At 34.4% G+C, this 144179-nt stretch overlaps 4 protein-coding genes across 13 annotated transcripts in view; 3 read left to right on the top strand and 1 right to left on the bottom strand.

Moving 5' to 3' along the window:
* The window catches only part of LOC121375902 (nuclear pore complex protein DDB_G0274915-like), a 72905-nt gene extending 68578 nt beyond the window's left edge, over window positions 1-4327 (top strand). For all 7 annotated transcript variants that reach the window (XM_041503604.1, XM_041503597.1, XM_041503601.1 and 4 more), the window contains 2 exons: window positions 1350-1381; window positions 1861-4327. In XM_041503604.1, the coding sequence (XP_041359538.1) occupies window positions 1350-1381; window positions 1861-3465 (1637 nt within the window). In that variant the 3' untranslated portion in view covers window positions 3466-4327. The remainder of the gene's footprint in view (window positions 1-1349; window positions 1382-1860) is intronic.
* Window positions 4328-16518: 12191 nt separating this feature from the next.
* Window positions 16519-40914, top strand: LOC121376108 (mitochondria-eating protein-like). 3 transcript variants are annotated; one of them, XM_041503902.1, is made up of 11 exons: window positions 16519-16649; window positions 27794-27899; window positions 28659-28893; window positions 31219-31314; window positions 32944-33090; window positions 33597-33810; window positions 34280-34438; window positions 34966-35141; window positions 38675-38801; window positions 39398-39521; window positions 40622-40914. In XM_041503902.1, exons 1-11 carry the CDS (start codon window positions 16563-16565, stop codon window positions 40627-40629), a joined length of 1479 nt encoding a protein of 492 aa, XP_041359836.1. In that variant the 5' UTR covers window positions 16519-16562; the 3' UTR covers window positions 40630-40914. The 3 variants fall into 3 exon arrangements, with proteins under 3 accessions (XP_041359836.1, XP_041359835.1, XP_041359837.1); XM_041503901.1 differs by having other exon boundaries at window positions 39398-40914; XM_041503903.1 differs by lacking the exons at window positions 16519-16649; window positions 27794-27899; window positions 28659-28893; window positions 31219-31314 and adding an exon at window positions 32293-32534 and having other exon boundaries at window positions 39398-40914.
* A 6500-nt stretch (window positions 40915-47414) lies between these two features.
* Window positions 47415-114711, bottom strand: LOC121375686 (nuclear pore complex protein Nup98-Nup96-like). 2 transcript variants are annotated; one of them, XM_041503268.1, is made up of 40 exons: window positions 114573-114711; window positions 104026-104090; window positions 103103-103135; window positions 102411-102554; window positions 101588-101710; window positions 100607-100696; window positions 99720-99874; window positions 99079-99211; window positions 98514-98707; window positions 97706-97828; window positions 96627-96789; window positions 95956-96144; window positions 95169-95232; window positions 94360-94465; window positions 93580-93729; window positions 92612-92814; window positions 88813-88920; window positions 87947-88079; window positions 86882-87086; window positions 86034-86173; window positions 84856-84969; window positions 84113-84223; window positions 74944-75133; window positions 71297-71440; window positions 69748-69891; window positions 66422-66721; window positions 65149-65291; window positions 63934-64078; window positions 63242-63337; window positions 62576-62685; window positions 61755-61934; window positions 58996-59132; window positions 58106-58381; window positions 55989-56144; window positions 55459-55606; window positions 54337-54460; window positions 53759-53898; window positions 51637-51734; window positions 51071-51169; window positions 47415-50707 (listed from the first exon to the last, which is right to left on the bottom strand). In XM_041503268.1, exons 2-40 carry the CDS (start codon window positions 104069-104071, stop codon window positions 50605-50607), a joined length of 5460 nt encoding a protein of 1819 aa, XP_041359202.1. In that variant the 5' UTR covers window positions 104072-104090; window positions 114573-114711; the 3' UTR covers window positions 47415-50604. The 2 variants fall into 2 exon arrangements, with proteins under 2 accessions (XP_041359202.1, XP_041359203.1); XM_041503269.1 differs by having other exon boundaries at window positions 114677-114700.
* An 88-nt stretch (window positions 114712-114799) lies between these two features.
* LOC121374412 (sorting nexin-6-like) lies at window positions 114800-138524 on the top strand. Its single transcript, XM_041501513.1, has 13 exons — window positions 114800-114817; window positions 117135-117380; window positions 118872-119002; window positions 119362-119437; window positions 119881-119964; window positions 120514-120588; window positions 129450-129480; window positions 129664-129748; window positions 130106-130145; window positions 130608-130694; window positions 131261-131350; window positions 131986-132051; window positions 132391-138524. The coding sequence occupies exons 1-13, from the start codon at window positions 114800-114802 to the stop codon at window positions 132526-132528; spliced, it is 1167 nt and encodes a 388-aa protein (XP_041357447.1). The 3' UTR covers window positions 132529-138524.
* The last annotated feature ends 5655 nt before the right edge of the window (window positions 138525-144179 follow it).

Raw genomic sequence — 144179 nt, 5'->3', positions numbered from 1 at the left:
CATTTAGTCAAATTTTACAAACTGATTATTAGATTTTATAATTTGTGTACATTCAGTTAATGCGCAAATCCTGATGCAAGTTGGATTCAGATATTCGTGCAAATGTTTAGCCCTGCTTTCAATATAGTGGTGTTTATTTGGTTGTGTTGCAGAGACCCTAGTTTCATCCCGTAAAAATTATATTAAGTTTAGTTAATTTACAAACCTGTAACACATTTGATACAATTACAATAGAATGAGTCTGTGACATTGAAACGGGGAAATACCCTTAAATAATAGACTAGAACTCATCTCAGTAACTGTTACTTCTCAGATATATATGCGTTTTGTAAAATATAAAAAATTCTTCTTTTTTTGGAACCTGGATGAACAGAAACACTTTGTATGTGTGGAAATAAATAATCTAAACAATGAAATCAAAGTAATGTTTGATTTCAGAGATCTAATGGTGAAAAATATGTTGTAGTGTTTAACAAATAAAGTGTCACTTTAATCAATCAGTTTTGTTTAGTAAAGTGTTGTATTGTAACATTGACATGTATACAAATATATAATGACATCATCAGGCATTACCAAACTTATGAGACACAGTTCAAACCATATTAGACAGAATATCTAAAAGTTATAAATAATAATATAAATGTAATTTATAATTATTTCCACCTCAAATATGGTGTGAAGAGTATATTGATGAAACTATTTTTTTTTTTTTATTTTTTCTTGCTTTCACATATTAGTTAGCTCTGCAAAGCATTTTACAAAATACCTACTGGTATACTAAACCTTCCAAACTTTATTTAAAAAAGGATGACATCATTATTAATGTTTGACATTATTCTCGATCAATTCAGTATGAACACTACACAGCTGCAGTAGGTGAAAATCACATCAGGATAATGTCATTATTCATGGGAGTTAACTCTTGGTTAATTTTTTCCTTTTAGCCGAAATCTACTTTAATGCAGGAATTTCAGTAAAATTGAAATAGCCTTTATTTGAAATGAAAACATACTCAATGTCACCTGATATTTGACTACAGCTTTGCAAAAAAAATTGTTTGTCTTGTTTAGACTTTACTTTATATTAATATGAAGTTAACCCTTAATAAATTGTTTACAAAGCTTAATAATGAATAAATGAAGCATTCAGGCCAGTTTTAAGATATTCAAGAAATACGAAATTGGTATTACATTCTAAAAATGTTTCTCTCTTACCGGTAATTCTGATCATTCAGGTCAGTTACGGGTGGGTAAACTGTTTCTTTTCACAAATAGTGTAATTTAAATTTATGAACTCATGACTTACATTTTTACATGGACTTGTTCTAATGTTCTAATTTTGTATTATAGACACTGCTGCTGCCAGTACAGAGAATGCAAAGGTAAATAATTATTTTTAAATAAGGCTTTTTTTTGTTTAAATGACACTTATTAGAGGACATTGATTCATTAATCATTGGCTATTGGATGTCAAACATTTGGTAATTCCAACATACAGTCTTAGAGAGGAAATCTGCAACATTTCTCCATTAGTAGCAAGGGATCTTTTATATGCACTTTTCTACAGACAGGAAAGCACATACCATGTCCTTTGACCAGTTGTGGTATACTGGTTGTAACAAGAAGAACCCCAATCAGTTGAATGGATCCACCGAGGTGGTTCGATCCTGCGGTGCAAGCACCTCAGGGAAGTGCTCAACCAATTGAGCTAAATCCCGCCCCCCAAAAAACTAATGAAAACATACTGACTTAGTGTCATCTGATATTTGACACCAGCTATTTGGTGTTTAATACATATAGATAAGTTGAAATTAGACCGAATAAATTGTAATTATTGTTTTACTATTCTGGTTGTTTACAGAGAAGTCCTGCATTACTGTTCACTGGACTATTTTCAACAACATCACCAAGCTCTGTTCTGAGCAGGATCCCTGCATTGACTCCTGAATTGTCTTCAGCTGCAGCCACAGCAGCAGCATCTACAGCCACGGTATCATCTAGTAGACAACATTTCCTTCGGGCATCACGTTTGTTAAACCATTCTGGTCTGTCAACAGCAGTCACACCATCTTCACTGAACTGTGTCTTTTCCAGTAACAGTTTGTTTGGGTTGAGCACAGGCTCACCATCTGTAGCAGCTGGATTGTTTGGCACTAAAACGACAGTGGCATCAAGTAACAGCAAAGTAACATTTCCAAATACAGAATCAAGCCTTGGATGTCTGAGTAAAACTTTCTCACCTGGCTTCTTTGCTGTCCCATCACATGGATGTACAAGAGGTTCAGAGTCATCTGCAGTTGATACAGATACTTTTTTAAGATCAGCAGTTACAACGACATTGTCTTTCAAACCCTTCAGTTCTTTCACCACACCAGCAACAACTACATTGTCTTTCAAACCCTTCAGTTCTTTCACCACACCAGCAACAACTACATTGTCTTTCAAACCCTTCAGTTCCTTCACCACACCAGCAACAACTACATTGTCTTTCAAACTCTTCACTTCTTTCACCACACCAGCGAGTACAACGGCCTTACCCTCAACTCTATCTACAAGCACTGGAAGAATGAATAGTGCCACGGCTTGGAAGTCTACAACACCAAGCTTTTTAGCAGACTTTGGATCATTAAAGAGTAAAATGGACACAAAGGAAATATCTATCACAACCACTACTGCAGAAAAAGAAAAAAATCCAGTGACTGCATCTACAGTTTCATCACAAGCGGCTTTGACTACATTGTCGTTAAATTTTCGTACTGCATTCAATGGAAGGATGAATAATAATAAAATTTTGGAGTCCTCCACATCAAGCTTTTCTGCAGTCTCATCAAAAAATCACAAAAGTGAAAAGAAAAACAGTGAAACATACAAAGCAAACTTACCCACTGTCAGCTCATTCGGTTTTGGTACTACAGATACATCTACAAATGCAGTGACTACCACTGTAACAACAAGCAATGGAACAGTGAGTATTGCTCACGTTTTGGACTTGGAGTCATCTTCTCTAAGCCGGTTTGTTGCACCCTCACAAGGCATGTCTGCAAGTGAGATAAAAACCAATGAAACGGTTGTATGGTCTGAGGCGACAAACACAAATTCAGACTCTGTCACTTCTGGTGGTGATAACAAAAACAAGAGTGTGGGTTTGGAATCATCAACTGCTTATCTTGCTGTCTTTGGTAATGATGTCACATACCAGAGTTTTGGCTCTCCAGCTACTTCGATGCTAGGTACTCCTGAATCTTCTAGATCTGATTCTCCACTCGATGATTCAACATTTTCCAGTGGTACTTCGGGAAGCCTCCTTACATCTGAACCATCAGCTATCTCTGTTACATATGTAACAGTATCAGATAGCAGACCCATTACCTTTGTACCTTCGGTTGAGGATCTACATATAAGTAATGGTCCAGTCACACTATTTGATTCCACTTCTTCAGACTCTGATGGATTAGATTCGAGTTAAACGTTTTACTGAATTAAAAAGGCAGTGTGAGTTTTGAATGATACTGACTCTAAAAGAAATGGACGCCTACCAAGTACCAACAATAATGTGCATCTCATCTAGTTAATATTATATTAATAACACAGACTTTAAAAAAAAAACCAAGTCTTGGATTCAATATTAATGGACAAGAAAAGGACGTGGTGATAAAATGTAAAAATATTTGTATGTTTACATGACTTTTGCTTAATTTTTTTGTTTATTAGGACTTTTATGAATTTGTGATAGGTACCTTAGCTAGCAAAATTTTAATGGACAAGAAAAGGACTTGGTGAAAGAATGTAAAAATGTTTGTATTTTTACATGACTGGTTTTTTTTGGACAATTTTTGTTTATTTACAGTTATATGACCTTGTCTCAATAATTGTGAATAAAAAATATTATTAGTAGTAAACCTTAAGGTAGGGATGACTTTTACTTGTAGAATGCAGAAAATTATGTTTCAGGACATCTAGTTTTTCAAAATTTTATGGGGGAGCATACCCACAAACCCCCAAGAAACGTTTTTTTGTGCCCTCAATCTGTCAAACGATCTTTATAATATAACATGCAAAAAAAGAAAGAGACATTTGTTATGACTTGTCATTTAAGTTCTAATTTATCTTTATTATTGTTATGATTATTATTATATTATTCATGTTATTATAATATGTATTACAGTAAAACCCCTCAAAATTGGACCTCATTAAGCCAGAATACCCCTTAAAACCAGACTGTTTACTTGATCTCATAGGTGTCTGATTTAAAAAGGTTTCACAGTATATGTGATAACGATATTGCTATTTAAAATACCTTTTATATATTAAACCACAACAGTATTTTATTTCTGTGTGTTGTTTTTTGTCATATTCTCGTTTTTTCAAAACATATGTTAAATCTCTCGTTTTTTATATGGTAACTGAGGTAACTGAAATTTCTTTCTGTCTTTTACTTATTTTCGTGCTTGTATCCAATTGAGGTTCAAGCACAGTGGGTTAGTTGTTAGTGGTTGTTGAGAGAGAATAAGGTGTAGTGGTCTTACACCTACCCATCGAGTCGTTAAAACTTGCTATGGGTGAGAGCTGGAACCGGTGTGATAGCCCAAAATACACCTCCCGCCAAACTATAAACTGGACTAGCCCAGAATATACTCAGGAGTATAAAACAGGCTAGCCCAGAATATACCTCTTTTATGAAAGCAATAGTTGTTTTTCTTTTAAAGCGTTTATTATTATTATTATCATTTATTTATTTTATATACAGGTTAGTAATAAAAAATAGGGTATGGGGTATAAAACAGGCCAGCCCACTTTAACCCCGGGTATAGTTGGGGGGGGGGGGGGGGGGTATTTTGGGCTGTTACACCGGGCTGCGAACCTTGTCGCTACCAGCCTTATGTCCGATTGCTTAACCACGACACCAACGAGGCCAGTCAGTAACTGAACTATTATCGACCCCCGAAACCCTCCCCCCAGGACATGCGCTTTGGTGTCCATATAATTAAAACCATTGTATTTCAATCATTCTACACAAAGACTGTAACTTTTATAGTCGATTAGGGGTTGTTTTTGTCGTTGCTGCTTAATTCATTTGTCTGCTGTGATTCCAAAGAATACTATTCCATTTTGTATTGATCAGAATATTGTTGAAGTGAAGTCATAACCTTAATCCCACTGTTGTCTACAAATTGATGAACTATAACGATGTACCGTGGCGTTGGACGCCTGCTCGCCGATTGGGCTGAACGATTTGTAACGTGGGTATTGTACCCAGACTTGGTTGTTAAGTCATTCCTATTGGAACTGGGGCTTGTTTATCTGATGTGTCAATACAGATAAAAGATTCGATTAGTAGTAAGATATTCGAGTACATTCTACAAGTACCAGTATGATGACCTATAATGAACGTACACGTACTTCGAAAGGGTTGGGTCGCAGAGTACGTGAGCTGTATACTATATTAGCATATTATACATGTAGTATTTAGTAAGCTGACCAGTATGTGCCGAGATTACGAAACTACGCGACATGGGGATTGGCAGATACAAAAATAAGAACATCTGTGGATTGTTGTTTATTTAATATGGCTTTAAGATGAATCAGAATAATATTTTTTTTTAATTTACATATATGTAAAATTATAATAAACTGTAGATAACGTGTTAATTGTTTTATACGTTTATCCCTGTTCGAGGTGTGGAGAAAACCAATAAAGAAGAAAAAGAGGCGAGATTGAATGATTAGTTTGTATAGTATTCGAGCAACCAAGCAAACCCATTGCATAGTGGTTTAATGTGGTCTTTCTTTGTTTTAAGGAGTGCTAGCATTTTCAAATCAAGCAAATAGGGGGTGGGTTTTTTTACATCCCTTTGTGTAAGACTTTAAATATAATCCTTGCTTAAAAATAATTGATACAAATTTAGAGGTTCATACATGAACATTAAGAATACGAGGCCCCTACATGCGTGAACGTTGGATAGTTTATTTTACGAATAATTATTGTTTTAAAATGTATTTGACGAGCAAAAGTGAATTGGAAATGTTTTTAAACAACGCTTTGTCTCTCTAGATAAGTTTTTAAACAGTGTTATAATATACTCTTCAAAAAAAGTAGGGGAACTATAATAAGAATTTACAATTGCCAAAATTGTAAGGTATATTAGCTGTGGGGAATGGTTATATGATAATAGTGAATTAGTTGGGCAAACATTACAACCGGTAGTTCAGTATTACAGTAGGTTTTACGACTACCAAAGATCTTGAAGGACGATTGGGATCAGAAGTGAAAGTTGACGGGGTTTTTATCAGTAAATCGCAAATTCAAACAATAAAAACGATCAACAGAATAAAAAAGATTGACAGAAATAATATTTCACAGTGATTAATAGACATTCCTGGAAATTGTCAAAATCGAGAATGACACCCCCACGCTCGTGTACGAGAATGTGTTTCGGTGTGTTGATGAACTGACCTGAACGTTCTTTATTAGGATGTCTGTGGCCAAAACTTATGTTCTGTCTACTAGTTGATATTAACATTAATATTTCAGGTTCCCCATCTTTTTTTAAGAGTATATAAAAGGTATCTAACGGATACCAGTGTAGTATTCAGTATCGTATAAATTCTTAAATCGGTTTCAATTTAACGTCTACAGCAGGGAGCAACCAGTTTAGGTCATGCGTACATAATTAGGATAGTATGTCAGGGATAATCATCGAGGTGCAACCAATCAGATGTCATCAAATCGGCATCATTCCAGTGTGAGATCGCTATGTGATGCGAAAAATCATACACGGTGTTCTCTCTAATGTATCCAAAATGGAAAACAAAACTAATAAATAAATAATAACAGTAATTAAAAAAAAAAAAAGCCCAAAACCCCCACACGATCCAACAAAATATTGTAAGAATGTCAACTGTATCAAATTTATTATATAGTATATTTGTATTTTAATAAGTATTCGACATGGGGTAAGGCTTAAAGCGACATACCTTAGTTTTTAAACACTAAGGAATATTTTATTTTTACTATTATAGCCGTTTTTGACAACTGAAATCATACTTTACTTGGATTTTATGGTTTAGATTATCAATTTTCGTACATTCGAAGAGATTTTGGTCATCCTGGTGTTTTTGATACCACAAAATGCATTTATCATATTTTTAAAAACGCACGTGCGTCTGAGAAGTAATAGTTATGGAGTCGAGTTTTAGTCTATTTTTAGAGGGTATTTCACCAATTCAAAATAACAGACTCATGTTTCACTCAGTTGTAACTTTACCCAAATGTGTTACAGGTTTGTAGATTAACTAAACTTAGTGTTAAATTTTCACGAGCTGAAACTAGGGTCTGTCCCTTTAAAGCAAAACCAAGTTTTGCAATAAGCTATAAATAAACCACTAAAATATCATGCACACCAAATCCGATTTCTACGTTTACAATAACAGAAGTGATCATAAAACATTTCAAAGTGGTCAGACTAAGCCCACAACAAAAGCTAGCAAAAAAAAAATGGCAGGTATGTGGTACGGATGGCCACACGAGACATGTAGGCCTACATGTCGCATTTTAAGTTAAAGTTTGTTTTGTTTAACGAAGAAAATAACAGCGGATAATAGAGCACATTGATTCATTAATCATCGGCTATTGGATGTCAAACATTTGATTCGTTATCAGAGAAAACCCGCTACATTTTTCCATTAGCAGCAAGGGATCTTTTATATGCACTTTCCCACGGACAGGAAAACACATACCACGGGCGTTGACCAGTTGCGGTGCACTGGTTGGAACGGGAAAAAAACCAGCCAGTTAAATGGATTTATCGAGGTGGTTCGATCCTGCAACGCAAGCACCTCAGGCGAGTGTTCAACCGAGTAAGCTAAATCCCGTCCCTGTCGCAGTTTATAGTAAGAGACAAGGGTGCATGTGGAAGTGGATGGCAAAAAGAAGAAGAAATATTTCTACACTGAAAATTGCGATCAGACTTCAAGCATCCCAATAACGGTTCCCACCCAGAGCGAGATTAACTGACTTTTCTTACAACTAACCAACCCAATGTCCTGGACAAACATCACAGATAACGGAGATGGTTGCTCAGGACAAAAATAAGTATAAATGAAAAAGTGAAATAAATCAAAGAAAAGTTAAACGGCCGTGATACAGTGACAAAGCGTGCCTTTATTCACTTAAATTCCATACTCGACCGTATAAATGTTCTTATTTACATTTCCATACTTAAGTTTTAAAATGTGTCATGTTCTTTGTATTATTCACATATAGAGAAATAAAGATTGAATAATTAAATGGATACAACCTTCGTTCAAGATCGGTACATCAGAGGCGTATTTAGGAAGGCGAGCGATCGCGAACAATTTGACGACTCGTCGTCTTTAAAGTTTGTTTTGTTTAACGACACCACTAGGGCACATTGATTAATTAATCATCGGCTATTGGATGTCAAAATTTTGTAATTCTGACACGTCATCAGAGGAAACCCGCATCATTTTTCCTAATACACAGCAAGGGATCTTTTATATGCACTTTCCTACAGATAGGAAAATAAGGTGCAGTGATTGGAACGAGAAAAAAAACCCCAATTATTTGAATGGATCTACCGAGGTGGTTCGATCCTCCGACGCAAGCACCTCGGGCGAGCACTCAACCGACTGAGCTAAATCCTGACCCGCGTCATCGTCTTTACTTCTATCATAGATCACACTCGTCTACTGTTAGGCACAAAACCAGTCTAAGCGGTCGCTCCCCCTTCCAAACATGTCTCGGATTTTTCTAGTACTTAGCTTGATAACACCCACTCCCCCCCCCCCCCCCTCTCAATTTATTTTTATTTTTAAATGCGCAATACGTTAATTCCCGAACTCCTCGGTGATCGTTCAGAATTACCAAATGTTTGACCTCCAATAGCCGATGATTAATTAATCAGTGTGCTCCAGTGGTGTCGTTAAACAAAACTAACACACTTTTTTGTTTGACGACTGTTGATGCATATGTAGTTCATGAGTTTTGAGTCTTTTAATAATTACAAAATGATTTTTTATAGAAAACAAAAACAAAATATGGAGACAAGATGTTAAGGGGAAAGCTGGAACATGTATTGTGAGTCTTTCCCAGCTAAAAGCTTTGATATCATTATGTTAAAAACCAGGTAGGCCTACATCTTCCTTGGAATATAGGGTAGTGTAGTCACGACATAGATTAACCCGCTTAAGAATTTCAATATATAGTGGCATATATCATTTCAGATACTTTGCTGATTTCATATACCAAGTTTGCTACACATGTATGAAGTTTCTGTGGAACATTTCACTCCTCACAAATGTACAGTTCAGTGCATTTCTAATGGACCGTTTTGCATGCACATCTGGTGCTGCATCCACCCACTCATGCAACCACACTGCAGGCTTTGGATGCCACAAGTACAGTATACAGACCTAGCTGTCGTTATTAGTCCATCACCACCTTTCTAGACTGTGTGCATTGTGTTCACTTCTTGACTGGTGAACCATTTTTCAGTTTGGTATGAAACTCAAGTTGATTAAGGCATCCTGGGTGGGTGGAATGATTTCCATTGGCTTCCGCTTCTGGAAGTAGAACACATTCCTTGTTTCGACAACATGTTCCAAGTCTCTCGTCTTACAATATAAATGAATGAATGAATGTTTAACGACACCCCAGCACGAAAAATACATCGGCTATTGGGTGTCAAACTATGGTAAATACAAACAAATAAAGAGTCTTGCAATATAAACTAACTGTGAAGCATTTTAGTAGCTGGAATCATGTATCATCTGCATCTATATTGGTGTAAAGGTTGAACACAATGCAGATAAAGGTACGGGTCACATACAGGTAGCGGTTTCTTGCAACCCAGGCTGTTCTTTTACCCTTTTCCAAGGAAAGAAGAGGCAGTATTACATCTGTTGAAGCTATGGAAGGCAGGTACGGGATTTTCTCTTTACCCAGGACGTCATATATACATACCACTGATGTATAAAATGTTAAGTATTATCATGTAGCAAAGGCAACCCAAATACACACATTTTGATACAAGGTTATCAAATGATGGAACTTGCTACTTAAGATGACAAGCACACCTGTGTCAATAGTGCAGACCATACTGTTGGCACAACCGTTCAAAATAGCATCCTGCACAGGCATTACAAAATCTAGTGTCTGCTTCCTTATGGTTACATGGTGACAGTGAACAAGCGGGTCCTCAAAGAATATGTAATGATTATTTCCTTGTCTTCAGGGCACTTTATGGTGGCAATCTTGGTGGTGAGGAATGCAAAACGTTCCTGCTTGATGGTTGGATCATGTAAAAAAGTCAGCATAGTTTCCTGGAATACTGTTCTTATCAACAAATATGCCAGCCATGTTTCATACACCATAAAACAGAACATTCCAACACAGTTGATGTCATTGTGGTATGGTACACATACATCACGACAGTCAAGGGTTGAAGTGGGACAAGGCCAGTAACCTGGAACATGTTGAGAGAGCAAGGATAGTATGATGCTGCCTTATTGCAGCACTCAAAACAAGTTGCCTACCTCGCTGGAATATATAGCATAATATGCAGGGCACAATATTTCACGCGAACCGCCGTTCTGTTCGCGTGTCGGTTACGTAAAATTAAATTTACGCGAACCGCAAATCGGTTACGTAAAATTAAATTTACGCGAACCGCAAATCGGTTACGTCATGACCTGTAAACGTTCAGAAATTAAAACTTGCAAAGTTCACGATTACAGGAAGTTTATTCATGCAGACATACTACTGGTATTCCGACAAATGTTTTAGACTGATTTTTAGATACTTGATGCGCAGCAAACCAGTAAACAACGGTTATATTGCAACAGTTGTAACTTGCGACCAGTCTACAGTTTTAAAACAATTTTAAATTAATGTGCTCGGACCGCTTGGGACGACTAAATTTTCTGCTGCTATTTTATCTCTAAAGGAATATATGTAGACATACTATTGGATTGGCTATGATTTTACATATGTTAAAAACAGTTTTAACGTAAACAGGAATCCAAAAGTGTCACAAAAATTGAAAAATACTAACATCGCATAATGAGCTTTAAAAAACAACAACATTTGGAACGTCACTGTAGTATATAAGTACCATCCATGAAGTGAAAGTAGCATAGCCACCGCAAATCGCAAAAAGGAATTCCTACAAATGAGTATTTATCTATTTCAAAGGCCCATTACGCACAGTACGCATGTGCGTAATTCAAAAACAAAATCCGGGAATAGGTCGAGGCTGTCTGTAATTGTTCTATAAAATAGACCTCTTAAAATTGACTGGAAAAAAGATTTTCAAATATGCATCTACAGGCGTCCTGACCGGCCTCGGTGGCGTCGTGGCAGGCCATCGGTCTACAGGCTGGTAGGTACTGGGTTCGGATCCCAGTCGAGGCATGGAATTTTTAATCCAGATACCGACTCCAAACCCTGAGTGAGTGCTCCGCAAGGCTCAATGGGTAGGTGTAAACCACTTGCACCGACCAGTGATCCATAACTGGTTCAACAAAGGCCATGGTTTGTGCCATCCTGCCTGTGGGAAGCGCAAATAAAAGATCCCTTGCTGCCTGTCGTAAAAGAGTAGCCTATGTGGCGACAGCGGGTTTCCTCTAAAAAAAATATGTGTGGTCCTTAACCATATGTCTGACGCCATATAACCGTAAATAAAATGTGTTGAGTGCGTCGTTAAATAAAACACTTCTTTCTTTCTTTCTTTCTACAGGCGTCCTGAGTTTGAAATTTTTACAGGGGGAGGCCCCCTGAATCCCCCCGCTCGGGCACGCCTTTGGCGTGCGTAATTCTAAGAATATTTCTGGCTACGCCCCTGTATTTTGTTTCAGTACTGGGGCTAATATTCAGTTCTTTTATAATATTGTTAACTTTAGTAAGCATTAAAGACATTTTTTTTTTTTGTAAATGTTTTCTTTTTTATTTGTTTTAACTTTATGTTTCAGCTAAAAGCTATGTATTTAAAATATAATTTCAACGTAATTTTTAGGTAACCGATCAGATAACCCATGGGTTACGCAAATATAATTCACGTAACCGAACAATTGGTTACCTAGGTAAAAAAACACGTGAACCGACTTCCGGTTACCTCAGATTTCGAAATATTGTCCCCTGAATATGCAAGGACTTTTTAACAGCTTCCGATAATTTATATCGTTCTCATTTGATTTGCAATATAATACGTAATGCATTTTTAACAGATTCCGATAATGTATATCGTTCTCCTCATTTGATTTGCAATATAATACGTAATGCATTTTTAACAGCTTCCGATAATGTATATCGTTCTCCTCATTGCATTTGCAGTATAATACGTAATGCCTTTTTTAACAGCTTCCGATAATGTATATCGTTCTCCTCATTTGATTTGCAATATAATACGTAATGCATTTTTAACAGCTTCCGATAATGTATATCGTTCTCCTCATTGCATTTGCAGTATAATACGTAATGCCTTTTTTAACAGTTTCCGATAATGTATATCGTTCTCCTCATTTGATTTGCAATATAATACGTAATGCATTTTTAACAGTTTCCGACACATTTGTATCGCTTCTCCTCATTTGATTTGCAATATAATACGTAATGCATTTTTAACAGTTTCCGACCATTTGTATCGCTTCTCCTCATTTGATTTGCAGTATAATACGTAATGTATTTTTAAGTTTCAGACCATTTGTATCGCTTCTCCTCGTTTGATATGCAGTATAATACGTAATGCATTTTTAAGTTTCCGACCATTTGTATCGCTTCTCCTCTTACGATCTGCACTGCCGATCGCCTTCGTTGTACACATTGATGCAGTACTTCGTAAGAATCTTTTCACGCTCAGGTGCAGTCAACAATATGTGCTAAATATTGTGAACGAAGATGAATTCCATAAATACAACCCTAATGGAAGCCACTACCTGTGGGTTTTTTTAAAATGATATAATATATATTTCTTGTCCCCTAAAATATAAGTTATAAAAGCTGGAAGAGACTATTGGAAAGTACAGAAAGTAAGACAAAGTTTACCAAGTTCCAAGAGAGAGACTTGGTAACACTACAATAATGACAATATTCGATGCTGCAACCAGACGCACGTAAATAAAATATGTCTACATTGCTCCAAAATGTCTAAAACCCTTGATGTATATGTAGATGACCTAAAAAAAAAAAAAAATAGTAAAAAAAAGTTTGAAGATGCAACATGATAATTTGAGAAAAATACCTGCCTAGAACTTCTGAAAAGTGGTGTGCATTACCTGTTTGATGTTTATATAGAAAATAGAGAAAGAAGTGGTTGTTTAAAATGGTTGCTGTGCAGACGTATGCGCCACTATGCAGTCCTTTGGGTACAGTTGAGGGGGGGGGGGGGGGGAGAGAGGAACAGGTAGTAAATACATGCTTTCATGAGCACCAAGGGATCTTTTAGATACACTTTCCCAGAGACAGGACATCACATGCCACAGCCTTTGTCGTGGAGGTGGGGGGGGGGGGGGGGGACTAAATCAGGGAATAGGTCCACAAGGGTTTTCGATTCTTCGACCCAAACGCCTCAGGAGAGCACTTTACAGAGTGAACTTGATCCAGCCCCGCAAAAATTATATGAATGAGGCAGACGATTTTTAATGTACAATTAAGTGGAATCATATGTTAATTCAAACAAACAAAAATTATTGAGGACAAAAAAAGAAAAAAGAAACTCTCATTTCGATCCAAAGAAGCGTACTCCGATCGCTGCGCTAAAAATCTAGTCAGAACATAGTTTCTAAAAAAAAATAAAAAATAAAAAAATAAAAATAAAAATAGAGAGCGTCAGAGATAGAAAGAAAAAACACGAATGTTTGTTCAAAAACAAATAAATGAAAGTTGAAAGTGTTGCTATTATTGTTTATACAACACAACACACCATACCATACAACACAACACAACAACACACAGCACAACACAATGCAATTCAATACAATAAAACGAAATACGATCTTTATTGCAACGTTTGTATGTTCACATTGGTTAAGGGTAAATGTTACCAGGAAAAACACAAACATACAAAAACTAGTTATAGGGCCTACCCACGACAGAAATGAAACAGGATGATAACCTTATTCATAATTGCAGTTACAAGGTTAACCATTGGTTAAATATAAATACATTTTAATAAACACACACGCACGCACACATTTAGATCCTCAGCTGTTTCTGGACAAAATTCCAGTTTCAGTTGTGGAGGAGATCAAATTTTTGGGGATTATTTTTGATTGGAGGCTGTCTTTTCTTCCTCATTTACAGTATGTGAAAAAGAAGAGCTTAAAGGCCCTCAATATATTAAAAGTTATTGGCAAGACTGAATGGGGAGCAGATCGAAAGGTTATGCTCCGACTTTATAGATCTTTAGTTCTGTCTAAACTTGATTATGGGTGCATTGTGTATGAGTCAGCACGTAAGTCTTACTTGCAAATGCTAGATCATATATACAACCAGATACTTAGGCTTTGTCTTGGTGCTTTCAAAAAATCTGTGAGGAGCTTGCACGTCGATGCACACGAACCTAGTTTGGGTGCTAGACGTGCAAAGCTTTCTCTGCAGTATGCTACAAAGATTAAATCAATGCCAAAACATCCTGCACACAATGTGGTGTTTGATAACAAATATATGAAGTTATTTGATGCGAAACCGAACGCAATTCGAACATTTGGTCTTCGCATTAAGCAGTTTTTATCAGTTTCCAACATTGATTTAACAGACATTTTGGAAATGCCTTCATATTTTATTTTGCCACCTTGGTGTATCAAACCACCAAAAATCGTATTCGATCTTGTGCATCTAAAGAAAGATCGCACAGATGCAGTTATTTATAAACAACATTTCATGGAAATCCAAGAGAGGTATTGTGATTACATTCCTGTTTACACAGACGGATCACAGGATGGGAATTCTGTGGCTTGTGCTTCAGTTTTTCCATCAGACGAAATAATTTCCATGAGATTACCCGATTCAGCATCAATCTTTACTGCTGAATTTTGGGCAATCATTAAAGCCCTGAAACAGATTAAGGATTCATGTGCATCCAAATATATTATTTTTACAGACTCACTTTCGTGTCTTTAAGCTTTACAGTACATGAAATTGGAGCATCCCTTTGTTGGGACGGTGATACGAAAGTGTGTCTTTTTATCAATTGCCAATAAAGATGTTATATTTTGTTGGGTACCCAGCCATGTTGGCATTAAGGGTAACGAAAAGGCAGGTGTCTGCTTTGAACTTGCCCCGTATCCATGTTGGTGTCCCGTACAGTGATTTTAAATTTCATATTAACCAATATATCTTTTCGACTTGTCAAGACGATTGAGACGGTGCAGTTGCGAACAAGCTTCATTCTGTCAAGGCAATCCCGAGAGAGTGGCAGTCATCCTACAGGCGATGCAGGAAGGATGAAGTAGTCTTGAGCCGTGCACGCATCGGCCATACATATTTGACGCATTCATTTATTTTAAAGAAGGACTGTCTACTCCCCCAGTGTGAACATAGTCAGTGTACACTGACTGTGCGCCACATTTTGGTGGAGTGTGATCATCTCAAGCCGACGAGAAATGATATATTTGGTAACAGAAATGTTTTGGAATCTTTGAAATTCCATCCAGAATTAATTGTAAAGTTTTAAAAACACTTTGACTTCTATACAAAGTTTTAAAATATACTTACCTTAATTTTATGTATTGTATTATATGTTTCCCCCACAGCTCCTTACACTGTGGTTTTACATACATATATAATATTGTCATATACTTACCATTTATGACACCCAATAGCCGATGTGTATTTTTGTGCTGGGGTGCTGTATTTTAGAGCCGTAGTTAGAGGGGGCAAGGGGGAAGTTGCCCCCCTCCCCCCCCCCAAAAAAAAAAAGATTATAAAAAAAAAAAAAAAAAAATCCGGTAAAAATACTAGAAAGTTAAAGAAAATCCTCTTCTTGGATTTAAGTTTCAATCTGATTAAGCTTGTACAGGGTTTAAAAAAAAAAAAATAATAAAAAAAAAAAATAATAAAAAAAAAAAAAAAAAAAAAAAAAAAAATATATATATATATATATATATTATTTTAACAGGGTCTACATCGTGTCGAAGGTTTAACAGAGCCGTAGCTAGGATTTCTTGTTTGGGAGGGCATCTGAGTAGTTAATAGTCTAAAACTCCTTAAACAGTTAAGAAGAGAATTTTCTTTAAGTTTCTATAATCATAATGCTCCCCCCCCCCCCCCCAATCATAATGCTTCCCCCCCGCTAGCTACGGCCCTGTTTAAGTCGATATTCAATCATAAAATACCTTTTTACAATTGTAGACAATATCAAATTGTATGTTTTAAATCGTAGCTTTGGTGAACTATGTTTGTACATAAATACTATAGTAACAAAGGCATCATCAACACATTGAACAAAGCCTACTCGTTACACGATTAATATCACGTGACGAAAATCTTTATGACTATAGCGCATGCGCCAAGCAGACGGCTCACTAGTTACTTTCAGAAGCGTCAAAATGGCCGAGTCGCTGCGAAGATTGGTGAATATTGGAACATTTACCGTTCTGCAAGACAAATTAGAAAGATGGTTGCAAGATTATTATGTAAGTTCTGCCTATTATTTTAATATTTATTAAAATTATATTATTTTAATAGGAATATTTTGCATAAATATACCAATTAACTCTACATTTCCACGTTCTTGCGTGGTTGTCAAGGTTTCTAATAATTTGATACGATTCGATTTGATTGAAAATGCATATTTCAAAACGAATGTCATGCACCATTCATTAATTCACCAGTAACTTAATATCATTTATCACTTAGTTGTATTTAAATCCACGCTGCCATATTAATGTTATTATCTGTACCGCCGTTAATAAGACTGGTTTAGACGGGCAAACTTGCTTGATTGCATTTCAGGGTTGGCCACGGAATTTTTGGAAAAGTTCCAATATTCTTTATTCATGCTCTGGGCATAGATTACAGTTACTTGTATTTGAATGGGGTTGTTTGTTTGTTGGAAAGAAATGTATTAGTAAGAAAACACACTTTGTTTTAATGTTCACTTGATAAGAAAATTAAAAACAAAATATTTCCTTAAATTTTTTTTTTTTTACCCACAGAAAATAATTTTACTAACCAAAGTTTGGAAAAGTCTTCTATATTTTCACCCCTCGGTTGTTTCTTGTACAGAATAAATGAATATATATGTTAGATTTTGTACCTTTTAAATGCAATATCCAGGCCTCTGAAAAGTCTTGTTTTGGATAACCCTAGCCTGAGTACTCTGACTGTAAAAGAGCTAGACGAACATTTGGACATAAATACGCTATCATTACAGTCAGAGACCAAGCTATGTAATTTTTTGGCAATCGCCGACCACCAAAAAGTAGTCAAAGATTTCCGCTCTAATACCACAACAATCCTATGTTTGATGTCAAAAACATTTACATCAACCATTTTCGAGTTCCTTGATTAAAAAAAGTTCAGATATTAATGACTAATACACACACTACAGAAAGAAACCCGACAGCACCCACATTCAGCTAAGCTTCGGCAAACTCCGGACAGCAGAATTCTAAGTTCGCCAACCTATATCGTGATGTTGCGTCACTGTATTGCCCACTCAGCAACCGTCTCATACAATAATACAACAAGTGCCCGACAATCACCAAAAAAAGTTTGTTTTGTGTAACGACACCACTGGAGCACATTGATTCATTAATCATCGGCTATTGAATGTCAAGTAATTTTATCATTGTGTTACAGAAGAAACCTGTTACATTTTATCATTAGTAGCAAGTGATCTTCTATATGTTTATTATTCTTGTGATATATAAGTAGTTATATAGTGAAACCTCTCAAAACCGGACCCTCTGTAAACCGGAATTCCCTCAAAACCGGTCCTTTTTTAAAAATCAGTAAAGAATTTAACTTGTTTCAACCTTGAAACCGAACATTTTACTTGGTCCCGAGAGTGTCCGGTTTCGAGGGGTTTTACAGTAGTTATAGACCTATACACACAAGAATGGTTATAAATCCAGATCAAATACAAAGCTACAATTTTCCAAATTGTAAAATGAAATATCACAATAAATTACTTAATTGTTATTATATACAGGCATTGAATTTGGGGATTGTTTTTAAGGATTCCTCTGGAATTGTAAAAAATGATATCATATAAATGTGTTGAGATTTCATCTGATATAAGCCTATGTTTCTGATCCAAAATGTGAAGCCTGCTAAATTTGCAGCCTGTTGTATTATTATATTTATCATGTATTTATAAATATTATTGTCTGTCACATGGCCTGTTAGTGAATAGGCCAAGGATATCTTCAGACAAACATAGCATTACGTAATATTTGAATGGCCCCTGCATAGCTTATAAATAAGCTATTTTATTTCCTAAAATATATTTAAAACAAAAACGTGTTGATGGAAATTGAGGAAATATGGATGTCTTGCGGGAAATGGCTGTATGCTCATTGTAGTAAAACAATGCATTTAACAATTACAGCTGGGTGGTAACTGGTATGTTGTATATACAATACGGTATCGATATCTTGTCAATAAAACAAATTTCAAAATATTGAAATTTCGGTATTGAAAAATGTTTCCTGTACTAACAGTATATCTGATGAATACACATACAATTTTAATGCAACAAGTTAAGTCCCACTCTATACACAGTAAGAATCACATTCCTAACACTAATTTCTTTCTATGCAATTAACCTTTAATAAATTATAAAAATTATGTTATAGTTGCGTCTTTTTAAAAAATCCTATCAGGCTTACTATTTGCTTACTTTTATGATTTACAGAGTTTCTAATGAATTTACTAATATCTGTCTTCTTTGATTCTGCAGATATTTTTATTTCATTAAGCTTGAGCTGTGTTTATTACAAGCTTTAGATGTGTTGTAGAAAGGAACTGTTTTATTTAACGACACACTCAACACATTTTATATATTACATCGGACATATGGTTAAGGACCACACAGATATTGAGAGAGGAAACCAGCTGTCGCCACTTCATGGACTACTCTTTTTCGATTAGCACCAAGGGATCTTTTATATGCACCATCTCACAGACTAGATAGCACATACCACAGCCTTTGATATACCATTCGTGGTGCACTGGCTGGAATGAGAAATAACCCAATGGGCCCACCAATGGGGATCGATCTCAAGCCGACCGCACATCAAGCTAGATGTGTTGTAGATTCTATGTATTAAGGCATACCCCATCCATGTAGATATGTGACATAATTATGAATGTGGAATTTTATGGAATGAAAGTAATAAAGAAATGAAAGCTCTAATTTTATGGACAATAATGATAATATTTGGCAAAGAATGTAGCAGACTACTTGAGGAAAGATGGTTGAAGACATGATTCTCCAGAGTGTTTGTTTTTTTAAATCACAGTTATGTAGGAACTTTTAAACCAGTGAGGTAAAAGTACATGTAGTTCAATAAATGGTGAGGGCAGGATGTAACCCACTGGTAAAGCACTCGTCCTGATGCGGGGTTTGTACAGGATCGATCAGCATCAGGGTTGAAAATGGGCAGAATTTTGAAAATAGCAATTAGTAAAAACGTTAATAGAATTGAAAAAAAAGAAGTTACAAGCCAAAAATAAAAAGAATTGACTGCTCGGTCGAATATTTATATAATTTGGAGCATTATAGAAGGACAGTTCAAAAATAAATAAATGAAAGAAGAGAGGATCGGACTATTTAATAATATTAAAAAAAGAAAGTAATTTCGACAAACTTTTGAACGAAGATCTAAAAGTTTAAAGTCCGATCTATATGTCCATGTGAGTGGCCTCGTTAAGGCTGTTAGGGTGCACAGCTTGTATGGACGAGATGGGTTGCATACCGTCAAGAAAACCCCTCGATTGACAGTCAATAGACGTTGAAAATGTAGTGCCGTGCTGAAATACAGATCTTGAGAACCCGGAACCATCTGAACGAGAAAGATAATCAGACTAGGGTATAGTCCAGTCGTCATGGGTTGGTATAGTGGTGCGGACAGGCCCGACACCGGAGGATACGAGATGGTATCACAATAAAACAAAGTAAAGTTTAGAAAAAGAGTAGTAGGTACCGACCCCGCTTCCTATTTCTTCTCAGAGTGGGGCGGTCAATCTTCCAGTGCTGCTAGGACAGGTTCGGACATGTAGATACTAAACGCAAACAACCGTGGCGTTCTGCAGAATGGCCGTCATACGAGTCACGAAAAAAACAAGTCAACATAGTCAGACCGAGAAATGACGTGGAGGCAAGGAATCTCGCTAAAAAATAATCCAATCTGGTGATGCAGACTGTTGAAATGAGAAGTGTTCCAATGGCTGCATACATCCCAGTAGAAAACTTCACTTCGCTGACAAGAACAACGAAGTGAAGGATCCCCAAGTCGAGCCGCGAAAGCACGTGCAGTGTGCACAAGGAAAACAAATACATCTTACCGCGTCAAGCTCCAGACTGGGAATGTGTTCTAGTGGTGTTGTTAAACAAAACAAACTTTAACTTTAACTAATGGAATGCAAGTTTGCAGTTGGATGATGTGATATCAGTTACTTTACCAATAGAGAAGCATCACCTTCCCATCTAGGCTTGTCAAATTAAGCCAGCAATAAGAGAGTTTCGTTAGCAGTTGTACTATATTTTACAGATTATAGTACAGATTAATTACATTGTTTAGAAATGTTCTTAATGTGGCTGCCTACTTTGTTTAAGCCGCTTTCTACTTTGAAAAATAAATAAATACAAACAATATGAGTTTTAAGGCTATTGAAAACTGCATTACTAACATTAACAATAACAACTAACAATTAATTCATATCCTGGATAGATGACCTAGATAATTCAAGTGTGTTCCCTAGACAGAGCGCTTGAACCCAAATTGAATAGGGGCATTCAATGATGTAATGTAAAATTTGACATTTCTACCCTCTCCCCATTTTATAATGCTAAGACCACTACTCTCTTGTGAATAACCCCCTTTACTTTTTTTGTCATTAAGTTTAAAAACACATGTCGCAATATTAATCTGGTTTACAATATATACACACGTCAGTTTGAAACCCAAGTCCTTTTCTGATATCTGTTCATTGTTCACAACCGTGCATGATCATTTTATTTATAAATTTATCTGGATTTGATCTGAATATATTTACTACCTACAGACAAATCAATATGGATTTGAGAAAAGGCTGAATATTGGTAACATATATTACTCCCAGTCTTCAGCAAATGATAAAATCAATTAAGTTACAGTCATTATGGAAGAATACTTAATTAACACATAACATTTAGCTGTGATAATGTAAAACTTTTGGATTTACCTAATGCATATACAACACTTAATTACATGTCCCCATGGGTTGTTTTGTTCTGTGTATAACATGCTTGAATTCTTAATTTTAAAACCAGTAGTAAATATATGAAGTCAGGCTAATTAAATCTTGGCATAAAGTACATTACATGCATAATATTTGTTATACACTTAATCATTATGCTTCCGTAACTGTTATTTGTGAAAACACTTGTGTTTAGCCATCTCATGTTACTATGTGTTGGCATTGTAATTAATGTTGTTTATGGCCAGGAAGAGTTTTCCTGCCAAACAGTGGACAAGTTTAAGCATGCCTTTTTAGTATTATTTAACATGAGCTTAACGAAAGTCCAAATGTACATATGTGTGTTAAGTATTAAGAATGAAATAATTAGTGACCTGTCATGTGTAATGAAGTAGTGTCAATAGCCTTCTTAATACTAAATAGTGAATTAGTCGGCCTAATGGCACATTGAATGGAAACGCAGCCCCTTACTTAATGATCTGTAAATCAGGATCATACTGTCCTTGGGAACTTCACTAATATTTTGTCATGACCAGTTTTTCTAAATCAAATCATTTATGGATTTGACAATTAAAATAAGCAATATCCAGGGTGTGCTTAGATAATTTGGAGTGCTAGGCAAGAGCTTGTAGCCATGTAATTTTAACCAGGGTGGGTGGTTCTGATGGCATACTTCCTTATGAATTTTTTAAAAATTATTAATTACTAACAAAATATTAGTGCTGTGCAAAGATGAAGGAAAGAAGGTTGAAACTTCTGTGTTGTGAAATTTAGATTGGTGGGTAGGTTACACCTGGTCTGAGGTGGACACATCCATCTCTAAATAACAAAATATTTTGTTGTTGCTATTGTTGTTGTGTGGGGTTTTTGGGTGGTTGTGGGTATTTTTATTAAAAACAAAACAAACAAACACCTATGGAAGTGAAATTACAAACATTTCATATAGGATGTGTGGTAGATACAAAATATTGCTTTTATTATTCAGATTTGTTTAAAAATAAATAAATAACTTTATTTGTCTTAGCCAGACAAAATTATGTCAATTTCCACATGTATAGTTATGCTCCAAAATGAGGATTTTCCACTTGCTGTTTCTTCTCCAAAATGGCATCCATGGTTGTAATTTGGTCACAAACATTTGGGGCAAGGAATAATTGTTTTTTAGAAAGTAAAAGAAGACATTACTGACTGAGAGTAAAACAGATTATCAAATCTGACCAATGAATTGATATGCATGTATCTTAAAAACACCATATTAATAGTTTATCACACTAAATGTATGTTATATTGACATCAGATTTCGGAAACATCTGTCACCTTTAAAAATCTCAAATTGTTTAACCTTTGTGTTTGGGGCCATTCAAATATTATGTAATGCTCAAAGGGGTGGGTGTAGGTCCAAACGTTATGTAGCCTTACAGGGGGTGGGGTGTGTGTGTGTGTGTGTATTTAACAGTGTTACGTAACACACTTTTAAATTTTTTATTACTAAAATGTTTTGTTTTGTCTTTTTTTTTAAACGCTCTGTCATGGAAATAATGTTTAACGTAGGTAGTTATAGCTAGGCATATACATACAATATGCATACGGATTATAAATTGAGTTGAAATGCATATCTGCACTTTCTCAAATGGCAAAACAGTACATTAAAATTATATTACACCCATTGCATGAATTGTTTGTGAATCGGATAGGGTCTTCAAATGTTACGTAATATTTTGGGGGATGTATGGTCTAGCATTACGGAGAGTTGCAGGGGGGGGGGGTTGTAGGGTGTTTAATTTTGACAAAAATAGCGTTACATAATATTTGAACAGCCCCTTTAGGGGTCGTTTAAATATTATGTAACACAATTTTTGTCAAAATTGATACTCACCCACTCCCTAGTAACACCCTGTAACACTAGACCATACCCCCCAAAAAAAATATTACACAATGCTCAGAGATTAAACCCCCCCCCCCCCCCAACACACAGACAAAGCAATGTGGCAATGTTTATTTATACCCATGTGTATGATGACATCATTAAAGTGATGTATTGCTGTCCGGTGGGGAAAAAACATGGGTTTTTACTTGCGCCTTGTAACGCCATATAATGCTTGGACTTATACCCCCCACTCCCTAAGCATTACGTATTATTTGAATGGCCCCTTATTGGTGACCACTCTGTTGGCAAACATTAATTTATAATGTAGCTTCGTGCAGTATTAATCTTTTTGAAAATGTGTAGGTTAGTGTTTGTATTGTCTCACCTTTATGAAGTAAAATGATTCCGATGTGGGTACATGTCTTACTTTTATGGTGGTGGCCATGGCAGCAATAGCATTGACTTTTAGATCAGTGTTAAAGATTCATGTTTAGCTTTATTTTTCACAAACTATAAGTCCTAGATCAGTGAAACTTGGTTTATAGTTGCACTTGAACATTAATTTGTTTAATTATTTTGTTTTTAAACTTTATTATTATTGTTTTTGTTTTATTATTATTTTAAGATATTTTTGTAACATTCATTTGGATAATTATCTATGGATGCAAATGTCAGCAAGTTGACATCAAATACGTTTATGGTAGGCGAGAGATTTAATTCTGTGGAATTTGTTTGTTTTCAACATACATGTATGCTTAAAAATATTTGTTTAACAGTATAAAGTACCATTTATTTGGTTAAAAAAAACACAAAAATAATTCAGATCGAAAATGGTTATAATGATGAGGATTCCAGTGGCAGTTGAAAACTATAAAAATCATGTCAATAAGTGGATATAAGTGAAGTCAGCCTTTCGGATTTGCTATATTTTAAAGTTTTCACGAAAATTTAAATGCATGCTAGGTCAATGACATTTCATTAATACACTCACAATGGATAAAAGGGCCAGTGCCAGTTGCCTGCACATTCACACATAAATGATCAGTCATACATTTAAGTGCTACTTTATTAATATATAGAGTAGAGATTAGATGTCAAACTCATGATTTATGATTAACATTTAAGGTTTCATATTTTACCACTTTTAGGTTTTAGAATTTAAGTGTCATTTGGTCAAGACCCTATGACACAATGTGTTATTTTCTGTATAATTATGTACTGTAATCGGCTTTTTAAAAACTTTTTTCTACTGAAAAAATAATCATTTGACATAGAAAACATTTTGCACTGCAGTGCACTTATTTTAACTTTTATAACTTAATATTTTTTTAAGTGGTACCAGTACTTTGTCACTTGTACATAAGGTTTATTTAATTCATCTCTGTTTAAATACCTACCATATACAAATATATATACTTAAAATGTTTTACTCAGTAGCAATAATTTGCATTAGAAATACTTTTTTTTTTTATTCCCTGAGCTCATTGTATGAGTATTGATAAAAATGTAGGTATGATATAGATGCTATTGTTCGCATACACACCTTATATTTGTATGTAAGCTTGATAATATTCTGATCGATTCAATTCTTTCCCGCTTTCCCTTTACTGTCACTTGACATGTCTACACTTGCTCATTGTTATGGTATGGAAATGCAATCTTTACCTTTCCACTGCAAACATATGTCCACTCACTTGAAACTTGTTGTAGCATGTTTATTTCACCAGATTTCCATACAGTTGCCTAGCCTTGCTATATGAGAGAATGCTTATGGAGTGGTTATTTTATACATAAAATACCTTCATCGATTTGCTCTTAAAATGAATGTATTTTAAAATGATTGAAATCAAAGTCCGTAAATCTGAACATATTGTCATGTTGTAGTATGGCCAAAATGTTTTCTTTATAGCTTAAAATTTGGTAATGGATTAAAAAATTTCACAAAATATTGTAAACCTAGTTTTGCACGTAAACATAACTTGACAACTAAATCACAATTTGTACAATTGCTACAGTTTGATGTATACATATTTCATTTTCTTTCATCCTTATGGTGCTTCATCTTCTATACTATAATGATGTAATTTTCTGCCCGAAATAGAAAGCAAAAAAGAAATGTTTTATTCAACAATGCACTCAACACATTTTATTTACGTTTTTTTGTGTGTCAGACATATGTCACATATGGTTAAGAACCACAGAGATATTGAGAGAGGAAACGCGCTGTCGCCACTTCAAGGGCTACTCTTTTAGATTAGCAGCAAGGGATCTTTTATATATACCATCCCACAGACAGGGTAGTACATACCATGGCCTTTGATATACCAGTTGTGGTGCACTGGTTGGAACAAGAAATAGCCCAATGGGCCCACTGACGAGGATCGATCCCACACCGACCATGCATCGAGCCAGCACCTTACCACTAGATGTAAAACACATGTAAACGTATGACTGGTATAACTGCTAGTTGCAAATGTAAACTTACAATGTTTTACAAAATGTATAGACGTGTATTTTTTGTCAGTTTGGATAATGAATGGTTGTAAGATGGCATGAATTAAATTATTTCTCTAAGCTGTGTTGCTAATTGAGCCAAATCATCTTTTGATGTTGTTAATCCTAACATTTGTATGTTGACCCTACAGACATTTGTTATTTATTCATTGGCAAAAAGATATCGTGAAAAATCATCAATGGTATTTGTAGCACAATGGATTTCTCGGAACCGGCAGATCAATAGATTTTCTGTTATGTTGACAGAACCTTTAGTGCTCTGTAGTGTGACCAACTACATGTATGTGGCACTACTTGTGTGTGTGTGTGTGGGTATATTTATAGGTAACATTGATTTCTGATATACACTGATATAATGCAGAATGTGTTGACAGCACATTCTAGGGTTAGAACTGTTAGTGGAAAGTGTTTGAGCTCAAGTAATTTATGACTTGACGGTGACCTTTATATGCATGTATCAGCAATGTATACGTCTTTCCTGTTATAAATTTACAAATGTTTCTTGACTTGGTAAAACCTTGGGATCAAAGTATAGTTAACATTTACATTTACAGAATTTATTTAAAAAAAAAAAAAAAAAAAAAAAAAAAACACCATTTACATGTACCTAGCTGTCAAATATCTGTCAGAAATATTGTAAATGACTACACATGGTTGACCAGTCATGCACAGCAGTTACCATATATGAACCAAAGTTTAGAATTATTATTATTAATTATATTAAAAACTGGAAACAGTTTGTTTTGTTTAATGACACCACTGGAGCACATTGATTAATTAATCAATGGCTATTGGATGTCAAACATTTGGTAATTCTGAAACCCACCACATTTTTCCTAATGCAGCAAGAGATCTTTTATATGCATTTTCCCACAGAAAGGAAAGCACATACCACAGCCTTTGTCCAGTTAATATATTAAAGTGAAATTAATGTTTGTAATAGAAAGTGCACAGAATTATTTTATTTGTTATATTAAGTTTATAATGTAATAGTGTCCTTATCACTGATACACTGTAAATGAGGACTTGAATTGAATGGGTCTGTACATCCTTGTTTCTGTTAACATCAAACTGGTTTTCACAATAGCTCTAGATACAATCAGCAGATTTATTTCAGTTTTGGTATGCATACATATACACTGATAATGTTATCACGTTGTAACTTGAAATTGTTACGGGCTAGCTCTGCCAGGTAAAATACTTTTGGATACAGGCTCTTAACATGTCAGATATTCTATTTCATTTCTGCATAAATAACTTTGATAAAGTCTCTTGATTTGTTTCAGTCTTAGTATTCAAGTGTATCTTAGCTTGTGATCATTTGTGACACCATTACCATTATAATGTTAATATTTTCAGAAATATGCCCTGACATAGCAAATATTCAATATGCATGAATTATAATCTGATATTTCAGTGGATTTATTCAACAGTATGCAAGTGTATCTTGTAATGCAGTCTGGTATAGCTTGTTGAATCACTAACCTCCATTTTGTAAAAGGTCTGTGTCATTTTGGGCTATTCAAGAGCCACGTGTATATATCCATAATGACTTTATTAAAGTATGGCGTGGCGGGATATAGCCCAGTGGTAAAGCTCTCGCTTGATGAGCATTCAGTCTGGGATCGATCACTGTCGGTGGGCCCATTGGGCTATTTCTTGTCACAGCCAGTGCACCATGCATGACTGATATATTAAAGGCCGTGGTATGTATTATCCTGTCTGTGGGATGGTGCATATAAAAAATCCCTTGGTACTAATGGAAAAAAATGTAGCATTTTCCTCTTTATAACTGTCAAAATTACCATATGTTTGACATCCAATAGCCGATGATTAATAAATCAATGTGCTCTAGTGGTGTCGTTAAACAAAACAAACAAACTTTATTAAAGTATAGAAAATATAACTGACAATTTAATTTGGTATTACAGTCAAGACATATATACAGAAGACATACCGTAATATTTCTAATATATTTGTTTGCTGTTATAGCTGAACACGTGTGACCAGAATGTGGCTCGGGGCTGTGAGATTGTTGAACTTAATGCCAAAGTTCAAGGACAACTCTTCAAGTTGCTCAGTGTCTGTGCTTCAGAAGGTAGATTTTTATAGACGTATAATCTTCATTTTTGGCAGCATGACACCAGATTAATATATACATTGAATTTTATTATTTTTTCTCTGCGAGTCTGTCATTATCTGTCATTATCTAAATCTTAAATAATGATATAAAGATAAACTGTACAAAATATTACAGCTAGTGTTTAAGAGTAATACAAAAAACAGTTGTTATTGAGTACTTTAGAATCTAAGCATGTGCCAAGTTTAAATAAATACACATTGTAATCAGTGCAAAAGAAAAGTGAAATTCCTCACAATTATAAAAGCCAGTATTTTGGTTTGTCACAATGGACTTTGGTGTAAACAACATGCATGAATAAAATAAAAAAAAGTCCTAATACATTTAGCCTGATGGGTGCTAAACTTCACCCCTCTACTTTGAATACTATACTTTTTAACTGGGGGAAAAAGCGATTTATTAACTATAGTCTGTCCCATTCTTCTATACAAAAGTGTTTTTTGTTCACAATTTCAGTATCGTAAAAGTGTTTTGGAAATAACACAAAATACTATTTTTGTGTGCAGGTTACAGAGCAGTTGGCTGAGAAATAAATAGCTTTTAGTAAATTCCATTGTATGAAAAAAGGTGTTCCATGTGCCTTTTTAGGCATAATTTGAAAACAAATGACACTAAATCTAATTACATAAGTTACATTAGAATATTTGCCCTCAATACTTTTTCACTTGCATTCAGTACTATACATTTATTATGCATATCACATGGAATTGTTTGTAGGAGGTATGTATGGCGGTGCCAATATTATCAAGTCCCGCTTGCTGCCATGGCTGGGTCAGAACTTCTTTACATCTGGTGGCAGTGTGACCGCCGACACGACACTCAGTGTCCTGGCCGACTCGGCAAGCAAGGACCGCGAGCTCAGTGAACTGCAGGCCTTGTACGAGAAGTCGCTGGACGATCTCGAGGCAGAGCTCAATAACACAAAGGCAGAGAACCAGGATCTGAGGGATGAGTACGTAGAGCTATAGATTTAGTGGTGATGTTCTAGTGATTGATTATAATGGGAAATCGATCACTGGAGCTGTACCGATGTGATTATCACAGGGCTCGAACGTAACAATTTGTCACCAATAGCATTTATTTAAAAACATTACTGTGGGTCAATCAGGACCCATATTCACAAAAAAGTGTAAATTTACGTCTACGACTAGCACTTACGTGTGCCGTAGATTTACGTTTACGTGCAAGAAGCACCTTATTCTCAAAGATGGTCGTAAATGTAAACGTAACTTAGTTGGACGTAAATCTACGATTTAACATTCTCACTGGAGTAATTAATAAAAACACATTAGAAACGATGGCTACCGGGTAAATATCAAATGCGCAAAACGCAATTTTGTTTGTCGTCTGCTAACAATAACATTGCGAACAGTGAACCATGGCATTTTGGTATTGGTGGGGATCCGTGTTTTGGTACGAACTTGAGGACATTTCTTAAAAAGGAAAAGATAACTCAGGAGAAATTGGCCAAGTCGAAAACATCCGTTCGATCACGAACAAAAATATGTTCAATCCGTGGGCGTTCGCCATAGCAAACTGCTTCATTTGTTGGAAATGCTGCTAGTTTCCGTAAATAATAGTAAATAACGGCGATCGTGCTTGATTTATTATATGTACACAACTTACGTGCAGCGTTAGTTGCAAACTGAGGCACTCTTATATTTACGTCCAACTTTACACGTAACTTACGTTTTCGTTCTTTCGTGAATAGCTCTTAAGTCGTAGATTTACGTTTACGTGTAAAACTAGGCTTACGATGTTTTGTGAATATGGGTCCAGCCTGCCAACAGCAATTTTTAATCTGCTAATGGCATTTTTTTTTAAAAGCTGATTTATACAGCTAATGAATATGACTGAAAGGTTTGGTTTTTTTGCATATAGACATATTTAAAAGGTACAAATGTTAAATAAGTTTGAGCCCTGTATACGGTAGGTTATGAATATTGGTAATTGATTGCGTGGAAAATGTTATCTGTAATTGTTCCTACGATTAAGATGATGGAATTGTTATATACTGGAATTTATCTTTGGTTTCATGTTTGTAAAGGAAACGGCTAATGTATCTTAGGTGTAATGTTAAAGGTAAATTTAGCGAAATGTAAATGTCTATCCATGTGAACCTGACAAGAAGTACTGTACATGATCTCAGTTCACATAATTCTAACCAGTTGTAGAAAAAGCAGCAAGGGATCTATTATATGCATTCCCAATCCAATAGTCAGAACAGTACATACCATGACCTTTGATGTACCAATCATTAGGCACTGGTTGGGCCAGGGAAATCCAAAGCCATTGGTTGTCAATTGATCTGTGACCCATTGTACCTCAAGTGAGTGCTCTCTCTACTCCTGGCTCCCTTCACCTGAGCAAGTAATGCAGTAACCACGGAAACTTAAAGTGTTCTGACAAAAGAACTGGTTAATGGTATTTAGTGTCATAGCAAGCCTTCGGATATACACCTCGTAGTAACTTTTAATTTGCTGTCTTGACACCTTAATTCTAATTGAACACCAAAGTACTGTTGTATAAAATTGCATTGTGAACAATATATACTCCACATATACATTAAGCAACTGTTTATTTTTCATGTATATTAATGGCATGCCCACTGGAATTAGGAAATTCCATTATTTTACAGTGATTTTTGTAACAAATCTGCAGTGTTTTGTTGCAGACTTTATATATAGAGAATAACTGGTTACTGCCTAAAGATATCGGCTTTATCCTGTGAAGGTTAGAATGGCGAATGCTGCGAGGCATTATAAAACCAATATCTTATGGCAGTAACCGGTTATTTTATTTATCCTGCAATCGTACAAGAATAGTCGAAAAAATTTATCGTCAACCTAGCAAGGCTTTTGCAGTATGAGTCATACAAGATACACGACATCATTATTTGTAAGATACTAGTTACATTCAAAAAGCATTTCTAAACTCTTAATTCATAAATAAATGTACAGGTTTGGTATAGTTATCACAAAATTAAGTTATTTGTATTTACTGTACTGAAACATGTTTATTGAAAATCTAGTCTGAAATAATCAAGTTGAGTCGGGCTCATGTCATGTGACTTTTGGTCAGTGATTGAAAATATAGAGATTTATCTAGTCATCATATCTTGCCAATGTATACAATGATTGCAAGATAAATATATGCTATCTGATTAGTGAAACATTTGTGTCTATATTTATATAGATAATATCTCATTTTAAGTTATTAACATTGATTGTTTTACAAAATAGAAGTAATTTTGTTTGATGATTGCTTTTTAAAACAGACTCACTGAGAAGAAGATAGAACTGGATCGAAGCTTACGCAGTTCAACAAGTGAAAAAATGTTCTCTGAAGTTGAAATTCGAGAATTAAGAAAAAAGTATGAATTATATTGAATTTAAATCTGTTACATGCTCTTAGATTAGAATTTCATTAATATGTAACACATTTTTCCTTTCTAATGAAGTGCAGATTTTGGGGTAAAATGAATGTTGGGTTGTTGTTTTTTAAATTAGTTTATATGAATCATAATTTATTTGAACTTACCTGGTTATATATTAATTGACTTTTCTAGAATAAACACATTTTACACTGAACATTTGTTATTGTAGTATCACTATAGCATGGTAATTTTTACATTTATTAAAAGACAATATTTGATAAACAAACTTCCAAGTTCAAGCTTTTGGAAAGTTAAAATTGATTTTTAACATTTTGAAATCTGTCACTATTAGCAAACACTATCATGGTGGCAAATTCAAATAAAAGTTATTGAATGTTACCCGCTTTTGTTTTGTTTTGTTTTCTTTTTTTGGATAAAAAAAGTCAGTTCTTTGTATTATTGATCAAGCTTTTATTTGCTCTAAATAAAAGTGATGTTAGGTCTTTTAGCTCAAAGTATGTGTTTTGGCTCATGTTAGCATATATTAATATATAACCAATACTCTTGAATTGTGGGATGTCTTTGTCTTTAAACTGTCTTGTTTGATAATAAATAAAGTGAATCTCTTGAAATGTTCTGTTATTATTACACTGGGAGATATTTCAGTGAATATTAGAACTATTTTATAATTTTGGGTGGTATTTATATTTTTCTTACTTTATATTGTTTGTTAAATTTGTATATAGATGCAAGTGTATATCACAGTGTTTTTGAAGTCCTTGAATTATAAATATGTTTTATTGGTTGTTTGTATTGAGTGACAAGAGATATTTTTCAACTCTCTATCTCTAGTTGGTACTGAATTATGAACCATAAACCTGCTCAGTATGTATCGTAACTCTTGGCTAGAATAAATGAACATTAAGCAATAGACCTTGTACAATATTGGTCTTGTGTTAAGAGTGTTCGTAATGCAGTAGAGTTTGGGATATGCTCTGGCAGAGATGTGAAGCATCTTTCATTTTCTGTAGACTTGCAGAGGCGGAAGACGAAAACCAGGCTTTGCGCTCTAAAGCTGGGCTATTAAATGACTATCAGACTGAGGTTCGACGCTTGCGAGAAGACATTGCGTTGCTCACACAAAGGAGGGAAGTGCTGCAGTGGTCTGCAGTGCGCAAAAAAGAACCTCAGTCCTTATTTTACTACAAAGATATTGGGTAAGATTGGCATGCCCTGTCATGCTTGATTGGTTTGCCTTTATCCTAAGTTAGTCTTACCTAAGCCAGGTTAAAAATTACTGCGTGAAAAATATCTCTGTCACTCTTAGTTGGTTAGTAGATTTTTATTTTTAGTTTTAGTTGTACTGTGAAGTTCCTCTGAGATTTTTCATATTATAGTTTGATTTCTAGTTGAAAATCTGTCATTTATTTTTTTAACTCTAAAGAAGGAATTAATTTTTTAATAAATTTGATTTATCAAAAATATTCACCTCTGGTGTTAATTATAAGGTATGTACAAAATCTATGCATTTGAAATTGCTTAGAGGAACTCCACAGATGACACAGGTTTTAGGTGTGTGTTTTTTTTCTCCAATTTTGAGTGATTATTACTGAAATTGTCCTCCAGGCTCGCTGATGCCCAAGACGAGATATGCAAACTGCGTGCTAAAGCTGGACTTGTTGATGATTATGAGCGAAAAATCAGAAACCTTAGAGATGAGATGAGTCTCTCTTGTATTAGTCCTACAGTTGGAAAATGGGACTATCTCGATGGGTAGGTGTCGTGAATATATGCACACATAATATGCACATTAGTTATGTTGATCGGTAGGTGTCATTAATATTTGCACACACAGAATGCACATTATTTATGTTGTTGATTAATATATATATGTTTTAATCTTCTTGAATTGTTGTCAACTCGATGCCTTAATTAATCACAGTAAGTACTACTTTCTACGTGACACTGATGTTGCTTCTTTTTTTAAAATCCCTTTTTCAAAATATTTAATAGTTTATGCTTTTAGTGTTCATTAAACTAGAATTATTATTTTTAAATTGCCGTGGATAAAAGGTGGTGTTAATTACTGTATAATTTTCAGTTGATACTGTTCCATATTGAAATATGAGATACAAAATGTAGATCCTATTAAAAATTTTGAAGATATTGTAACACCATTATGCAAAGTTGTCAAAAAGGAATGAAACCAATAAAATTAACTGAATTGCGATTTGTCTATTGGAAATCCTGTTAGAGAATTTTGTTTGTGTTGTTGACAGGGATTTCACAGACACATTGAAGACCTATCGGTACACTCCTCGCTTGACCTCTGTCCTGTCGATCGACGACCCGATGCAGAGAGTGCGCCAGCAGAATCTGATTGCCCGCTTCAATGACATGTTTGCTCAAGACCGTCTTGATGCCCTGGACACCCTTAGACGATACTCTGACGACCACGAAAATAACCAAAGAATTATTTATACAGCAATTTCTGTAAGATTCATGTTGCCTGGGTGTCATGTTTACACAGATCAGTTTTACTCTCTTTTTTTGTATCATGTTTTGCTTTATTTGCTGAAACTTATCATCCTTGATATGACCATATTGCTCTGGGGATAATGATAATAATTTAAACAAATAAAACAAATAAAATTTATCTTAAATTATTATTTTTGTCATAATCACTACCCTCAAAATCGGCATATTGTAAAGTATGGGTGGGAATATTGAAAGCATCATTTATAATTATGTGCTTATTATTTTTTAATAATTATCAATTAATTTTAGTTCAAACATTTGGCTGTTATAATGGCATATTATTGTTTTGCTTTTGTAATTCATATATTTCAAAATTGAAAGAATAATATTTTCTTTATTTTAGAGTATCTAGTTTATTGACCATATATTTTCTAATACTTCTAAAATACCATAAAGAGTAAACTATTACTTTTTCTTACTTTAGGAAGCATTCAGTGTTGCAAAGCTTGCGTTCCGGCAGTTCAAGCTGAAGGTTCGAGCAAACCTTGCGAAAACTCACTACGGTCCCGACACATTGGAGGAAGCTGTTCAGGACTACATCAACCGCAACAACGATCTGTATGACTTGCCTGGAATGGTCTCGGTAAGCAAAACTGAAAACCTCTCTGATATGTATTGGTTTAATTATACCCTTAATGACTGATATCAGGCATTTTCCTTGGTTATTGTCATAAGGTGATAGCTATGATTACATGAGTGGATGAGGAATTACTTGTTTCCAGTACATGGATTTGTATAAGATTTTTCTGTCACCAAGTATTGTGCAAACAGATGTTTGAAATAAGAACTTTTTTGTACATAAATAATCGTACATTATTTCCTCCATGATTTTTGCAAGAAAACAGGTATAGTAGTTTATTTTAAACTTCTACTTTTCACTTTAATATTCTATCAGCCTATATCCCATTAAATTTGAAGCACATTATTTTAAAACAATAAATGATTCATAAGAATGACAGATGGTAAATGAAAATTACAGTATTTAAAAATAATTTCACATATTTGGTTTTATATTCCTTATTTTGTGTCGGGTAGCATTTCATTAATGATATTAGTAATAGTTGTATTATATCTCAGGATTAGTCTTAATTATTGAATATATTTTTGCAGGATGTTATCCGTGCAATGAATCGAAATCCCAAGATCTTCCTGCCACCTGATGCCAGCTTTGCCATCATTCAGCCGTTCATCCGAGAAGCCGTGAAGATGGCCTGGCAGATGTCCTCCCTGGCTCATCCCCTTGACATTGCTGTTGCAACGGATGCTGAACTCTTTGACGACAACAAGTAATTGTTCAGTTTTACGCCTTGATGTTTAGAAGTCACATTATTATTCTCTCATTTGCTTATATATTTGCTTAAGTAGGCGTGTTTTGAAAGACTACCTAACCTTAAACCTCCCATAGACCAAGCACTTCATGGGAGCAGTTACAATCTGTTCAAAATATCATTTGGACTATGCCTTGTTAAAGATTTTCTTGTTCACATTAGAATTAATTATTGTTAATTGCTATTCATTTATAACAACAACAAAAAACAAGCACAAGTGTATAACTTTAGCTCACATATTTTCACTTACATTTTTTATAAATACATCAAATAATGTTCATGTGTAAAAGGATGCATATTATTTTCATGGGTTTATGTAATTTTTATCATTTGTTAGGTTAGAGCAGTTAATGTTCTGCCATTGTTGTCAAATGAAAATATTTGTTGAAAACCACTTTTTCAACTCAAAATTTCAAAGTTTTTCCCCACAGCAAAATGAAAAAGTGTATCAATTTCTGGTTATTCTGTTATTTCAAGGCAGTGCCTTGTGAAAAATATGAATGAGTGAAAACAATGTGTGCAGTATGGTTGGGTACCGTGAAAAACAACGTAGCACGGTATACCGCGTTTTTTTGTAATGTATCACAGTATACTACATTAGTAATGACATCATACTAATCAGCAAATCAGTGATACAATAATTGCTCAACATACAATGTCATCTTTGAACTTAGGGGCCAAACAAATATGACATACTACAATGAAATACCTACCAGTAGAGATTTTGACTGATTCAGTTTACACTCTATTTCCCTCTAAAGTTGAGTAACCATTAAGCAGGATTAAACATCTCATTTAGAGAATAGCTAATACTTATAGGTAGAACATAGTTGTAGAGCCTTGTTGTATTTTAAGACCTTATAATGTAAATGATATAAACATAACAGATGAATACATTCTGTAGTTCAGTTGAACTGGAAAAATAATGAAAATGACAACGTTTAAATGAATGTATTCTATTATCACCATTTTAATTATACCAGTACCTATTAACTACCAGTAACTTTTATATAGCTACTTTTATTTCAGTTGTTGACCCAGGCAAACAGCTCCTTTATGTTTTCAATTTGCTACAATGTATTATCGTTCAAGTTAGTTCAAGTTAAATCATCTTAACATCAATTTAGTTTCAAGAACAAACAAACTCCATAAACCTATGAATGTCTGAATAAATCATGTAGTGTGTCAATTCCAGTCATTATTATCTGGATTACCATACTGAATTTAGTTCATGTTCTTGTTCAGAAACATTAGTGCATTAGTGATTAATATGTGAAATATTTGTTATTGCGAACTGAAATATTATCAATGTAATGGTATTTAACGTCAAACATAGGATCATTGTGGTATTAGAGTGGGAATTTTTGCCTGCCTGGTGGTAGGCAGAAATTCTGTGTATTCGTTATCTCTGACTGAGAGAGCGGATGTAACTGTCCAAAGGTTCGTCTAGCTCTAAAACAGTAGGCCTTCTTGGGCTAACCACTTATGATGGAATGAGTTACTTCAGAACAGGTCCAAGCAAACCATCGGCACACGTATTTCAAATCGGTTTATAATCATTGTTTTGTGTTTTCAACTAGCTATTACTACCTACATTAATACATTAAGTTTAAACAGTGTTGCCGTGACATAGCGTTTATGATAAAAAAAAAAAATAAAAAAAATAAAAATTGTAATAAAAAATAGTGTTTTACGTAACGCTGTTCAGTACACTCACCAACCACCTGTAACGCTACAAAACATACACACCCACCCATCCCTCCAGGATTACATAGTATTTGAATGGCCCCTGATGTCTAGGATGGGTCGTAGCCCAGTGGTAAAACACTCGGTCGGACGCATGGTAGGTCTAGGATTGATTCCAGTCGGTGGGCCCCTTGTGCTATTTCTCATTCACATGTGTGCACCACGACTGGAATAGCAAAGGTATGTGCTACTAATGAGAAAATGTAGTGGGTTTTCTCTCTAAAACTATATATAAAAATTACCAAACGTTTAACATTCAGTAGCCAATGTTTTTGTTCTGCTCTATATAAAGATTAAAAAGATGTAACCTGTGCCATCCCACTAGAGGCTCTGCATACGTCCCCAACCCTCCAGATATTGTGCCAATTCCACAGGCCCTGTGGGCCATATATGTGCTATGGGCCTGTATCTTTAATCTCTTTGGTAATGAATTCATGTTTATAGAAGAAAAAACTATTTAGAAATAAAATAGCCACACAGGCAGTATTTTATTTTATGAATACAAATGAGATAGTTGGGCTTTCATGGGTTTTTTTTAAAGTATGTAACTCCCCTCCTCCTATCTTATATGTATGTTTTAAACTGAATACTGTTTATAATTGTTTTTGTATCCAACTCAAGATTATAGCCATTCACCCAAAACAAAGACAAAGAAAACGTCATTATATGTTATTGTTCTCAAAACACTGGTGTGTGACTGTCTTTCAGACTTTCACAACTGGAAAAAAGCTCTTTCAGTTTTATAAATTCATTGCAACGTAATCTGAGACTTTTGTATGTTTCTCTGCCAGGATGTATCATGCCAGTGCTAATATTATATCAGTAGACATAGCATCAATAAATTATAATCCCCCCACTGAATATGTTTAAAGTTTAATCTGTAAACTTTGAATTTTTTTACTAATAATGATTGTATATATGTGAGAAACAATATGTAATCCTCATCAATGCACCCACTTCAGTAAACTGAACTCAACCACGTAACCTAGATTTTACAACATTATCTGATACGACAAAATGCTAGAAACGTGACAAATAAAAGATACACCTTGCTGTAGCTAGTAATAAAACATTCAGTATCAACAATGCAACATGTTTTGAACAGTATTTCATATTATTTGATCGCATTTTGTAACTTTACGAGAAGCAGTTCACTATTGAATAGTAGACTGGTCACCCGGACATGCAAATGGCGCTTATGCATACCGCGAGACATATCTGTCGAACAAAATTGGTTGAAAGCATGTTTGGTGACTAAAAATCAACATTAAAAAACTTTCTCCATTTTTTTCACCAAATCGAAAATTCTGTTGCCAATTTTTATTATTTTTCGTAATTTGCGACTTTGACAAACAACAGGGCGAGCCCTGCAAATGTCAAATATCGCCTTTGTGTTGCGAACAACAAACTCGTCATCTACCATGTTTTTGTTACTGGCAACGTTTTGATATTCTAGATACTTTGGGAAATTCTGTTATTTTTTCAAAGATTTGTTAATGGAACACAAACGATCATTAAAATTGGATGCTTTTAAAATAATTTCTTGAAATTATGTATTTTGTTTCATGACACATTCCCGAAGTATACCAGTACAGTAAACAACGTACCCCGACAGAAAAAAATACCAGTAATACCGCACACCTCTAGTGTGCAGTGTACAATGTGTTGACTTGTACATTGTCAGGTGAGTGTCCTAAAGATTTATAGTGGCCTAAGATATTCCTATGTGTTGATTTGTGTTTCAGATATCGTCGCAGCTACGACTCTGAATACACTGCCCCCCTCGTGAACCACCACATCTGGCCGTGTCTGATGCAGGGAATCCGAGTGGTTGTCAAGGGAGAGGCATTGACTCGCCGAGGAGCGTCACTCGTAAGAAACTGATTTCAACAACTTGGGACAAAAATTTGAAAAATATTAGTTTTGAAATTGTAGTCTACTGAATACCAATGAAATATAGCATAAAGTACTAACTTTTAAATATAATTCAAGAAAGTGTTTCCACATTTCAAAAAGTGGAGTGAATCTTGGTTAAAGGATTGGTATTGAGGGAATGCCCTGTTAGTAACTAATGAAACATCTATAGTCCATCCCATTCTCCTACAAAAATGTTTTTTTGTAAATAATTTCAGTTTGGTTTGACATAAGAAAAAAAGTAAAAGTGTTTTGGAAATAATAAAAACAATACTGTTTTGTGTGCAATTTACAAAACAGTTGGTTAAAAAAAAGGGCAATCCTGTGGGAAGGACTATAATAACTAATCGGACATCTAATAACAAAGAAAAATGTTTCTTGGAATTTGAATATTTGTCATAGATTGTTTGTAAATGTCATGTTTCTAATTCTTTGGATATTTAAGTCTCAGATTTTTCAATTATTTCATGTGAAAGAGATTTGGAAATATGCTCCTAAATGATGACCATCTATTTTGTTCTAAATGTCCTCACTTACTCCTCTGTATGTCGTAGAACTCGCCAAGAAGAGGTCGCAGCCCAGTCCGCCCCTTGAGCCCGTACCCACGATCCAGGTCTCGCTCCGTCAGCCCGTTCCGTCGGAGCCGGTCACCGAGTCCGAGGCGATCCATGAGTCCAGGTCGGTGGAGTTGAGCGTTTCTGGTGATGGGGAAAACCGTGTTTCAGCCGGGACACTGCTAGTTTCACATTGATTAATCACAGTTATTTATTAGGTGTTGGTGTGTCTAACCAGTAACAGTAGTAGAGACTTAAAGCAGTTGGGTTTCAGCTCAGCGAGAGTTGTGTTTTTGTTCGTACAGTACGACACTTTTTGGGTTTTTTGGCCAGTTCTTAACCTCGGTGTGGTGCATGGATATTTTATGATGAACGCACTTCCATTAAATAGATTTTTGAGTGAAATGAAGACACAAACAGTTCTGAGCTTTAACCTCCTTTTAGAAATTGTTAATCGTTTTGTTTTCTTTCCTATCACGTAACTATAACAAAGTTTTGGGTGTGTTTTTTATAAATGTATTATTTAATGATTTATTTTTTATATGTACATTTGTTGCCATGTAGGCTTGATGCCACATACTTTTTAAATTTGTTTTTGTGAAATAGCTGCCTTAAGATCAATATGAGAGACTGGTGAATCTATTGCACAAGGTGTTTCATATTTTTTAAAACACGGATCATGAAACAATTTTAGTTATAACAAGTCAGTAAGCTAGAAAATCTGTTGAATTAATGGTCTGTAGTTAATTGTTAAGGACTTGTCTCTGTCTCAGGTTTTCATCCACTTGATTGAATTACATTTTTATTAAACATTTTTAACAAAGATAACATCATTTTCATCTTGCTAGTAGTGAAATGTGTGGATTGATATTTCACTGTGGTAATATATATGAAACATACATATGAATTGAAGAAAAATTAGAACATGTTTCATCACTTCATTCACAGGATTTAGGTTTGTTTTTTAATGATCAAATTAATAGTTGTTTTTAAGTGTGTACAAGACAGCAACACCATGAAAATACCTCAGATATGTTGTGGTGCACAATGTTTACGTGTCCGTGTTAATAATGTGCTAACGCATTGTTGGCATGATTGTTAGTAATTAATAAACACTTGTTCAGATCATTCACTGTTGCACATCACTAATATTGTTTTTGGAAATACTTGTTCGTTGTGCATGTCACCGACTGTTTTTTTCAAACACATTGTTCTTTATTTCAGAATACTAAGATTTAACACCTGTGACTTAGTGGACTCCATCATAGTGACAGACTGGTAATAGATGAATCTGTGTACCGATAACCTGCTTAATGTGTATAGCAAATAATTGATAGTATGACGTTTTGAGGACAGATAGATGGATCTGTGTGGTTCAGTGCTTTAAACGTGCATTGTCTGGAATATTTTTATTATTTAAGCATTTAGAACAGAAAATCCCATTACGTTTGGTGCATATAAGACGCCACACTCCGAATTGGTTTCACTACACTGGCTTTTCTAAGTTAAAAATAAACCCACTATTTTGAAAGTGGGACACTTTTGCCGGGCTCCCTCTGGGCTAAAAATAGTACGGTTCGGCTATTGTTGCATTACAAAAACCGAGCGGATTCTAGCAGCCAATTCCTAGCAGCCAATTTCAGCAGACCCTCATGGCGACGTTCTAAACACCGGACTCATACGCCTTTCGATTGTTACCTGTATTTCACACACTTTTAAACAAACTGTTATGCTAGTTTTTATTATTCACTACAACTTAAGAATTTTAGAGTTTTAAAGAGTATCTGTATATAATAACAACACAAAAACAAAATAACAACCAAGACTAATTTTCACAGTCTTATTACTAATATCCGTATAAATACAACTTAACCGTTTTATTAAGCACTTTTATAATATCTGAAGTATCACTTTAAAAATCAGTCTGTACTATGGTAATGTAGGATGTTCAACTAGTTTCGTATAGCCCCCACCACAACACACATTATAAAAGGCGTATGAGTCCGGTGTTTAGAACGTCGCCATGCGTGTCTGCTGAAATTGGCTACTAGCGTAATTGGCTGCTAGGAAGTGGCTGCTAGAATCGGCTCGGTATTACAAAATGGCGAGAATTGTTCTAACTGGCTAGTAAGCATTTGACGATATGCGTTAATGACGACAACTCGCAAGTGAATTAAAAGTGCAGTTATGCTTGTATTTGAACTTAGAACTTGATTATATACGATTGAAACCAGACATTGCAGCTTTAAGTGAAATTGGTATATTTAACAAACCGTAAAGTAAAGGTCTGATCCTAAGATGAGTGATAAATGTTGCCGATTCATTTATTCAAGACATTTGTTCATCCTGTTATTAATGTATGCTATTGTTTATACCCATTATATCAAGTGTTTATTTGTATATTTTTAATCATAGTTTAAAAAACCTCCATTTGTCAGTGGAGAACTGATCCGTCCCAGACTACTGTGATATTTTATATTTAAAATAGTTGAATAGGGCATGTGTCAAACAAAAGAGAATAAAAATCAAAATATTACAACAGCAAAAAGCCATGTTATTGATTGTTTTAATTGCCAAAAAATGTGCTGAATCCGTTTTCGCAAAAATCTGTCTCGCATTGATTAACCTTGAAAGCTTCCATTTTATATTGCTTTGTTTGCTGTTTATGTATGATAATCAGTTGTTCAGTTATTTTGATTGTAAAATAATCAAATGATAGATAAATTTCAACAGAAAATTTCAGTGCAGATGTTTCGCTACAAAACTTGAACTTCTCTCCAGAATTATTTGATAGTCTTCATACACGACTGAATATTTATGAAGAGCACAATAAAAACAAATGATTTTCTGACATCAGATGAGCAATAACTACAGAAAGTATATATATTTTACCAACACTTTATTCTAGTTTTATTTAATACTGCTCTCCTTTGTTTGATACATTCCACTTAGATGAGGTTTTAAAAAAACATTTATTACCATATAGTAATTATTATTTTTTAACTGCTTATTCTTTCCCTAACTGCAGGACATCCTTCTACTACAAGACGTTGTTTGACTCCAGTTTCCATCCTAAAATCATCAAAAGCCGGTTTCAGCAGTGTGCACTAAGATGCACTTTGTGCTGGAATTACTACTAACATCCATTACATGACTCGAGGAATGCAACTTGTGTCCTCTACGTTTCCTTGCCCTTTTTGGGGGGTCAGAATAGAATTTGTAATTGACAGTAACACAACTTACCAACCTTTTCTAATATCATATGTATGTTAATTATTCAAAAGTAATTTTTTTTCTTTTATAAAACCATTAAGATTTTTGGTATAGTTTCAACTTTTTCACAAGTAATTTTAACAGAGTAAGATGGGTTTGTTTTTACTTGCCTCTACCCCTCAAAGGCAGAATGCTTGAGATAGCTGACAACAAGCAAGGTACCTATAATTTATTCAAAGTGTCCATTTAGTACAGCACATGTAGAAGGAATTAAACATGACATCCTGACGAGGACATTAAAAATACTCAACCATTTTTGTTTTTACGCTGGGATTTTGAAAACGTACATTAAAATAATTAATTGCTAGCGTCTTTCACTTTTATTCAAAAGCTATCATGTGCAAGGCCATATAGTTGTGGAATATCTATTTCATTTCAAAAATGGTTTTAAATTTATGTTAATTTTATGACTAAACAATAACTGTTGTGCATGAGGTATACTGTCAGTTTTAGATGGTATTTAACAGCTAAGTGGCTTGAGGATGATTATCTCAAACATTTTGTAAACCAAACTTGGTATAGTGATGTTTTACAAGTCGGTTACCGACAAATTGTACTTTTAAATTTGTTTGAGACATTTGACATGTGTTCTGACTTAGTACTTGAATTGAAATCCATGTACATACAAAAGTGAATGGCAGTGTGCTTGTGAAAATGTTAAATCACTTCTGATTTTACCTGTGATGTTAACATTCAGTGGTTTGTTTCAGTTTTATTAAAGACTATAAACAACATTCATTTTAAAATTATGTAAAAACATTTTCTAAATTAAAATGAAATTTAGTTCATTCACAAACTGTTCAGGATATTAATAAAGTTGCTTTTTAACTATTGGATTTTCGTTACAAGTTAGAGCCATTTTTAATGTCCAGTCAAAAGCACTGAAAATGGAAAACAAATGCATTAAAATTTATTTTTGTGCTCAACAACAGTGAATTCATTTGCATCTGGTTTCCACACTTGTGCCTGCATAATGTCATTGGCCCTAAATTGTAGAGAAAATAAACCTGTATGTTTTCAGAAAGAGCATACATCAGTGTAATCTACACAGTGGCCAAGACCCCAACTCCAGACTTGCGTTTGTAATGTTTGCCATCTATTTGGCTTGTCTCATGTCGCACTCTTGTGCACTTTGTTTTTGTTTTTATTCATTTAGTTTCTAGTTTTGTTTTACAGTAAATCTATTTTGAATATATGTATATTCTAATATTTATTGAATGTGATATTTGTTAATTATTTTTTACAATCAACATTCCACCTACAAGTGTGTAGTATTTTAATTTTTGGTGGATTTGATTTACTATTTTTTTTTATTGAATTAGTTCACAAATGTCTTACAGAAAGTAGTTATAAGTAATCTACCAAAAATATTTTATGTGATATTTATATTTATATCATTTTGACTTTGGACTGTAATCTGTTCTTATCTTTTTTATAATAATAAAAAACATTATTATTTAATCCAATAATGTTGTTCTGTTTTATTGTGGGGGTTTTGGGTAGCTCGAGTGTCCTCTAATTCTCCCGTTTTTATGTTGTCGGAAAGAGGGGAGGGCTAGTGGACACCCTAGCTAGGTTTTGGGGTTGGGGTGCAAGTCGAATATGGTTATGGTGTACATTGGCTGGCACACTAACCTAATTGTAGTAAGCAGTACTCTGATAATCCTGTCGGTTTGGGATCAATCCCCATCGTTGGGCTATTTCTCACTCCAGCCAGTGCACCACGACTGGTACATCAAAGGCCGTATGTGCTATCCTGTCTGGGATGGTGCATATAAAAAGATCCCTTGTTGCTAATCGAAAGAGTACCTCATGAAGTGGCGACAGCGGGTTTCTTCAATCAATATCTGTGTGGTCCTTAACCATATAACCGTAAATAAAATGTGTTGAGTGCATTGTTAAATAAAACATTTAATTCCTTCTGATAATCCTGCATCAGATATATTGAAGTATGGACATTTGTCTGTAAAATACTTTCCTCTTGTGTTTGTGGTTTACTCAATGCTATAGATTCCAGGATTGATCACCCTTGATGGGACAGATTGTTTTCTATCCCAACCAGTACCCCATGACTGATATATAAAAGGATGTAGTGTGTACAGTCTAAATACCAGTTTCGGTGGCATCGTGGTTCAGACATGAGGCTGGTAGGTACAGGGTTTGCAGCCCGCTACCAGCTCCCATCCAGAGCGAGTTTTAACAACTCAGTGGGTAGGTGTACGGCAACTACACTCTTTTTCTCTCTCATTAACAATTAACAACTAACCCCCTGTCTTGGACAGTCCAGATAATTGAGGTGAGTGCCCAGGACAGTGTGCTTGAACGTTGATTGGATACAAGCACAAAAATAAGTTGAATGCAAAAGAAGTTTGTTTTATTTAATGACGCCACTAGACCACATTGATTTTTTTTCTTATCGTCAGCTATTGGATGTCAAACATATGGTCATTCTGACACTGGTTTTAGAGGAAACCCGCTGTTGCCACATAGGCTACACTTTTATGACGGGCAGCAAGGGATCTTTTATTTGCACTTCCCACAGGCAGGATAGCACAAACCATGGCCTTTGTTGAACCAGTTATGGATCACTGATTGGTGCAAGTGGTTTTACACCTACCCAATGAGCCTTGCGGAGCACTCGCTCAGGGTTTGGAGTCGGTATTTGGATTAAAAATCGCATGCCTAGACTGGGATCCGAACCCAGTTGCCTACTAGCCTGTAGACCGATGGCCTAACCATGACGCCACCAAGGCTGGTTTTGAAATGAATGAAGTCTTGATAATGGAAAGAGCATACAAAAAGATACTTTTTTGGAGGTAGGAGTAGCCCATATGGTGGCAACAGGTTTTCCCTCTTGGCCAGTTATCAAAATAACCATGCTAATGTCAATGAACGTTTTTTTTTTTTCACCCTTGTTTTGCCTTTGTACACAATAAATATATCTTACCTAAATTTCACTTCAAATCTATATTTTGTAAATAGTAAAATCTTTTAATTGCAAGGTTTTCTTCAGTCTAATGCATTAGTAATTTTTCAGCAGTATGAAAAGAGAAACATCATCTACCTGTTGTAAGGAGATGAAAACAGATGTCAAATTCAAAATTGGCTATATTATTAAAATATTTTGTTACATTAAAACCAAACCCGTCAAAATAGTTCAGAATTCTACATTGAGCAGACAATGCTGTTTACAGGTTGGTATGTATTATTTTTCATAATTTTGAACAAATTGTTAAGTTTAAGCTTCAAAAGATAAAATAAATAAAAAGTACCATTTGTCAAATATACCATCGACGTCCCAAACTGCATTCAGCCAATGGAAAAAACACTAATACAATATTTAGAAAATAATTTTCTATATTTTTCAGTTATGATACATGAAATAAAATATGTTCCAATCAGTTAATGAAAAAAAAATCAATCAACATGGACGTAAAACAAATCAATACTAGTAAACAAAAGTGTAACATCATCCAGTAAACAAAACAAATGTGGTTTTATAACCTTTCTGCACATGCAGTTTGTCATTTTAAAATCCACATGGTAAAATATGTTTCTCAAATATGCAGTGGACAAACATTTTGATTAATATTTTTTTTAAAGAAACAATTCAGTTTTCAAGAGCAGTTGGGTCCCCCACCCTATTATTGCTAACAAAGTGTAATCTCAATACGTTCATACCAGTGACTAGCTTGTAAAATATAAATTTTCTAATGAATTGATTTTTAATCAAAACAATTTATACACTCAAAATGATGTAGTTGTTCCGAGTGGGGGCATAAAAATACAGCATACCTTTTGCAAATTGAATATAATTGAAAAAACTAACTCCTAACAGAGGACATAAAACTTAAATGATGATCTGGCACATGGGAGGTCATGGCACTGATTGTTAACTCTTGATTGCGCAAACGGTGCAGAAGAAAACAAACCGAATGGAGTTTAATGCATGATGCAGTTGAGGACGTTGACAATATATTAAAACAAATTATTGTTGTATACGTCACATCCATGGTGTATGAAAGAAAGAAATGTTTTATTTCACGACGCACTCAACACATTTTATTTACGGTTATATGGCATCAGACATATGGTTACGGACCACACAGATTGTGAGAGGAAACCTGCAGTCGCCACTCTTTATAATTAGCAGCAAGGGATCTTTTATTTGCACTTCCCACAGGCAGGATAGCACAAACCATGACCTTTGTTGAAACCAGTTATGGATCACTGGTCGGTGCAAGTGGTTTACACCTACCCATTGAGCCTTGCGGAGCACTCAGGGTTTGGAGTCGGTATCTGGATTAAAAATCCCATGCCTCGACTGGGATCCGAACCCAGTACCTACCAGCCTGCAGACCGATGGTCTAACCACGCCGCCACCGATGCCGGTCTATGGTGTATGAAGCCAAAACAAAGGTGTAAAGAGTAAGTGTCCTCAACCCTAAACTCCCAACAGTAATAGGTTTAAAATGTCCTGGGATGTGAAACTAAATATCCCTTGTATGTTGGATCCATGAAAAGAAGGTAATGCAGACGTCACTATTAGGAGATGCTATCACACAAAGTTCATCGATTTCTTATCGACCAGTTTGGAATACTTTCCATAATTACTTTTTCACCGATCCAGTGTCCTAGCAATGGACAGTTTTTGCCAGAAACGAGGAGTAATCACTTGTGCTCACCTACACACATGCAATGTCAGGTGGAAATGGTCAAGTATTCAAAATAACAAACCATCTCACCAAAAAATATTACTTTATTAACTTTTATATCATACACATATAATAAAGACAAAGAAATTATGTATAAAAACGTTTATGTGATGTACACAATACATTTATAAGAATCAAAAGTGATTTTTTTTTTCTGCCTGCTTCCACACTATTTTCATGTATCACAGAAATATGAACAACACGTATGCATGTAATTACAACTGTTGAAGTATTCCTGAATTGTGTTTAGTACAGTCCAATATATTCTAGAACACATCAAAGTGACACATTCATTGTAACTTAAGCCATCATCTGATATTTAAGCATGTATGTTTTCCATTTCTATTAGTACTGGTCCACATTAACACCATTCTTTGGCTGCATATTAAATTTGCAACCATTTCCTTGAAACTGTCTCTCGTGAAATATATTAAAATTAAAAATGTAGACAAGTGAACGTTATTCTACAAAGGACATAACTTAAGATGAAATGGAAGCGTATTTAACACAATCAATGTGGAAAGAAGTGCAAATGATTTTAATAACATTTATAATGTTGTTAGAAAAAAACTAAAATGATATTAAACCTACCTCACCTACTTTTCTAGTGCAGATGTTTAAATGGACACTAAAATTTAGGAAGAACTGGGTTTTTTTTTTTACATATACTGAATTTTGGAATGATTAAAAAATAATAACACTGGAAACCTAAATTACCATTGCATTTCTATTTGAAGCACTGTTGCAGTCTGATGGTGTAGAAAACCATGGATGATAATGAAGACTAGCGGCTACATGATATTAACACATCGAGATCATTCTATTAACACAAATGTATTACAATAATGAAAACAATAGTGATTATTTACAGACAGGTTTCCTACATTGATGCCAATGACATACACAAACAATAACCTGAGTCACTTGAATTTACAGTTCTGCAAACACAGATAACTATACCAATGTGTTACATTACTACCTGCAAATGCAAGTCTCAATTTCCTCCCTCCCCACAATGTTCATATTGGTAACCAAACTGATGCGTGTTGAATTCTAATGTTATTTTTATATTACGTATAGTTTGTTTGTGTCAAAAGGGAACTGACGAATTAGCAGCCAACTCTATAATGAATAAAATTATAATTTGTATAAAAATGTTAAAACAAATTAAATCCATACCAACTTTGATATAAGTTTTGGAAAAAAACATGAGTAAAGAAACAATTAATTTACAAATTGTACAGGTTAAATTTGCCTGTTTGATAACAAGGATGAAGGCAAGTGACGGTAAAGCAATTGTAGATGCTGTTCTGCTTCTGTACTTTATTACTAATCACTGGTAACACTGCAGGTGAGACTGCATACCTTGGCTGTTCTAGCATTTTGTCTTCACCCCTGTATTAAAATTGAGATGTAATCTATACACTTTCATTTACATAGAAATTTATTATTTAAAATGTAACGAGAATTAGTACAAGTTTAAAACTTAAAATCTTTTCAAATGAGTTTTAATATTATTTAGTATACAGTTACATACCAATTCACTGGTTCCCTTTTGATGCAAACAGACTTCAACTTACATCAGTCTTTAGTAAATTTATTCGATCTTGAATTTGAATGCTTGAACATCACATCACATTAATGATGATATAAAAATGGAGAAAACTCCATCTACTGGGAACATAATATATTCAACCTGCTTCTTGACGATGGCTGATCATGTAACAATATTTTGCATATTTACTTATTTTAGTAATTAAACATCTTTAAGTAATCCATGCAAATGAACTGTTAACCCATGCAGACTGTAACTTTGTGTAAGGAATATATTTTGAAGTCATTCCACGCTTTGTGAATTTTTAACCATGATTTCATAATTTAATTTCAAGGCAGCAACTATTAATAAACTGAAATGCCAAAAAGCCTTTGTTAGGTCTAATGTTTGTCACAGACGATTCTTTCTTCCATGGCTTAAAATATTATACAGTAACAAGTCTGCCTTAATATGGTAGCAAACATAGCGGCAATTCCTAATGGAGATGTGCAAGTCAATGAAAGGATCAACAAATATGTATTAGGAACATATTCATCTTCAGCTAAAAAAAGAAATAGTACCGGGTACACAGAACAAAATGATCATATGAAAATTGAAATTTCCTCATATAAAAGGGCTCGAAATAGCAGCCTGCAAAAAAGCAGTAATGTTTTTAAACTTTGGAAAGGAAATGCACCTGCAAATACCCCCCAACGCCCCAAAAAATTGCAGGTCATTTAAAAAAAAAAAAAAAAAAGATGTATGTTTGATTATCTCATCGGCTATTTAGCTCAAGAATAATTGTTATATTTTAACACACATCTCGGAGGTCCTAATTGTTCACACACTAACTCAAACCCTCCCCTCACCCCTTGCTGTCTTTATCTCAAGCAGGCCATATTTGTTTTGACAAGCTATTTAAGACAGAAATAACAGCAGGCCACATTTTGAGATACTGCAAAAGAAATGTTGCTCATGGATTTAATATTTGGCATACATATAAAATTTCCAGCCCATCCCCACTTCTAAAAAATATTCATATAATTTTTTTTAACACAGTATGATCTTACTTAGATACTGAATTAATGATATTTCTTATTGCACAATACTTGGCATCATCACAGAATCAACCCATTCCTAGTGATCCTCAATTTTCTTTTATTCACATTCCTCTTTCAAGCACACAAAATTCTCTCTTCCATAAACATGGTGGATCAGGTTTTGAAACAGTTTAGTTCTTTCTTTCTTTCTTGAAACTACACAGTTGGACTATAAAGATGAAGTTATGACAACTAAAAATAGCTGCACCAGTTAAAACTATGTGAAACATTAGTGTTAAATGTTATACAATCATTTCCTTATGACGTTATGCAAATGGTTTTAATTCCTTTGAAATAATAGCTATACAGCAACCACCACAAACTGTTCATTAAAGTATGCGAGTTGTTGTTTTTTTAACTTTCAGTGAAACAACATATTTCTCCATCGTTAAATAGCTGTTTTAATTCCTTTGCAATAATGGCTATACAGCATCTCAATGAATTGTTGAAGTTACAGTTAACGCCATTATATAGCTGCATGTGAAATGTTTTACCTTCTGGTAAACAAATGTTGAAGTTATACAGTCAACTTCAAGATGTCTTATAAATCCACTATTTGTATTATCTTAAACTACACGGAAGACGCTAAACAGTCAACTCCAAGAGATAGCTGCGAGTGAGCTCATTCAGTTCTTGTAAATTGTAGTCTTCGACCATAGGTAAGCTGCTGGTGTGTGGAGCAAGTTGTCTGAAAAATACATTTTATACACACATAGAATAAAAAATAATAATATATTTTCTAGTGATTAACATCTACAACAAATGCAAAAATCAGAAAAGAAATTATCTTTAATTATTTTAACCCAACTGAATTTAAAAAATAACTGTAAAAGATGTTTTGCTTAGTTAATGTACAAATATATCCAAGGTGTAAAAATGTTTTCCAGCAATATGAACAGAATTTACCAATACTGAAAGCAATCTTGTGCCTGACCAATTGAAAATATGTCCAATCATGTTGGATTTAAAGCTATTTTATTAATCAAATATATTTTGCTGAATGGATGGATCCATTCATAAGCCATGAAAAGGAAGTAAAAACATTTCTCACTTTGTAAGTGGTCTGCCAGTCTGTGAGGTGGAGACATGGAGAGTAAGCAAAGTTCGCAGCATCTTTGCAGATTTCTTTGCCATTTCGGACTGACACAATCTAAGTGAAGAACAAAAACTAATTAAAATAAATATACTGAAACGAAATAACAAATGGTTTTATAATTCATTATCAGCTGAACAGTTCCAAATAACTCTAAAACAATTGAATATTTCAATGGGAATGATCCTTTAGCATTTCTAGCAATCAAAATAATTGAAATCCCAAACAAGCAACTTAGAATTCAGTACTGACTAGATTCCGACAATTCCCAACCTAGAGTGGCGTCAATAGAATCAAAGATTGCAGATGTTTGTGTATGCACTTGTAAATGCAGTGTTACAGGCAGTGCACTAAAAGCAATGGTGAATGTATTCTTACATTTTTGTTTGATTTGGGAATTTTGAGAATAGATCTCACTAAATTCCAACCACCCAACTGAGCACTCCTTATACAATTTCTTTATAAAATAGTGGCTATCAAGTTGAGTTTGTAACATTTTCTGTACATAACAAAGCAAATGTTACCTGTCTTTAGAGGTACAGCACTCCAGATTTCCAACTCTGTTACACAATGATGTCAACCCTGACTGTAGTTTGTCTAGATCATATGGGCTGGGGTTTTCCTGAAAAATAAAAACATGAATTAAAGAAACAGTTGTCGAACTACATACCAGCCTTCTTGCTATCATATTATAATGAAATATGACCCAGTCATTCATTCTTTGTACCTGTGAACGGTTATAAAGGTAATGCTAACATACCATATTTTCCGGCTTATTACACGCACTGGTGTATAAACCGCACCCCTTGTTTTTAGACCAAGTTCCGACCTTTGTTCGTACATAAACCGCACCTTTAAATAAGCCGCAGTTAAAATAAAGCCACAATTGTAATTACAGTTAATTATTGTTTGTATTTAATAATAATAAAGAGATCCATTCTTCCTTAAATTCAAACAATAAATAATTGTTGATTGTGTTGCTTTCAGTTTCATTTCACCTAATGGGAAAGTTTCGTAAACAAAACACCGTTGAAAACCCCTGCTATTTTTACAAAAATATGAACAAGAACTTGATAATGCTAATTTCGTAATCTTGCATTAGTTGCAAAGAAAAAAAATATACATGATAATATTTTATTTGTCCCAGTATGATTACAAAGCGTGAACCACAAAAAAAAAGGGCACAAGTGAAAATTACTAATAGATCTACTCACTCGATTGCAAAACACGCGTTTCTCTGTAACCTAACTAGCGTGCCTTGTGCAAAAATTACATATTCAAACGAGGTCGGGTCAAGCTGGATTGGTAGTGAAATAAGCACACTCCTATTGATCGTTTACAGTTTCGACATTGTTTTATAACTTTTAAACGACGGCCTTTAATATATATATATATATATTTATATATATATTTCAGGGCCGTAGCTAGGATTTTTTGTTTGGGGGGGGGGGGGCAACTGAGTAGTTAATAGTCTAAAACTACTTAAACAGATAAGAAGAGAATTTTCTTTATGTCAACATTTTCTGTTCAAATGACATGTGTCTCATTGCATTTTGAATATGACTTGTTTATAAAAACATGCATAATGATGATGATTCATTTTACCAGACCGGATGTACTCCATAACAGAAACTTTATGAACATTTTTAATTTTCTGCATTTTTCAGAATGTCAGTTTCTCTAGCTACTATTTTCATTCTTACAGATATTTGTAAGTTTTTTTTTTTCAATGTCAGATCAGGTTCAGACAAACAGTTCTTCGTGTACTGACTTTTCAGACAGACAACAGACAAAAATATCTCACAATGCTTCAGTTAAAAATCCACCAAATGTAGTTTGTCAGTTAGTGAAATTTAACCAAAATTTCAATTACAGTATCTCCAGGCTCCTGGTATCGACAGAATTTGAACCATTCCAGTCACCAAAGGTTTTGGTTTGACCCCCCCCCCCCCCCCCCAGTCAGTATCAATTTTCAAAATGGCTATACTCCCAGTACGTTTCTTCTTGTCATTTATAACCAGATACCGTTACAAATGTTCAATGTATTCATCCCAGTCACAATTTTTCAGATCAAAGTGACCAATCTTACCATAGACAGCCATATTTCATAAATGAGAACTTTCAGGAAACAATTAGACAAGATTTTATCCCATCCTCATCGCCAATTGTTATGTCTTTAAACCACCAAATCCAACAATAATTGGAGTTTCCAAACTTCCATACCAAAATAGCTACCTCGTATTCCATAAATATACACTTGTTATGACATATATAGCGATCCTACTAAACCCCACTAATGATATGAAGGAAGGAAATGTTTTATTTAACAACACACTTAACACATTTTTTTTACGCTTATATGGCATCAGACATATGGTTAAGGACCAAACAGATATTGAGATGGGAAACCCGCTGTCATCACTTCATGGGCTACTCTTTTCGATCACTAATGATACATGTTAAACTGGAAACTACCACTTATACTGACCTAAAATTTAGATCTTCTGACAGAAATATATATTTTTTTTTTTAGTTCAATAAAGATTAAAATCAAAAACAAAAACCGAGAAAACATGAACCATTAAAACCCATTTATAAAAATTCACCCCAGTAGCATGACTGGACATTATTTTTTTGCTTCAGTACCTTCTCAAGTTCCTCTAGATTCTCACACAGAATGATGTAGTCGAAGAAGACCTTGCCTCCAGTGTTCCAGTTTAAAATGGAAGAACTTCTTTCAGGTGGTGCTAGCTCTACCAAATATCTTCTCAAGTAATCATAATTTTCTAAAATATAAAGATAAAAGTAATTTTCATGATCCTAAAAAAGGTCTGTGGCCATATTCTTAATTATGGTTGGAAAACAAAGTCATACGAAGTATTTTTTACCAACTAACAATATTGTTTATTTGTTTCAGTTTTTGCATGTTTAAATTTTTGAATGAAATAATTTTAAAAAGACATGCTTCTATGACACAGAGTAAAAAAATATTAACTTCTTTCATGCTCTACTCTAAAAGAACAAAAAAAGAACCATGTTCAAAATACAAAAGATTCCTGCAACATCAAAACTTACTATAACTTTTTTAACTTCAAAAAAAAAAAAAAAAAAAAAAAAAAATAATAATAAAAAAAAAAAAAAAAGAAGAAGATAATGATAACAGAACATAAATAGAAAAAAAACTGAGAAAGGAATAAGTTTGAGGATATGAAATCAATTTGTACCGTTTATAATGGCATCAGCTGCAATGTGTCTTACAATGATGGCGTGACTTTCATTCCACTGACATGCTTTCAGGAGATGCCATGCTTCGTCATGGTACTCATTTACTGAGCGAGCTTTCAGTGCCTGGCGAAAAACAAACAAAGCATAATAAGAGTACTGCTAAAGCCATACATGTCATCTACCGGACCCAACAAATTTTCTTATCTTCTAAATTCAAGGGCCTTAACTCTATAATCAAAATGGGTAAATCGATAATAAAGTTAAACTTTATCTGTAACAGTACATAATAAACCTATATAAAAAAAAAATCATCTTCTTGAGTTTTGAAAAAAAAAGGTTTGTAAAACAAATTTTCATATCTCCTAAATTCCAGGGTCACAACTGTCAAAAAAGGGTAAATCGCTATGAAAGTCAAACTCGATCTGTAAATGTTAAAGCTACACACAAAATTTCAGAACAAAAACAAGAGTACTGGTGAGGTACATGATACGCCCATCAGGAGTTTGATGGAAAACCATATGATGTTCAGAAAATAGACAAATTATTTGATTTAGTTGTATCACAGAGACCTAGTAACTGTATGTGACACACAACCATTCCAAGTTGTTCCTACATGTGAGGTTTGATGGTCCTGTATGCATCTGTATGCAAGATATGGTCTGGACAAGGATTTACTGCTATGTGCAGTAAACTGTGAAAAGTAGGTCACAGTGACCTAGTAATAGTACGCATCACACCGCCATCCCATGTTGTTCCTGCATGTGAAGTTTGATGCATCTGTATGTAAGATGTGGTCCAGACAAGAAAAAGTTAACGGATGGACGAATAATGTCATACCATAATACAACCCATCAAAGACAGGCGTATAAAAAACACACATTTCAGTTAATTAGCCAAAATACCAGAGTTTTATATAGCAAGTGAACTAAAGATATGTTTATTCTTTTAAAACAACACATTACATATCCTCTTTTTTTCATTTAATTAATTAAAAAAGAGAGAGAAAAAACAAAGATGACCTACTAAAACCCTATAAGTGACCAAAACTAATTGTTCTACAAAACAATTGTTATCAGTGTGAAGTTAGAAGTTAAAATGACAAACATTCAAAACATACAAACCTTTGCATAGTGTATCCAAACAGATGGTACATGCAGTTGTTCTTTCACAAAAACTTCTTTTTCAAAGTATTGTACTTCATAGTTGCCAGTCTTTGAGTCTGGCAGACAAACATGCCGCTCCAACAACTGACACACACAAACTTTACGCCTGAAACAAAGAGTGGTTCACGTTGCTGCAGTGAAATAAAAAATCGGCAAATATAAAAGATTACGGATATTACACAGTGTGGATTTAATGATTTATTATTGCAAAGACATTTGTTAGTGTTATTAGTTTTAAAACAGAGAACAAACATATCAATATTGGTATTTTAAGCGTATAATAGAAACAAATAGTTATTACAGAGGTAAAAATATCAATAATATTACACCCGGGCAATTTATGAATCAGAAATTTTTCAATTACAACATAAAAAGGTGTTCATCTTAAATTCAAAGTTATTTATGTTAAGCTAGTATTTAGTGATTTTGAAAAACATTCAGATTTTTATCCTTTTCCTTTAAATATTAATTTTTGATTGACTAGTTACCTGTCCACATCATCAATATGGAAAAGAACGAAGATGGCCCACTCCCACATGCCCATGGCCTCCAGCTGTGCAGCAAAGTTAGTGTGCAGACAGGCAGCGTAGTATGGTGAAATGTGGCTGAACTCCAGCGACTGTATCACTTGCCACAGGTGCCAGCTGGAATTACAATTAATTAAAGCTTGCTTTTATAAAGGTATAAATACTGTAACATTAAAATTAAAGTTTGTTTTGTATCATGACCCCACAAGAACACAATTATTTATTAATCATCGGCTATTGGGTGTCAAACAGTTGGTAATTTTTACATAAAGTCTTAAAAAGGAAGTGCGCTACATTTTTACATTAGTAGCAAGGGATCTTTTATATGCACAATCCCACAAACAGGATAGCACATACCACAGCCTTTGAAATACCAGTCATGGTGCACTAGCTCGAATGTGAAATAGCACTGTAACATATGCACACAAGTTTGATAAACTTTGTTAACTATGTATAAGTTTTTTCAACGTAATATAAATATACACAGGAATCAGGATCACTGGTTACAAAGAGGTATTATCAGTTAAATATTCACACAAAATATGGATTAAAAAATAATAATTGTGATACTAATAATAAAGTAGTAAATACACTAATGTGTCTTTCTCTGTAGTCAAAAACTAATAATATGCATTTAAAGAGAGTTTCTATTATTATTTACAATATCAATTTAGAATTGAACTAGTTACATAAACAATGATTAATAATTACCATACACAAGCACAACATTGTTATAATCACTTAGGTCAAAGTATTGATAAGCTACATACATTAGGCTACACACTTGCATAATATTTCACTATGTGTGTATGTATAAATAAAATATATAAATTACACACCTTAACCGATAATCCAGTTCGTTGAATTGTGCATGTATGAATAAAATATTTAAATTACACACATTCACTGATAATCCAGTTGGATGAAGTATCTACAAATGAATAGAGTATTTAAATTACACAACTTAACCCGTAATCCAGTTGGTTGAAGTGTGTAAAAAAAGTAAAGTTTGTTTTATTTAACGACGCCACTAGAGCACATTGATTTTTTTATCTTATCATCGGCTATTGGACGTCAAACATATGGTCATTCTGACACTGTTTTTAGAGGAAACCCGCTGTCACCACATAGGCTACTCTATTTACAACAGGCAGCAAGGGATCTTTTATTTGCGCTTCCCACAGGCAGGATAGCACAAACCATGGCCTTTGTTGAACCAGTTATGGATCACTGGTCGGTGCAAGTGGTTTACACCTACCCATTGAACCTTGCGAAGCACTCACTCAGGGTTTGGAGTCGGTATCTGGATTAAAAATCCCATGCCTCGACTGGGATCCGAACCCAGTACCTACCAGCTTGTAGACCGATGGCCTGCCACGACGCCGGTGTTGAAGTGTGTATGTCAAACCGGCCTCGGTGGCGTCGTGGCAGGCCATCGGTCTACAGGCTGGTAGGTACTGGGTTCGGATCCCAGTCGAGGCATGGGATTTTTAATCCAGATACCGTTTCCAAACCCTGAGTGAGTGCTCCGCAAGGCTCAATGGGTAGGTGTAAACCACTTGCACCGACCAGTGATCCAGAACTGGTTCAACAAAGGCCATGGTTTGTGCTATCCTGCCTGTGGGAAGCGCAAATAAAAGATCCCTTGCTGCTAATTGGAAGAGTAGCCCATGTAGTGGCGACAACGGGTTTCCTCTCAAAATCTGTGTGGTCCTTAACCATATGTCTGACGCCATATAACCGTAAATAAAATGTGTTGAGTGCGTCGTTAAATAAAACATTTCTTTCTTTCTTTCTGTGTATGTCAAAATAAAGTATTTAAATAACACACCTTAACCGATAATCCAGCTGGTTGAAGTGTGTAAGTATGAATAAAGTATTTAAATTACACACATTCACCAATAATCCAGCTGGTTGAAGTGTGTACGTATGAATAAAGTATTTAAATCACACAACTTAACTGATAATCCAGCTGGTTGAAGTGTGTACGTATGAATAAAGTATTTAAATCACACCACTTAACTGATAATCCAGCTGGTTAAGTGTGTACTTATAAATAAAGTATTTAAATAACACACCTTAACCGATAATCCAGCTGGTTGAATGTTGATGTAGTGGGATTGAGGAGGCGTTCGAGGCGGTGACCTCGTTCACTGTATAACTTCAACAGGTGGTAACACGTGTCGAGAACTGCATGCTCATCATCTTCATCATCCAGCAGGCAGCCTCCTTCGTTCTCCATGTACGGTGGAAGAGGAGGCTTGCAGTATTTTCCATCAGGCGTCTCCCCTTTGAAGGCGTGTTCATAACATGTCAGGGCTTCGTGTACAGCTGAATTAGGCTTGCAGTAATACCTTTAAATAAAAAGAAAAAGAAGATAAATAAATGAAGGGTGATAATATCAAATATAAAACAAGAATTCCACAGAATTAAATGTCTTGTTTACTCTAAATGTCTTCAGTGCACTGTGATGAACATCCACAGGTGCAACTATAAATCAAGTTTCAGTAACCTAGGGCTAGGACTTAAGTTTGTGAGAAACTGATCTAAATGCAAAATTTTAACGCAAAAACTGAAGCCAAAAGTAATGCCTATACCCACCTTTTTACTTCATAAAGACAAGACAAAAAATCATACTTACAGCGTACTACTTTGTTAATATTTGGAATAAATTATAACATCAGTAAAGTTTGTGTGTGTGTGTGTGTGCGTGCATGTGTGACACACTGTGTGTCAATGATTATGTGTATTTTCTTATCTTTTTTTAAAACCGACATTGAACAAGTATAGAATGTAAAATAAACAAAATTTGTAAAGTGAATAATCCTAATAATTTACATCCTTCATGGAGTGAAAACCGGTTTTCAGCATCAATCAAAAGACTTCTTTATTTGTAAGACTCCTTGAAAATGATGACAAATTGCTTCAAATTATAATTTAGAATTACACAAACTAAATTTTTATGTACCATAAGTGTAAGGCTAAAGCTCGCTTCCAGTCCAGGTCTTGGCAGGTGTTAACAGGTGTCTGTGTCACTGGCCACACCAGTTGGCCTGACAGTAACGTGTAGATCTTCAGTCGCAGTTCATGAATAAACCTATTGGTCTGAAAACAGAAATAAACCCCAAGTAACAAACACGCCTAGTAAAATCACCAACTCATTGAGGCCACTGAAAATTGTTGTCAGTGCTCCAAAAGTATGTACTATCCCGTATGAAGGATGATGCATACAAAACATATCATGTTGTTAATCGAAGAGAGTATCCCATGGAATGACAGCGGAATGTTTCCTCTCTAACTATATCTGTAAAAGTAAAGTGTGTTTTATTTAACGACACCACTAGAGCACATTGATTTTTTATCTTATCATCGGCTATTGGACGCCAAACATATGGTCATTCTGACACTGTTTTTTAGAGGAAACCCGCTGTCGCCACATAGGCTACTCTTTTACGACAGGCAGCAAGGGATCTTTTATTTGCGCTTCCCACAGGCAGGATAGCACAAACCATGGAATTTGTTGAACCAGTTATGGTTCACTGGTTGGTGCAAGTGGTTTACACCTACCCATTGAGCCTTGCGGAGCACTCACTCAGGGTTTGGAGTCGGTATCTGGATTAAAAATCCCATGCCTCGACTGGGATCCGAACCTAGTACCTACCAGCCTGTAGACAATGGCCTAACCACGATGCCACCGAGGCCGGTTAACTATATCTGTGGTCCTTAAAGCCGCACACCCTAGTTCCATCCAGCGAAAATAAATTATAATTTGTTTAATCTACAAACCTGTAACACACTTAGATCACGTTTTTATCAAATGGAGTGAAAGAGCAGGTTTTAAATCGATAAATACCATGGGAATCCCCATGTCCCAATTGCTTGAAATAATTTTGAAAGTTAGTATTTTGATGTCACTGGTAGATGTCGCTCGAAGCACAACAATACCTACGTCATGACAAATTTCACAGACTTGGGGTTTGTTTCTTTCACCTCTCCTGGACATGTTCCAACTGTTCTGTCCTGGTTGTATCCTCTCTCCAGATATCGTAAGACTTAGCAAAATTATTGGTTCTAAGGGTTTGTAACGTTTTGTATTGAGACACTTACTTGTCTGAACTTTATTGTTACTGAAAATGTTCACGAACTGTGAAGAAAAATCTCACAAATGAACAACAACAAATCAGATGTTGATTGCGCGAATCGTGCACGAGAAAACAAACCGAACCAAAATGATAACAGTCACGTGGTATACCAATGTCTGTGACATTGAAATGGAAATATCCCCTCTAAAAATAGATTAGACCTTGTCTGCTCAACGTTTTTTTCTCAAATGTGCGTCTATTTTTAAGAAATACAAAAAAATTATTTTGTGGTATTACAAACACCAGGATTACCAGGATTACCAAAAAACACTTCAGGTGAATGGAAATGTATATTCTAAATAATAAACGGTAAGTAAAGTGCAATTTTATTTGTGAAAAAATGGGTTTAATAGCAAAAAACAACGCCGTAATGGTTAACAACTAGCCGTAACTAGGGTGTGTTCCTTTAACTGTATTTTCAATGCTATATAACTGTAGTTAAAATAGGTTGGGTATGTTGTTAAATAAAACATTTCTTTCTTTCGTTCTGAAAATTGTTGGAACAATACTTCTGTTTGCACAGCACTCACGTAAGTCTAGTTTTGCATAATCCCATTGTCCATTCAAACTAGTGATGTTCTAATTATAATTACATTAAAAAAATTTATCAACTGGTTTTTCCAATGTGATAATTGATTATGAAATTCATAATCAATTGTTTAGGTGAGAGTTAACTTTAATTATTCTTTCAGTCTACAAGTGTGAAGTAAGGTGGGGTATGGGTTTGTTTAAAATATTTTTAGACATCGAACAAATATAGAGTGTAAAATTTGTAGACTATGCAACACTTAGTACATAGTCTGAATAATTCACATCCTTCATAAATGCATTTACAAGGTATTCTCTAACTGATTGTATAATCATTTGCAGCAAACCAATTGTAACTGATGACTGATGATGAAATTTCAACCAATTCCCAATACTGTTTGCACACTGAATTTGGTTGTCACAGGTTATGCAAATTGAAAAGTTACGGGTTTTTCAATTTTTAGCAGGACCCATAGTTTACACAAAGTTTAAATTCTCAAAAGCCTGGAATGTGTGGCAAAATGTAGTAATAACCAACCCAAATTACAAGTTTGTCTTGCCCTTCAGATAGCTATAGACAAGTTTTGAGGTGTCATGGATTATTCTATACATTGCCTAAGAAATAGACAGGTAACACATACTACATTTAAGAGGTTTGTTCTTTTCTTTTTAATATCGTATATAAATAAATTATATTAGTTTAGGCAAGAAAAACAATGAATCACTTTTGTCTTTTGGAGACAAAGCTATCACAGTCCTTGAAATAAAAGTGGATTTTATCTGAAACATGGCAGGTGAACCTCTAACAGTCACTGATGGAACAGTCTCTCCATCTACTCTTTTTTTTTTTTGTCTGCTAACTATACTGTCCTAAGAAAACAAAGAAATAAAATCATGGATTTAGAAATTAAACACCAGCAAATCAAACAATGATATAACTGTTACTGCTTGCACTTTCAATGCAAGAACAACAAAGTGACTTTCTGTTGGGTTTTTTTCTTCCCTTATTTTAAAATTACTGTAGGCTATAAGGAAGTGAAAACAAAAAGACACTGACCCCTAACTCGGCCCATCCATTCAGCTGCCGGGCCAGCATCTGACGAGGAATTTCACTGCCAGCAGCTTGTGCCAACAGTAGTGCTAGTCTGTGATCACTGGACGCCTGCGCAATGCTACAAGCCTCCGATATATTCCTTCCACTCAGGTAACTGAATATGGCCAACAGATGACCTTGGTTCTAAAGGAGAAAACAGGCACAGATATAACATACATTATAACAAGGTGTATTCGTGAAATTCTTACACTGAGAATTCTAAGTACCTCACTGTAGCTGTCTTAATTTTTTCTTTGAATTTGTTTAAATCTCACATTACAACTGCATTTTAACCTTCTGACTACTGGATTAATTTCTGGCAAAAATCACACTAAGTGGGTATAAGTTTATAACTTTTACTTACATATTTTCACTTAATGTTTTTTTGTATAAGTACACAAAATAATGTTTATATGTGAAAAGATAAGTACTATTTTTGTGGGGTTTTCTAATTTTTATGGTACTTTAGATCAGTTAATTTGGTTTAGAATTATGCAAAAAAAACATCCAATAAAGTCACACTTACGTGCAAGTGGAGTTAGCTGTCCAGTATTTACAAGCATTATTCCCAATCACTGTTTTTCTGACCACAACTTTGTTTTTCATATCCCAATATTTTGTGAATTCCATTGTTGATAAAATTATCCAATTTGTTATCAAATTAGCTGTCACAATCACCTATCGATGCTAGTCTATTCATGTCAAGTGATAATTTTATTTGGGTAGTAAAACAATCAAATGTAAATGTGAAGCTATTTACTATAGTTTACATAACTACAAAATACCTTAGACTGGGACTCTTGAACTTCTTGTTTAATCTTGTCATCAGCAGTTGATGATAGCCATCTTGACACAATTTCCCTTCTGGCTTGACATTTAGAATATTCACTTGTATCTAAATAAAAAAAATTATAAAAAAACCCAGTGATATTTTTTTTTAAGAATTCAAATTTTTAAAGACGGTTTTTAAAAGTTTAGAAATCCCTCTTTTCAAGATAAATAAAACTATTCCCCATGACTACCCTGCAATACATCCTAATCAATTACTGAGAGTTTAAAAATTTCAAAATAAATATCATATAGCATCATCCGGTCTTACATTTTTGTTTAAGGACACCACTAGAGCACATTGATTAATTAATTATCGGCTATTGGATGTCAAACATTTGGTAATTCTGACACACAGTCATCAGAGGAAACTCGCTACATTTTTCCATTAGTAGCAAGGGATCTTTTATATGCATCATCGCACAGACAAGATACCACATACTATGGCCAGTCGTGGTATACTGGCTAAAACGAGAAATAGCCCAATGGGCCCACAGATGGAAATCAATCCTAAACTGACCGCTTTACCACTGGGCTACATCCCGACCTTTGAATTTTAAAACTATAAGCATCATAAACATACACTAACATGACAAACAAACAATATTTTTGTCAAACAGTACCTGGTTCTCTCAATTCAGGAAGATTTCCCCATAATGCAACACACAGGTTCCACACCATTCGAATATGATCAAAACCATCTTGATCAGGATGACCACCTACAATACAAAATTAGAACACATGAGGCACAGGATATAGTAAATGGGACTCTACTGGATATAACACATGCAAGCCAGTGGTCATATTAACCTGTAGAATTGGATTGGTTACGGAGTATAGCTTTTTAAAAACATGCTTGACATAGATACAAATAATTTGCAGGGTCTTGAAAAGAAAGGGGTTCGGTGTTCAACCGAATCTTTTTTAGGTATCATGTTGATTATTTAATTCAATTGCAGAAAAAAAAGTGAACAAAAAATGTGTAAGTATGCAACATGATCTACTTTGGTATTTGCATTTTCTGCTATACAGGGTTTCAGCAGATAATTGAGTATTTCGTTAAAAAAAAAAGAGAAAAAAAAAAGAGAATCGAGAAATGGGGAAAATCACACCAAAATGGCGAGTGCCGCACCTTGTATCTTTTATATAGGAAGGATCGAAATTTTTGTTACAAATACATACATGTTAAATGGATATAAGATTGACATGTATGAAGAGAGGATAAGCGAAACATTGTGAAAAAAAAAAAAAATTACCGCTATACAACAATTATATTTATGTCTACTAATTTGTGTCAAGCGTCTGCGGTACGTACAGAGTTCTTTGACAGCCTCTTCTCCGTGTGCAGCATACTCGTGCAGTGCTTTCACGCCAAGGTTTGGAGTAAACACAGGACACCCATTTTCATCGGACTTTACTGAATTTTCTAGCTGAATCCGTAACATTTCTTCATGATTTTTCTACAGAGTATATAAAAATACAGACATATATATACACACACACACATTAAAAATAAAACCTAAAATAAAGGCATACAACAACAGAGACATTATGAAATAAATATTAACACAGTCTGTATATTGAAACTATCAAAGATATAATAAATGCAATGACTAATATATGTGATACAAAAAGATATTGATGGAAAAGTAAGGAATAACCAATGGTCTGGGTTACTGGCCTCGGTGGCGCAGTGGTTAAATCATCGGATTACAGGCTGGTAGGTACAGGGTTTGCAGCCTGGTACCAGCTCTAACCCAGAGCGAGTTTTTAAGGGCTCAATGGGTAGGTGTAATGCCACTACACTCTCTTCTCTCTTACTAACCACTAACCAACTAACAACTAACCCACTGTCTTGGACAGACAGCCCAGATAGTTAAGGTGTGTGCCCAGGACAGCGTGATTGAACCTTAGTTGGATATAAGCACGAAAATAAGTTGAAATGAAAAAGGTTTGGGGTTTTGGTTTCACAGAAACTAATTGTAGAAGGAAAACAAATTTCTTTGACAACAATATTTCAAGAAAATAAAAAGATCTTGTGACATGTAGAGTTCAAATGTGATAAATAAGGGTTTAAGTGAGATTTAAAACAGAAATAAGTTATATAAATACTTACTCGGATAGAATAAATTGCTTTCTAAATTGTGAATTTTTGTTTTTTATAATCAATGCTATGGTTAATACTGGTTGCACTTTCAGTTGATAAGTCTATGGTCATAAGAGCCTGAATAATTAAAGAGGCAATCTGATCAGGTTAGACTAATAACATGTTTTTAATGTTCTATAATTATTACAATTGGTAAATAAATAATAGCAGGGTTTTACAAATCCACTAGCCCTTGGTCCTGGCTAGTTGTTTTTTTTTGTCTGGGCTAATGGAAATATTCACCTATATTACTATAATGCATAGGGCACTAGCCAAAGCTTCAATGAGGGCTAGTGACTTTATCATACATTTGTTGAACTCTGATAATATTATAAATTAATTTGTGGGTTATTTTGACGACAACAAAAAGAGCATGTTTCCTACCACAACCATTTTATCATTGCCCGATAGGTATTCAGCTACGTTGAGTTTCTCTAAGGACACTGTCCACAGCTTGCCTCTGGGTCTAATCTGTGTGGTTCCCTGTATACTCGGCAACAGTGTAAACGGTGCTGGCTGAACTTGCTCTGAAATTAGTGTGCAGAATCAGTTGGAATTTTATAATCGATTATAATCGATTTGCATTAACCGATCAATTTTCTATTACACAATCTGTTAGAATTATATTGAATACAAGAACGATATGAATTATAACCATGGTGCAGAATAGACCCTACAAATCACTAACTTACTTTTAATAATTATTTAATATAATTTTTCTTTATGTATACATGAAAACAAACACCAACTACAAGATATTATAACATCAATTTCATCATCTAAACTGGAGGAACAATCACTGTTAACATTTTCCCACATAAGCAATTGTGAATTTTTATAATCGATCATCACATCGGCACATCCATACCGATCAATTTACGATTATAATCGATCGCTGGAACATCGCTATCGGAAATATCAATATTCACATATTGTTTATATTCTAACATTCACCAAGTCTGGAATAGGCTAATGTGCTCTGTTGGAATTTTTTAACAAGTTATTTAAACATGCAGTTGTGTAACGTTTTCTTCGAAGAAACATTATAGGACGAGGCAGTAAGATTGCTGCCTTAAAGGTTAACTTTATAATAAAATTATGAATGTCTTACATATGACACCATTTTAATATTTACAGTATGTACACTATATATAAATCAAACAAATTACGTCACTATTCAAGAAAACAAATCATACAAACTACATCACTATTCACGAGAGTTAACTCTTGGTTCATTTTCCTTTTAGCCAAAAAGCTGTTTTAATGCAGGATTTTCAATACATTTGATAAAATTGAAATAGCCTTTATTGGAAAAGAAAACATGTGTATACCTCCTGATATTTGACTCAGGGGTAGGAATTGGTGAACTGTAAAAAAGAGGAAATCTAGAGGGGTCCCGGAAATTCTTGAAATCCTAGGTTAATATCTGTGCCCTCTGACACATTTTGGAGGAAAGGACGATTAAAATACGAGGAAACGCAATGTTCCATGAGGAAAACAGCTAATCCGAGGAGAATTCCCACCCCTGTTGACTACAACTTGAACTAATCTGTGGATAGTGATGAGGAGCAAGAGTGATAGCAATGTTTGCATATTTCTGGAGCAAATAGGATTTAAAAAAACAGAAGAAAAAAAGAAAGACAATATTTGGCTGTACCCGAAGACTGAGCAGACAGAGAGACCCCGCTGTGTACCAGTGTCCATGCGGGCCCCCAACCCACTCTGAATGACCGTCCCATGAAACAGCCAGCGTCAGCAGCCAGCTTCTGTCTCTTGTACATAAGTGATTCACTGACTGGAGGAATGTGACGGCGGATTCTTGATCCTACAATGCGTTTAGGGATGTCCATCCAACTCATCCCACTGTCAAGCAGTTGGTGCTGGGTGTGTGGTGGGTGGACGAGGCTCTGAGCAGGCCGTCGGGCTTCTGGAGCAATGATATTCTGGGAAAATATTCCTGTAATAAAAATGATATTACAATTCAACAGAAATAAAATTAAAACATCCATAAAATGATAGTCATGTACTAAAATTTCTTACAATATAATTATAAACCTTTAAAGAGCTGAACATTCAAACGATATCACAAAAGATTTTCAAATTTATTAAAAACTGACATGTGAATTTGTGACATGATTTGTTAACATGATAATATAAAATTTCTTTTTAACCATGCATATTATTTATACCTACCGTATTTTCCGGCTTATTACACACACTGGTGTTTAAACCGCACCCCTTGTTTTTAGACCAAGTTCTGACCTTTGTTCGTACATAAACCGCACCTTTAAATAAGCCGCAGTTAAAATAAAGCCACAATCTTAATGACAGTTAATTATTGTTTGTATTTAATAATAATAAAGAGATCCATTCTCCCTTAAATTTAAACAATAAATAATTGTTGACTGTGTTGCTTTCAGTTTCATTTCACCTAATGGGAAAGTTTCGTAAACAAAACACCTCTGACAAACCCCACTATTTTTACGAAAATATGAAGAACTTGATAATGCTAATTTCGTAATCTTGCATTAGCTGCAAAGAAAAAAACAAAAACACAATATTTTATTTGTCCCAGTATGATTACAAAGTGAGAATAAAAAAAAAAGGGCACAAGTAAAAATTACTAAAGTAGTGTCGGAAATAGAATAAAACTGATTTTCGTCGATTGTTTCTCTTATATTAAACTAACAGGTAAATATTTTATAAATATCTATTTAATGATATTCTACCTAATTTAGCATTTACTTGTTTGGGCTCTCACTGATATACAAGGTGGTGTTTACTCTTGAAATTAAAAGAAAGATGTCAATAAACAGGGTGATTTGTACACTTTATTGGAACAGACTATAACACATTTTGATCTACATATGCCAGTTTCATTTACCCTGAAACAAACTTTTAATTTAAAACTGCAAGTTAACTGAGTATTTTGAATTGAAGCATAAATTATTAATTATTATCAGCATATTTAGTGAATATAAATTCAATAAAAGTACATTAGAAATTTACACAATCTTGCAGTCACTTAAAGGTGCTATATCATAGTTATATGTGAGCATCTGTTTGTGATAAAAATTCTCCAATAAAAATATATTTTCTACTAGTAGATAAAATTATTTTGTTAGAATCATTATGGGCATATAGTTGAAGGTGTAGTCTTTAAATTTTACAGCAAAATTGAATTTTACAAAAATGTATCTGCAATAGCTGTCATTATGCAATTGGAGATAGCTCCTTTAATACATAGCAGTTTTGCTAAAATGTTACTTAGAAATGTATACAAATATTTTGTTTTGAAAAGGGATACAAGTAAACCTCCATCAAAGGAAATGGTTTATTTCACGACGCACTCAACACATTTTATTTACGGTTATATGACGTCGGACATATGGTTAAGGACCACACAGATATTGAGAGAGAAAACCCACTGTCGCCATTTAATGGGCTACTCTTTTCGATTAGCAGCAAGGGATCTTTTATATGCACCATCCCATAGACAGGATAGCACATACCAAGGCCTTTGTTACACCAGTCGTGATGTACTGGCTGGAGCGAAAAATAGCCCAATGGGCCCACTGACGGGGATCGATCCCAAACCGACCGCGCATCAAGCGAGCACTTTAACACTGGGCTACGTCTCGCCCCCAAACCGTCATCAGACAGTCTCTCACATATTGCAACAGCAATGAAATTGACACATGTCGATCAAAATGTGTTATAGTCTGTTCCAATAAAGTGCACAAATCACCCTGTTTACTGACATCTTTCTTTTAATTACAAGAGTAAACACCACCTTGTATATCAGTGAGAGCCCAAACAAGTAAATGCTAAATTAGGTAGAGTATCATTAAATAGATATTTACAAAATATTTACATGTCAGTTTAATATGAAAGACATAATTGACGAAAATCAGTTTTATTCTATTTCCGACACTACTATAGTAGATCTACTCACTCGATTGCAAAACATGCGTTTCTCTGTAACCTAACTAGCGTGCCGTGTGCAAAAATTACATATTCAAACGAGGTCGGGTGAAGCTGGATATGTGGCAGTAAACCGAAACTAAGCACAATCCTATCGATCGTTTACAGTTTCGACATTGTTTTATAACTTTTAAAAGACGGCCTTTAATATATATATATATATATATTTGCCGAGAATTATATATGTATAATTACATGTAATATAACAAAATACATTACAACAACGTTATGTGCTGTATAAATTAGCGGGCTAATTAGATTGGAAATGTCGACATTTAATACAAACATTAAAGGTACTCCGATTACGTGATTTTAATTCGCAAGCTTCGTACTAAACTTAAATTTTGATATATTAATTAAAAACATTACAAACAGGTTAGAAACAGGGGCATTAAAGATATCAAGAAACTGTTTTGATGTCCTTGTTAAGGTCCGGCTTTTGCAATTGGCCATAAATGGCCATGACATTGTAACTGTATCATGTGGCATTGTGCCACTGGCTTTTTATCTGCAATATCAAACATGCAAGTTGGGTGTGTTTACTACACAGTATAACAACACTACTTTGTATAATACGAGGAAAGTTACTTCATTTTAGAACATCTGACAAACACATCTGATGCACTACTAACAATAAATGTTACAGAAATCAAACTAAGAAAGTTCGCGGACGAGTCCATTTTTGAAACTGTAAGTATAACAATACACAAGTGATGTATTGTTTCTAGCCTGACTAGACTATTAATAAAGAGCCATTCCATTGTAATACTTCAGTCCCAGTCATTTGGTATGCTATATTATTATTATGAGAATGAAAAAATAAAAATAAGAGTTCTGGTTTATATGCACAGCGGTTACCGTACAATTCATAAATAAAGCGCACCATTTTATAAACCGCACCTTGCAATTCACAGTAAAAAAAGTAGCGACTTAAATGCCGAAAACTATGGTATGTATAGTATAAAATTATTTATGTATATTATTTCCTCTTTTGTTTACCTGGTTGCACCTGCTGCATTTCACGAGGCACTGGCGACTGAGAAAGCTTTAATGGAGACATGTACTTTGACTTCAAAGCTGGACTGAACAAACTGGGAACAGATTTCTCTTTGAGCAGACTACCGGCAAATGAGCTCAGTTTATCTAAAATATAAATTTTAAACAATTTACAGTTGTCTTTGCAATATTTAAAAACACAAGAACAATATACAATATTATATTTAGAAATACAAAATATGTGTTGTAGGTTTACACATACATTTAGAGTACGAAACACAACCAAAAGCTCATACTTTTATGCTCACAGTCTTTCAAGATTTATATTAAAATACAGCTGATTTTGGAAACACAACAAAGGTATCCAAACTTTGGAAGATGGTATTTTGCTTCAATATTTTCTAGTTAAGAAGCATCTTGAGATACTTTTCCATGACAGATTGTTAACTTGGTAATAATAAAAGGTGAAAGTGAAAAAAAACTATGAATTACAAATTGCTTATTAAGGCCAAACAAAATCAATTTCTGGTCAGCGCACGTATCGATTTTAACCCCTGCGTATCAACTTTAAAAAAAATATATATATATTTCCCACAGTATGAAATGAATTTTGTCCAGGATATTGCATTGATAATGCTACCTTCACCATGTTGAATATGTACTTAAATATGCTTAAAGAACTTAATGATGTTCAAAATAAATAATAACTTAATAAGCTTTGCTCATCATTTACAAAAAGGCCCACTGGTCCCAGCTAGCAAATAAAAACTAAATTTCTTTCTCTTAAACCTATTAAAATAGTCCATCAAAGCAAGGTTTATATGCTGGCTTGGACCATTAGCGGTATTTAATTTCTCTCCAAAACAGGTCCTGAATGTTGTTCTGAATGAGTAGCATGGCTTGTTTTAAAAACATTCGGCCAAAGTCTAAGTCATAAAAATTGCCTTGGGTATATGGAAAATGTAAAGGAAAATATTTAGGGTACCAAGGCAAAGGAGTGGGCACGGAAAATAGTTAGGGTACCAAGGCAAAGGAGTGGGCACAAAAAATAGTTAGGATACCAAGGCAAAGGAGTGGGCACGGAAAATAGTTAGGGTACCAAGGCAAAGGAGTGGACACGGAAAATAGTTAGGGTACCATGGCAAAAGAGTGGGCACGGAAAATAGTTAGGGTACCAAGGCAAAGGAGTGGGCACGGAAAATAGTCAGGGTACCAAGACAAAGGAGGGTGCATCATGGCCATTGCGGACAAACCAAGGCAGACGAAGAGGAGGTAAAAAAACCTAAATATATCTATCTTTTCTGTGTAATCCATGCTTAAAAAAAGCTGCATTGCTGCATTATTTTTGACCAGAGACTTTTCTTTTCTTTTTTGCCTAATATTTAACAGTATATTTCATAGACATTTTTAATTTAAAAGATTAATGTTTTTAGTGTGCACACCACAAAGTCCATATTGTTCTTGTTTTTTGACAATGACAAATCCTGTCATCAATACGAAATAAGGAAATAAAAATGCTATAGAGCAATAACATAAGGAAATCAATCACTACCTTTGTGTTCTTCCTCAAGTTCATCTTCTCCAAAGAACGATGCCTTCATCACCTGCATGCTGTGGGCATTTACCTCCATGCTTTTTGCAATTCGGTGCGATGAGGCCAGAAGTTTCTCAGTGTCTTCTTCTTCTTCAAATTCATCTAGAAATCAAAATCACAGTAAATCACAGTAAGTCACAGTGAGTGTAAGTGCCATTCCAGAAACTAATGCTACTGACACCAATTTTATACTATGGTGAGAAACAATCACATTTAATAATTTTAATCACAAACAGAATGCATCGATCATGTTCTAGAATTACATTTGTAGTAAACTAGAACACAAACAAACAAAAATAAATAAAAGTCAGTACTTTTAAATAACTGAAGTGACTATAGTATCCCAAGTTTGTAATCAATATGGCCTTTTTTAAATATTAAAAGTACAATATATACTACTCAAAAGAATTTAAGGGTCAGACGATATTTTCGACATTATTTTCTGAATGTCAATTATATGTCACGCATGGTATTGTTCCATTTTGACGAAAGTGGGTCTAAGCAACCCATAAATGAATTAAAATCCACTGTCATTGACACTGTCGACTAGTTCTAATGGCGAAAACATGCTTACATTTGCACGTAAATTAGGGCGAAAGCGAAAGGTCTGCTAAGTGCCCATAACTTGCTTTTTCACAAAGCGCTTCATTTGCACGCTTTGCACGTGTATTCCATGTTCCCAGTGCTGAATTTCCGTATAATTGGAGCTTCCGTTCATGAACGGTGCACACTCCAAATTCGACAATGGTGCGACTTCAACTGACTATCGAAGATCGAGGAAGGGCTATTGCTTGGCTTCAGGATGGCAATACGCAAAGAAATGTTGCTCTGAGACTTGGTGTCAGTCAGAGTGTCGTTGGCCGACTGTGGCAACGGTACCAAGCAACGAATTCTGTTCGAAATCGTCCACGTTCGGGAAGACCCCGAAGCACTACAAATAGAGAGGACCGCTACATCACCAATATGGCTCTACGTCAACGCACAACCACTGCACGCCGATTACGTGACAATCTGCGGACTGCGACTGGAACTCGAGTGTCTGATTAAACCATACGCAATCGTCCGAGAGCCAATAATCTACGCTGCATCGCCAGGCTGTTCGACCACCACTCCTACCACGTCACAGAACGGCCAGACGTCACTGGTGCACGCTTCATCTGCGGTGGCAACGTGTTCAGTGGGGTCGAGTGATGTTCACTGATGAGTCCAGGTTTAGTCTCCAGTTCAACGACGGTCGGGTTCGTGTCTACAGACGTCCTGGGGAGCGCTTCGCTGACGTTAACGTTAGACAACGTCACCGGTTCGGTGGTGGTAGCGTCATGGTGTGGGGCGGCATCTCTATCCACCACAGGACCCCCCTCTATGTGGTGGATGGCAATCTGAATGGAATCCGCTATCTGAATGAGATTATCCGGCCGTTGGTTCTCCCAGGCCTTCAGCAGATTGGCGGCGGGGCAGTTCTGCAGGATGACAATGCCAGACCCCACCGCGCCAGGGTGGTAACGGACTTTCTCAGACAACAAGGTATCGCCAGGATGGATTGGCCAGCATATTCGCCTGACTTGGCCCCAATAGAGAACGCCTGGGACGAATTAGGCAGGAGAGTTCGGGATAACCATGCCCCTCCGGCCAACCTTCATGATCTGGGTCAACTTCTTATGGCAGAGTGGCAGGCCATTCCCCAAGAGTTCTTCAGACGTCTGATCAACAGCATGAGGCAACGATGTGTCGAGTGTATTCGCGCCAGGGGTGGATTCACACACTATTAAACGAATGTTCTAATGTGTAAAATCCATGTTTGACAACCTTCAACTTTGACAGCATGTCATGTGACTTTCTTGTATACAGTGACGTTTATTTGTGGTTTTTTGTAAATATGGAACAATAAATAAAAAATTTGGTGTAGTTTACATCATCAATCTAATACACTCTGAAACTTATTTGGTTATAAATTTTTGACCCTTAAATTCTTTTGAGTAGTATACATGTATGTACGTACATTTTCTTGCTTAAAGGGACATTCCTGAGTTGCTGCAATGTTTCAGATGTTACTGACTGACAGAGACTGTTTGACAACTGTAATTACATATCAAATATATTTTTCTGCATAAATTATTAGTGGCTGTATATTAAACTTGTTTTTGATCGTTCTAATATTTGTACTAGGTTAAATTTCATTTTATTTCTTAAAAAAGATTTTTTCATGTACGAAATTATTTGATGACAAAATCCAGTTTAGGCTTCTTACAAATATTAAAACGACCAGAAACACATTGAATATACAGACACTAATATTCTAAACAAGAAAATATATTTAATAAGTAAGTTTAATCGTAGAAATATTTCATTAGTCGGAAACATCTTACAATGCAGCAAACTCGAGAATGTCCCTTTAAAATATTAATATTTGTATATTCAATTAATTTCTTATGTTTGTAGTAACTCATCATAGATATTCATTACAATATACCCAGTAACATCATCCCATTGGTCCAGCCATAGTAACAGAGTTTGTTCATTCGTCGATGATTATAAAAATTACATTGTCAAGATGACCACTACACCAACTCATGATGACTCGAATATACACTAGTCTGATACTCTCTCTCGTTCAGGTGGATCTGGCTTCACAAGATCTGTATTTCAGCACAGGACTAATGACTTGTCATCTATGGATTTTCTTGACCTCGTTAAGGGTGCACAGCTTGTAGGGACGAGATGGGTTACATCCCGTCAAGAAAATCCATAGATTGACAGTCATTAGACGTTGAAGGTGTAGTCCTGTGCTGAAATACAGATCTTGAGAAGCCAGATCCATCTGTGTACCGTTAACGAGGTCAAGAAAATCCATAGATTGACAGTCATTAGATGTTAAAGGTGTAGTCCTGTGCTGAAATACACATCTTGAGAAGCCAGATCCATCTGAACGAGAGAGACTATCAGACTAGGGTATATTCGAGTCGTCATGAGTTGGTATAGTGGTGTAGATGGGTCCAACTCCGGAGAATACGAGATAGTATCAATATAAAACAAAGTAAAATCTAGAAAAGAGTAGTAGGGGCAGACCCCGCTTCCTATTTCTTCTTATGTTTAGGTCAATCTTCCAGTGCTGCTAGGACAGGTTCAGACACGAACAACCATACAGAATGACCGCCATACAAGTCACAGAAAAAAACAGTCGACATAAGTCAGCCGGAGAAATGACGTGGAGACAAGGAATCTCGCTGAAAAAGAATCCAACCTGGTGGCGCAGGCTGTCAAAACGAGAAGCATTCCAGCGTTCAATCAGTTCCAATGGCCGCATACATACCAGTAGAAAAATCCATTTTGCTGACAAAAACCGAACAAAATAGGGGATTCCTAAGTCGAGCACATGAAAGCACATGCAATATGCACAAGTGAAAACAAACAAGTCTTACCACGTCGAGCTCCAGACTGGGAATCCAACAAGCATTCTGACAATTCAAGGAACATAACTCTGTTAAAAATTATATTTGTCTCAAACCATCCATATCTCAAGCTTTTTGACATGGTCCCTTTATCATCGAAATAACAAAGATGGACTGTATTTCTCTATGACTGCCCTCTTTTTATTTAACAGTTACCTGAATAATCCTGCATGTCGGCATCATCGTCATAATCACCGATATCTTTCTCGAGATGAGCGAAGCCTTTAGCCGCAGCCATCTGTTGCTCTTCCATGTCCAGCTGAGATAAGCTTTTTTCTTCAGCTAACCCAGCCGCACCTTGTTGCTGCTGCTGTTTGAGCAATTCTTGCTGCTGAATTTTTAATTTCTGTAAAAATAGTTTTGCTAATGTTAATTTAAAAAAAAAAAAAAAAATCTTCACAAGAAAATATAAAAGACACTCGCTACATTTGCAACAACAAAACAACTTAGTAATTCTGTTAGTTTAAGTGTGAAGTAATGGTGTTTCAGTGCTGAAATGACAATATATGTTCTGCATACCTGTTTTTTGACATTTTTATCGAGCAATTATATTATTTTGTCAGTAAACAATTTAGTTTTTTCAAATATATAAAAATTCACCTGAAATAATAGGAAAGCTGATTTTAAATAATCCTGAATGCACATATTCTCTATACCAGCTTGAATTTAAAAAAAAAAACCTTCAACAAAAAAAAAAAACCTTCAACAAGAACAGTTTTGCTTGACATAAAAAAAAAAAAGGAAACTGTTTTGAAAATAACAAATACATTCTATTTTTATGCGCAGTTTGTAAAAACAGTCGTTCACAGTAGCATCCACACTTGTTCATCTCAATGCATGTTAAAAAAACAACAACATTAAAACACGTAAATTACAATTATCTTACAAAAAAAGTTTTAATTTATTTAATTTGTTTAACATGAGATGTACATTCATAGATGCAACTATACGCCCAATCTCATTGATCTTGATATCTTTGTAAGAAATGGATCTAAATGTGAACACTTTACATCAAGCTAACACTAAAGTATTCTAATTAAAAATTAAAATAATACAAAAATGTTTTAACATGCATGGAATTAAACATTCACAGGTGCAACTATAAAACATGTTTCATCGGTCTAGGATTTAAAAGTTTGTAAGAGTTAAATGTAAAGTTGATGCTGATGCCATCAACTCTATCAGAAAAGTAATCCCTATATCTGTTAACATCACTTGAAATGGAGACTACCTATTAATACTAATAATCAGGGGCCTAATTCACTAAACTCTCGCAACTTTGTGATCTCACAGTGCAATGCTAAAAGACTTGCAAAGAGGATACTTTGTTGTCTAGCAGAACCCAAGAGACCTTTGTGAATTAGACCCATCTCACAGTGCAATGCTAAAAGACTTGCAAAGAGGATGCTTTGTTGTCTAGCAGAACCCAAGAGACCTTTGTGAATTAGACCCATCTCACAGTGCAATGCTAAAAGACTTGCAAAGAGGATGCTTTGTTGTCTAGCAGAACCCAAGAGACCTTTGTGAATTAGACCCATCTCACAGTGCAATGCTAAAAGACTTGCAAAGAGGATGCTTTGTTGTCTAGCAGAACCCAAGAGACCTTTGTGAATTAGACCCATCTCACAGTGCAATGCTAAAAGACTTGCAAAGAGGATGCTTTGTTGTCTAGCAGAACCCAAGAGACCTTTGTGAATTAGACCCATCTCACAGTACAATGCTAAAAGACTTGCAAAGAGGATGCTTTGTTGTCTAGCAGAACCCAAGAGACCTTTGTGAATTAGACCCATCTCACAGTGCAATGCTAAAAGACTTGCAAAGAGGATGCTTTGTTGTCTAGCAGAACCCAAGAGACCTTTGTGAATTAGACCCATCTCACAGTGCAATGCTAAAAGACTTGCAAAGAGGATGCTTTGTTGTCTAGCAGAACCCAAGAGACCTTTGTGAATTAGACCCATCTCACAGTGCAATGCTAAAAGACTTGCAAAGAGGATGCTTTGTTGTCTAGCAGAACCCAAGAGACCTTTGTGAATTAGACCCATCTCACAGTGCAATGCTAAAAGACTTGCAAAGAGGATGCTTTGTTGTCTAGCAGAACCCAAGAGACCTTTGTGAATTAGGCCCCAGGGCTTTTAGAATATTTATCAAATCCACTAGCCATGGGATCAGTGATTAAAAACTTTACTAGCCACAATTAAAAATTCACTAGGCCTACTTTACTTTAAGTTAAACAATTTTACTGAATAATAGTAATAATCAGATATGTCACCTAAAGAGGGAGATAGAGCTTAGAAACACTAACATTGGGGGGTTGTGGTGGGGGCAGGATATTCATATTTACAAAATAGACTTAACTATAAAATTTGACAAAACAAATTTTACTAGCAGTGGGGCATGGCAATAGTAGTTCTTTACTAGCCCAACACTGAACATCACTAGCCATGGGAGTGGAGCTACCATAATCTAGAATAATAGGCAGCCTTAATTTCTAGTGATCTGTTGCAACCACTTTTTGCCCCACCAGTTTCACGAAGCCCAAGCAGAACTCAGCCACTGTCAGTCACTCAAATCTCATAGCATTAATCTGAAGGCCAACAAATTCAAAGTGTTCCTATTGTCTGATATTTCAACCCCTGCAATTAAAATGACCACAGCAAACAATTTGACGTGGAAAAATAGTGTTCACAGCATTTTCCACCGCAATTTTACCATTAATATGTTTGCAACTCTGGATTGTAACTAAATTTGAATGATGAATTTGTGTTGTTTGCTAATATGCTGGTAATACTCATTTATACCAGTTACGGTATTCGTTGACAGAAAGTGACGTAACAGATAATATGCAAATGACACGTGCACCATCAAGAACAATGGGTTTGTAAGGGGATGACAATTTATCATACACAGCAGTCAATCCACACTGATATGCCAGTTCAAAATGTCAGAATATTTTTAATGCGATATAGATTTTAAATAATTTTCTTTGATAACAGCATAATTTCTGTTAAAAAATCTGTCACCAAGACCGAATATGCCCTCCTTTCAAACTCAAGTAAATCAGTAAGGTGGGTTTTTGGGGGTTTTTTTTTTTATTAGGCCACTTTGCAATAGAAAAGGGTAGTATATTTTGTCAATATAAATATCGGAGAAATTTTTATTAAACTATCGGAATGATCTCTTTCTATATATGTTTATCTACAAATATTTTATCATCAGGCTTACTATAACACTTCAAGTGACATGTATGATGAACATTTTACTGAAAATAAAACACCTGTAACGCACCATAGGCATGATTCAACATTGTATCAGCTGTCACCCCCTTGCAATCCAGTGGTCCCTGCAATGCACGTGCTATGAACTGTCAACAGACTGCAATGACCTAGTTGGAACTCACTTTAATGCTCGATTGAGTTTAGCCAGACTGAGTTGAAAAATGTCTGCTAGACTGGTTTAAGCACTTTACGGTAAACCAAATGACCACGTCTGGAACCAATCAAATAGTTCACAAACGTAAGCAAAATGTTTGCTGGTTGTATTTGCAATCATGCACGATGGGAGCTGAAATTCGGAAACTGTAGTAATAACAGTGCAGTTACTTTTTTAATATTTACTTTTAATCTGTTTTCAGTTCACAAAGTATATTTTATTTCTAACAATAAATACACCTTGAAAAAAAAAATCCAATATAATCCACGGCTAAAAAAATGCTGCAGAGAATGAAAAACTCTACAGCAATATCCACAACACTGCCGATTATAATTGCAGGGGTTGACATTTAATGAAAGAATACAATTCTCGATCTGGTGAAAAAATTAGTTTTTAAGTGAGGGGTTTTTTCATATCAATTTTTAAAGCTTAGTGTTCAATTAGTACTTCATTATAACTGAAAATATCAATCCAAAAGTTGACTAAACCATAGTGAAAGTTTTAAAGTTGGGAGTCGACAATTATTGGATAATATCTAACACCAATTTACTTACTGCTTGTGTAGTTTCATTGAGGTTTAAGTTAACTATACTGACAGAAAAAACAGATGCAAGTTTTTTTTCGGTGGTAAATATTTCAAATGTTTTATTGATGATTATTTCATTGTTTGAATTTTTAGGTCATGTTTTCATTACTGAATAAATTTTGACAAGTTTTCTTGTGTTATCACAGAGGGCGTTTGCATTGATGTCGCCTGGGTTAAGTTGTGGACTAACATAGGGATGTCGTGGCCTTAAGTTGAACTCCTGCAACTGATTCCTAACCGTTCGTGGACACACTGGGCGATCATGAGTGCCTACAACCTGACTCGCCGTCTTGATAGCCGGCTGAAATCGGTGTGTGACGTATGCCTCTATCTTGAAGTGGCAATATAACATGCAAATGTCCGCTCCTGGGATGGTTAGCTAATCTTCCTGTGGCTCTGAGACACCTAACTAAACGAGCTATTGTTGACTTGTGTACCCCAACTTGCTGGGCAATGCGACGTTGCGATTGCCCCTGCATAATTAGAGCAACAGCCCTACCACTATCAACTTGTAACATTTGCAGCATTTTGCTTTTCAATTGTGTTGAAATAAAATGTTGTGCAGTCAATATGTACTGTTCAAAACTTCGATTTGGTATGGTGTTCAAGTTCATAACATGTGGCAGAAGCCCGGATGCACACCTTGACAAGTCGGTAAAAAGCATGCAGCTTTGCACATGTTCACAGTTGTCCCAATTTTAACCAAAGATTCTTTTGACAGTACAATGAGGTAGCTATGTGTCAAATGTTACTACATTTGGTATACGGATAAAAAAAAGTTATATTACCAAAACTGAACTTGCGTTTCTTTTTGCTGTCAGTATAGTATCCAAAGAATTGTTACTCTAAATAGGGAAATAGACATTATCAAGAAACAGGATGCATTTCCATGGTCACAAATGCACAGATTTATTCACATTTGACTTGTTGCAGTTTCGACAGTTTTGTCATTTTAGCTAAATCAACATAGGACAATAGAACAGAATCAAACCAAGGCTTTTGTGTCAATGAAAACCTCAGTAAACTGGACACTCCTTCATCTGACAGATATTTTATTTAGAAGATTTTTATTGCATAACCAAATATGAAACCAGTTTTAATTTATACGCACACTTGCAACTATTGTGCAATGCCTTTTGCAAATCAAGCATTTTGACTGGCTGTTTAGCATGGTAACCATGGCAATGTACCATGGTACGCTTGTTATCTAAGTATTTATAAGCAGCAAGTTTCTTGGCAAAAATTAATGAAGGAATAATGTTCTTGGTGGTCTTTCAACTATATCAACAGTCAGATAAATCTAAAGTAACCATCTAATTTTATTGCATCCACAAAACAAAACACAAAAAAACAAAACATGGATAAATTAATTCATAGCTGTAGTAATAAAATAATTAACAAACACACATTTTCTTCAAAACCTTCACTTTATTATATTATATAAATTCTAATATTGATACATAGTCATATATCTACAATTTAACAATAGGTCATAATAACAGGACAATTAATTTCAATAGAAGAAACTTGATTACTAACTGCGACATTATGAGCTGAAATTACAAAACCATATTTATCCCTTAATAATGTGTAACTTCCACAAACAGACGTATATATACTTAATGATTTATGATAAATCTAGGTGCTTAGCCATGTGCACACATCATATCATGTCTATGCTTAAGACTTTCATGTATCTAAATTAAATGTACAATGATTTCCTTTCCTAAAATTGGCACTATGTATCTAACATTGTTGATAACTTAAAAGCATGAGTGCAACTGCTAGAAAGTAAAAAACCCTGGAAGGTGGGGATCCAGGTGGACATTATGCTGGGGGAGGGGGGAAAATGTTTGAAGGATTGTCTGTTATTTCTTTTACGTTTATCGGGGTATGAACAAAAAGGTCATCTGTCAAATGTGTGAATTGGTACAAGCAATTCTCAAATAAGTTTGCAGATGATTTGTTTTGTTCATACCCAGATGAACTTAAAAGAAATAACAGAATCCTTCACACTAAAATTTCATACTTTATTTTGAATTATTTTGGTCAATAAACAATAACGCCCAATAAGACAACTTGACCATATAAAATGACGTCATCAGACATGACATTCCCTGACAACATAATTGTTATGTTTATCGAGAAATGAACAAACTCCCGTTGCTACGTCTGGACCAATGGGATAACATTATGTTGTAATGAATGTAACCAAAATTTAATTATTACCACAAGTTGATGTCCTTCTAGAATCTAAAGTGACAATAAGGATGGAGGCAGCGGGGATGCAGAAATAGAAAATATTTCACTAGTCAGCCAGAACAGAACCAATTAAAATTGACTTGCCCGCCAAAATTTCTACTAGTCCATCAGACCTTGACTGACAGTTCAATAAATTATGAAATATTCTGGTAAAAACTGTTTTTCACATTTCTTTCATATAGATTTACAAAATACAAGTGACATCCCAAATGGTATTTAACAGAACAATCTATCAGAACACACCGGCAACATAATTTGAAGGTAAACAAGCCATTTCTATGAAGTACTCGTAGTATGACCTTTGACCGGCTCGGTTTCCAAAGTGTTGCACTTGCATAGTTCAGAAATCAAAAGTCTGCTGTCAACATGTATTGTTGTGTATTTCATCATCATTCTGAACCGTTAGTTTGAATGGTTTGGACTTTTGGCATGACCAATGCGAAGTCACGATTTGATTCGAAGCAAACAAAATAAAATAATAATAATAAATAAATAAAATTACAGTGACTCAGACAGAAAAAGACAGATCGCCCGTCAGACTAACAGTTGCATTTTTTTTAACTTGTCCGTCAGAATTTTTAATCACATTTGGCGAGCAGGGGAGTACTTTCTGCACTCCTGGAGTCAGCATGACACTGTAAACAAGTGTAACCAAACACAATCCTAGCAAATTAAGTTTCCTCAACATGTTACATTTGTGGTTGTCATCAACATTTTTTTCCTAACCCCTCATCGACTCTTTACAAGCTGTGAGAAATCTTTTTAGTTCATCAACTACAGCATTAAAAAAAAAACCTGACATGAAAGTGAAATATCTTTGTAGCTGTTAAACCAGAAACCTTTGCTGCAAGTTTTTAAACTAAGAACAATTTTGACCTAGAAAAATAACAGATAATTTCAATGGAATCAACTTTCCCTTCTGAAATTGAGTGATTGAACAGAATCTATCTTTGAACAGGCTATTTATCTCACAATAAGAAAATTCAGCAATTTAAAAAAAAAAAAAATAAAGTCGCAAAAAAATATGGTTACTGAGCAGTGTGCTAAGAGGGATGAAAAAAAAATCATTAGACTTGTATTAAAAATTCAGTAAAAGATTCAGTCTAAAAACCATGATCTTGATTCCAAATATGTAATAGGGCGGCATCATACTGCAGCTAAAGAACATTTGGCCAATTGAGAAAGTACATTTGGTCCCATGGCCTCAATTGACAAACTACCATTTACAACACTGCAAGTCTCTCTTAATAATTCAATTTGTTAAATGATATCACAGTTTGTTAATCACACACACAATTAAACACACAAATAAATTAATATGTGCGTATGGAGGAGAAAAATTTAAATAAAAACAACTATTGATAAAATTAAAATTAAATCCTTTGTAAAGACAATAAAGTATATCAACATCATACATGCTTATAACAGCAAATATTGCATAAAGAATAATATATCCGTATGTCAATTATTCAATTTCACTGTAACACCTATATTTTTTGGTAAATAATAACATGACACCCTTGGGCACTTATTGTTATTTTATGAATTGTAATATAACAAAGCATTTGTCACAATTTGAAACCACCAATTAATTGATTAAAGCCACTTATTTTTACTTTTTTTTTTTTTAATATCTGAATAAAAAATGGACATTATCCTTAAAATATTAATAATAAAGAGTGATCATCATCCTTTTTTAAAAATAAATTACTAGACTTTATATAGCAGATTTTAAATGACAGAACAACAAATACATTATTTATTAATATAAACTGGTTAAGTTAATAAAAAAAACAGTGTTATTAGTCCTCTACCAGTCCAACTGGAGGGGACTATAGGTTTCATCTCCATCCTTATGTCCGCCTGTCTGTCTGTCTGTCCGTCCGTCCGTCCCACATTTTTCGGATATTTGTTTTCAGGTTTTAAGACATTTTCAACGCAGTTATGGCCCCTGAACTTACAAGATGTAAAAATTAGTTTTTCTGATTTTTGCAATGCCTTGAAATATCAAATTGTATATAGCTTTATCATTTGTATATAGCTTTACAGATCAAGATGAAGATTCATGGTTGATTTACCCACTTTTCAGAGTTATGGTCCTTGAATTTAGGAGATACAAAACATTGTTAGGGACATGTATTGCTTTAGTAGTACTCTCAAACTGCTTGTTTCACTTGTATATCAAAACAACTTCCTAAGTTATTACTCGCATTAAGTTTAAGTTATAAAACAAAAAGAGAAAAAAAAAGAAAGAGAAGAAAATATAATAAATTTGCTGCCAGAAGCATAGTCATACAAATAAAAACCAACAACATCACAACGGAGTGATATAAACGTTTACTAATACATTACTTTTTAAAGCAATTAAGTATATATTAAAAAAAAAAACCCACATAAAAAATGTAACTCGTCTTTCAGAGTCGAGTCAGAACATTCATTAGAAAACTTCAGTTTCCACAGTTTCTTTTATTTAGTGGTAATCCTCCGTTTTTAGTAAAGCTAAAACCTTTACTATCATTGCTGAACCACAATTAATATATACAACTGTACCCCACAACAACATCACATCAACATTTTTACATGTTTATAGTCTAAAGTCAGACTTTGCATAGAAATACATGCATGAACATCTTTTACAGATTCCTTCACCTGGTATTAGAACTATAAATAGTTTGTACATCCACAGGATCAATGAAAGTACTGTAAAGTGTATATTGTTAATTCCAAACCTAAGCACCTCCATTCCCAGAAACATCGATCTCAATTCCCAGAAACACCTCACAGAAACACCACCACATCCATCACTGTTCCCTTGAATATAACGAGTCAACCACCAACAGGTCTGATGGCTCCCTCTTATTCCAGGGCAGATTTTTGTTGGTGCCAAAATTAGTCTACACAACAAGTTCACTAGTTCCCACTTCCTTAACAGAGTACCACTGATAAATCCATATCAAGCAGACCTCTTGAAGCTATTGGCACAAGCACAACTTTCATTGGCTGTATGATTTCATTACGTATCTGCCCTCATTCTCACAGGCTACTGACCTGAATTTTCAACTGTTGCTCTGCCGAAAGTTTAAGGCGTTTCTTTTCCTTCTCCGTAGGATCTTCGTCATCCGAGTCGTCCACCAGTCCATATTTGGAAAAGTGCTTTACCTGGAGAAAAAACGACAACAGTAAATCATTTATTAATTAAATCAAGCATGACTATCCAGTGTGCGATTCTGAGGCTTGCAAAAATCGTGTAGGACTCTCTAGCTTGGCTAGCATACGAGCCCACATGACTCTTAAACTTATTTGTACAAATTACATTGATTCTTCAAAATGATAGTCAGCATACATGGTTTTATGCAAAACATTTAGTGTATTATCTGTTCTACTGCACACGTGGTAGGGCTCGCTGGGTTGGTGGCGGGATTTCAAGATTTACAACCAGGAAGTCCTTATGACTCTTAAATTTTTTAAACCAAAATCGCACACTGCTATGTTAATAAAATTTTATAGACAATTTGACGGTTATTAATGAATAACATTCACAGACACACACGTAAATTATATTTTCTGTCAGTTTTTCTCTTGTTAATGAAGCTTAATACACACACACACACACACACGCGCGCATATGACAAAAGAAACTGTTTCTGTCAGTTTATCTCAGTTTATCTCTTGTAAATGAACTGTAACACAGATACATAGACACACACACAAGCAACAAATTAAGCAGTCTCTGTCATTAACATTTTCTAAACAAAATATAGGTCAATTAATGCACAGAAACTAAACTGTACCTCAAAGACCCAAGATCCTGTTTCAGGCCTGTAGTCTATGAATTTGGCTCCAATCTTTGCAGTAATTTCTTCAATCTTTTCCTGATAATTCATCGCAATGAGACGATCTGCATTCTGAAATAACAAATGTAAACTAAGGTTTTATTTATTACAAAAACTAAATACTTGGCCACAATAGGTTATAAAACAAGACCATCTGTATTTTAATGTTTTTTATGAGGCTGTTCAACAATACGACTACACAAAATATAAGCACCAACTATTGTCAAATAAAACTTATTGGTTTAAAATGAAACAAGTGTGCTATTAAAATTACAAAAAAATATATATATCCATTTTAATCTAAAGCACCAACATTCTAATTTTAAAAGTAGTTAAAAGTACATAAATAATAATTTTATGAAAGAATCAAACATATCTTCTCTTTTGTATTAACCTTTAGGATACTGAAGACAAGATATCTATCCTGACGTCATGTATGTTGACACTGTATATCGCAATTCACTAGTTATATTTTCTGCCATGTTGTACATGGCAATGAGCAGCAATAATAAGAAAACAGCCAGAAATAGTTTTAACAAAAAAAAAAAGGTCAACCTACTTTTTGGTTTTTGTTTGAGAAATGCCTGGTAAATTTTGAGTTGAATAAGTGTTTTTTGGCAAGTATTTTCACTTGACAACAATGGCAGAACAGCTAATTTGACAAGGATTATGACAGCTAATTTGATGCTAGACGATTGTGACAGCTAATTTGATGATAGAGGATTGTGACAGCTAATTTGATGATAGAGGATTGAGAAAACTAATTTGATGATAGTGGATTGTGACGGCAAATTTGATAATAAATTTGACTGTTTTACCAAACTTAAAAATCCAAAATATTGGGATATGAATTGTAGTTTGTGTCCACACAAAAATTGTGGACAGCAAAACATTGTGATTGGGAACAACAGTTGTAAATACTAGACATATGGCCATAAATTAAGCCGTACATTTTTTTTGTTGCATAATTTTAAACATTAAGTTCTAAAAATGAGAAGTAAACAACATGAAACTAGAACAAACAAAAAATAAAAAATAAAAAAAAATGGGGAGAAAAAGCTAAATGTCAGAGTGCTTTCTATCAAATAGTTATGTTAAAGCAATCAATAATTCCCAAACAGATGTAAACTAATTACCTTAATTGGTGATCTGTTTGATTTATCCACTGGCCACACACAGTCGAGAGTTACTTCAGCTTTCTTATTTAAGCCCTCACCAAGCGGTGGCTTGTTATTATCATCAGGATAAACTATCACTTCCTTTCTTCGGAAATGAACTGAAATAAACAACAATAGTCAAACAAAGTAAAGTTTGTTTTATTTAACGACGCCGCTAGAGCACATTGATTTTTTATCTTATCATCGGCTATTGGACGTCAAACATATGGTCATTCTGACACTGTTTTTAGAGGAAACCCGCTGTCGCCACATAGGCTACTCTTTTTACGACAGGCAGCAAGGGATCTTTTATTTGCGCTTCCCACAGGCAGGATAGCACAAACCATGGCCTTTGTTGAACCAGTTATGGATCACTGGTCGGTGCAAGTGGTTTACACCTACCCATTGAGCCTTGCAGAGCACTCACTCAGGGTTTGGAGTCGGTATCTCGATTAAAAATCCCATGCCTCGACTGGGATCCGAACCCAGTACCTACCAACCTGTAGACCGATGGCCTGCCACGACGCCACCGAGGCCGGTACAATAGTCAAACATTCAAATCATTTATTTATTATTAAAACATGTTAAATTAAAGTTGACAGTATACATACAAAATTTCTGAAATGCATTACTTTATTTTCAGTGATTATGCCCTTTATTTTCTTTACAGCTTTCATAAAAACAATTGACAATGCTACTCATTTTTCAACATCCTAGTAAAATGGCACACTTATCTAACACACTGAAGTATATATCTCTAATAAACAACACTTGTCAACCATTGATTTTACTTAATAAAATACTACAACAATGTGCATTATTCTTACCTATTTCATCGAGATTGAGATCAACAACATTGGTTGTGCCAGGGAAAAACACACTGCCGTATCCTATCCGGCCTATTGTGAAGTCATCAACGAGGCAATCTCCATTCTCGTCCATCATTTCAGTGAGTTCATCGAGGCTGGGAACCGTGTAGTAGCCAGTCCGAGTCAGCTCAATACCCGTCGGGTGAGGGTGTACCGTAACCATCTAAACATTAAAAAGAAAACCCATATTAATCATGATTCAGTTAACTATTTTTCATTAAAATGTAACATATATACTGACATCCAAAAGAAACTTTACATACATAAAATTTGAATAATTTGATAAATATTGTTGCTAATGGAAAAGACCCAATTTAGACACCAACTTACAAACACTGCATGTATCAAGAAGTGTATTGTGAGGTTTAGATGTGGATACTTTCATATCCCACTATAACGGGGTTTTTTTCTTCTTCTATAATACAATTTCAATCCTTAAATTTTAATTGGATGTCTGTATATATATTTTACTTAGCACTATTAAGAATAAAAAAAATCCTTGTCTTAAGTAATATGAAGGATATGGCATTACTAATGGAACATTTTAAGAACTGTTTTGTGGTAACGGAAATGATGGTCAGAAAAGTAAAGTTTGATAGGTTGATATTTCTTTAGTATTAAATATTTTACTAATAAACAAGAAAGTTATTTAGTTGTAAAAATTTTTTACTTTTCAATCATTACTTCAGTTTGTTTGGTTATGTGTCAATCAAACTACTACATGTTTTAAATATGTATTATGCCACCCATACAAATTAAAACTTTAAAACTTTACATCATGTATATTGCTGATAATGTTCAAAAGATAGACTAATGCATTATTAATAATAATATTTGTTATTTTGTTCAATTTAATATGCAAAGTCATAAATGTTTTCAGAGATAAATAAATGATCTTTTATGAACATTCTTAAAATATATTTTAAAAATCACCATACGTTCACACACAATATCTATCTGAATTAGAAGCCTAACAATCATTTGTACTGTGCTTGATATAACATAAAAGACATACAAACTTACATTCTGTTGTTCTGTCAACCTCTCAGAATCACCATCATCTTGATTCGACTGATTTTTATTCGGACTTGTATCCAAAGAATCTGCTTTGTTTTTGGCATTTAGCATGGCAATGGTGTCATCAAGATTGGCATTACTGAAAATAAATGATATGACATGACAATTAGTATGTGTTTATTCATTGTTCATAAATTCAAACTTAGAACTTAGATATGTTTTTAACGTGCCCATATACCTCTATGGTTTCGGGCACGCCTATCCCGAGTCCAGCCTCCGATAAGATCGGTGGTCTGACTCGGGGCAGGAAAAACCTAACTAACATAACAATTTAAAACTTTTTGAATTTTAAAACCAAAATAATTAATATTACTACATATCAATTAAAATTTTTGACTGCGTCCCCAAAAAATCAATAACCCTAATCTACTTCTATTAAAAATTTAATTGACGCGGTTTTAAATGGGGAGGTCTAAAAAATAAATATATATTTTACTAATAAAATTACTTAGTCCCCCGAGGCAAGGGAAAGGGAAAGGGGGTAAGCCCGGCCCACAGAAAGTTATATTAAAATTAATAATGATATCAATTCAAAGACATGTAACAAAGAGGGGTTTTAATGACATAACTACAACATTTCAACATAAAAGACTTGAAACATCAGTGGACTGGAATAATTGTCTTAATATCCATCACTCAATTGTGTCTACCCAGAATATTGATCAAGACATCATAATCACACATAAGTGGTGACTAAAAGAAGGTTCCAGATGTTTGAAAATACCACAAAGCTGATACTAAATCTGTAAATATGAAAAGTGCAAGATTTAACTGGGAAGTAATTGTTAGCACAAGTTAATATTATGTCTTACTTGTTGACTGTTGGAGAATCCATGCCTGACTCAGTCAACTGCCCACTGTGGATAACCGGCTCCATTTCCGACAAACGGTCTGCTCTATCAAGGTCTAGCACTAGAGTTCTACAACACAGATATATTCAACATGCAAAATATTTACAAAGATCGGTCTTTTTATCTTAATGTGTTGTACATTTTAAAATTGGACCAAGTACATGTACAATTAAACAAACAAACATTCTGAAAGTAGTGCTACAGCAATACATGTCCCCTACTGGGTCAAAGAAGTTGAAGGGATATAACTCTTTTGAAAATGCATGAATCACTTGACCTCTAATGTACATGATAAAGCTACACACAAAATTTCAGCTCACTATTGAGGCATTGAGAAAAAATAGTCTGGAAAACTATTCGGGTGAAATACGAACATATGAATTGACAGACAAAAGCCTATAGTCTCCTACAATTGGACTGATAGGGGACTAATAAAACAATATAGGTCAATCAAGATAATACAAACATTTATACAAAATGTCATGTTATAAGTAAATGAGTAGGATTTCATGGGCTTGAATGTCCATTTGTTGAATATATGACTATGCTTGAACCTAGAACAAAGTCAATAGAGGTATTTCGCATTCCTATTGCGCATGCGCGTGAAGAGTAACATCCCTTGACAAAATAGACTGAAACTAGTCTATTTACAAATTGGGGGGCGTGACAGACAGGTTGTTATGGGCGATTTGGGTAGCTTTGTAGGAGACTTTTAAACTTTGGCAACTAACATGTACTTATTTCAAATTAGATGGTATAATGGCCGTAGAAAACGGTCCACTGAAATTTACAGCAGAATGGTTCAAATTAAAAAGCAGTGCAACAACTTGGACAAAGTTTCTGCGACTCGTACCCGAGGGTTTTGATAACGCCAGATTAAAAGACTATCTCGTAAAAAGTATAAACAAAACATTTGACAGATTCCATAGGTTATGGCATCGATCGATATATATATATTTGTGTGTGTGAGAGAGAGAGAGAGAGAGAGAGAGAGAGAGAGAGAGAGAGAGAGAGAGAGAGAGAGAGAGAGAGAGAGAGAGAGAGAGAGAGAGAAAATATATACACACACATTATATATATATACATACATATATATATATATATATATATATATATATAGTCAAACCTGTCTTAAGTGGCCACACAAGGGAGTAGATAAACGTGGCCGTTTAAGACAGGTTGGCCGCTGAGTACAGGTTGCCACATATATAAAACATTTGTTGTTGTTTCTTGTTTTACAGTCTGTACTGCTAATTAACGGATTTGTGCTTCATAGTTGACTATAAATCAACTTTTGACATGTTGTCTCCTTCAGAAATAATGCAAATAGAATATATTAAACTAACCGTTCTCCACAAGTTTGTTTTCTTTTTCCATTTAATTCCGACTTCATGCGATGTATTGTTATAGTAAGTGAATCTACAAATGTCAAGCGTAGCCTGCCCAGAGGCAATTAGATGCATGTCAGATTCATACTTCCTTAATTGATACACAGTGGAGATGTCGGGACTGAATGGGTACTAGTATTCCTGAAGGTGTGAATATCGGTTATTTGCTGCACCTTATCGCTGTTGTTAAAATATCCCTTTTATATAAGAGTAAAACTTTACTGTGGCCGCTTAATGCAGGTATTTTAGCGATTTGGGATCCGATTTAGGTGGCCGCTGGCCACGTTAGACAGGTGACCGCTTATTACAGGTGCATTTACATTATAAATCGTTTGGGAAGAAAAAAGTGGCCGCTTAAGGCAGGTGACCGCTTAGTACAGGTGGCCGCTAGGACAGGTATGACTGATATATATATATATATATATCAGAAGGTGTTTTGTTGCATTTTTCTTAGTGTCTATCTAATTGGGAAAAGTTAAAAAAAAGAGAAGATTTTATGCTGTTACATGTATATCCATAAAGTGGGAATATAAAAAAGGGGGATTTGAGGGGGGGGGGGGGTTTGAAGGTAGGTGCCGTTCTGTTTACCCATACACACGTTTTTATACAGTGTCAACATGAACGCATTGCGTATTATACAAAATATATTTATTTTCTTTACTGTTAATGTGTTTTCCACCATATCTATGTATATAAAATACTAGACGGACCTGTGTAGGAACGTCCTGTACACAGCCGTCATCACTCTATATATATTTATATATCATTATTATTATTATTATTTAAGGAGTGTCTGTTATTTCTTTTACGTTCATCGGGGTATGAACAAAATAAATCATCCATAAATTGTGTGAATCGGCGAAGCCGTTCTCACATAAGTTTGCGGATGATTTTTTTGTTCATACCTAGATGAACGTAAAAGTAATAACAGACAATACTTATAATTAAATTTGAAACATACTGAGTAATAATAACATTAAAAGTTCATATATATATATATATATATATATATATATATATATTCTGTTGAGTATTGTCCGAAATATACATATATTTTCTGTATATACAAAATATAAATTTATTTTATTATATTTACTGTTTACTACCATATCTAAGTAGAGAATACTAGACCGCCCTGTATAGGAACGTTCTGTACAGAGCTGTCCTGACTACATTTATTTTTTATATATTTACACACGCACACGTTATATATTTTATTGAGTATAATCCGAAATATACATATATTTTCTTTATATACAAAATATATATTTATTTTCTTTACTGTTAATGTGTTTTCCACCATATCTAAGTATACTAGACCGCCCTGTGTAGGAACGTCCTGTACAGAACCGGTAAGGTTTTGGTCCCTTATGCGTTCACTGGCTTCCCTCCTACAAAATGTACCGAACAAACCCTCGTACTTAGAGTAACATTAAAATCGTTTTCTACGTGAAACGATTACCCACAAACGTTTCCGATATCCATTGGCGGGATATCGATGGAAGGATAACGAATTTCCCGGACATATGCGATTAGAACAGTTAATAATTGAACAATGGTCGTGGCCTCCCATTGCTTTTGCCCCCCAATTTGCAGATAGGTCTATTTTGGCGAGATCTCGCAGTTTGCGTCCTCGAGTAACTCCGCAACGGGCACATGTGCAGTGGAATGAGAAAGAGGTCTATTCAAAAACATTGCCATATCACTTTTACAGATATTTATTATTCACATGGTTCAACAAAATCAAGTTAATAAAAATCATACGAAGCACACGTGTAATAAATAGTGATTATTAAATGAGCTTGTGTGTTGTACTGATTTTACGAAACGAATGGCAGAATTTTTGTATTGCCCGAGCAAGAGCGAGGGTAATACATGAATCCTGAAACAAGTTAGGTAAAATCAGTACGACTCACATGCGAGTGTAATAATTTCTTTATTATTCATATTATTATTGCTATGAATAACAAGAACCATCTCAAAATGTTTCATCCATAATTAGAAGGAGATGACAAAATGACGTCATATTTCACATGCAGTCCGAGCTTGGCCTGGGAAAGTAACGTCATGTTATGCAGTCGCTTCCCAAAATTACGTCATTACTTTATATTACATGTGGGCTTCGTATGATTTTTATTAACTCGGTTATTTTGAACCATGTGGATAATAACAAGTGTAATGACGTGATTTGGAGAAGTACTGACAGTGTTTAAGCCAATGAGATCATATTGTACCTCAAAATGAGAACATACAAAACAAAATAGCAGAAAAAGTATTATCATTTTCAACCACGAAAACAATTTATTTTGGCTATTTTACCTCCACCAGAGCAACATACTTTGGAAAATGGAAAGAACACAAACATATTGTACCTTGTAATGGGCCGTGTGATTCTGGGAGTTTCTTGATTCACTGATGACATATTTGGGTTCTCGTCAATCAAAGAAGAGCCACGACTTGCACTGCTGTCACACTGGTTCTTTTTCAGCACCAGCGTTTTTACACTTTTCCGAGGCATAAAGGTATCATTTCCAAAACTGAAATCATCATCTTCCAATCCCTCGAATAGCTGAGACTGCAAAAAAAAAATTGGAAAAGAAAGTTATATCTACCACAGAAGACAAACAAAAGAGCAAATAAAAATAATTTTAAAATAGGCATATTATAAAAAAAACGAAGAAAGATTTTAGTCTTTTGATTATAAAATTCATTCAGATCATTATAGTATCAGAAAGACCAGCCTAGTTTTAAGTAATGAATACAATTCTGAAGAAATAATATCCTTAACAGTTATTAGCAATATATAATAAGTATTACAATTTTTTATTTTGTTACTAAATAAGAACAATTCATTTTGTGCATTATATATAGTAGATCAAGATCAATTTTAGATCATTAGGAACCTACAAAGATCACAGGTAGATGCAATTAATTAGTGCTGCTACATATATTAATACGCAATACAGTTAACCCTATTGTTTCCTTGTATCGACCAGAAATAAGCTAATATGTTTGAATCAGCCTCCCCTTTTCCAATAAATTTAACAAAATAGGTCCTTATTTGAATAAAAAAAAAGCCGCACATCTCTCCCCACCTTGTATACACCGTCAGTCTGAGAATCAAGAACATGCCAATTTTCTTGAATAAAAATATGGACTAAATGATTTAGCATGTTCATTAAAATTTTATTTGTAAAATGAAATATAAATATTAAATAATATCAGGTTTGCTGTATCGCAACATGGCTTTGACCATATTGTTGCACAATTGCATTTAGTTCACATTTCTCTCACCCACTCCCCATTGTTAGATGTCGGAATAGGCCACAAACCAACGTACCTTAGTGCCATTCATGAGTGAATGCAGAGACTTGGGTTTGATCTTGGCTGTTGGTCTTGGACTGACTTTATACTGTGACGCTGAAGACAAGGCAGCTTTCTGGGCTGCTGGGTTTGTTGGTTTTAATACCTCATCCTTTCTCGCCGCATTCTGAAAACGAAAAAGTTTCATTACATTACTTTATTGAGGAAAATTACAAGCATAACAACAAAACAATAAGGTAATAAAAATAAATTTAATTGTCAATGTTAGCAATAAAACAAAAATTAAAAGACTTCCAAATTATTTTTATTTAATTCAATTCTGTAGAAACAATATCTACAATATTTAACATTACTGCCCAGGGCCCATATTTTCGAAGCTATCTTATCCTACGAAATCGTGAAATCATCGTAAGCTATGACGTCACTATGGCATGCGCTGTAGTGACGTCACAACCTACGACGGTTTTACAATTTTGTAGCGCTAATATGGCTTCGAAAATAGGGCCCCAGGATCCCGTTTTATGAAGCAATCTCAGTGCCAAGATCACATTGTAAAATGTGGCCCCGATAGTTAAAAATATCTATATAAATGTCACGCTATCATCAGATTTGAACATGTATGCTTGTTTAAATTAATTCCTTAAAACATAATTTCCCGAGCCTGTTGTTTGAAGCAATGGCTAACTTTTTGTCCCTATATAAAATAACAAAAACGTCTTTCATGTGAGACAAAAACTTTATACAAAAAAGAAGTTTAATATTGCATAATTAATGCACAATTATATGAGACATGTACCTGTTTGAGATTCCAGAACAGAGGACTATCTCCAAATGGTGAACTGGCAAGTGCTTGGAGTTGCTGTTGAAGCTGGGCATCATTAGCTGTGGTTAACTGTGTTGTTCTGCAAATAACAAATAACACTGTACAAATATTTAAACATTACAGGCACCAATATACAGGATCTTAACAGTATTGCTCTGCAAAGCAGTTATTTTACCAACATTTAACTCCATGTGTCTTAACAGATCAAATCACATACAAACATGCATAACAAATTTCAGTTTAGGGTCCCTAGAATAAACAAAATATTCACAACATGAAAAGTAAATAAATATCTATTTCGGCCTTGAAATTCAGGCCATCTTTTAACGGCAGTGTAGTACAGATGCAGATAAACAAAATTGTGGTAGCAGTACTGAATTCCATTGCTAATTTTGAACTGCTATTTAATGATACACTGCACTATGCTTTGTTAGCAGTTATTAGATATGACAGCCTTTAGAGGTTAGAGAAAACAAAGCAGCTTTTTTCAAGACATTTTTTATTAGCAGCAAGATGTATCCAACATGCACTTTAAAATATTGGAGAGTACACACAACTATTTTTGACATGGGAGTCATGAAGGACAAACAAGAAATGAACATAAAGTGAACAGATGCAAATGCTTATAATTTATTTCTTTAAAAGCAATCATGTCAACTCAATTGTTTACAGTTAATTACTAGATGATAACTAAATCAAACCGAATATGCTTATTCTACTGGACAACAGTAAAAAAGGATGTGACTGGTCAAGTATTAAACAAAATAATAATAAATACTTACAACCCAAGGGAAGCTGGAGCCCCAATATTAAATCCTGAAGTTCCAGCACCAAGACCACCGAATGCTGCAATGAAAAGATATTTGAAAAATGTATATTCTACAAAAACAGTGGCAAATATATGAAATTTTCTATCACACTAATTGGAATATTAATTTAATAACTAATAGTTTGTGTTTTTTCATATTTCAGTCAGTAATTACTATTTTCTTATGTATGGTTGGATTAATTAAATTAATTTTAACAAACATAAAAATCGTACTTTTATACACAATGCAATTAATTTAAGTAATACTCCATCTCTGACAATTTTAATAGTATCTGGAAACTCAACAATAAGCACATGGATCGGTAATAGAATTATAATTACCAATGTCATCCAAGCCTGATAGATTAAGGCTGCAAGACTTAAAATTTCACATCTATCAACCAGGGGAGAGGGTGCATGAACATGAAAATCATTTTCTTGTGATAATGTTAAAATCAAGGATGATAACCATTTATTAATAAAAAAGGAAACAATCTCTCAAAAAGTTGAAAACACTACATCATACCCAGATGATGATCATTTTAAGAATTTAAAATCAAATTCAGTGTACTTTGCAAAAATTATTTTATGCACAAAAAAAAATCAAATCCCTGTAACATCTAGTTCCAGGAAAATATTCACAGCATTTTCACCGCTGTGAGAGAAATCCTGTAAAATTACTCAGTAGAAAGGTTTTCTATGACCCACCCAACTTTAGTTCAACGATGTGTGAATACTTATGAATGTTTCATAATACTCACCAGGAGCTGTTGCACTGGTTCCTCCAAAACCAAAGCCACTTGGTTTGCTTGCAGCCGCTCCAAACAATCCTGTGCTACCAGAAGTCAGATTACCACCAAAGTTGAATGCCCCACTTCCAGTGGCCAAACTTGTTGATGGTGCTCCAAATCCAGCAGGTTTGCCACCAAATAAAGAACCAGACTGTGCAGCTGTTAATTTAAAAATATATAATAATAATAATATAATAAAATTTAAAAAATCAGAGTAGAAAAGTATTATGTATGTTTGTTTGTTTTAAAACCCATTATTTTAACTGGAATTACTTTGTAAAGAAACAAGTAAATTAATGATGGGTTGCAAAATCTTTTATCAATATTTTTTGTGTGATAATTTTATTTAACCTTAGTTAACCAGGCAAGTAATATTCCAGTTTTGTTGTACATTTATCAACTAAGGTACATCAAGGATTTCAGAAGAAGGAAGTTAGTCACGTGACCGGACCAGGAACAAGTACACAGTAGAAGAATTTTAAGCCATCCCATTGGCTGTTCGGATGTTCAAAGCAGACTACTATCCTTAGGGGAATATGCATTTGTTTGAGGACAGGTGAAGTTGAAAAGAAATTACATAATGGGCACAAAAGACTGTTTTACAGAATATATCCTCTTGTTAAACTATCATTTATACATACCTCCAAATGAGGGAGCTGCACTTGCAGTTCCGAAACCAAATGTTGATGCTGATGACATTGGCTTGGCAAACAAGTTACTTCCTGTACCAAACCCAAAGGCTGGTGATGCAGTTGTTGTGGTGGCACCAAAACCAGCCGGTTTATTTCCAAACAATCCACCCGTCTGAAACACAGAATTCAAAATTATTAAAGAAATGTTTTATTTAACGACGCACTCAACACATTTTATTGACAGTTATATGGCGTCAGACATATGGTTACGGATCACAGAGATTTTGAGAGGAAACCCGCTGTCGCCACTACATGGGCTACTCTTCTGATTACCAGCAAGGGATCTTTTATATGCGCTTCCCACAGGCAGCATAGCACAAACCATGGCCTTTGTTGAACCAGTTATGGATCACTGGTCAGTGCAAGTGGTTTACACCTACCCATTGAGCCTTGCGGAGCACTCACTCAGGGTTTGGAGTCGGTATCTGGATTAAACATCCCATGCCTCGACTGGGATCCGAACCCAGTACCTACCAGCCTGTAGACCGATGGCCTACCACGACGCCAGTCAAAATTATTATAAAAACCATTAACAGAATGCATTCTCTATAGACTTTTTCTTAAATCCATTAAATACAATTCATCCATGTAATGTAAATTATAAAACAAAATAAAACAATAAAAAATATCTTAATACGCAAATGGTTTGTAAAAATAAAGTGTACAATGAGCACAATTCCTCCACCACACTCGAGTGATAAAAGCCTAATTTTATTTGAACGTTGTTTTATTCATGTCTCTGAATCATTTTCACTGGTGAAGTTGAAGTTTTAACCAGTTACGTTAAAACAGTTAAAACCATGTCCAAGGTCAGACAACACGGACTGTATTTTAACATTCACTACCTCCGGCTCTTGCAAGTGATGGAAAAATAAACACAGACAGACTTTGTTTTATTTTACGTTTATTTTACTCTCTAATTTTTTTTTCAAATGTTAATAATTATGTAATATGAACACAACCAATCTGTGTACTGAGTAATTTTACAGAGAACTGATAAGAATATATATATATATATATATATTTACTGTCGCAGCTTGGGTTCCAAAGCCAGCTGTTCCAAATCCCCCAGACTGACCAAATGTAGACGTGCTGGCTCCAAACAAGGACGGTTGTGTAGACGCAGCTGGTGTAGCACCAAACAAGGTGGGCTGGAATGTCAAATAAAACCTGAATGATAATCTATATATGGCACATATTAGCCCATACAAATATAACAGTATTAAATATCCAATGACTTTACTACACAAAGCATGTTAAAATCTTATTGTAACCTGATTTTTCTTTGTCATTTCCATAAAAAATTATTTAAAAAAAAGAGGAAGTCTGACCAACTAATGATGAATCTCTACTCCTTACTAAACCAAATATTTTAAAAAGAGCCAATCACAAAACTTTATTTTTCTTGTTCGACTCTACATGACCAAACTTTACACAAAGGCACATACCTGCATCTTTATAGGCAAGTGACATATTTAACTACCCTCAAATGACATTTGCTACACATATGCATGCACACGCATGCACGCACACACACAGCTATCCATGGATTCAAAGTAAGATGGTGCCATCTGCACTTCAGACAATATTGCAGATGGTACCTTTTCACTCTCAACTGATGCACATATACATCACAATTGTTTGAATGAGTTTGTAGTAATATAAATCACCATTTTAGGCACAAAGCAATTTAATTTGTTAGGTAATGTGACTTTTACAGGATGTTTGATCATAAATGTAGGGAATCAACTATTAGATTTTAGAAACAAAAACATAATATGTATTACTTTCTTCTTTTTAAAAAATATGAACTTCTGCCTTATTTTCATGTGATACCTTTGCTGCTTGAGTCTGTCCAAAGAGTGAAGTTGCTTGGTTTGTGCTTGCTCCAAATCCAAAGCCTGTTCCTGTGCTGGTCGCTGTGTTCCCAAACAGAGGCTTACTGGCACCAAACAGTCCACCTGTCTGTGCAGGCTGAGTCTGTCCAAACAACCCACCACTGCTGGTAGATGTATTGGTACCAAATGCACCTGTAAAACACAACTACATCATTTAATTGCATTCTAGCATTAACACAAAACACATGGTCTTGACATCCATGTACTAGAAACAGAACAACCTGACCTGCAGAATCTATTCAGCTTTTCAGTGCTGTTGGAGTAGAAGTAAAAATAGCTGCTTAAATAAATGACAAGATAGGAAGAAAATTTACATGATATTAAGTCTTACTTTAAGCTGGCGTATTTGAAAACAAACATTTCCAGGCAATTGTCTAATATGTTTACAAAATACAAATACAGAATGATTTAATACAATAAATTTTGAGTTGCCCAAGGGGTACAAGGAAATATATTTATACACCTACCACCTACAAATGTAAATAAATATTTTAGTTGCATACCTGTACTCTGTGATGCTTGGCCAAAGGCAAAGCCTGTAGTTGGATTTGCAGTAGACGTTGATCCAAAGATGCCCACAGTAGCTGCATCTTGCTTTCCTTTCCGATTGGCCAAATAGTCCTCCACACGCAGCTCCTATCACAAAAACACTGCATCAAGATTTCTTCACATTAACATATACTAGTACTATATCCACTGCATTTGGATGTCATAAAAATATAAAGCTTTGATGGAAGATTTTCTTTTTTCAATGTGAAATACTGGTTATTAATAGTCCATATTTAATCAAAATAACATGACTAAATATAACTATGGCTAACAACTGTTCATAAAAAAATATTATTTTAAATAACCACTGAATATGGATTTCATAGAAATATAAAGCGTTTAATGTAGATTCATGAAAAGCAAAACACAGATATATTTAATTAACATGACCAACAATTGTACACAGAAAACATGTGAAACCATCTTTAACAAAATGTAATAAGTCTGCTAAAATAGTGTACCATCCATGACTATTAAAAGGCTGTTCAGTTTCCTACATTAAAATGTGACACAAACTCTTCAATGCCTCTATTATAAGAAAATCTGCCTCTCATACAACTACCTCCCTAAAGATATTATCTGTAACAAGAATTACCTCTAAACTTTTGTTTTCATATTCTTTCATGGCCGTTATGCACTGATGCCGTGTTTGGATACTGGCTGAAGTACCATTTTTCATCATCGTATCTTGTCCCTGAGGGGGATTAAACTTGATGGTTGTTCCATTCTGAGTGGTAGCACCTCCAAATACTACAAATTAAAATTCATTTTCTAAATGACAGTCAATCCTAAAAAATATAATTTGCATGACCGCTAAAAAAAACTATAAAAAATATCCTCAGAAACAATTCCAAAGAACTTAAATGTCTCACTACAGTAACTATACATTAGTTTTGATTTAATAATAATACAAATTAAAAAATAAATTCATGATAAATCTTGTTCTATTTCTATTTATTTTTTGTTATTAATGTTTAAAAATCTTGCTTCCAACTTTGTTTTGGTAAGACAAAAACATTTAATAATAGACAGTGACTGCGAATTTTTCATTTAAACCAAGCCTGTCTAAAGTAAAGTAAAGATAGAATAAGTATGCCATGTATGGACTTTTGTTTTGGTTACAGACAATGACAGCACCTGTGCAGAAGTTAACACTTTATCTTTCTCTTGCATAACATGATGCACTTACACTACATGTTTAGAGGGGAAGGAAAAAACAATTTTTTGTTATATATACAGAAATTGTAAAATTCCACAGAGGTGAGAAGTATTTTGCCTGACTTGTATTATAACCTTGATATGGATTTTTTTTTTTTTTTTAGATGTTTTTTTATTCTCATAATATATTCCATCCATGGCCAACAGTAAACATCTTACTACTAATATTTTTAACATATTACTCTTATTATTTTAAGAAAGGTTATGTCTACAGAGTTTGTATATTTGCAAGGACCAGACATTTGAAATCAACTGTTTACTCACCTGGCCGAGACTGGCCAAAAACAGTAGCCTGAGTTGGAGTCTGGTTGAAGAGTCCACCAGTGGCGGCAGTAGATGTTGCGATGCCAAAACCTGTCAGATACAGAACAGTTCATATTACCGGACGAACAAACAGTACTAAGCATTACATTGAAAGTTGTCCAACATTCTAAAAACAAAAAGCATCAAGCACCAGTTTGTTATTTTGTAAGCATATGCAAAATTATGCCATTCCAATTTTGACTTTTTTTCTCATTTAAAAAAAAAAGTAAAAGTAAAGTTTGTTTTATTTAACTAGAGCACATTGATTTTTTCTCATTTAAAAAAGGTCTGGATCACATTCATATGTCATTTGTATAACGTTTACAAAAAGATGTATTAAGCTTGAGATAATATCATAAAGAGATTATTACCCTGGTTTGTTTTGGGATCATCAATATCATATATCAGAAATAAAAACAAAATATTATGCTTGCCAGAAGATCTAGTACAATTTTTATTCCTAATACACAACACCAAAATAAACTGTGGCAATAATATCTATATCAATATATTATAATCCAAAACACAAATAACATGTATTACAATGTTCTACAATTAACAATACATCCAGTAATTTCAGTAAGTCTATGGTCAGTCAGAAAGAACTATTTCTTGGCTTCAACTAACATTAATAATATTCTTTAATACACTGAGATAACCCATATATTTTGAGGTTTAAATAGTAAATTTCAATGATTATCATGTCTTTAAAGAAACTTTTGTGAGAAGCTATTCTCAAAATACTGTTGACTATGTTGTAAATAATGTATTGTGATACAGTTGGACCCTGAGAATTAAAAATTGGTGTACATCTTTTATGGGTTACGCAAAACCAGGCACAAAACCTTCTGAGGCATGTTCAAGATGGCAAGTGATCATAGTAAATCGCTAGCCATTTTGTATATGCATCAAATGTTTACTTTTTTTCCTCTGGTATCTTACTTCCAAATCCAGGTGCTTTTGATCCAAATGCAGAACTAGCTGGTGTTGAAAATAAACCTCCTGTAGGAGTCTGTGTTCCAAAAAGACTTGCACTAGCAGTACTAGCTGGCGTGCTTCCAAATGCTGAAATTTGAAAAAATAAACATACTCACAATTTCAGGACATTATCATTAAGACTTTCTCTTTTTCTACAGAACAGTAAATACGGAGCATTGTAAAAGAAAGACTGTAAACAAAAAAACAAACAATCTCATTGTGGGATCGCAGCTACTGTTGGTGATTCCCATACAATATGGAATTATGAGAACACTGTTGTTTATTGTTCTCTTGTTACAGTTTCTGATAGGATTTCAAGACAAAAAAAAGAGTACTAAAGGCATTTTCTGATCAAATTCCAAAGAAAAACTTTAAGACAGTTTCTTACTGAATTCCAAGACTAAGAGGGTTCTTTCAGGCAATATTCTGAGAGGATTGTAAAATAAAAGAATGTCGTCCATGCAGACCAATACCACTGATAAAGCATCTTGTTTTTAGCTTCTTAGCAGTTTATTAGAGCCAGCTTGTTGCAGGCCTGCTACAAATACTTTTCAACTTAGTTTACATTCTATATCACTGATTGGAACTACTGATATACGTTCACGACACATCACCTGCTTCTCTGGTTTCCAATCAGCGATACACGTTTCCCTAGTAGAGGTGTAAACCACAGAGCTTTCATTATATACTCCCTTTCATGCTGAGTTGTCATTAATACATACATTCCTCTTTGTATATATAAAAACACATCTGTCCACGAGAGACAGCATAAACAATTTTCTCTTACTTAAGTTTGAAGACTGGCCAAATGTTGATGTGGTCTGTGTCTGACCAAACAATCCACCAGTACCTGCTGTCCCAAATAGTCCACCAGTCGCAGGTGTTTGAGATCCGAACGCAGGAGGTTGCTTTGCACCAAAAGTACTGCTACCTTTAAATGTAAAAACAATAATTAAATATGTAACTTGTTATGATCGGTCTACATACCTAATACATGCTGTTACTCAACTATGGATCTTACTTTAAGTTTTTCAGTCTTTAGAGTTGACACCTGATTCCATACACAAAAATTGTGAGTTGTGATTTTCTTTCCAAGAGCTAAGACTGCATCATATTATTTTTAATATTAATCAACAGGATACCAGTTTTGTTATTTAGTTTTAAAAACTACTTAGTTCAATGCTATTTGTACACCTTAGTAGTTACCTACATTACTTTATGATACAAAATGTATAATTCATATAAAATAAATACATATGTATTCTGCTTATCCTTAAAGTGCCAAAAATGATACAATTGTACTCTCTTTCCCTCTCAACATTGGCATCAATGTTAAATGTGTTTATCAGCCCATATCTAGAATGGATATATTTCATTAAATTATAAACGTTTGGAAAGGCATTCAGTATGCACTATCATGCGTTAATCTTCAAACACTAAGTGTATTAGAGATGAAATTTGTTGACACAGGGCTCTTACTTTGACCAAATGGTGTTGCTGATCCAAATGTAGCTGAAAATAAATGAAAAAAATTGATACAAATGTAATATGTATGTAAAGATAAATGATTTCAGCCAGAAATTTAATTATTAATAATACTCAAATAATAATTCAGGGACAAAATAGGGAAATTTATGAATGTATGAATAATAATAGCAAATTTACGAATGTATGAATAAAAAAATACTTTGAACATTTAATTAAATGTGTATTGTAATATGATGCCACTTTGCTGTTCTTTTGTGTTATACAGTAACCATCTGTTTCTGTAACAATATTATAATGTATAAACAATGGAATAGAAGTTATGAATCAACTAACCACTAAAAGGAAGTGTTTTTCACCTTTGATTCAAAACAGTGTTTGTTTTGATTCTAATGCAGCACAATATTACAGGTTTTACCCTAACAGGAAATCTGGATAAAAAGTCACTGTGTGTAACTAACCTTGGGACATATTTTCAGGCCACATAATAATGCAGTACACCACTGTTAAAGTAATTTATTAGAACAGACATAATTAAAATATATATTGGAAATTTTAACATCGAAATTGGGAAATTTCGAGTTACATTTTCTGGGGGGAAGGGGTCTACATTTGGACCCATAGAATGCCTCGATAAATCCCTGGCTTTTAATCTATATATATATTTTTTTTTTTTTTTTTTTTTTTTTTTTTTTAAATTCAGTGGTAGTTATGTTACAATGACTAAACTAATAAACCAAGTAATCAAAAAAAAGAAAAAAAGAATGAAGACCAAGTTACCATATATGAAGGTGTTTGGATAAAAAAGAAAACAATGCATGTTGACAGATACCTTAGAATAGTGCATCTTGCACTGCTTATAACAGAGTACTATCTTTAAAAAAAACAAAAACATTTAAATATGTAAATATACTTACAAGCTCCAGCACCAAAACCAAAACTACTTTTATTTGGTCCAAACATCTTGCACAGTAAATATTTTCTGAAACAAAATGAAAATATCTTGTCACTTAATATACATAATAAAATCAGTTAAATATACAGATTTAAATGGTGTGCGAATTATGTTCTTAATCTTAATTAGGTGAGTGGAGTTAAGTAGGATAAGAATTTTGCAGTCTGATGGCTGTGGTGCAAGTTTGAATTGGTTAAATATCACAAAGGGATTCTTAACTGATATTTCTCAGTGCTTGATTGGATGGCAAAGACGACATTCGTTTTGTTTAATGACACCACTGGAGCACATTAATTAATTAATCATCGGCTATCGGATGTCAAACATATTTCGTAATGCAGCAACGGATCTTCGATATGCATTTTCCCACAGACAGTTGTGGTGCACTGGTTGAAATGAGAAAAAAACCAATCAATTGAATGGATCCACCGAGACAGTTCAAGCCTGTGACACAAACACCACAAGCAAGCACTCCAACTGGATGGTGAAAACCCAGATTGAAATTATGTATGAACAAATGTCAATGTATACTTCATTTTAGCTGTTGAAATTTGTCTCATTTTTAAATGGTACTTATGTCATTCCAAGAAGAATTTTCTGGGGACAGATAGCAGTGCTGCCATAAAAGGTGTCATAAACACTTCTGCATTTTCACTCAATTGTTTGTCCAACTAGAAAACTGCAATGTCAATAAATTGTATTTCTCACCTCTTTTTTTTTCAAAATACATTACAAATACTACATATAGTTATCACCAACTCTAAAATGTATTTAAAGCAAAAGCACGAATTGATGGAGAGGGAATAAGGAAGTATGTTATACATGAATCATCAGAATGCACAAGTTGCATTTATTAGTTGTAAATTGTTTTTTTTTTGGGGGGGGGTGTGTAGGCTATGGATAAAAAATACCTATTGCAAAAAAATGTATGTATGTATGTATGTATGTATGTATGTATGTATGTATATCAGGGTTGGCCATATCCTAAAATTTTAAACTGCCCGCCGGGAGAGGTCATTCTCAAATTTCACTTGCCCACAAAAACATTAACTCGTCCCAAAACATAAGCAGTTTAAATCAAAATTAAACTATGTTTCAAACAATTTTACGTCATACAAAACACTTGTAAGCCCTGTATTACTTAATATGTTATGTCCTTTAATTTGTAAATGTAAAGAAAAAAACTACAAAAAATTGCTATCGGCATGTCAAAGCAAAATTGGAAACGAGTTTATGATTTTTTTAAAACTTTATCACTTTACTTTAGAATGATTATCGAAAATATGCTACTCTGGTTTAATGATTTCACAGTGAATAACATAATATTTTATTTTACTATTTTTTTTTTGGGGGGGTGGGGGGGGGGGGGGTTCTGGGTTGTTTTGTTGTTTTTTTGAGAGGGGAGGGTTCAAGACAGATGAGTTTAAATATTAAAAAAAGAATCCCCTCTATTTTTCAGGATGAATTTTACATGTAGATGCAAGACATTGCATTTCTGGACATTTAATTTTAATAATTTTCAGGGTAAGTATATCCCAGTGTTCTACGTTGTGACCAAAATGGTCGTCAATGCGACCAAAAATGGTTGCCAATGCGACCAAAATGTTGGCATGGCGACCAACTGAATTTATTATCAAGGCGACGACTCCAAAAACGTCTAAGTATTAAATTATTTGCCATGTGCGTTCAGAGTCCCTAACAGCGAAAACCAATGAAATTTGTTGACATCATTGTGCAGTCAGATCACTGTGAATTCCGTATTAATTTTCGGTACCGTTCGGAACTCATCACGAAAACAATCCTGATACTTGCAAAAACAATCCAGATATTTCGATTGGTGTATTATTTTGATGCACACAACCATTTGGAATATCTCAATTGATATGTATTTCTGGATCATGTAGGCAATCGGCCGATTAAAGAAGTTCCGAAAACTGTATTGTACTATACATAACCGATTCACAATGATACATCTGTGGTGGTTGCATTCGATTGAAGAACACGAGTACAAAATCAAGTAAAGGTTACTCACTCACTGTTCATACTATACACATTGTAATGAAAAGTGCAAAATGGAGACTGATTATTAAACAATGCACATTATAAATGAGCATTTCAACAATTACCTAACGCTCTTTGATGCACCATGTGATGTGTTACAAAATCAAGTAAAGGTTGCTCACTCACTGTTCATACTAGACACAAAATGGAGACTGATTATTAAACAATGCATATTATAAATGAGCATTTCAACAATTACCTAACGCTCTTTGATGCATGCGATGTGTTACAAACGTTATGAAGGGATGTTTGTCAAGATTTACTTAACGGCAACGTCTTTAAAACAATGTGATTTTTTTAAAAGCATAAACTAAATACCGGCAGCCATACATGGCCATATTTTTTATTAGATGATTTTTGAATCAATTATTTATTTAAAATAAATTCAAAAGAAAAAAATGCAAACAAAATAATGTTGGTTAAAATGCATAACTGAGGCAGTGAAAATTGGAGGGGTGACAAGGGTGTTACATATTTTTAGAAGGTATGGTGGTTTTAAAGTTACAAAATGTTATGTGGAGCAGGGTAAAAAAAAACCCAAAAGCCAAAGTTTCCGCTATGTAATTAATGAACAGACACAAGTGTTGCGTTTGATCTGCTAACCCATTATGCATGTTGCTACACTCGTTCAAATCAAATGCAGCCCCAGTTAGCAGTGTTTTTGTTTTTCATGCTGTGTAGATGTATACGTTGTTTGCGCCCAGCATGTAGAAGCATGACAAAAACTTTCAAAGCGGCAAAATGTTAAAATATTACAATTCTTTAGGAAAACGAAAATATAAAATTTCAAACGCTAATCAAGAAGACGAGACGGGTGAAACAAGTACTGAAAAGTCAAATGAAGGCCAGTCTGAGACATCTGCAGCTGAAACCAAAACAGAGCCAGCCAAAAAACATAGAAAATTTAATGAAACTTGGCTTTCAGTTTCCGTGGCTTCAGCATGACGATAATACTGACACAATGCACTGCCTATTGTAGAATAATTAGCAAGCATGTTGCTAGCACAAATCAAATGAGGGGAGATTGGGGGTTTTGGTATACCCACCACCTACAAAATAATATTTTATCTAAATGGTAGGATACATAGGGGATAAAATAGCAGTCATGTGAGGCATAAAATTATAATTACAGTCCATCCGACCTCCCTCATGCGATCAATTCTGAAATGATCCTCATTTCAAATTCATGATTGAGTGAAAACTAAGTAATTTCATTGTTTCAAACTATTTATTTAATCCAGCAGCACAAGTCATGTATAATGTTTAGATGGTTACAACACATGCATAAATGATGCAAAAAGAGTAGTGTGGCTACTAACATTTTAAGTTTGGCGAGTAAAAAATTTTTGGTCCACTAGCCAAAGAAAAGTAAGTTATAAAACCGAGCGTAGAACACTGTACCCTTGGTTTTCCTTAGAAATTCTGGCGTCTGGCGCTCCTGACATGAGTCCGACACACAGACTTAGTCGGAGACTGCTTTGATCTTGTTAAAAATTTTCCTGCATATGCGCCTACTCACTGTTCTTTTATATTTAGTCAATTAAATGTTAATTGCATGTATATTTAATACATCAATTTAATTGGGAAACAAATGTGAAAATTTGCAAATGGACAACCTAATTTCATAATATGAAATGCTACTACATTAGTGAAAAACCGACCATGCGGTGGGAATTCCATGACCTCGTTTTACATCACGTGTGTTGCGCGAGCTCACATAGATAATGCGAAAACTAACTTTACAAAGAGTCTACTTATCCATTTTAGTAACGTGCTGGATCGTAATGTTTTAAACAGCTTTTTCTTGATTCTTCAATGTTTTCAGTAATTTACTTCATGGACACTGACATAAAATACCATGATTTATGAATAAATGATTAATTTCTTAAATGCCTTCAAAATGGAAGGGCGCTTATTCAAAGACGTGGGCCTGCTTCTGGTCAAATACGGTACTCGATATAATAATCAGGGGCCTTACACACACACATGCTTGCTGCAGACTACGGAATTACAAAAACTGCAAGCGTACAAAAGGGATACCGATTTGATCGTGCTGCTGGTGCTCCTTGCACCTGCAATGCAGGCGGTCCCTCCTCTCCCCTCCCCCCACCTTTCCTGTCATGGAAGGAGGAGCCTGCCAAGGCCGGCTCTTGTGCCCACGACAGGCGTGCGCTACAACAGCTTGTTCTGAATGTGCACGTAAAACCCTATGACATGACATAAAAGGGATAAACAGGAACTTTGTGTTTGGCAATTTTGGTTGCCCATCGGATGACTTAATTGTAAATTTTGCTGATCTGATCAACTTTTTACTAATCTGGGGCGAGTGGACAAGTACTTTTGGCCAGCCCTGTATATATATGTGTATGTGTATGTGTATGTGTATGTGTATGTGTATGTGTATGTGTATGTGTATGTGTATATGTATGTATATCAGACCTGTCAACCTTTAGTCAAGAGAAAGCAGGAGGTGTGTGTTGAAAAAGCAGATTTTGTCAAAAAGCAGGAGATTTTTTAAATTCACACAATTTAACCCAAAATCGCAAGATTTAAAAAAAACATTATTACAATAAGTTATATGAATACTTTATAATGTCATATATACTTCTTAACCTTAGATCTTGGCATTAAAAAAAAATTAATTTTTTTTTTAATTTAAATATTATTATGATTTAATACATATTTAAAAAAAATATATATTTTATCCAAAAATGTTAAGAACATGAACAAGAAAAAAAAAAATTAATTAGTACATTTACGGTATTACACTTACAGCCTTACAGGTTGCGTTACATTATCATTTGTGGTTAGTGTACCTAAGTACCAAAGACATTTATATAAATCTTATAAATTAATATTCAGTTTTTACTATAATGAGGAACGGTGGCGTGGTACTTATTTAAAATCATTATAATGATGCAATAAACATTGCAGTAAAACCTCATTACGGACATCGTGTGAAATATACCGGAATTATACCCATTTCCGTGAGTAACTTTATGTCAATGTCACACACATTTTTTAATTGTACAAAAATAATTTCTTGAAGTGTACCCTTATAACCAACATTTTACCGCACAAACATACAAAATTAACTGACACAAGTATGTTTATACAGCTAATTGGTCTTTTCGTTGTCTTGCTGTGACATGTGATATTAACATGCATCGTGTGTATCGCTGTCAACTCGGGAGTCTAGCAGTTCAGATTTGTCATAGTTGCATTATGTAATCCAGTGGGAAGACATTTTACAATTCAGAGGTGTTATTAGAACTAAATTGGATTTTTTTATTTTTATATGGCAACACTGAATGTCAAAGTTGAACAAGAATGCCTGTTGAATTAGCGGCAACACGCTTCGTAGCCATTACGATGACAACAAACATTATAATAACACGTCATTTTATAAACTCCATATGCTTTTTTAACAATATAAATAGGCTATCCCACAATTCTCACTTCGGCAAAGGTTAAACAGTCGGGACAATTCGGCCTGTTACATTCTCGGAAACCGAAAGTAGTCGACATTTTCCGAATGAGAAAAAAAGGCAGAGTTAGTTCCCTTCTGTTATTCTGACAAAAGAGGATCGATTTTTTTTTATGCTTACAAAAATGTCATTTAACAGGAGAAACTGTCTCCCGGACAAAGGAGATTTGATCAAATACCGGGAGACTCCCGCGGAATCCGGGAGGGTTGACAGATCTGATGTATATATATATGTATATAATAATACAAATGTGTGTGTGTGTATATATACTGAACAAAAAAAGAAACTTCCGATTTGTACATATAGTATTTGTTGTGTTAAAGAATTCATTGTGTAATGAAATTATATAGGTAGTATTAGCCGTGAGCTGGTATTATCAGGATTCATGAATTTTATCGATTATTTTTGCACTGTTAATCGTCGACATCGTGAAATGCAATTTGCACGTGCATGCATGGTTCAACATGTCCCGTGTAGTATTCGGTCAATTTGTTTTACTTGTCTTACTGACATTGTTGTCAAGTGAACGAAAACGCTTCAAAATCTGTAAAAAAATTAAAGTTTTTAGTATGCCAAGAATACCCAATAATTTACGCAAACGGGCGATTGGCATGCTTGATGCTGGCATGTCGACAGAAGACGTTGCAAGGCATGTTGGGAGTTCTAGTCGAGCGATACGAAATCTTCGCGAAAGATTTCGAACGACAGGAAGCACCAACAACTTGCCACATCGTGGACGTCCGCGTGTTACAATGCGTGGTCAAGACCGCTATATCATGAACACGCATTTGCGCAATCGATTCCAAACTGCCACTGCTACTGCTGCTAACACACCTGGGCTTCATAATAACTGAATCAGTGGGCAAACTGTTCTTAATCTTCTGCGGGAGAACGGTTTACATGCACGACGTCCTTGTCGGATGCATTTTAACGCAACGTCATCGTCTAAATCAGGCACGTGTACACACTCGTTGCATACGGCAACGCTGGAACACCGTTCTTTTTTTGTATGAATCCAGATTTTCTTTACAACGTGGTGATGGCAGGGTGTGCGTCTGCCATAGGAGAAATGAACGCTATTTTGACTGTTGTGTTCTTGAACGAGATCGTTTCGGGGGTGGGGGTTGTGTCATGGTCTGGATAGCCATTGCCATTGGTTACTGTTCACCACTACTCGTCATTGATGGCAATTTAAATGCTCAACGTTACCGCGATGACATTCTCGCTCATCACGTCATTCCTCTGTTCCATAACAACGCCAACATCTCGATTTTTTCAGCATGATAATGCCACCTCTCATACAGCTAGAGACACTGTAAATTTTCTTAGGACAAATAACATTGATTTCATTGATGACTGGCCCGTTAAAAGTCCTGATCTCAACCTCATCGAGCATGTCTGGGATAGTCTGGACAGACGATTGAGGCGTCGTCCCAACCCACCCGCTAACGTCAACGAACTTCGTCAAGCGCTCATTCAGGAATGGAACAATATTCCACAGGCAGAAATCAACACTTTAGTCAATTCTATGCGCCTGCGATGCACTGCAGTGGTCAATTCAAGAGGTGGTCATACCCGTTATGGTGTGGAACAATCATCATACTGCACATGCACATTAATAAGTGAGCATTTGACAGGAACCTAAATAAATTAGTTTAATTTCAATAAAAAATATGTGCATTCAATTTTTGTTTTAATTTTTAGTATATATCATAGGAATGTAGGACATTTTACATGTACATGTAGTATTGTATACAGATGTTTCAATTATTTTTAAAGGGACATACCCTAGTTTTTAAACACTGGCATATTTTTTACTATTAGAGCCATTTTTGATAACTGAAATCATACTTTACTTAAATTTTATTATTTAGATTATTCATTTCCGTACATTCGAGGTGTTTTTGGTCATCTTGGTGTTTTTAATATCACAAAATGCCTTTTTAATATTTTTAAAAACGCACATGCGTCTGAGAAGTAACAATTACAGGGCACAATATTTCACGCGAACCGCCGTTCTGTTCACGTGTCGGTTACGCAAAATTAAATTTACGCGAACCGCAAATCGGTTACGTCATGACCTGTAAACGTTCAGAAATTAAAACTTGCAAACTTCACAATTACAGGAAGTTTATTCATGCAGACATACTATTGGTATTCCGACAAATGTTTTAGACTGATTTTTAGATACTTGATGCGCAGCAAACCAGTAAACAACGTTATATTGCAACAGTTGTAACTTGCGAACAGTCTACAGTTTAAAAAAGTTTTAAAGAAATGTGCTCGGACCGCTTGGGACGGCTAAATTTTCTGCTGCTATTTTATCTCTAAAGGAATATATGTAGACATACTATTGGATTGGCTATAATTTTATATATGTTTAAAACAGTTTTAACATAAACAGGAATCCAATAGTGTCACAAAAATTGAAAAATACTAACATCACATAATGAGCTTTAAAAAATAAAATATTTGGAACGTCACTGTAGTATATAAGTACCATCGGTGAAGTGAAAGTAGCATAGCCACCGCAAATCGCAAAAAGGAATCCCTGCAAATGTGTATTTATTTCAAAGGTTGCCCATTACGCATGTGTGTAATGCAAAAACAAAATCTGTGAATAGGTCGAGGCTTTCTGTAATTGTTCTATAAAATATCCTCTTAAAATTGACTCGAAAGCAGATTTTAAAAAATGCATCTACAGGCGTCCTGAGTTTCAAAATTTTCACAGGGGGAGGCCCCCCGAATCCACCCGCTCGGATTCTAAGAAAATTTCTGGCTACGACCCTGTATTTTGTTTCAGTACTGGGGCTAATATTGTTCTTTTATAATATTGTTAACTTTAACAAGCATTAAAGACTTTTTTTTTTTTTTGGTAAAATGTTTTCTTTTGTATTTGTTTTAACTTTATGTTTCAGCTAAAAACTATGTATTTAAAATATAATTTCAACGTAATTTTGAGGTAACCGATCAGATAACCCATGGGTTACGCAAATATAATTCACGTAACCGAACAATTGGTTACCTAGGTAAAAAACATGTGAACCGACTTCCGGTTACCTCAGACTTCGAAATATTGTCCCCTGAATTATGGAGAGGGTATTACACCATTTCAAAGTTAATGACTCATGTTTCACTCTATAGTAACTTTATCCAAATGGGTTACAGATTTGTAGATTAAACAAACTTAATGTTAATTTTCATGAGCTGAAACTAGGGTCTGTCCCTTTAAGGATAAGCCAACAGATTTAGTGCATTCTCTGGATAATGACTTCACATTTCTAAACTTCACTCAGTCAGTGTTCTCGCTGCTCCATTTAAGCGGGGCGCCCCGCCCCGCTATTCCATTTTGCCGCCCTCCTTTCACGTTCCCCGCCCTCCTTTATTTTTGAGCGCCCCTCTTTATTTTCCAACACCTATCTCTGCTATTTCCAAATGCACTTTTTTCCACACAAAAAATAACGATCAGTCTGCACACTGGACCTCAAAGGAAACAAGCCGCGTTGTGTACGAAAAAGCAATTGACGAAACATTTATGACAGTTACCGTAACGTAATTTAACAGTATTTTTAACAGCCTCTATTTTGTCCAATATTTGTATTCATTTGTAATAGTATGTTTGATAGACACAATAAAAGTTATATTTTATGTAAGCAATGAAAATATTTAATTTTTTACGGATTCGGCAATCTCCGATTGAAAAAAACCCACTCTTATTTGGCGCCAAATTTGTCAAGTGATCAGAACGGTCATTCTGTCTTTTGTTTCCACTAACTATCCTTTGATATTTTGTCCTCAGTTGCAGATATAATTGGTTGAAACATGATTTTTACTTTCTGTTATTCTGTTTATTCAGCAGTTCTTTCTAAAATATTGTAAACTTTTCATTTTGAGGGGATATGAACGCTTATAAAAACAACGGAAGTGGTAGTGTTTATCATTAAAATCATTTATCTTGAGTGCCAAATAATATATACACCGTCTTTACAAAAACGAAACTTTTTATCAGCTGGCGATAATATTTTATCACAGCGATCGATTCATTCGATGAAGATGGAAATAACAAAAATGTATCCGACATTAGATCACTTTACAAACGTCTTTATTGTTTTTCGTATATCTTGAAATCTTTATTAAAAATAATATTAAAACTTTGATCGGTCCAGCAAAAACGGAACTGCCCATGAATGTAAGACGGATATCATCTTCGGTTCAATTAAAAGACGAGTTTTTTTTATAAACCCCTTTGCACTTTTTTATAGGCAAATAAAGGAGTATGTCTTTTCTCAAAGTTTACCAACACACAACAATATGGTAACCAAACTACCCCCCCCCCCCCCCCCCCCCCATTTTTTTTTTTTTTTTTTTTTCGTTTATTGATGTGTTTTTTGAAAGGTGTGGTGCCGAGCAGCCGCCCTCCTTTAATTTTCACCCAGCGAGAACACTGCTCAGTGTTATCAATTAATTGGATCAATTGTACAAATATGATAATTCAACACTAACTGAAATGTTTCAAAACCTGTAAGAAGAGAAAGTACAAATCACTTTAACCAAAAAGATTTAAGGATACACTAACAGATTTAGTGCATTCTCTGGATAATGACTTCACATTGCTAAACTTCACTTAGTCTTATCAATTAATTGGAACATTTGCACAAATATGATAATTCAACACTAATTGAAATGTTTGAAAAACTGTAAGAGAAAGTACCAAAAAGTAACAAATCACTAACAAAAAATGATTTTAAAAATTCATCAGTCTTCAATAATGCTTAATAATCAGAAGATGTAGCAAATATGCTGAATAAATTGCATTTTTAAAAAACAATTGTTGTAATTGTTTAACTACAAACACTGTGCTTCACAATTAAAAGAATTAAAAAATATGAAAAAAAAGAGCATAAATGATAAAGCTTCCGTTCCAAAAAAAAATAATCTCTCTAAGAAAAATGTTTATTACCTTGCTACTCTGTACAAATATTATGTATCAGGGTTATTTCATTTTTTGTTGTTGTTTCTTTTAAATAGGGACTTTGACAGGCAATAAAAACTTGCAATGTCTACCTTAATCCAGATAAAGCCGACCATACCGCCTAAAATACAAATGGCGTCACGAACTTAGGGAAAGCCCAATACGTAGTTCCGTTACTAAATATAGAAACCGAAATTCCCGTTTATTGGCGTAACATGACCAAGAAGTACAGTGTATGACCTAAAAGAAAATGCAGGTAAACAGGAAAAAAGTGAACAAATTCACCCATTTAGTAATCTTTTTTTCATGTAATAAAAAGACTGACAATTAGTCGTTAATGCATGTCTCATAAAAAGGCAGTTTTTACGCATGTACGTCACGCGGGTCTTGAAGTAGTTTTTGTTAATTTTAAGACACGCCCCTTACCATTCGACCATTGCTACTTTTATCATCATCATTTTTGGTTTAGTCCCCAATAAATATAAAATATCTGTAGCATATTTTCACTTCAGATACTTTTTTTTTGTAAATGGGTACAATGGTACAATTTTTAAAAATACGTTCAAATGAACACCGTAATAATCATCATATCCCCCCTCCCCATCCCCCCCCCCCAAACAAGGAAAAAAGAATGGATAGGTTTATTATTATTATATGTAGCAGGTTTCGTTTGTCAGAATTACCACTTATTTGACATCCATTAGCTGAATATTAATTAATCATTGTTTTCTAGTGGTGCTAGGATCGATCCCCGTCAGTGGGCCCATTGGTTTATTTCTTGTTCCAGCCACATTGAGTGGTCTATCAAAGGTCATGGTATGTGCTATCCTGTCTGCGGGGTGGTGCATATAAAAGATACCTTGCTCAGGGTTGAAAACTAACATGAAAACCATGGTCGCCAGCAGGGCCAGTTGAAGACAAATCTTACTGGTCCTTCTCAAATTCAATTAGCCCTCCAATTATCACAATGAAATTTAACTGAGGAGCCAAAAACAAAACAAAGGAATACCGATGAATTGGCATTTAACTTCATAATGAATAAAATTAAACTTCATATAAAAACATGTTAAGTTTTAAACCCATACCAACTCCAAAAAAAAAGAAAAAAAGAAAAGAAAAGAAATCCAGTAAAAATAAAAATGTTACTTGACAAAGTACCATTAAATTGTACATATTAAATCTCATTTTTAACACAGAGGTGAAGACAAAATGCTAGAACAGCCAAAGTATGCAGCATGACTTGAATTGTCTCTGAAGTAAAAACAAAATAATGCAATGCAAAGAGAATGTAGAACTGCGCTTGCTTTAGTAATTAAACTAGTCTGATAAAAAATCAATGTGCTCTAGTGGCGTCGTTAAATAAAACAAACTTTACTTTACTTTTAAACTAGTCTGGGAGTGGCTGTCTTCCTAAAGACGAGACACTAGACAGAGGTCCATGGAATCATTCACTATTTTGCCAAATACCCATTCGACTGCATTGTGTAGAAATATGGCCCTTATCATGTATTATGGTTTTGTTGTCCAGATTACCTTCGATGTTCCACCAATTGATTTAAACCTATATCAGAAAAGAAAATTTAATCTATGTAGTTTTATGGTAATTTATAAATATATATTTTAACTTACCCTGAACTCCCCCTCACCCTCACCCCATTTTTTTTTTTTTCAGATGGTATGGGTTTAACATTTAATAAATTAATATATTTTTATATGACTTTTATCTTTACTAATTGTGAAGTTAGTGATGTCAGTTCATCGTTTCCCTTTTGACACAAACGGACAATGCCCTAAAATTAATATTTTCTGCCTTAGTAAAATGTAATATTGTGCATGATACCCACAACGACAATCAATTAACTGGCCTTTGGAATAAGCCCTGTATTAATGGAAAATTTGATTGTTATTTTTATAGGCGCGCATGCGCTCACGTCAGTGTGAGTTCGAACCACATACAAGACAGATTTTGATTTTGTCAAATAATAATATAAGCTAATTAAATATGATTCTTTTTGTTTACCATAACATTAAATAACAATTATCAAATAGCAGCTCTACTGGATAATTATGACATATCCAGTCCATTCCAATAAGCCGACGACTTCCAGATTTTAAAAATACATGCAGTGTCTTCAATATGTTTTGAGCTCTATTTTAAGAATAGAACCACAGAAGCTGAGTCAGCCGCTGTCAAGATATAGAGCATGGTCTATATGTCTTCTGCTGTCAGATATGTATTTCGCACCAGCATAGACGCGGTGTGTTTTGTTACAATTCGGTTCAGTTTCAGTGTGTTTCTTTTTTTAACTGGAACCATGCTTGCCAGACCCTAAAATTGATGGTCGTCCAATGGACTACCTTTGTAAAATTCTTAGTCGCCCTTAGCCAATAAAGGTCGCCACGGGCGACCGGGCGACCACTAATTTTCAACCCTGCTTGCTACTAATGGACAAATGTATAGCAGAGGATATGTCAGAATTAACAAATGTTTGACATCCACTAGCCGATGATAATTAATAAAACAGAGTTTAACTTTTTCTTTTATTTCAGGACGGTCTGACGAATGGATCTGAGGGAGACAGCTCTGCTGATTCGACTCCAACAAAATCTGTTCCTTTCTCACCTGTGTTTTTAGTGCAGGTCTCTGATGCAGTCAAGGATGGAGACACACTACAGTTCACCATCATGGTGACAAGAGTTGGAGAGGAAAACGGTGCTGTTGTGACACGTGTATTCGAAGATCTCGAGTGGTTACATCACTGTCTTATTACTCAGAACAGTGTTGATGGATTAATAGTGAGTTTCATATCCTCTTTCACACTGGTTTTTGTTTACAGTATTTTGTTTCTTCATTTCCACCAGTGAAATTGGATTATTGCATGATTATTTTAATACCTGTTGTTTTAGAATATAATGGAGACTAAATGTAGCAAACACTCATACATATATACGTATAGCCATACAATCCTTTCTTTACCCTACCTGTCATGTTGTGTTTTAAGCGGCTATCGGTAATGATCTTTCAAGTACAGCTAGTGTTACGGTACCTGTTTGATGAACCGCAATACCAATCAAACAATTAGTGCACAAAATGACCTCGGCGTGAAGCATCACTCTGAACACGTCTACAAGACCAGTTTTAAATGAAACAATGGGCGAGTTGCTCAGCTGTCATCACTTCAGCAACCACACATTTAATTAACACCAAGAAGGGCTTCTGCATCACACAATCGGAGTACCGGTAATTTGTAATGAAATCTTTAAGCTTTCAGTTACCAAAATAATGTGTATCTAATTCAACTTTCTAACTGATGTTATGGAAATATCCAATGTTGGTCGAACTACCCGATGGGTCGAACAATTTCTCAAATACCGACGGGGTCCGAGCCAACGGGATTCAACTGTGTATATATATCTATATATATATATATATATATATCTATCTATATATATATATATATATCTATATATATACAGTATTACACACACATATATACTGAACAAAATAAGAAACTTCCGCTAACTTTGCTTGAACATAACTTGATGAAAACAAACCGGGGGAATAATTGTTATATATGCATTTAAAGAGTATTCCATGATGCATCGTTTGGTGCAAAAATCATGGTCATAGGTTAACAGAAGCTGGGAGAAATTTTGACCAAGTGTGGTCGGGGTTAAAAAAAACCCCACCCATTAGTTAGTGCATTTTATAGGCACTGGAAAATGCAAGCTACTTGTACCGTATATAATAATTCACATTTCAACAGGGGGAGAAGAAGCACTGCATAATCATCAGAATGGGGGCTAAGTCCCCATCTCCCAGCTACCAACACCTATTGCATTTTGATACAATGAATACAGTTAAAAGATGAAAATACTTCTTCCTTGGTCTATGCATACTGTAATCAATTATGTAATCAAGAGGTGATGATTTTAGATGAAATCAAATCGATTTCCAACACCAGTATTAATCAGCTTAGGTTGCAGGTCACAAATTATGTTTTACAGAAAAATGTACAACCTTGCCTACAATAACATATATCTATGGTATATATCATGCACAGGCGTAGGAAGGTGCCAAAAAGTAGGGGGGGGGGGCACACATGCACATATATATCTATAAACACATGTATAAATATATAAAAAAACATCGCTGCTCCCACAAAGTGGGGGGCACATGCCCCCTCTTACTCCCAAACTTACTACGCCAGCTAGCATTAAAACAAATTCAGATATCTTCAAATAACAGCTTAAATAATTCTGCAAGGATACTGACACTGTTTTTAGGTTCCTCCTCTCCCCAGTCGACCAGAAGTAGACCCCAGAAGTGCAGAATCAAAGTCTAAGAAGCAGCTGGGTAGTGATACAAAAATCTTGAAGGGAGATGAATTTAGCAAAGACTGCAGGACAGTTGAAAAGTATGTGTTTCATGATATATTATTATTGTTGTTTTATAACACATCAGTGTTGTTAAACGTTCTTCTCCTTTCCCCCCTTCAGTATCATGAATAGCTGGGAGAGGGTGCATGGTCACTCCTGTTATTTTCACTTAACTGTTTATATTTGCATGTTGTCCCATAGCATGACTTATAGATAGTGTGGGTTCCCTTCACTGCAATGTGAGTAGCCCTCTCTTCAATGTGGGTGGCTTTTTTCATTGTGGGTTGCCTCCCCCAAATTTGAGTTGCTCTATCCTTGGATATGAATTCCTGGCTATCATTTGTCAGATTACTGTGGGTGACAACAATGCTGTTAAACATCTCTTCATATTTTTCAGGTACTTGAGGTTAATTTTAAAACATGAATCATTTGGGAGAGATGAAGCATTATCAAAATTTTTAACAGAAAAAGAGGTTTGTTTTTTAATTTTATCTTGCTGTTGAACAGAAATTATAATTCTTTGTAAAGTAACATGTTTTTCTTGTATAGCATGATGGCAGTATATATATGTTTGTTATTTTGTGGAATATTGAATCATTTGCTGTCCACCATCACATCCTAGTCTTTGTCTCTGTTGGCTATCTGTACCAAGTGCCTGTACCATGCTTGAGTATTAGTATGCTTATTTCCAAATATATTGGTAATACAAATAAATATATGTGGAATTTCATTTACTTAATTAGTTAAAGTATCTTGATCTATTTCTGGGATATAAAGACCAAAATCTAGTATTCTTTGAAAAAACCCATCTTGTTTTATTCCAGATTTATTTTGGAAGTAACACTATCATTTTCATTATCATTGGTCATTTATAGTTTTGTGACATGGTAATTGTTTAAGTGTTTTCCTTACCTAGGCTCCAGTCCGTGCCAAGTTAAAGAAAGGCATTATGACCAGATTTTCATCAACAGTTGAGGGAGTTCGAAAAGGTGGTCATAGAGTTAGTATCTTTTGAAACAATTAAAAAAAATATAGATAACAAATATATTTTTTGTTAGTTAGTATTTTTTGAAACTATTATTTTTAAAATATATGAATATGATAACAAATAGACTATTTTTCCTATGGAGTGGGGGAGGACATCGCCCAGTGGTAAAGCACTCACCTGATGTGCATCGGTCTGGGATATTTCTCATCCAGCCAGTGCACCACGACTAGTATATCAAAGGCCATGGTATGTGCTATCCTGCCTGTGGGATGATGCTTGCTACTAATGGAAAAATGTAGCTGTTTCCTCTCTAAGACTATATGTCAAAATTACAAAACGTTTGACATCCATTAGCTAATGATTAATAAAAATGTGATCTAGTTGTGTCATTAATCAAAACAAATTATAACTTTTATTTTTTCAGCAGATTACAAAACTATAACAAAGTAAAACTTAGTCACAAATTGTATCACTCAAGCTACTTAATTACTATTGATAGGAACTGTTATAAAATCTGTTTTAAAGAGAGCAGGTACATCAGTGTTTTCTTTTTTTTTTTAGGACATTGAAGATTATTTTCAAAAGAAACGAGAATGGGCAGCAGAGTGGGGGAAATCAATGAAAGATGTCTCAGGGGTAGGACAGTGTTTTGATGTTCTGTGTAATGGTTACGGAACATTTCGTACCCATTTTTTTTTGTCCCTAGATATTTCGTATTCACTACCATTCTATACCTTGGTCATTTATGTTAAATTATGTATATTGTTTGGTCTGTCTTTGTTAGTTGTTTGCTTGAGGGATTTTAACTGGGTTTTTTCCCCCCAGGGTTTAAACATGCTTACTGTGGGCATGGAATAGCAGTAATTAAAAAAAAAAGAGCCTTAATTACTTCAACCAATAACAAGTCGCCTTGCAAATTAAATGACTGACAGTATCATACAGATTTAAGATGCAAATATAGTTAATAATGCACTGGTGTACAGTCAACTCTCGTTATAACGGTCATGTTTGTGATGTGCTTATATTGCCGTTATAAAGAATTTGCCGGTATATCGATTTCGTAAAGAGTTATCTCCCTCAGCTAATTCGTTCACATAGCTAGCTTTATACGTAATACTATAATATGTAATAACTTACTAACAAAGAAAGAACAACAAGAAAAGATTTAATTTGCTTTTAATTCAAATAACAAAATGAACATTTAATAGCTGAATTCACAGAAGTGATTTTCTTACAATAAAGTCCATGATTGATGTTTGAACTTGTCCGGTGTTGTAGTGCTCGACTGCATGTACTGCGTTCCACAATGAGTCATGTGATGGAACATGCTCTTAATTTTGTTTTCGCCTGTGGCGATATTAATTGTTTTAGAGGGCCGTGTGCAGTGCCAATATGCACTTAGCCCAGGTGGGCACCTTGTTACGTAATACCTTCGCGCGACCGTGCATCCTAATATGCACTTAGTCCAGGTGTGGAGGCCATGTGGCCAGTAGTTACGTAATACCTCTGCGAGTGCGGTTTCGACGACCGTGATTTTGGCGACTAGGCGTCAGTAAGTCTGACGATCTAAGAAAAATATGCCGGCGTGGTCGCTGTGGAAATACCACTTGATAGGGGGAGGACCGCGTTGTACCCCCAGGCAATATTCGGCTTTTATGATAAATAGCTAGGGTTTTAGAGATATCGGGGAGAAACATATTGGAAGGCTTCCAGGGAACGTTCGTCCGTTTGGACTTGGTAAATATCATTTCTGCTCTGTTGTATAACCTTGATGTGATTGATGTGACTTTAAATATTTTAATTCTGTATTATACCAATATTATTTAGACGGTGCTGCCGGTCATCTGACGCAGTATACTGTAGGCTCACTGTTCTAAATAATTATTAAGGCTTAGCCAGTCATCCTAGAGGACCTAGGTAAACTGTAGGTTATTGTCTTTATTGTGATAGGTACCTGTATTAATTCTGTGTTACAAGGTTACTGAATGAGTAGTAAGGGTTAATTAAAAATTAACCAGTTAGGAATAGAGTTGTAATTCCTTTATTAATTAAGTTCCCCTGGAAGCGTTTCTCAATTATCACACGTTACTGAACGAGTAGTAAGGGTTAATTAAAAATTAACCAGTTAGGAATAGAGTTGTAATTCCTTTATTAATTAAGTTCTCCTGGAAGCGTTTCTCAATTATCACACGTGTGGGTGTTGTGTCACGGTGAAGTGATTACAATATTGTGTAAACTAGACACCTAGAGATTAACTAATTAAGTGATCAGTTCTGGGTTGTTATTATTTGTTGTTGTTAATTAACTGCTGCGGCAGTACATTTGTCAGCGTAGGTTAATACAGATTCCAAAGTGTATTGTGTTTTTGTTGTGTTTTCTAGTGAACTAAACGTGCTATAATAATAATATATACTTTATATAAGATCTTATCTCTGATCATACCTAGACGAGCCAGCGGGTATAACTGCCTGTTACAGAGAGATCTAATAGATATACAGTTAGGAGAGAGATTTGGATAATCGTGTTTTATTCAGTTACGGGTATTATAGGATCCCCGTGACAAGTCAAGATGTTCAAAACCAGTCGAAGGGTTCTGCTCAAAGTACCTTATTGCAACAGAAAGTCCTTGTTTGGCCTCACATTTCTTTACCACATCTGCAGTATTGTCGTCAGTGTCATCTTCAGTCATCACTTGGAATATCATTAGAAACCTCCGATACGATTTGAACAATAGCGTCATCACTCAGCGATTCACCGGTTTCAACAATGCTGTCAACAGCAATGTAGGCAGCAGCATCCATTTGGTTTTCATCTGGCATATGCCTCAACAGGACCTGAAGTTCCTGCAGTGGCGTGTCATCATCATCGTCGTCGTCGTCAGGGCTAACATCGGGACACTGCTGTGGGGGGAGAATACCGGTATGTCGCCAACAATTCACAATGGTTGATGGTTTCATGGACTTTAACAAATGACAGAGCATGTCTGATGGATACGGTTTGTGCCTTTTTTTCCTCAATGCAATCTAGGAAGTAACTAAACAGCAACTTCTTGTAGAATCCTTTGAAATTTTGGATAATTCCCCCATCCATGGGCTGGATGTGAGATGTCGTGTTCGGCAGCAAAAACTTGACTTTGACATTTGTCCGGTACTGGAATGACTGGTCACGTTATCCACCAACAAAATCACTTTCCGGCATTGATTCTTCATCCGTTTGTCAAATTTCACCAACCAATCTTGAAACAGAATCACAGTGCTGCCAACCATTACGATTTATGATCTCTTATTACGCCATTACGCCCGTAATCTTTCAGATTATGGCAAATCCGCGTTTTCCTGGGGGTTTTGGTGGGGTTTTTTTTTAATAACCTACCACCCCTACGAATCACGTAAATTGGACTCCCCAACTAGCCGCTCATGCGCACGGAAGTTTTTTTGCGCGCGCAACGCACTTCGGGATAGGAGTAGCTTGTGAAACGACTCTATTTTGTAAAGATGTCGAAAAAACGCGAACGATCAGAGCCATATGAACTGTACAAAGCTCAGAAAAAGCCAAACGTAGTAGGCCTACAGAGGAACAACATGTTTCCAACAGAAGCATTCTGGAGCTTTTCTGGCTACGGCCAAAAGTGCCATGAACAAAAAACTCCACGAAAAATAAACGTTTTGCTGTTAAATAGTAATATAATACAATACAATGCGTATTGTGGTGTTAATCAGGTGAAGTTGATGATGTACATAGTATACTTGTAATAACAAATAAAATGTATTAGTTTAAGCGTTGTTTTACAGTTTATTTGTAAATGCACCCCATGGTTAATAAATAATTATTGTCAGGTTTATACGACGGGTCACAATTCACGCGAAAAATTATTACTCATTCCCATTTTTAAATGTTGGCAGCTATGGAATCATAGTCATCCACGCTTTTTTGTTGCTGGTGTATGTGACATAAACACTGGGATCAAACGTTTTCCCGAAACAACGTGGATGAGCCGACTTTTTAATGATAAGGAGTGTTAGCTTGTCTGTTCCAGTAGCATTAGCACACAGTGACACTGTGATTTGATCTTTTTGCCTTTTCTGACCTCGCACAGGCCCAGGAGCCAGAGTTGAATTTGGTCCAAGTTTATAAAATAAATCCGTTTCATCCAAATTGTAAATGTTTTCAGGGTCGTAATCTGTTAGATCTTCCTGAAGTTGCTGTTGCCCCTCAACTACAGCACCGAGATCAGCACTGCCTGCTTCGCCATGTGCCACGCGATTGGAAATGTGTCATTTCTTGAATTTCTGTAAGCCATCCAGTTGAATAATGGAAAGTTTTATCTACCCCCATTTCTCCACCAAAATGTTTTGCCTTCTCATTTAGCATTAGATTGGTAACATAGGTGTTTTGTGACCGAACATCGGAAAACCACATGAACAGGGCCTGTTCTAAGTTGTTGTGTTTCCCGGTGCATTGACGAATCAGCTTATTACAATTTTTCGGCGCATTGGCCCATTTTGCTTTTTCGCGCAAAATATCACCTACTGTCGATCTACTGACAAGTTTCCCAAATTCTTTGCTAAAGTGGCTTGCAATTTCATCTTGCATGTGTTTTGGGTGACTTTCTTTAAAATCTGTTGTCTCTTTTTTTTCACCAATTGACATTTGTGTACGGCGTCGTTTCGTTGGAGGCTGCGACATGATTTACACATAATTCATAAGTCAATGAAAAACATCGACTAGGCCCTACAATAAATACTATTTTATTAATAAGCAGTGACATGACTAACTCAACTCAGGCAAACATGTTTTTATTGCATTCATACCCAAAAATCAATGCACGTTTGAACAACACCGCTTGTGGTCGCAGCTCTGTGCAATCAACTATAGCTAATCCGTCTTAAGCCAGTCGTCGGCTTCACATCAAAATGTCGCTGAAAGGTTACGGCTAATTGTCGAACCACTCTTCCTACTTAGGATGACATAATATGCCTAAGATGTGTTCAGTGATTCTTTGCGCCGTTGTAAAGATTGAACAATACATGAAATAGACACATTTTTTCACCGTAAGTGACTGCCGGTGCCAGAACTTGAATTTTCCATTATAATGATCAGATTAAAACTGAAACATGTTGGTTCCCAGTAAAAGTGTGCCGGTACCCGAATGTTCCATTGTAAGGGATACCGTAATAACGAGAGTTGACTGTATATGTACCTGTTTTGTTTCAACTTAGGTAAAACAATAACTTTATATTGTGACTGGGACAGGCCAATACATTTATATATCTTTTGACCATTTTAGCAAGTTCAACTGTCCATTTTGGACAAAACATAGTGGTCATTGTAAGTTTGTGGATGTTACAGCACGTTCAACCATTCATTTTTTTTAAATAGTGGCCGCTGGAATCATTAAGCAGGTGGCTATTATATACAGGTAAAATAAAGAAGGAAATGCATTGGGCAGGATTTATGGTGGCTGTTATGGACAGGTGGTCATTATATATGGGTGGCCATTAGACAACTATACAACAAAAAGACTGATCTAACAACAAATTTCCATCTCTAAAGCTATTGCCAAATATTATCAACTATAGTGAATAATTTCTTGTACATGTATGTAGTGCAATAGCTTTTCTCAGATGTACCTAAAATTCCTGTATTTAAAATATTTATTAAATGTTTTACAACAAATCTATTTCAGTATAATTAATCTTCATGAAATTTAAATATGTTTTTTGTCAGACTCTTATAGGAGGGTCCATTTTTTGTTTTGATAACCATTCTAGTTTAGTAAATATTAAGAACAATTACTGTATTATTTGTTTGTTAAATGAGGTTAGGTGTCTGTAGGAAGGCTATGTTTTTTGTCATGTAAAACATGGTTTTTGTTGTTGGTATACACCACACATATTTAGGTTGAACATAGTTGTTTATAATGCAAAAGATATATGAGCCGTCACACGCGAAAACCTACAACTTAGCATGACGTCAGAAACCGAGTAAACACGGATCAAAGTTTGACGTCACATGTAAACGCGGAAGTAAAAGTTGACATGCTATTTGCATTGTTTGTTTTCAAGAATTTAGAAGATGACATCTTCTTCTTTACAAGAAGATCAGTTTGAAGTAAACATATATCTGTATGTACAATAGTGATTGGTTACTATTTCGTATTTTGTACCTGATCGTACAGGTCGAGATCGTTAGCGATACCATCAGTGCTTTGATCCTACATATTTACAAGCATAGGGAGAAGTCCTATATATAGATATGGTATGCAAGTATCACATGTTTTTATAACGTACATGATTATACATAACATAAAGTTTTAACAACTTTTCCAGAAGTTATATACAATATTCATAAGTTAGACCAAACATCAAATTAGGATCGTATCGGGTTACATGGGTCTACCACTCGGTTAGGCCTACCTGTTCTATGGACTACAATCAACACCACTATTTCTACTCCTATTTCTATTTCTAATCTAAATACTGAAAATTAAATAATTTCCTACAAACAAACAAAAATTTAACAAATATATATATCTGTAACAATACTACATTTTTACTTATCTATTTTACCATCGTTTGCAAACAAATTTACAGTCGTCTGCACACACATTGCGGTACAGAAACAGAAACATTTCATTTATATACCTTTATTATACGCCATTAACATGCGGAGATATAGTAGATCAATTTTCGAAAGGTTGTTTCTCCCAATTTTATTATTATTATTATTGCTGTGCGTGCATGTGTGTGATAATTATTAAATTATTATAATATCTGTTCACTTTACTCACTTCACATCATTTGTATAGAAGGAGTTGGTTTTCTTTCCTTACAGATTTATATTTTAATTTTACACGAGCCTGAAGTAGGCCTACTCTTTGAGGCACATTTTAGAATTCAAAATAGAAGACCAAGACTAAGAACAGTGGAAACAGTATCTGTATTAGATGATGAGCGGGACGTAGTCCAGTGGTAAAGTGCCCGCCTGATACGCGGTATGTCTGGGATCGATCCCCATCGGTGGAGCCATTGGGCTATTTCTCACTCGTTCCATCCAGTGCACATTGACTGGCATATCAAAGGCCATGGTATGTGCTATCCTGTCTGTGGGATGGTGCATATAAAACATCCGTTGCTACTAATAGAAAAATGTAGTGGGTTTCCTCTGTAAGACTATAGGTCAATATTACCAAATGTTTGACATCCAATAGCCGATGATTAATAAATCAAGGTTCTCTAACTTTAACTGTATTGGATGAATATAATCAATACAGTCCAGTTGACAATAATACTGAACATAGAATCAAACACTTATCTGATGATAACACCAATGAGCAGAATGACACTAAACCTCATCCAATTAGCACAAGTTACAGAAAGGATGCAGTGGATTGTCTTTTAGAAAATAATATGAAAATCACATTGATGACCATATCTTGAAGTTGAAGAAAATGGAAAAAGAGCAGAAGGAAATGTAGGCCTACATAATATTCTCGCTGGGTAAAAATTAAAGGAGGGCCGCCCTCCACTCTCTCCCCCCCCCCCCCACTAAAAAAAAAAGAAACCAGAAGAGAAAGAGAAAAAAAAAGGTGGGAAACATGGTTACCTTATAGGCTAGCCCGAGTACTTGGAGTACTGTAGGCCTATCATTGGGTATTGGTCGACTGTGCAAAAAGACATACCCCTTGTTCTAATATTATTTTAATAAAGATTTCAAGATATCTAAAAAAATAAAGGTGATCCCCTAAATTGGGATAAGATGTCTGTGTTTTTTTTATTTCTTTATCGAATGAATTGATCGCACTGATATCGCCAGATGATAAAAAGTTTTGTTTTTGTAAAGGCGGTGTATATATAATTTGGCGTCCAAGAAAAATACTTTTAATGATGAACACTACCACTTCCATTATTTTTATAAGCGGTGATACCCCAAAATGAAAAGTTTCTAATATTTTATAAAGAATTACCGAATAAACAAATGACAGTGTGAAAAAAAATGTTTAATATAAAATAGCGGAGCTGGGTTCTGTAAAATATAGTAGGATGCGGGAAAATAAAGAGGGATGGAGAAAAATAAAGGGGGCGGCAAAACACGAAAGCGGCGCGGCAAAATGCAATAGTGGGCCGGCCGCCTCGCTTAAATGGAGCAGCAAGAACACTTGTCACAAAAGAAACAAAACTAAATATAAAACCATTCGACCCTTTGTCCGTCCCAAGTACCAGATTACAACATGCCCACTACCAACCGAAGAATGAAACGATATCGTTCTACAGTATGACACCAACAATATATGAAATTACTCCATAGTGGATACAGGAATCTGAATAAAGTGGGGTGGGGTGCAATATGTAACAGAAAATTGAAAAACATTGGTGCGAAATGTTGTAGTTTGCTAAATTTCTATCTCTCACTAATTAGTATTAGGCTACATTCATGTATGGGATTTGTAGAGTTATTTTAAAAAATAAAATCGGAATATATCGCTTTAAAAAAAAAAATTGGAATATATAACTTAAAATACTGGGTAAAAATAAAATGAAAAAAGTACCGATTCCAAATCAATTGATTTCATTGAAATTGGGCTGGACGTAACCTAGAATAAAGTAATAACATTGAAATTTCATTTTGACGCCGTCCATTTTTATTTTGAAAACGTGACGTCATTAATGCTGTATTTTTACAAGATATAATTAAGATAGAGCCCAAATACCTGAGATTTAGTTTTGTAAGGTTATTACCTGTTATTTACCAAATAATAAGACAAACTTTTGTTTTTGCTAAGTTGTAGGTTTTACCCATGTGACGGCTCATATACTGATGGAAAGAAATAAGGGAACACATCGAATTGTAGACCAAATTTAATTCACTACTAGCGTAGTAATGGCTGTATTTCATACCAAGTTGTAATGTGGGATTGAATGTCTGTAGTGTTGAATGTGCTGCCTATATGTTCCCAGTCAATTTCTGACAATATGAATTGATATTAGATGCAGTCATTATTTCTTGATGCTACCTGTGTGATCCTTTATTTCTTTCCATCAGTATATTTCATTTTATAATGTTTTGTCTTGCCATTACAAAAGTGAGGGTCAACTTTTATGTTTAGCTCCATGTTAAAGTTTTACATTTAGCTCCATTTCTCACAAACTATGTATAAGCCCTACTCTAATGAAACTTGGGTTATAGTTGCATCTGTGGATGTTCATCACAACAATTAAATACAGTGAAACCCCTCTAAACTGGACACCCTCGGGACCAAGTAAAATGTCTGGTTTTAAGAGGTATCTGGTTTAGAGAGGTTAAGTTCTGTACCGATTTAAAAAAAAGGACCTTGAAACATGTCTGGTTTAGGAGGAATTCTCGTTTACAGAGGGTCCGGTTTTGAGATATAATATACAATTTTAATTTAAAACCTTTTTTTGAACATTTAATTCTGTGGAATTATTGTTTATATTAACATTTCATTTGTTTAACATACTGTTCCATTGTTTTTTCAGAATTTTAATAAAATGGTATGCGCTCAATATAGTAAGTATATGTTCCACGTCTTTTTAATTTTGTATCATTAATCTAAGTATATTTATAAAAAAGTGTAAATCTTTTAATGCTTTAATCCTTTTTGAAAAAAAAAAGAGGAAAAGTATTTAATAAATGAACAAATACATTAATAATGTTATATATTTATATGTTTTTTCTTTCTTATTTTGTCAGGAGTTGCAGGTTCCTTTACCCATCTGGCCACAGCATTAACCTGGACAGGTGCATATAAAGATGATGCAACAGTTGAAATTAACAAGTCAGTCACATTATGGATACAACATTTGTGAAGTTTATTTTAATTTTCACATCTGCTTGCTTCTTTAGCTAGTGGAATAAATAAAATTAACAAAATATTGTAGATAAATATACACTCTGTACTAACACATATGTTTAGTATCCAGTCTTAATCAGACTTGTACAGCAGAATTTTATTTGTAAAATTTTAATGATTTCATTGTGTTGCATATCTTTCAACTTTTTATATGTAAATTGGTTTATCATCAGAATGCCCTACAGGTGTATATTCCATTTAAAAAAAAGTATAAGTGTGTTTTTATTTCGATCATTTAATTATAAAATACATATTTTATATTATTGTATTTCTATTCTTCAGAGTGTTTAGCAAATTAAGTGAAGCTCTTGATGATGCAAGGGTAAGTCTTTATAGGATTGTTATTATTTTTTGCTTAAACGTAGTTTATATTTCTTCTGTAAATAAATCTTTTTAAAATTTGTTTTGTTTAACGACACCACTAGGACACTATTGGATGTCAAACATTTTGGTAATTTTGACATATAGTCTTGGCGAGAAAACCTGCTACATCTTTTCATTAGTGGCAAGGGATCTTTTATATGCACCATCCCACAGATGGATAGCACATACCACGGCCTTTGGTGTAAATAAAGAAGTTTTAGCAATAGGATTCTCACTATTTCATAATTATTACAGAGTTATAAGGTTGAGATTATTCATCACTTATATCGACATAATGATTTAAAAAATTATTTAACCTGATATTTTACTTTTAAATTATTTGTTGAATGTTCCATATATTTTATTGTTTTAATTTTTACTCAATATGTTTTATGTAAAACTTGTTTTGTTCACATAACAGCATGGTTTGGAAGTGTTATGTAACAACGATGAGAAGACACTGGGTTTCCAGCTAGATCTCTATGCCAGATACAGTGACTCACTCAAAGTACGTGTAAACTTCTCAAACTTTGAAAAATAGTTTTTTTTAATTTTGTACATCTAAAGGTGTAATAATCCATCTTCAGAATTTTCAGTGATAACAACTAGGGTTAACTCTGGGTGATCAGAACATTTTACCAAATTATCTCATAAATGCAAAATCTATAGCTATTTTCCAAATAAATATCAATTATTAGATTAAAAATAATAAAAATTGCCTATTGTTCTAAAAATGTGCAATTGGCAAGTTGCAGAGCTAGCCCTGATGTCTCAACATTTCAGTTTTTGTTATCAATATCAGGCATGGTACTTCTTTATGAATTTGTTTTTTTTCCCTCTCAGTACATAAATATATGTGGTGAAAGTATGAAAAGGAAGTCTTGTAGCTTCTACAAGTATGCAGTCAGTACCTTTTTTTCCCCCAGTACCAAGTTTACATAAATTATCTAAATTTACATATTTGAAATACATTTTACTTTAGAAGTTTGTGCACTGTGCATGTTATATCCACGTACACTGAGTTATAATAGTGCATTACACTTACATTGTGATTTATTATGATTATTTTTTTAGGATATGCTGTTGCGGCGCACATGTTTATTAATAGATTACGAAGATGCCAACAAAGCTCTAGATAAAGCAAAACCACCTAAACTACAAGCTGTACGTATTGATAATCTGATCTTTGCCCGAGTTAGGACACCAAATACTGTGAACACTTTACATTTCAGTTTCTGGATTGATCCAAATAATTTTGTAGGGAATTCTTTAATAATTATTGTATTAAAAATAATTATTCTATACTATATTTGGTTCAGATAGTTTGTGTTATTTACAATTATGATCTTTGAAACAGCTGAATGAGTATATTCATTCAGTAGTTTCTAAAATTATCTAGTTGAGTGCATCGTTAAATAAAACATTTCTTTCTTTCTAAAATGTCTTATGTATGGGCATAATTTAATGCTTTAGAACAAACAGGACTCTGTGCAGAGAGGTGTTGGACAGCGGAGAAATGATAACCGCTGGGTTAAAGGGAGATTATTTAATACTAAACTGTCTCCACAGTATGTGAGGCGATCCATAGCCAAATCAATAATTATTATTAAAATAAGTAATGTGAAAATTACACCAATGGATTCAGAGATCTCAGATTTAAGCTCAGACAGCAAGAATGTTAATATAGCATTCCAGGTTTCTCAAAGTTAATGTCTTCTTGTATTAATTAAAATGTTTTGCATGTATAACAGTTTCTTTTATTATTCCTTAGCATTTAGCATCCTATATTATGTTTGTAGGCAGAAGAACAGAAAGAGGCAGCAGAAAAGGCCTATGAAAACTGCACAGAAAATGCACGCAGAGAGGTGTGTAAGATTAACAGACATTTACACCAGACCATATACAAATACATCTAGCACTAAAATTTGATAAATATGATACAAAAATTATGCATAAATGTGGTAGTAGTATAGTAATACATAATAATGTGTTTTGAGTTGTATAGGAACATTGATTGGTTTTGGATATTACACTATTAGACACTATCAGACCAAACAAAATGTTTATCCGTTCAGTCTTAGAGAATTTTGTATTCAAGCAGTTCAGTTGAAGGAAGTAAATCGGTGATTGTTTTGTTTGTTAAGTATGACTAATGTTTTGTTTTGTTGTATGTATATTTTATTCAATAAATATTTTTCTTGCAGATGAAATTGTTTTTACAACAAAGACTTCTTTCCTTTGAAGAAGGCATGACCTCATTTGCAGAGTCACAAATCAAAACAGCACGTGACACGTACACTTTGCTCATGTCTTCATTATCTGCTGTCAAGCAAATGAACTAGGAGATAGGAAAGCTCAGTTCCCCTTGTTAAGCTGTTCTCATTTATACCATGAGTATTTCTTTGGTTAATAAGTGCAATTACATCCATCTGCACAAAAATATTAACCTACAGCACTAAGAAATTTGTATTGCATTAAGAAATTTGTATAGCAAACAGTATGGTGATAAACTACATTTCTGTGTAAAGCAATATGGATGCCACAAAGAATTATGAGTTGTAAAGACAGTGATTGTGGGACAGTTACTAATAATATTATTAGACTTTTTACTTATAGACGGCAAATTTAGCAGGACTCCTTGCTTACTCAAATCCCAGATTTTGGGTCAGAAGCATCAAATTATGATAAAATCCCAAAATATCTATATTAAGTTATGTTTACGATTCTAGCCATAACCTAAGAAAAAATTCCCAAATTCATTGCCCGACTTAATAGAATATTAATTTGGACCTCTAATTAAGGTTAAGCAATTTTTAATGTCTAAGATCTTAACATAATGGAATTCTTAGATGAAATGAAGGTGTTAATTTTCTGACAGCCTTGTTTTGCTGTACATTACCATGATAAGCTTTGTTGTCCAAAAATATACATCCTACATCCATAAACCTGGCTTAAAGCATGTTAGAATATAAACTTCTTTTTTTTCTTTCTTTTTCTCATTTAATCAAATTAAATCATGAAATTTGCATATTATTAATTCAAATAAAATAAATAAAGAACGGACTTATTGTGGATTATGTACTGCTATGTGATAAACTGAACAGTAACATACATATGTGTTGCAATATTATAACAGCATAGTGTAATTTTAACATCAAAGGGGCAGTCTAAGTCAATGTGCCCAATTCCATTGGTTGTCCTTTAAAGATTCTAGTATAAAAATGTTTTTTTGATAGTAAATGGTTACAACTCTATAGTCCGAAGGTTCAACACTAACCCTAACCATAGATTAAGTAGTCCAAAGGTTCAGTAGTCGAAGGTTTATAGGCCTAACCCTGGACTATTGAACATTTGGACCATTGAATCTTCGGACTATAGAGTGGTCCCCATAGTAAATTAAATTATCTGGTTGTACATGTATTTATTTTATGGGCATATAGTTGAAGGTATCATATTTACATATCAAAGCAAAAGTTAAGAAATAATACCAGTGGGATACTGCCATTATGTAATCTCATTACACCTTTAAATTTCTCAATTATCTACATTTGTTAATGTTTTTGGTATTAAATTGTTCTTGGTTAAGGATTTTAAGGAGAAACTAAACATTGTATTTTTGCACTAGTCATGCAAAAATGTTGAAAAAAACAAAAGCTGGTCTTTTTTGTGTGAATCTTATTTTGCCATAAAACTATAGACTTTACTGTGATGTCTTTATCATGTACTCCTTTTATTTGTGACAGAAATATTACATTTAGATATTTAATATGATCCGATCTGTATAACTTTTATTGTAGTTTAGTTTTTTAAACATAACTGTCCTTAACAATCTTATAATTTATGTGTATTATTGTTAGCCACTTTTAAAAAACATTTTGATGTCTTTATGATCATTAAGATGTATTATGTGAAGTATATAGATGATTTTTTAAAGTATGATCACATGAAATAATGTTGAACAATTATTTGTAAATAGGTATAAATTTAAAACACTTGTACTTACAGACTTCACTTGAAGTTGTAGATGAAGCACAAGATTTTGATTTTAAAGGGACAGACCCTAGTTTTTAAACACTACAGCATATGTTTATGATCACTGAAATCAAACATTATTTATATTATATTGTTTAGATTATCCATTTCCGTACAACCGAAGTGTTTCTGGGCAGCCTGGTGTTTCTAATACCACAAAATGCATTTTTCATATTTTTAAAACCACACGTGCATCTGAGATGTATCAGTTATAGAGTTGCGTTTTATTCTATTTTTAAGGGTATTTCAACTTCACAGACTCTTTTTTCACTATGTTGTATCTAAATTTGTTACCATTTTGTAAATTAACCAGAGTGTTCATTTTTACTGGTTGAAACTAGGGTCTAGCTGAAAAATATGCCTTCATGTTTAAAAACTAGGATCTGTCCCTTTAAGATCAGGTGATGGAAGTTGGTTTGATTGGATGTTCATTTTGATTAAAATTTCATTTAGAATGAAAGTTTCTATAGAATAATAGATGTTTAAATCGAAGATGTGAGAGAAAAACCTGTAAACTCATTTTGTTACCAGCAGAATCTTGCTTTTCACATGCATGACGCAACATGTACCGGTAACGGGATTTGATATACCAGCTATGAAAGAAAACCATAAAGATCTACTGAGCTATATTCTGCTCTAGATAATGACATTAAGGAAAGGTTATTAGGATTTCCAAAGAATATACGGTAGTATCACAATGAATGTACATGACATGAATGTTGTTTTATTAGTATATGAACTTGATGACATTAAACCATTCGATGTCATACTTTTAACCTTAGTGCAATATTGTTTAATACAGTTTTCAACCTTTTTTTCTAAAAATTATTTACCACTGCTCAAGCATATAATCAAGTTGTGATGTTGCAATAAAATATAAAGTCCTTTACACCAATCTTCTATGAACATACTGTATATTTTTTTACATTAAGATTTTCTTAACATTCCTACACCATAATTTTTTATTTTTTTTTATCACCTATACAAATTTCATTACAAGTATTAACATATCCAGTATTTAATTTCTTTTGGTGGTGGGGGGTGGGTGGGTAGGGAGAGTCACTCATATTGGGGATGGAACACTCATACTGTCTACAAGTTGTGTTATGTGGAGAGGCAAATATAAAAGGTGGTGGGGAAAAGGGAGGTGTGATTGAAGGTGGCCATGGTGTCCAACCCCACGGTTATCTATTATATATCAGTTATATATTAGGGCTGTTCTAAAATTGATTGGTTGGAAGGCATCACAATTGGTATTTTATGCCTTATGGGTCTACTCTGTTTCTCATTCCAGCCAATGCACCACCACTGGTATATCAAAGGCCATGGTATGTGCTATCCTGTCTGTGGGATGGTGCATATAAAAGATCCCTTGCTATTAATGGAAAAATGTAGCTGGTTTCCTCATATGTCAAAATTATCAACTGTTTGACATCCAGTGATTAATAAATCAATGTGCTCTAGTGGTGTGATTAAAAAAAAGCATTAACGTTTTTATGAGTCTGCTGCATTTTTCCCTTGTGGCATCCCCCCCCCCCCCCCCCCCCCAGTGCTGGATCAAAACCTCAAATTCAGGCAAAATGTGCTAATCTGATACCTTTTTGCCATGTATTTCTATCATTCTACCCTCAAAATTAGTTGTGATCTATGGAAAAATGTGTAGCGATTAGTTTGCAACCCTGTATAACTTTGGCAGTAATGCTAACATGAATAAATGTTGTTATGCAGATTCTGGCATTTTCGTTTAATTCAGGCAAAAGCCAGTCTGTTCCACCACCACCCCCCGCCACTATAAAAATGGGAGCCAGTATGCCTATGCCCCTATGCACTTGGTTTAAGTTGGGGGAAGAAACCTGTGGGTGGTGGCCAGGTGAGCCCTTTCCACTTTAAGATCAGTTTTGGAACAGCCCTTTATAAATTGTAGGATTGTAGGCATTTGTTAATTTTTTCTTAAAATTAGTATGTTATCTACATTTTAAAAATCTCTGTGTTAAATAGATGCTATCAACAAGTTCAAAATGGTTATTGTTGTTAATGCTAATGTAAACAATATAATTATGTAGGTGTTAATATGTCAGTATTTGCGTATCCTTGGTTACAGTATAGGCACTTAATGTGTGCTTATTACATTATTTTTTTAATGTATTTATTGTATATCTGTATATCAGTGTTTTCCAGTTTATTATTGTGCCTTGAGTATTACCATTTCTTACTTTATTTAAGTAGGATATAATGCCTAATGAACTCCCATCACAGACAATACTAAGTTTAAGACATTGACATTATTAGCCTATAATTATGTAAAAAAAAGAAAGAAAAAAAGTGTATGCTTGCAGGATGCAGTTCTGTTGCTGTGAACATGAAGCCATCTGGCTCAAGGTAAAAGAAATTAATGTAATATTTATAAAATTCTAAGTCATTCAAATTATATATAATATGCTTTCTTGGGGTACTGATGTAATTGAACATTTTTGTCCGGTAATATTCAACATTTTTTAAGCAATGTGGACAACATCAAAAAGGAAAATATGAATTTTAATCTACCATTACAACAGGTAGGAGTTTTTCTAGGGTGGGTTTTTTTTTTTTTTTTTTTTTTTTTTTGGGAGGGGTGGGGGACTTAAAATACTTTAATGGTGTTATAAGGATCATATTTATTTGTGTTTTAGTGCAATCTTGATGAACCAATATTATGAAAAGTCAGATTTTTCCTTTTTTTTCCTTTGTATTTAATGTGGATTGGAGTGTTTATTTGTTTTCTTAACAAAATATCCTCTTTAGTACGTATGGATACTGGTAGCTAATTTTCTCTGAACTTCCAAACAAATCTGCATTTTGTTATGTACATTGATCAATTCATGTTCTGTTACACTATGTTGCCTTTAATATACAATGTATTGTTATAAATATACATTTAATATGTATTGATATATAATTCCATAAAAGTATTCATATATGTATATAATTTTGCCCACGATGTTAAGAATTGTTTTAAATAGCACAGACTCAGTGTTAATTATGTAGACATGACACAATATTAGTAGTGCTGTGTTTAAGTGCCAAATGCATGACTGTGTCTACCTGTGGTGTTCAGATTTTGTTTCTGCTTTCTGATTTTTTAAATTACTGTACTGTACTTTTTGGTTTTTGGTTTTATACATTTATTACCTAAATAATTTTAAAGAACATAATCAGTTATTCTTGAATGCAATTCTTATTATGTAAATTATAAGCTGGACTTTTAAACTTAAACTTTTAAAGTAACATGGCTGGACCAAATTTAAGTTAACAGAAATTTAAAAGTGGTGGAAATAACAAGTCTGTTTTGTTTTAAAATGCTGTTTAAATTGCTTAATCGTTACTGACTTGTCAAGATCTAGTATACCAATGGGGAGGGGAGATGTTTGTTTTGTTTTATTATTTGATTAACATTTTTTGGGTGATGCACAAGATTAACGGTGACGTTAATTTTTACTTTGCCAGTAGCTATGGGCAAGTTGTTTTGTCGCCAGAGTACTCTGACTGTAGAGGGCTAGACGGACATTTGGACAGATATTCAGGACTGAATATCTGTCCATATGTCCGTCTAGCCCTCTACAGTCAGAAGACTCGAACTGGTTGTTTTGAAGCACATCTGTTGTGGATACAATATATATTTTGGCCAAAGTCATATGTTCAAAATGGGCATTGACAAAATCGCACAAATATAGCTTTTCGATTAATTTATGGGACTGTTTTTTTACTGGTAGGTAATTAATTTCTGTATTTTCTAATACATGTACAGCCATTAGTCTTGGTTATGCTTTACTAGCTATTGCTAAGTAAATTAAACATATCTAAGGATTAGTGCTATGGTTCATAATGTTAATGTGAATTACTTTTTTAAATACAAATGTTAAAACGCATTTCTAAATCAAATTTTGTTTTTCTCATTTGTATTTTTATACAAAATATGAAGACCAGAATTTAATAAGTGTTTCAATAATGACCAGATGTTGTGACCCGATTTTAAGTTTGCAGAATTGGACACAAAATCTATAGACTAGACTCTAGTTTGCATGCTATATTTTTTACTATTGTGATTAGAATAAATTAGTGTCATGTTAAAATAGAACTATGCAGGCACACCCCAGACTAGTTCAAACAGGGTTGGGTTTTTTATATAACATTCACATTTCCATTTGTACAAAAAATAAGGTGAGCAGGTAATATTGGCCACTGCTAAATTTGTTGGTGATTATTTAGTAAATTTTGTTATTTACAGACACGGTTAACCATAAAGCAATAAATTTGTTTTTATATGTCATTGAAATGTCTGTTTTGTTTCACATTATTTTGTATACTGGTGATATTTTTCATAATGGAGGATATGCTTTTAAGGTAACACATTAGAAACTGATGCATGCTATTATTAAAGTGTGTAGTAAAGTAAAGGTTACAGAAACTTTTAAATAAAAATTATATTCCTTCATTAAAAGCGGTTGATTTTTCTACCACAATTCTTTCAAGACCAGCCAATTTTTAACTCCACTATGACATTCATCAATGGAGAGCTTGTAATACCGATTTGAAGTCTTATCTTCAATTACAGTTTTGATTGAATTATTCTGAAACTTGGTACCTATATCCTCTGGGGCACCCTTCACAAACTAATAGCAAGATTTGAAATTTAGAATTTTATTTTACTAAATTTAAAATTTGAAAGTCTAACTTCTCTTAAGAGTTTTAATTGGATAGTTCTGAAACTTGATACCATGTTTCTCTTGGGCATTCTTCACAAACTAATAGCATTTGGGGGTGGGGTGGGTCTTTTTTAATAGAAATGGAACATTGAAAATTTAAAAGTCTATCTTCACAATAGTTTTGATTGGATAATTCTGAAAGTATTCCCAGGTTCAGTCTTCATAAATATGAAAGATATTTAGCAAGTTTTATTATTATTATTAAATTAACAAAATTTAAACAGAAATTTAACACTGAAAATTGTCCATCTCCTAGAGTTTTAATTGAATGGTTCTGCTTCGTACTATGATTCTCTGGGGTAGTCTTCACAAACTAACTGACAGATATATATTTTTTTTTTAAAATGACGATGTAGCATTAAAAATTATTCTAAACTGGTCTTTACAAATTAATGATTGTTCCAGCCAGTACACCACAACTGGTATATCAAAGGTCGTGGTATGTACTATTCTGTGTGAGACGGTGCATTAAAAGATCCCTTTCTACTAATGGAAAAATGTAGCAGGTTTTCTGTTTAAGCCTACCGGCCTCAGTGACGTCGTGGCAGGCCATTGGTCTACAGGCTGGTAGGTACTGGGTTCAGATCCCAGTCGAGGCATGGGATTTTTAATCGAGATACCGACTCCAAACCCTGAGTGAGTGCTCCGCAAAGCTCAATGGGTAGGTGTAAACCACATGCACCGACCAGTGATCCATAACTGGTTCAACAAAGGCCATGGTTTGTGCTATCCTGCCTGTGGGAAGCACAAATAAAAGATCCCTTGCTGCTAATCGGAAGAGTAGCCCATGTAGTGGCGACAGCGGGTTTCCTCTTAGAATCTGTGTGGTCCTTAACCATATAACTGTAAATAAAATGTGTTGAGTGCGTCGTTAAATAAAACATTTCTTTCTTTCTTTCTCTTTAAGCCCGTGTCGAAATTACCAAATGTATGTGCTTTCTTGTCTGTGGGAAAGTGCATATAAAAGATGTTGCAGCATTGAATACCTTTTATATTTACTAATTCAAGTATCACCGATGACCACTCACAGTGACACACCTATCACAGCCCAACTATGATGCTCTGGTTTTGAAAAATTGATCCATGCACTAAAATCACAACCATAACAGTCATCATATCAACTAAATTAAGGCCAATTTTGCATTGCATTTATCAAGCATACTAAGGCAAATTCATAATTTACCTGTATTTTTCTTATTAATAAGATATAATGCTAAGGATACAATTTTTGATATGACATATTTCTAATTGCATTCCCAGGCTGTACAGTCATAAAGTAGCAGTTTATTTAAAATGCAGTCAAATAGTTTTTCCTCGATTTTTACTTAAGACAAAAAATTCCATTGTGCTGAAATAAATTATTCTTGCTTTTCATTAAAATGATAAAGACAAAAAACAAACAAGATTAAATAATAAAACATTTAATCCATTTCTAATAAAAAATAGACAATCTCATACAAATATGTGGTTTTGACTAGATAGGCTAATATTGTTTAAATTTTAAAAACTTGTAAATTATTTAAGTACATGTAATAATAAAAAAAAAAGTGTATAAGTAAAAAAGTACATGTATATTGCTTTTAAAAATAAGCACTGAAGTCCAAGTAAGCTTGTAGGTCTTATTATACACAACCCTGTGTAAATCCAGTATTGTATATTAAATTAAGGTTAATTAGTAGCAATTTTCACTCTTGACTAAAACTCAATGTGTGAAAAATATAATAGAAATTTACACAATTGTAACAAATTATCTTTAATTATGGTGTAATAATGAAAGTGACTTTTAAAAAAGAAGACATTTTCATACTTCGTCATAACTACAATAAATGTTTCTGGGGGTTTTTGGTGGGTTTCCCTTTCATGGTCCATTCCTTGACATGGTGAGGGGGCTTGTATGTCTCAGTGACCCAGAGAGCTGTGCCAGCAGGAACTTTGGCTTTTGTTAGGGACACCCAAGCTGGACTGGTCATAGGTAGAGGCTAGACTGATATGGACTACGGGTGAAGTAACCCTAACAAAAACCTCGAGTGCTGAAGTCAGAGGTATTGGGCTGCACGGCACACTCTAATAGACCACACAATACCATGCATCAACAGCTATTATGACTTGGGGGGGGGGGGGGTGTTCAAAAAGAATACTGAATCAAACAATAAATGCATTATACTGAACAACTTATATTTTACTTGAAATATGAGTATGTGACAAAGCAAATTTTCACCAATCTCATCTGACTGTTCAAGCTACTGGACGGAAAACTTGAGGAACCACAACAAAGATAAAAAGGAAATGACATTAAATACAACACTAAATACAACATGAAGAAAATGAAAGGAATATTAAATATACTACATCATCACAACATCACCGCAAAAGCAATGAACAAAACCTTTTAGAAAAAAACAATGGATGTAGTTCCCTTTTTCCAACTTTTGGAAAACATCCTCACAGAACCAAGTTTCCAAAGTGAAATTTGTCATTTTTTAACATCAAATTGTAATAAAACAACTAACCTTACTCTTATTTTGTAATATTTTATGGAACATCATAATAAGTCTTAATTACACTAACTGATGTTTACATTAACTTAATTTTAAGTTAAAAATCAAAAACCTACATCACAATTGTTGATGTCATTGTTTATTTTCACTTACGCTTGACAACAGGTGATCCTAACCATCACCTTCTTCGATCTTAGCTTGAATGTTCAACATGTTTTAAAGGCAATATTTTCAAAATATAAGAAATAGAACTGGTGTGAACCTTAAAATTCAGACAGGGTTTTTTTTTTTCATTTTCTTTTCGATATTGTTACAACAAATTAAATAAAAATTTCTGTTTTAAAACATGTTCAATTGTTATTCAGCATTCACAGAATCTATATCACAGTATTGCACATCTTAACTACAATGTCTGTGTAAAATAATACCAAAAACCTTAAATATTTAACCCAATATATAATCAGCACCACTCTGGAAATCACAATATTCTATTGACAATCTTGCAGATTTACTGTTGATTTACATATACAGTTTTGAAATTCTGTGAATTTATTACAAATAACTGAAAAGTGGCTTATTTTAACTAAATATTAGTCATTTGATACAGAACTGAAGTCATCTATCAGCATAAAATATAATTAATAGATATGTTTCCATCTGTTTTTTGTCTATTGCCTAATATCTTTTGCTAAAGCGAAATACAAATATAGCTTCAACAAACTCCTCTATTTTTCGTTTATCAACAGATATAGTGAGTATGTAACTCACAAGATTCGTCACAAGTGGTTTTAAAGGGGAGAACAAGTCAGATATGAGCCGTATGTGTTGGAAAGATGAATACTTGGATGACCAACACATACTGACACTTTAAGAAATGAAAAACGTGTAATTTAAGAATCAATTTTTAAAAATGTGATTATTCCTGCTAACTGGAGGCAGTCATTTTGTTTCTTTTTCATCCCATCTAGAGTACATCAGTTTACGACAAGGTGTTTCGCTTTGATCAATCTGACTAGTAAAACAACATAAATGACTTGCTAATATAATAAACTATTTAACTAAATATATTTCAGTTTGCATTAACTGAACGAAATTGGGTTATATTATTTGTTTACATTAAGTTAACGTCTTGGCGTCTATTCCAAATAGTTTTGTGTTTGTTGTCAGTGTGTTTCTTTAAAATATTAAAATGACATCTTCTTTTTAAAAAATCTAAAGAAAAAATGCATACTATTAGACCTATTGGTAGCCTACATTGGCGTAAAAATTACAACTCACGATACAAAGTGATAATTTTATTTTCTTTGGGACTATGTAATCGGTCAGTTCTGCGAGTTTAGTCAAGTTGGCTGATAATATCCATTACCATTTTAGGTGTGGCAGATTATTTGTATGAGAATACAATACCCTGTGATGTTAATAATACTGTTACTATTTTTGTGTCTAGACAGCAGTAATTAATTGCCTTGTCTGGTTACCTACCAAATATACACCTGCCAATCAGAAATCACAGGTGGAAGCAACTAAATGAATAGACCAATTAACACTGTTTATCATTTCAGTACGTAAGAAAAGTCTTTGGTCAATGATATTATATAATACACCAATACATGATATTTTCTTAAAAATTATAATTTTTATTTCTCAGATTATGAGTGCTCGCTGGGGTAATAAGGCAAAATATCAAATGGGTTTATGACAGAGGTATTATGGGTAAGTTATAGGATAAATATATATTAATGTGACTGTTTGTTGCATTGTATGATATTTCCGTCCAATACAATTTTGTAACAATTAGTGTTATACATTAAATATATATTCTTGTTTAGAATATCAGTGTCTGTATATTTAATGTGTTTCGGATCATCATAATATTTATAAGTAGCCCAAACTGGATTTGATCTCCCAATAATTTCGTATATATAAAAAAAATACACATTAGGATGATCAGAAATGCAATTAATATTTTTAGCAGAAATTTTTTTAATATACAATTACAGTCATTTATCATGCAATCTACTGACAGAATATGATGACGAATAAAGCAAAGTCATATCTTGCTAATAGCAGGATATGACTTTCGACGTCACTCTTGTGACATAACACGCATAGCTACATTACAAAATTGCTATTTCTGCAGGATAAAGATAATAACTTGTTAATGACATCAGATATCTGCTTTATCCTGTTCAGGCCAAATGAACAAATTCCCATTCTTACCTTCACAAGATAAAGCAGATATCCAACGTCATTAACTAGTTATTCTCTATTAACATATCTCTTCTAGTTGGCAACATGTTGACAACTGCAGCAAACTCCTGTAATAACCAATGGTACTTATGCAGTTTAGTAATAAAATGTAGAAAGCATCTTTGAACTATATTTTTCCAACTTCTCTTCATGCTGTACATTTGCATGTTATTTCTTACATAAAAAAACCTTTTGTGAGTCACATTATCTCATAGAGCTATGACAAACATTTTCCACTTCAACGTTTTTAAATATGACCTAGATTGTAAATAAGATATAAAGGAATTGAAGAATGGCACATTGGGAAGCAAACAAAAGTTGATTCTATATACTAAAAATGCTTAATTTATAATAATAATAATACTTACAATATTTAAAATTACTGCAGCTAAAACCTGACTGATATTTTAACTAAAATAATACCGTTACTGTCCAAGGTGAGTATTTTCATACTGATTCATTTAATAATCT

Source organism: Gigantopelta aegis, chromosome 6 (genome assembly GCF_016097555.1).
Source record: "Gigantopelta aegis isolate Gae_Host chromosome 6, Gae_host_genome, whole genome shotgun sequence".
Taxonomy (NCBI): Eukaryota; Metazoa; Mollusca; class Gastropoda; order Neomphalida; family Peltospiridae; genus Gigantopelta; species Gigantopelta aegis.
This window is presented reverse-complemented; position numbering and strand designations above follow the sequence as displayed.

Coding starts and splice junctions, on each gene's coding strand:
- LOC121376108 (XM_041503901.1), top strand. CDS start 16,563: ATGGCCGAGTCGCTGCGAAGATTGGTGAATATTGGAACATTTACCGTT. Junction 16,650..27,793: donor GATGGTTGCAAGATTATTAT/GTAAGTTCTGCC, acceptor TTGCTGTTATAG/CTGAACACGTGTGACCAGAA. Junction 35,142..38,674: donor GAACTCTTTGACGACAACAA/GTAATTGTTCAG, acceptor TTTGTGTTTCAG/ATATCGTCGCAGCTACGACT.
- LOC121375686 (XM_041503268.1), bottom strand. CDS start 104,071: ATGTTTGGACCAAATAAAAGTAGTTTTGGTTTTGGTGCTGGAGCTT. Junction 93,730..94,359: donor TGTTCTGGAATCTCAAACAG/GTACATGTCTCA, acceptor TTTCGTTTTCAG/AATGCGGCGAGAAAGGATGA. Junction 88,080..88,812: donor GATTCTCCAACAGTCAACAA/GTAAGACATAAT, acceptor ATTTATTTTCAG/TAATGCCAATCTTGATGACA.
- LOC121374412 (XM_041501513.1), top strand. Junction 129,749..130,105: donor GCAACAGTTGAAATTAACAA/GTCAGTCACATT, acceptor TCTATTCTTCAG/AGTGTTTAGCAAATTAAGTG. Junction 131,351..131,985: donor AACCACCTAAACTACAAGCT/GTACGTATTGAT, acceptor TTATGTTTGTAG/GCAGAAGAACAGAAAGAGGC.